Here is a 144179-nt window from a genome sequence, read left to right on the forward strand (position 1 = left end):
GCAGATCACCTTCTGCAAATCGGATTGATATTGTTGAAAGAGGTCTGAGGGTGTTTTTATTTTTTATCATATCTTTGAATATGATCATAGAATTATGGATAATGAAATCGAGCTTATACCCTTTGAGGTGTGACTTTTAGATAAATCAATTTACATATTTTTTTTAGTGACAAAATATTAGTACATTTAATTTTCCAGTTGCCATCATGAAAACATCGCATTGCATTTGCTTGATTCATTCGTTGTTATCAAGTTGGAATGTAAAAAAAAATCAAATTTTCGGTGTGCTACTTTCCGTCGTCGTTTTGAAAAAAAATATCATATGGGGAGGGAGGACGACCTGAATGTCTTTGAAATGTTGCTATACCGGTATTGTACAGTTTAAGGCCGAATCGTTTGTTTCATTTTTTCTTTCTCTTTTTCAGTAATTTCTCCTTTCACTTCTCCATCCCTATTACGTCACATGTATTATTTACCGAATGTGCCATAGCAATCTCCATCGCTAGACTAACTTGGCGTTGTGGCGTGCGCCTGTAATCCAAGCTGTGGGGAAGTTACAAATTGATACAGAGGTTCGAAGTTCGAGCCCTGGTCACGTCTTTCGGATGGTGACGTTAAAGGTCGGTCCCAGACGTAAATAATCATACCTGATTGATACACGTCTGACAAAACTCAAATACACAATACACACACACAAATCTTAGAGGCGGTCGCCCCTCTCACCACCCCCCCCCCCCGAGGTACAGCCGCTGTTCTCGAGACTGAAAATACAATCTGACCAAGGAGTAACCACTCCTTGATCTGACCAGACACGTCCCATCTATCTCACCCACCCCTCCCTCTCACTTGGTTTCCCTCAACCTCTTTCTCTCCTTTTCATTTTTCGCACTCTTTATCTACTCCAATTTCTCATTCTGTTTCTCAAAAACCATGATTCTGCACCTTTATTCACGGTGACATTAAATCGAACTATAACTACGGCCCCTTACAAAAGTTGCATAAGAGAATGTTATACCGTATGATTTTTCAATCAATAATCCAGCGACCGAGTGACTGATCAAATCCGATTGAGATTATCTTTTCTTCCTGTCTATTCTGTCTGTTCAAAAGCGTTATATTATATACCATACTACTACAGACGGGCGAAACTGATGAGTTTTTGGCATCTGGTTAGTACCCCCCTACCCCACCTCCCAATACTTCTTTTCATCATTTATTTGCCTAAAACCATGAAAATGTCACTACAGAGGGAGGTATAAATGGTGTCAAAAATACCTATCATCATCATGTAAACTTCCGATCATGACAAATGCTATATAGAATATGATCCATCTTAAAATATATATCTCAAGATAATGTAAGCTTCTTCATTCTAAATGTACTTCTCTTCAATGATTAAAAGGCCACAACATATATTTATATTTAATTTTGTAGGAAATAATTTATTGAATACAAATATTAATTTATACAATACTATACATAAAGCGAAGCGCAAAGCCTCAACATTTTATAAAGCTCACAAATAGCAGTTGTAGCAAAAATAGAATGTAAAAATATCCTTTAGAAACAAGTGGACAGACACAAAAACAAGAATTAATTTCACCACACTTAAATAGATAGGCACGTTATGTTTAACATGGTCAATTTCAATGGAGTACCACAATGGAATATCTTAGTTTTTTTAATTTATCAACGTATGACTGACATTGTCAAGCATCGACGCATTGTAATAATTTAAATACATAATCAAAGACGTTTGAATAGAATCAGACTGAGGCACCAATCGTAAATAAAATACTGTCGAGATAAATTCGCATATACATGTAAAACGATGAGAAAGATTCGAGTAGCCAAACGTGAAAAGGGAAAATGAAAACCGTGCATTTCGGATATCACTGCGGGTAGAGAACACATTTGCAACATTGGACTCGTTAAATATTGACTAAATGAGAACGGGTCACTCTGATTTACAAAGTCAGACATCGTAGGTCATTAACCAATATTAAGAAAAAAGTTGTTGAAATGAAAGATTTTTTTTTGGTCGTAACAAAAAATTAACTTGTGATTCTATAATGAAGAATACAAATCTTACAAATAATACTAAAACTAGCTGATTATGGTAGGCCTATTTCAGTTCAAAGTGCGGTTGACTGATATATCGGTCTATAACCTTCTTGATCCCCTTCCTCCTCGGACCCCCCCCCCCCCCGTCCGACAAGTTGTCAGACCTGAAAACTTTCCCTGATTCTGATTGGCTGAGAGGCACTGTTACTATGGTAACTGTCGGATAAAACAGGACTTGTCGGATAAAATCCTTTCATGAAACGCTCCCCTGATCTCACATCGATCATGAACAAAATAATGTTTGCACAGTTCGTACACTCCCAAACATTTCATGGAATTTCGCGGATGGAAGGCTCACTTGATTCATTTACAAAAGCTAGGAGCTTATTCTATTTTTTTTTACAAATAAGCTTAAATTTTCCACCCGATCCGCTCAAAATTGCCCCTTTACCCAATGAGAAAAACTGCCCCCGGTATCTAATCTGAATATACTGTTTTAAAATATATAGGCCGGAGGAAACATGTCTGCTCCTAGCACAATATCACACATGTGGTGCATAAATTAGACTTGCCGTCTCATGTTTTGCGTAATGTGATAATTTACGTTTTTCAATTCCATGCAATAGTAATGGACATTACAAATGTTTCTATTTAATTGTTGAGAAGCCCTTAAACTCGTTACCAATTGTGACGACAATAGGCTAATGGGGTGCTACTGAGTTAACCCTTGACACATGTCACGTACGTCATTGGTGGACTTTTTGGGGGGCGGGGGGGGGGGGGTGGGGGGTAGGGGGTAGTTCCCATCAAGGGGTATGTGTTCTCGAGAAGGGCAAATGAAATGGTCAGAACTCTGACAAATTCTATGTTTCCTGGTAGAATATGAAATGAAACCATAGTTTGTTCAATGTACATAATATCTTAAAAAACATTGACTTATTTGAATTTGGTGTTATCAGAAATATTTGCAGAATATGTTGTTCAGTAGGGAACACCAATGCTCTTTTGACACCCCCATAACTGAGAAAATATAATTATAAGCCTACATTATCTTAACCGTGTACCTTTATATAAATAAAAGATTAATGGAATGAAACATAATATCAAATCTTCGAAATTATGATGAATAAATCCAAGCTAACTCATTCAAAATAAGATGTTGCATAAATACCCCGAAAAGTCGAATACAATTGCCATGGAATAATTTGAATGTCGACCAAACCGTCATCGTTTTCTATTGACCATTTTTTTTATACCGTCAATATTTTTCCTTGAAAGTTATTGTACTATCTGGAAATGGCTCTACACACATTTCGCATTGATAAATAATTAATGTGGCGATGTGTTCGATGAATTATGAACATCAACATGTTACGGACAAAGAGACATAAATCATGACGTCATAGCGAGCGACAGGGAATCTGTCACGTCTGCGTTTAAGCTTGTCCGGGTAGTACACGACAGCAGAACTGTTCCAGTGTCCATCATTTATAGACACGATAGGTATCAAGGAAATAAATCGCACTGGCATGGCAAAGGAACTGAAAAGTTAAAAAACAATAAACCTTGACGCAATAAAGATGAACAATCTCGCTTTGTCACTTCTGATTTACTTGGTAATCTTTTGAGTTTTAATGATAATGCCAAGTTCATTCCATTTGTCCATGTTAAATAATTCAGAATTCATTTTCATCAAACTTCCAACACTCCAAGTAACATTTCAATCCGCAAGGCCTCCGGTTTTTGTTCAGTAATGTATAGCATGTGCGTGGTTGATCAAACCATGGATCAAACTCTCATACAGCACCTTATGTCTTTACGACTGGAATAAATTAGATTTCGAATGTCTTGATCGCTCCCGCGGTCGACCAGAAATACGACGATCACGAGCTCTGAAGCCCCGTCATCTCTAGACTGACATCCCATAGCTTCTTGGCCAGGCCTTGATCCCTTGCCGTCCTGGTGAGCTTCTGGACCTGACATCCCTTGAAGAACTCTCCAGATTGATCCAAGATATCGTCCGATACTGCACAGTGGATGGATGTCTGGGCACCCTCCTTGACTGATTTGAGGAAGAAGAAGGAGATAAGAGGGGCGAGTGCCCGCAGCCAGCCCGCCCAGTTTCGCTTGATGTCCGTATTGACTGAGCCTGAAATGAGAATCATATTCGATTTATCTTCATTAGCTTTTTCTTGAATGTTAGCACTATGTAGTTTTTAATAACATGTAAAACAAAAAGATAATGAGATAGGAACCGTATGAAGTCATTTTTTCTCTCTGAAACTTCCTGTGCTTATCAAAATGATACGAGTTTGTCAAAAATTGTGTTTGTTTCAGTCACATATTATGTTGAAAGAAATCAATTAAAAAAATAAATAGAAAACAACACTTTCGGAATTAAACTTCCTTTGTAAACAAAATAAATGTCTTATTTCGAGCCTGTAAGGTAATAATTGCCTTCGATCCTCACCTGGGTGTAGGCTAAAACTGACGACTCCTGTGCCGGCCATGTTGGCGGCAAGCTGCCTGGTGAAAAGCACATTTGCTAGCTTGCTCCTCGCATACGATTTCACCCGACCATCGTTGATCGCCAGATGCTCGAGGTCGAGCTTGCCGAACATGTAGGCGTCGGAGGAGACGTTGACGACCCTGGATGGCGCACACTTCTGAAGTTTGTCCAAGAGGATGTTGGTCAGAAGGAAATGACCGAGGTGATTGACGCCGAAGACGAGTTCATGTCCCTCCTCGGTGCGCAACGAGCCGTCATTGATCACGCCTGCAGAAGTGAGAGAACAAAATGTGATAAAAAAAATCCCCACTAATATTATGAATTGAATGTTGCTCGTCAAATATGATTGATTATTTTGGTTTTCTTCTTTATCAATTGGTATACCCCTTTCATGCCTTTCCATTTACCATTTTGAAAACTGATTTTAATATTTTCGAGAAGTTACGCCGTAGTAAAGCTACAAAGCATCCAAACGACATTTGTCTTGTTCAATTAAGTGAAGTTAATGATATGAAAAGGACTTACAAATACAGGCCATGATACATACTGACTTTTATAGAAAAGCTTGGCTAGTTAAGCAAATTATAGTGACCCATAATGATCTATTTCCATTTATTAACGTTAATGAAAGAGAATATCAGTGCACACTGTCGAAACGCGATATGAAAAAAATAATTGAATCGATAAATAATTCAAGATCAGAAAAAAAAATTTGGTTCTTAATGTGTGTAAATAGCTTGGCTCTTGGTCAATAAAAACTATTCATCAAATTGCATTGTAAGGATTCGTTATTCCACAATTCAATTACCAAAATAAGGTCCATTTAAAAAATACCAGGTAATAGGTCTTGATTTAAAGATCTTTAAAGGAAGCGGTTTGCTCGTTCTTGTTACAGATTATCAAAATTAGGTCAAATAGAAAATAACTTTATATAAGTTTTTTACAGTCTTTTATGTAATATGAACACAAAAAGACCACGGTCAATGTGTTCTAAATAAGTGATATTGATTATAAATTTATTAAAATTGTTTATGGGAATAAGATTAAGTAGGTCAAATCATTGAATTCTTAGGCTTAAAGTCTAAATGATAAAGGTCAATGAATGAGTTATCCAAAATAATTAATTTGATGGCCTTATTGTACTTGACCATGTTGAACAAGTGCTGATGATTGAACTGAATATTAGAGAACTCAAATATTAATGCGATTGTTTTGTTTGCATTTTATTCTAAATAATTATGGTGAAGATTAGGGACAAAAGAGAAAAGGTCCATTCACAAATACAAAGAATCTAACTTTTCTACAGGCCTGAAATCGATGATACCTGGGAATTACTAAAAGTTCAAGGACAAATGACAAGGAAGTCAATTTCAACTTTTGACAGAAAACTCTAAACGACTCCAGCAGTTTACGGTCTTCAACGTCGTTCATAATCGAAACGAGCAAAAGGACAATGATTAATCTTGACATTTATCTCGATTGCATCAAAAGATCGAAGATCATGTTTTGAAATCAATAATGTTTTAGGGAGCAGGGTTAGACCACGTTTTACTGTGTCCATTGGGTATATGATGAAAACCAGGAGAGCTGAGCATGCAGACGATCGCTTCCTGCACTTTTTACTTGACCTTGAGTTTGGGCGGGAAAACTTTTTATTTGTGCTATTGGAACTTCTTCATCGGTTAGCAAATCAAGTCGTTGATTGCCTTGCCTTCACGTGTCACCGCTAAAAGGTTAAGGTTTGAATTTGAGGTAATATTTGTTTCATTTCCTCCGATGAAACTTATTTCAAATTGACAAAAGTCATTTTTAACTGATTTCCATGCCTTAACTCCTAATACTCTTTAGCATTCAGGAACTTGAAATGACAACTTTTGTTCTTTCATCTCCATCTTTAAACTCCTGATATAATTATAGTGATTGTTTTTAGAAAAGGTTGGGTAAAACCTGTTGATAAAAACTAGACACAAACACAGGGGTCCATTTTTATCTACCCATTAACGCCTATCAATTTTTGAGGTATCCTTGTCCACATGCTGCATTGTCATAATCAAAGTCATTTATTCATATAAGAAATTATGATCAGACTTTGTTAAGGGTGATTGGTGGTGGCGCACGGCCATTCATGTAATGAATGTGGTATAGGCCCATAAAAAGATAACCCATCTCACCTGCATTGTTGATAAGAATATCCAATCTCTCTTCGGTATTGTTGAACTCCTGGGCAAAATGGCGAATAGAATCAAAACTGGCGAGGTTCAGTTTCATGAAGATCACGTCATCATTTCCCGTACTCATTCGAATATCCTTTTCCGCTTCTCGGCCCCGTTCAGCATCGCGACATGCCAGGATGACACGGGCTCCTCGTCGGGCTAGGTCCCGCGCAGTTTCCTTGCCAATCCCCGTGTTAGCTCCTGTAGTGAAAACAAATATTCGAAATAGGAGAAAAAATTTATAGCTTACTATGATACCTAATATTTACAACTGTCCAATGAGCATTTCATATTGTATTATAAAAAAGGTATAGGGCTATACGGTATTGAGTAATTTATTCAATAATATTTAATGGGAATATATTTTGTCTTCAAGCACATTAACTACAATGAAGTATAAGAAATGGTATATAGAATAAGGTAAATCGAGGTAAAAGAAATAGTATTTATTTATTTGTTATTTATCTGTTCATGTTTTATCACTTGCAAAATTCATGGTGGAGGGTAGTCCGGTTCAGTTACTAAACTGCTTTACAGCAGATTCCTCCGAAAAAGAATTATGGAAAAGTAAGGTACAAATGAGGTACAAGACATAGAAGCAGAATAAACAAGGCAAGCGAAACACACAAAATAAACCAACAAGATAATGAAATTCATAGTTATTGTATAAAGATAAAACAATTTAATTGTAAGCAATGTACCAGTCTATCATGCCATGCAATGGTGTAAGTGTAGTAAAATGATAATCCAGGAAGGCATGATTCCAAAAAATAAGGATACCTCTGAAAATGACTTGAGACGTATAGTATCAGATTTTGTTATAAAATTTCATGATTTTATTAAATAATTACAAAACAGTTCTCACGTTATGTAAAAAGCGGTGGATCAGTTTTTATACAGATATATTAGTTTTTAAATTCCAGAATCTACGTCTTCTTCATCACTATCATTGTCATCATCATCATCATCGTCCATCATCATCATCATCATCATCATCATCATCATCATCATCATCATCATCATGATTGGTCACTTGATTACTTGAATAGCGTGGTAAAATAGGAAGACTAAACTTTACACAGGTGATTGTTAAAAAAAAACAAGACCGAACTTGTTCAAAATGAAGGCACCGTTATTGAAAGATTAGTTGGCAATTTCTCCTGACACCACATAATACCTGTCTTTGTTAAACTCTAACAAAATCTCTCGTTCGTCAAATCAAACAGAGCAATATACCAACTATAGGATCAATGCGGTACTTTGATGAAGATAACAAAGGCCCACTTAACAAAAGATAGGGGTAACCAGTGACCCCCTCATCCAATATAGCTGGTAGAAGACGTCACACGCCTGAAGATTTTCCCATGGAGAGAAAATTAATGATCATGATCATCATTTTCATACATTGAATAAGCAACCGTCAAATTTATACTTCGATACAGTTTATGATTGTGTCTCATTCGTATTGCATTTACAAAATAATAATTTTGATGCTAACCATGCAGATTTTTTTTTCTAGAAATGTGAATCAATAAAGAGTTTTATCCAACTTTAGTTTCATCTTTCTCCACATTATTATTTCTTTCCACGAAGTTTTTATCATCAAAAACATTCTGCACCTCAGAAAAGTTTTAACCAATTAACAAGTCAGTATGAAGCTATATACCAAGCGTTTAAAGTATAGTTTAAATCCCCAACACTGTCTTGTACTACGCTCAATATCTTTATTAAGGTTCATAATGGTAATTGACCAACCAAATGTATTTTTATAATGTGTTAGCTATATCCTTGTCTTTTTAACCAAAAAATGTTTTCCTTCACACCTAAAGTTGATGTCCCTACATATGCTTGATTCAGCTTGAACCCTACATGCATAATCGTGACATTTTGTAGTTTATCGTCGTCATGAACATCCATAAATACCACAATCCTTGATGGGGGATGGATATGACTTATGATACCAATAACCTATGGCCTTTGTTATCTAAACAACAAGTTCTTCACACTGATAACTATCCATTTCTTGCTCTTTTGATAACCAGTTTAACCTCTAAAAAAGTCAAGGATAAACTACTGTCTAATCGGTCCTAAATTACGATATCTTGCAAGGCTATAGAAAGAAATAGTCACACTAGACATTCTGATATCAAATCATTTGATGTGAAAATGTTTTAACATCGGAGGATAGACAGGTGACAGTCCTTGTCGCTATTGTCTTGGCTAAATTGGCATATATTGTTCACACAATCAATATCTTGAATAGCAGTATAATAAGCAAGGAGACTATTCTTTCAGTAAAATAATCAATTCGACCAACATCCTGCCCCAGTTGATTTTCACTTTATAGTGATATGACCGAGTAACTGGTTTCAGCTTTGAAAGTTTGCAAATATATGAAAAGAATGTCATTATATTAGATTTGATTGTAATCTCCAAAACCTCGCTTATTGGTAGTTGTTTGTTTCGTTTATTCAAAAAATTGAAAAATTACAATAACAATAACAAAAGTATGCCATTGATTAAATAGTAATTGAAATATGTTGGGTATGTCTGTGCCATTCAATATTATTACAAATATTCGAATTGATTAAGAATGATAATTATAATGATACACTGTAAAAACTGTGGTGTTAAAACTGACACCAATTGGTGTTAATAGAGGACCACACCCTGAGGTGTTAAATTTACACCCTAGAGATTAAACATAACACCAAAGAGTGTAAATGTAACAACAAAAGGTGTTGTAATAACACCTATATGTGTAAAACTAACACCACCGGTGAAAATAACCGGTTGTAAAATAACTGGTGTGGTCCTCTAAGTACACCGGTTAACATCACAGTTTTTGCAGTGTATCATTATGAGAGATGATTTGAAGGAAGATTCCATGTCTGAAAAATAAACTCTATTCCATTGTCATCATAATTCTTACCTGTCACGATAACCGTCTTCCCATCCAATCGCTTGGGACACGAGCACCTATCAGCGACCTTCACCACATAGTAATAGAGAGCGACCACGAGCACCACCATCATCAGGCCGATGGTCGTCCACTCGAGGTCCCCACGCTGACCGAAGTCGGGCACCCGCTCCAAGCTCAATGTACTTAAACTGATCATGGTAACACGACGATGACGACGATGACTCTGGCTACGAAGATTGGGATAATGGAGGGTTGGAGAGGATGATGACGGGCAGGGAGCACCTGACGATGATGAAAATTAACCCCCTGTAAACATGAACATGAAAATTAAAAACTGACATTAATGATTGCTGAATTTAATCGTAAAATAATACACAAAGAACATAAAAAGTTCCGCTTGGAAAAACAAGATTATTAAGACAATTTTTCACCCTTACTGCCTAGTGGGAAACCAACCTTCTGGGGAACTGAAAATATCACGCTAAACACTGAATTAAAAAGCAAAAAGGAAGAACATCATCATTTTTCCTTAAATCATTAATGATGATGTATGCTTACGAGAGAATTTGAATTTGGAATGATTTAATGTCCCTAGTAATCAACTATACTCGGGACCGGGGAGTCAGTTTATACTCGTACATTATGAATGATGCTTACCTGTGAGTCAAAAATGCTGAAATCAAATCGAAGATGATAATTATCCAATTGATTTATCCAGGCATCCAAAAAAAAAGCGTTCGCGGCGGCAAGGAAAAGAGTTAAGAATTGAACTCCAATAGTTTGAGACAAAATGCAAATGTCTATAAATATTTTCGTTTTGGTCGCAAATTAAATGAGTCTTTATCTTCTCGCAAATTTCGAAATTGAAAAAAAAATATGAATATTTTTATTTTTGTGAACAGGCGATTTCTCCTTGACTTATTTCTCTCGCGAATCAACCATCAACATGTGACTCGACTGGACGACTACTGCACGTCCACTGATCTGAGGAACGAGTTTCTCCGGTTAGGGAGAATAGCGAACATTTTTTACGAGCGTAAGGAGAAACTCCGCCCACAAGATATGATGTCACGGCATAAACACACCGCCCATTGGTCGATAGTCAGATAGTTTCATTGTGACGTTTGGGCGAGTTGATTAACTGTCTGCAGGTAGGGGTATTTTCCAGACAATCCTGACACTTTTTTTTCTAGCTGAAAAATTACTGTCGGAAGATGGCGTGCGTCAATGTGATTTGATTTATGTTGTGGAATAATATTTTGAGAAACGCTGAGATGGTAGACAAACTTGCGCGGTGATGTTTTCACGAATTTATGTTTCCACACACAATCCTGTTCCTTATAAATCATATAAAACAAGTCATGAGTGACCTGAAAGTTTTGATATTTACCAGTTCTCGCCCCTTTGTCTGTTAAACTTTTCCCGTTTCCAATTCTTCTTCTTCTTCTTGTTCTTCTTCTTCTGTGTCCCTTTTCATCTTCCGGGTGGAGGGGGGGGGGGGGGCACTAATGCGTATCGGCATGTTGTGGTAGGTCCGTGGTACCAGTGAGGGCTTGCTATCGGGGACATGGACCCCCTATAAATTTAAAAACCAAGAAAAAAGAGGGATAGAAAGAAAAAAGAAAGGAAAAGGGGTGAAATATGTTTTAATGATGAAGTAACGATATGTAATAATATATCACAAAAATAGGTTTTTGTATTCAAAAGAATATAATTTTTGCTTGTTCTCTTCGTACGCTCGCAATTTTAAGAACATTTTGCTCTCTGGTCCCTTTAGTTTTTCTCATTACGCATGGGGGGTACGCGCGTTTTGTCTCTCTTTTTGTTCGGGGGTAGGGGGCTGTCCACCCCCCCCCCCCTCATTACCCCCATTTGTTTCCGGTGCCTCTGATTCCACATATTTTCAAGCGTGGGTGGTGGTCCATTTGTCTATATATTTTATACGTGGTCGTATCACTCAACGTAGAGACTTATATCATTTTTTCCTAAGTTACCTCATGTATACGTTTCCATAAACACTCGCCACTATTGTTTACACATTGAAACAAATCAAAATGATAAAAAATAGTGTCACTGAATAATAAAATTCAAATAAGTGATCAAAATGATATTCTGAAGAAGGTTTAATTATTTTGAAATCTAAACAAATTTCAGACTAGACCGTTACTATTTCTATATCCTCCCTTCCTCATAATGGTACAATTCAGGATCATGAAGATGATCGATGTATATAATGAAGACAATTGCAAACGTGGGACGTTGCATCCTTTAATATCGTCTTTTATTTGGGCGGGAAATCTGTCAGTGATATATTTATGCCTCTCCGTGTGTCGTCTGCGAATCGATACGAACGATCAAGGCTTACTGATCCAGAACGGAAAAGGTTAGACCTCCTGAAACTTGGAATTTTAAGAAATTCTTTTCTCTTTTGATCACGTGATGTGATGAAAGTTGCCAAAATCTTATATGACAGATTATGCTGAGCAGAGGGCGGATCCAAGGATTCAAACAAAAGATGGGCCAGAGAGGACAATTTTCTGGCGTCTCCAAAAATGTATATCCCCAACAAGCAAAAATAAAAAATGAAATAAAAGAAAGGGGAAAAAAGGGGTCATGGGATGGCCCCTCAAACCCCACAGATCACTAGCGTACCTACGGACGACGGAGGGGGGGGGGAGGCAGAGGGGCAGACTGCCCCCTGACGAGTCACAACCCATGCAAGGGACGTATCCCTGCCCCCTAACGAGTCACAACTAATCTTTGCCCGCTCCTTTGAACTTAAAGACCCCCTTTTTTTGCTTGTCAATTTTTTTTTTCGGCTACGAAATCCTATTTTTTGTGGTTGAAGACCTTTTTTTCTTTCTTTGCTTGTCAATTTTTTTTTCTGGTACGAAATCCTTTATTTGTGGTTGAAGACCCCCTCCCTTTTTTTTTTGCTTGTCAAAATATTTGGCGGACGAATTTGCCTCCCCTGTGGAAAATCCTAGGTACGCCACTGTCAGAGATTATGGTTCGGATCAGGAAATATCCCTTGGACAAAATACCCGCTTAGTGCCCTCTCACTTGAAATAGTGGGGGTGTGATTGGAGTTGTGACTTTTTTGTTTGGTGCCTTGGAAATATTTTGAAGACAAAAGCGGGCCCCATCTTTTAGGGGTCACCCCTAACAATCATGGACCCGTCCCGTGGGTAACCTACTTTTTAGCACCGTTTGGAAGGAAGGGAAAAGTTCGTTTAATAAAGAGTTTATTGATAATATCTATCAATTTAAGTCAGTGAAATACTTTGGTGTCTCCTATTTTCATAAATTCTATTGCAGATCAAAAACATTTATCAAATTAGTATTTCAAATGCGAATAAATTTGATAAAAAAAAAATCCTCAGCTCCTTATATATCTGAATAATAAAGTTTTGCTAGTGTTGTTCATTGCAAAATATCGAATGTTCCGTATACATATAAAATTTCCTTATTTTCATATCATTTCATTTCATTTATGAATTATCATTTAGTTATTTTGTATTAAATTTGTGCCCATTATTTTCAACGACCTGCAGAAATTTAATCATAATATAAATTAGCTACAAATTAGCGGAATTGGGGTATAGGCCTTTTCATGGTGGGGGTGACTGACACAAAATATTATTCTCTTGATTTGCCGTTCTTTTTAGTTAGTGAAGGGGAAGTGGAGTCAGAAAAGAAAGAATGATCTAGGCCTAAATATGTAAGAAGAAAATACACTAAGACATAGGGGTCAATATCAATATTCAATCTGTCCGGATCCGTAAACCCCCCCCAAAAAAAAAAAAAAAAAAAAAAAAAAAAAAAATGAATCTAAAACAAAAAGTCCGGGCTAAATGTTTTGAAATTAATCTCTTGGCTTGGCCCCAACAACTAAAGTGTGAAGAAAGAATAAAAGAGGGTGGCTCTCATTTAACTCACAGTACAAGTCTAACGTAATAGGTTGATTCGAAACAGGATCATTTTGATGATTATGAAGAATAAAATAGGTAAGCGTGTATTAAACACCCCCATTATTTTCATCGTAAAAACGCCTGGTACGCGCGACCAATTACCGGAAATGCATTCTCGTACATAGTACATAACACAAAACAAGTCTGCGAAAGGGGACAGAAAAGGCCAGCCTAAACACCGGAATAACTGCCACTGAGTAAGAAAAGAGAAGCATAGAATGCCAGGTACGTGCTTAAAAAAGAATGCTTTGTCTATAGAGCATGACTACGAATGTGATAAGAATCATGATCTACCGAATCCATGTTGATCGCGAAGTCGGACTCGGGCTCAGCAAGTTCAGTAGACTTCTAGTTCTAGTTCATGCTTTAATCATGGACATATTTTCGTGGGGACGGGACAACTCGGACCACGGGACATCTCGGACCGCGGGCCGAGTTGTCCCACCCAGTACGAGATTTTTTTTCCACAAGTTTGCGTCTATTTTTCCGTCATTTCGAAATTTCTTGTAAAGATTTTTTAGAGATATGGTCTGATGGTAATTTTCTTCACATTTTATTACTCTTTTTTTGCTGAAATAAAAAAAAGTGTAATTTTAGGCGTTTTTTCGACAGCTCGCGATTCCCATAGGCGCGCGTGTATTAACTGTGTCGGTGCTCGGCTCGGCCCCGCTCAATAACTGACTTGATTTTGTGATCATTTCTCCTCAAAGTACGACTTTTATCGCAGAAGATGGACTTTGTTGTATTCCATTACTCCATTTTCTCATCACAAGGATAAAATTTGGTGTATTTGCACGATTTTGTTCAAGTTTTTCACCTTTTTCTCTCTGGTCGCAAGAAGCGAACAACCGATGAACGGTCCGCTGCTCTTCATCGTAATTCTCCGTAGCTCGGCCGCCTAAACTGGCGGGGTGGGATTTAGCCCGAATCCACAATGGAAGTGGGCGTGCAGTCAAAGAGCTGAGCTTGACTGAGTGAGAGAGAGTGAACTAGAGTTTGAAGCTTGGCAGTGTCGTATAGGCTCTGCTTTTTTTTGTAAATATATATTTTTCAATTTTTTCTATATTGATTTTCCCTGGTTTCGAGCTCTAAGATTGTAATGATATAATTATGCTTCAATTTCTTTGACTGAGTGCGACTGTGGTGTGGATGTTTGAGTTGCTCAAAAATAAGTTATGTGGGTGGGGGCTCGGGGCGATTTCACTCTTGCCCCCGAAATGCGAAAAAAATATATTCGGGGTGTAGCTGTGTGGGCATGCCGGGCTGAGGCTAGCCATCAATAATTTTTTTTTTTTTGAGAGGGGGGGGCTTAATTTTTCACTTTAAATTGATCATTTTTAGGCCTTTTTTTTCCATTTTATTTTTAATATTGAATTTCCGTGGTGTAGAGTTGAGTTTTAAGTTGCAATAATCAATATGCTTTAATTTCTTTGACTTTGAATGTGACTGTGGTGTGGATGTTTGAGTCGAACAAAAAATACTTTTACGTGGGTGGGGGCTCGGGGCGATTTCACTCCTGCCCCCTAAATGCGAAAAATATTCGGGATGTAGCTGTGTGGGCATGCCGGGCTGAGGGTAGCCCTCAATAAAAAAATGTTTTTTGGGGGGGGGCTTAATTTTTCACTTTAAATTTATTATTTTTAGGCCTATTTTTTGTACATTCTATTTTTCATATTGAGTTTCCCTGGTGTAGAGAGTTGAGTTTTAAGTTGCAATAATTAATATGCTTCAGTTTCTTTGATTTTGAGTGTGACTGTGGTGTGGATGTTTGAGCCGAACAAAAAATATGTGGATGGGGGCTCCGAGCATTTTCACTCCTGCCCCGAAATGTGAAAATGTTCTAGGTGTATCTGTGTGGGCATGCCAATTTCATTTTTAATTTTTATATTGAGTTTCCTTTGTGTAGAGAGCAGAGTTTTGGATATAGGGTAAAAGGGACGACGATGTGAGGGATGGCGATGATAGCATACCGGCGATAACGAGGGGTGGGCCTTGATGAGAGGGACGAGGAGGTGAGAGATGGTGATGATAAGAGGAATGAGGATCTTTGATGACTCTTGATGACGGGGGGGGGGGGGGGGGGGATGATGAGAGGGACAAAGGGAAAGAGATGGAGATGAGGATGTGAGGGATGGCGATGATAAGGGGTGGGCCTTGATGATGAGAGGGAAGAGGAGGTGCATGAGGGATATAAATAAGAGAGATGATGATGATGACTCTTGATAAGAGGGGTGCATGAGATGGTGAGAAGGACGAGGATGTGAGGGATGATTATGGGAGGAAATCGGGGGGGGGGGGGACGTGTCCCCCTACCAAAAATAGGGGGACACAATACCAAATGTCCACCCTACTATTTTTCTTCATGGAGAACAAAATAATGAATCATTCACAATTGAAATGATACATGTGTTTAGGACTAAATGACCTTTTATTATTGAAAACCCCCTCTTTTTTCTTGTCAATTGTTTTGGGGTTAAAAATTACCCTACATTTGGGCGATAACCTTTTTTTAAATGTTTGTCAAATTTTGCAGCCTGTGGTCCCCTCTACCTTTGCGGACAGTTTTGCGCCCAAGGGGATGATGATAGGGACGAGGATGATGGGGAGGGATGGGGATAAGGTGAATAGCCGGCAGAGATAGATTTAAGAAGAAAAATCCGTCCCACGAATGCCGCCATGTAGATTCCGTCCCACATAACCCCAAAATATGGCTTGATTTTTGTTCAAAATCATGTCATGTGATGAAAAATCATATTAGGCCCTACAAGTATTTTGGTTACATTGAAAGAAAATAGGGGTAATCCTTTTTTCCAATTATAAATAAATTAATTTCTTCAATAAAAATGACGAATTTATGATTTTAAATTTAATTTCTTTTACATAGCATGTGGTTTTTCTTTTTGATTAAATTCATTTTATTGCTTTATTTTTCATCACTGTGCATGTCATGATTTTTGTCTCACCTGGATGGCAGAGTGAGACTATAGGCGCCGCTTTTCCGACGGCAGCATCAACATCAAATCTTAATGCTGTCATTTAATAACCGAAGGTTATTAAATGACAGCATAACTTATATCACTGAACATCCTGCAGCGAGTTCCAGGTCACATTATCAAGGTCAAGGGTCATGTAAGGTCAATGAACTTTGGCCACATTGGGGGTATTTGTTGAATTACCATCATATCTCTTTAAGTGTATTGGTATATTTCATAAGACATGGAAATAAGAGTAACCCAGTATCACTGAACATCTTGTGCGAGTTGTATATAGTAGTTTTCAAAGTCAGCACTATACTGTTATATTGAATCACGTGATGCAGGTGACACCGCCAGAGGCATTCCACTTGTTTTATTGTAGAGACTATACTCTTTCTCGAGAAAAAGAAATAATAAATAAATCATTTAAAGGGATGCTCCAGGATGAAAATATTTATATATGAATAATGTAGACATAGCAACATTCACATATCAAAGTGCTTATTTCATAAAAATCTGATAACAAATAGCGGGGTTATTGAATTAAACTTTAAAAAATTAATCTAATTTCACATAATAAAATACAAAGAACAAGTGAGGATATGACATCATGTATGAGGTTGCTGATTAAATATCCATGAAGAAACGCCAGACCTGTTTCACCAGAAAAATACAAATCATTCTTTAAAATGCAGCGATAATATTGTTTTTCCTTATCCGATTTTGATCAAATTTTTATTGTTTCTTTGCTCAAATCATATCATTATCAGCCTCGGGTTCCCCATTGTCACTTATAATAGCTCATTAATCTTGCCACAATTTGGTCCAGTTGTTCAAATTATCTAGTAAATACAATATATTTTATTAATTGCAGAAGCTTGTCTTAAGAGTCATTGAGAAGGTGATCATACCTGCAACTTGCATGATTAATGTAAATATATACCAAAAGTCAACAATTTTCTAACTGGTACACCTTAAATGATTTCATCCATACATGATACAAGGAACTAGAAAATGTAGATTGGAAAACAACACTAGGGCAACTTAGTGTTAGATACAAAGTTCACTTTCTAGAATGGGTGAAACAAAAACAACATCACTCCAAAGGAACTGCAAAAATTATTTGATAAAAACCAAACCCTCTTCATAGTTGCTATTTGCAATATTGTATTGACGACTCTTCTCCTGTTTTTAAAACCCAGACAAGAATGACTTGTTGTTACCCCCCCCCCCTCCTTGTACCTGTCATTTCTTTGTATTTTCCTCTTTTTCTTTGTTTTTTTTTCTATTGATCGATGTTTCATTGTTGAGTATTGTCTTTTTTTATTCCAGTAATAGAATATAAATTTAATTGAAATGAGAGTGATGAACATAATGAGAAAGGGAGACAATGATAAGATAAGAATCCAGAGATAAAATATGATTTGAAAATATTACAATTTACAGAATATAACATATTATTTTCTATTTATTCAAAGTTCATAATTCATTTTTATTCAGGTTTGCATTTTAAATTCAAACAAGTTAATTAGGTGATGCATTTTGGAACAATACTAAATAAAATAAATTTTACTTGAATAAACAATAATTGGTAAAAATGCAAAACATAAAACTTATTTAATTTGGTATTCTTTCCTCCTGTAAAAATTAAAACTAAATAATATGGACATAAGTTCTAGTGGCGAATCGAGGGAGGGGGCACATTCGCCCCCCTTAAAAAGTACTGAAAAGGCAACTTACAACATTTTTTTCTTTTTTTTTTTGCTTGTCAAATTTTTCCTGAGAAAAAAATTACTGTGATTTGGCAGTAAAGACCTTTTGTCAAAAATTCCTAGACAAAATGCCCCCCGGCCCTGTAGGGAAATTTTGGATCCGGCCCTGATTATATTTCAAATGGGAATAAGACTGAGTGGCCTAAAACTTGATTAAAAAATATTCTAAGCTGTAGGGCAAGGCTTCAGTCTCCAAGCTCACGACTGTACAAGTATGTCCACTTCCATTGGCAATTGTGGCTGAATTCCATCCCGGCAGCCTGACATCCACCCTTGAGACCAAGAAATGAAATTAAAGAAAGTAAATCAGTTTTATTTTAAATCCTGTAAAAAACAAATAATTAATTTAATTAAAAATGAAGCCCCCAAATAAAACACTTTTTTTAATTGATGGCTACCCTCAGCCTGACATGCCCACACAGATACACTTAGATCATTTTCACATTTCGGAGGCAGAGTGAAATCGCCCTGAGCCACCACCCTAGCTCGTAAAAGTATTTTGTTCGACTCAAAACATCCACACCACGGTCACACTCAAAGTCAAAGAAATTGAAGCATATTAATTATTGCAACTTAAAACTCAACTCTCTACACCAGGGAAACTCAATATGAAAAATAGAATGTACAAAAAATAGGCCTAAAAATAATAAATTTAAAGTGAAAAATTAAGCCCCCCAAAAAAAACATTTTTTTATTGAGGGCTACCCTCAGCCCGGCATGCCCACACAGCTACATCCCGAATATTTTTCGCATTTAGGGGGCAGGAGTGAAATCGCCCCGAGCCCCCACCCACGTAAAAGTATTTTTTGTTCGACTCAAACATCCACACCACAGTCACATTCAAAGTCAAAGAAATTAAAGCATATTGATTATTGCAACTTAAAACTCAACTCTACACCACGGAAATTCAATATTAAAAATAAAATGGAAAAAAAAGGCCTAAAAATGATCAATTTAAAGTGAAAAATTAAGCCCCCCCCTCTCTCTCAAAAAAAAAAAATTATTGATGGCTAGCCTCAGCCCGGCATGCCCACACAGCTACACCCCGAATATATTTTTTTCGCATTTCGGGGGCAAGAGTGAAATCGCCCCGAGCCCCCACCCACGTAAAAATATTTTTGAGCAACTCAAACATCCACACCATAGTCACACTCAGTCAAAGAAATTGAAGCATAATTATATCATTACAATCTTAGAGCTCGAAACCAGGGAAAATCAATATAGAAAAAATTGAAAAATATATATTTACAAAAAAAGGCAGAGCCTATACGACACTGCCAAGCTTCAAACTCGAGTTCTCTCTCACTCAGTCAAGCTCAGCTCTTTGCTGTGCACGCCCACTTCCATTGTGGATTCGGTCTGAATCCCACCCCGCCAGTTTAGGCGGCCGAGCTACGGAGAATTACGATGAAGAGCAGCGGACCGTTCATCGGTTGTTCGCTTCTTGCGACCAGAGAGAAAAAGGTGAAAAACTTGATCAAAATCGTGCAAATACACCAAATTTTATCCTTGTGATGAGAAAATGGAGGTAATGGAATACAACAAAGTCCATCTTCTGCGATAAAAGTGGTACTTTGAGGAGAAATGATCACAAAATCAAGTCAGTTATTGAGCGGGGCCGAGCCGAGCACCGACACAGTTAATACACGCGCGCCTATGGGAGTCGCGAGCTGTCGAAAAACGCCTAAAATTACACTTTTTTTTTATTTCAGCGAAAAAAAAGTAATAGAAAGTGAAGAACATTACCATCAGACCATATCTCTAGAAAATCTTTACAAGAAATTTCGAAATTACGGAAAAATAGACGCAAATTTGTGAGAAAAAAATCTCGTAATGGGTGGGACAACTCGGCCCGCGGTCCGAGATGTCCCGTGGTCCGAGTTGTCCCTGATTCATTTTCGTCTGCAGTGTTCGGTCAGATGTAACCCAGGGAACTCCGAGTCCGACCGACCCGCCCGCGTAGCGGGCGGGAGCCCAGGACCTTACGTGTAAAGGCATACTCACCTGACAAGCATGAAGTATGGTCAAAATAATTCACCGAATAAATAGTTAAAACAGAAATCAAGCACTTACCACGATTATATGGATGAAGGCCTAACGAGTCGAGTGGCAGTTTCCTGACATCTGGGCACAAACTGGAACCTAAAAAAAACGAAAAGTTCTCTCCTTGGCTTGGCTTCTACCCTCATGACCCTAGACTAGTCTCGTCTCTCGATCGGCCATTTTGTTACAATTCATAACAAAAATGGCCGATCGAGACGGGGGTAGAAGGAGAGAACTTTTTGTTTTTTGAGGTTCCAGTCTGTGCCCAGATGTCAGGAAAACTGCCACTCGTTAGACCATCATCCATATAATCGTGGTAAGTGCTTGATTTCTGTTTAACTATTTATTCGGAGAATTATTTTGACCATACTTCACGCTTGTCAGGTGAGTACTGTATGGGCACTAGTATTCAACCCGGCATAATTCAAAGATTTTGACATATTCCCTAAAATATTTAGAAATAGGGAATTTATCTTAAATTCATACCTTTGTTATTTCCAGCAGGGCTCGACACTAGCGGCGGTCCGACGGTCCCAGACCGGTAAAAATCGCTGTTGGGCCAGTAGATTTTCAGAAATTGGAAGATTTACTGGTCCGACATGACCAGTAAAAAATATCATTGTCGGGCCAGTAATTTTTCCAAAAATAGCAAGATTTAAGGGTCCGACATGACCAGTAATAAAAACCATTGTTGGGCCAATAACTTTTCCAGAAATGGTCAAATTCACAGCAAACCATTTCCCCCGTTAAATTCTGCCATTCACACACAGAATACACTCAGAATGAATCGCACGTAAGTGTTACTAGATTACTACACAGTGTACATGTAGTCTGCCACACAAACCACATGGTAAATTCTCCACTGGCCGCACGAACGAAGCCTGGCTAAACTCTGGCAGAAATCTCTCACATAACTCAAAATTCAAGGTTCATACTCATGAAAGGCTCTTATAATGTCCATATTTCCTAAAAATTGGAGCAACTCTGTCATTTGTAAGCAGTAAAAGGAGAAATTTTCACTTCTGTTTTGGTTCAAACAGATCGGGTTTCGGGTGATATCGTCTGAATACATAATAGCCCCACATATTCATTTATGTGTGTGTTGATACACTAATGGTATCTGACTTTCTTTCGTAGCTATTTTAAATGAGCCAAAAAGAAACTGATAAATTATTTATAATAGTTTTAGCTTTGTTCCTATCTTTCTTTCCTTCTTAATCTTTCTTTGTTTCTTCCCTCGATTTTTTTGTTACTGTCTTTCTTTTTTAATTTCCCTTGTTTTCTTTAATTCATTTTTTCTTTCTATCCTTTTATAAAATATTTTCTCTATTTCCTTTTTCTCTCTCTTTCTTTCTGATATTTTCTTTAGTTTTTGAGTCCATCCATCCCATATTCACTCTTCTCTTCCTTCCTTTCTTTCCTTCCTTCTTTTTACCCCTTTCTTCATTCTTTGTTACTTTCTTTGTTTCTTCCATTCATCATTTATTTACCCTTTCTTTTTTATTTCTTTTCTCAGCCCTTTCTTTCTTACATTTGTTCCTTCCTTTCTTCTATCTGTCTTGTTCTTTCCTTTTTCCCTTTATTAATTGTATCATTTTACCTTTCCTATATTTTTTTTGACTGCTTGCTTCCTTTCTCTCCTTTATTCTTTCATTCCTTCCTTTCTTTGTCTCTCGGTCTTTCTTTTTTTCTTCCTTTCATCTATTCTTTTACCTTTTCTTTTTTTATTGCTTGCTTCTTTCCTTCCCTTCCTTCATTTCTTTCCTTCTATCTATCATTTTACCTTTCCTTCATTTCTTCCTTAATTCCTTCCTTCCCTCTTTCAATCCTTCCTTTCTTTCTTTTGTCCGTCTTTCCATCTCTCCTTTTACCCTTTCTTTTTTATTGCTTCTTTCTTTCCTTTACTACTTTCTGGATTTGTTCTTTCTTTCTGTATTGCTTGCTTCATTAATTCATTTCCTTCCTTAATTTCTTTTTTTCTTTTCTTTCTTTCTTTCTTTCTTTCTTTCTTTCTTTCTTTCTTTCTTTCTTTCTTTCTTTCTTTCTTTCTTCCTTCCTTCCTTCCTTCCTTCCTTCCTTCCTTCCTTCCTTCCTTCCTTCCTTCCTTCCTTCCTTCCTTCCTTCCTTCCTTCCTTCCTTCCTTCCTTCCTTCCTTCCTTCCTTCCTTCCTTCCTTCCTTCCTTCCTTCCTTCCTTCCTTCTTTCTTTCTTTCTTTCTTATATTTGTTCCTTCTTTATTCCTTCCTTTCCTTCTTTAGTTCTTACTTTTTTTCTTCCTTCACATCTATCCTTTCTTTACCTTTTTTCTTCCTTTCTTTTATTCTTTTTTTCTTTTTCTTCCTTCCTTTCCTTCCTTTCTTTCTTTCTTCGTTTCTGTCTTGCTTTCTTTTTGTCCTTCATTTTCCTTCATTTTTTTTTTTTGGGGGGGGGTAACGAAAGGCTAGAAAAATAACCTTGCGCCTTTTCTTAATGTTTTCTTTATTTTTTGGGACCAGTAGATTTTAGGTTCGGACCAGTAAAAATTTGAAAAACTGGGTATCTACTGGTCCGACGTGAATAGGTTGGACCAGTAGAAAAAATGGGTTAGTGTGGAGCCCTGTTTCCAGGGTAATCTGTTGTCAGTATTTTCTTCATCAATCTGTCGACTGTATGCGCGGAGGATCAAATTATGCGGCGATGGCCTTTTGCACTGAATGGCACTAGTATTCAACCTAGTGAGGATAGATAGCAAATCTCAAAAGGGTTTAGATTGCTAAATTAGATCTAGATCTATGTAAGTCTCTGGCTTTGATTAATTCCCTGTTTGGTCTCATCTCAAATGGTCTAGTCCATAGTCGGATGGGACAAGGGCAGGTTGAGAGACAGGGCCATCTTTCATTGCTTTCATCGCTAGGTTGAATACTAGTGCCGGCGGGTTGAATACTAGTGCCAAAAACCGTTGCTGTATAATTCGATCGCCCGTGCACACAGTCGACTGATTGAAGAAAAAAATAGTGGAAAAAGAATAACCAGCATTTGCTCTTGGAAATAAGACGGGTCTGAAATTCAGGTAAATTCTATATTTCTATATATTTGAGGAAACTCTCCAAACGGGTTGAATACTAGTGCCCTTACGGTATGCCATATTACACGTAAGGTCCCTGGGTTAGGTCAGATGAAGCTTCGGCCATCGTGATTCGTGGCTTGTTTGATATTCGCGTCTGGTGTCTTTGTCGATTTGATTGACAATCGGTCATATTTGACTAAATCTAGATTTATTACAGGTAGATCTAGGTGCAGAGCTACCAAGTCTCACGCATTCAGGGTCCGTCTCACGATCTCACGCATGGCACCCATTTTTCTCACGCATCGGGACCCGACAGAAAAAAAAGAGAAAAAGTAGCATTATTCACCAGATTATACGACTGGCCGACCGCCTTCGCGTCTAGCCCGGCACGCGAGACGAATCGAGAGTGCAGTCAGCGCACAGCTAGTACGTGATACGATGAATCGTTTGCGTGCATTGCATGGTTTTGAAGCCCATATCTCATGCGCGCGCGCAATGCGCGCGTGCCTTTTTCGCAACGTACGAGTGTAAGTCCTGGCCGCGCGCGCACAGATACGTCGAGTCATGAAAATCTCACGCATAACATTTTTTGAAACTTGGCATCTCTGTAGGTGTTGTTCACAACACAAGTGGCAAACCCATGATGATGAAACTTTAAAAGTTTAAGCAACTGTCCTCCTTCCAATTGTCCAATTCATATTTTGATTTTAAAAAAGGAGAAAGAAAGAAGTCGAGAAACAGAAGTGAGTGGCAGAATAAACGTTAGGCCTAGTAACTTTTAGTTGTAAGCTAGTCAGAAAGAAGCCATCTTGTTTTCTATTGTTCTTCAGACTTCACCCACGATACGGACGCTTGCGTCACGTAACGTGGGTGAAGAACAATAGAAAACAAGATGGCGGCGTAAACATCGGGCAAGTCTCTTCTTTTCATGATATTTTTCTAATTTTCTTAATGAATTCTTGTCTAAAATAAAATCCATAGCATAGAAATGTTGGCAATGAAGTTGTATCCCATGTACATGATTTAGAATCGAGGGCTAGATCTTTTAGAGAGAAAGTAGAAATCTCGGGGCGAAAGTTTCAGGTTTTTTTGTGGTACACACACATGTATAGAAAAGAAGCCCTGGCTTCGTATGAGAATAAGTTATGTAAGTAAATGATTTTTACTCTCTAGAAGCCTCCTGGCTGCACTCACCATGTCAGAAATTATAGAAATCCCCAGAAACGGCGGTTATTCCTGTCTAGTCAGAAATCTTGCTTGAAGTTTAAGAGAAGAACTCGAGTTGCAGAGGAAAAAAATGATGGGAAAGGAGGGGAGGGAAATATAAGAATTGACAATTAGACAAATACATGATGTATGACTATGACTGACATCAAGATTGATCTTCACATTGTAGGTCGTTAGCTCTGTAACATTGTGGTTGTGGTTATGAAATGTGTGGGGTATTCTGCAGTTAAGCCAAATATATTAATATCAACTTTATCAAGTGAAAAAAGGGGGCTGCTGGCTGTTGCCCCATTTAAAAACTTTATAAACTTAATTCTACATGTAGGGACATGATGTAGATCTATTTTTTTCAACAATTTTTTTTTGTACAAAATGAAATTTACTGTGATATTTTCTTCAATCATTTCAGGTGAACAGCCAATGCAAGCAGAAGAAGTGAACTTCAAAGAGAAGTATCGCTCTCTGAAGAGGAAAATGAGATTCCTCATCTATGTAAGTGTAGAGCTTCTGGACCCTGTTGTATAAAAGTTACTATTTAGTATTGTATCTTTGACATATATTGGTAACTTTTCTAAAATCCTTTGTGATTGGAGGAACATGGTAGTTACCATTTATTATTTGATGGTAAAGTTAATAAAACCTATTAACTTTTATGTTACAGGGGCCCTCATTTATTGACATTTTCTTTTCAATGTATAGAATAATGTTTGCACAAAACTAGTTATATCTCAATAGATATTAATTCGGTCTAATTTGAAGATTGTAAAGAATTTTTTCATGAATAAATATGTCTCTCCTTGCACGATCATTATAAAAAAACATTTTAACAAAATACAAGCAATTTTAATACAGTGCATTGGAAAAAACAGTCACACATTTCAAAGTCAAAGATAGAGAGATAGAGAATTTTGACACAGATTATAATTGTATTTGGTTTTTCAAATGATGAAAATGAATAGAAAATAGACAAGAATAAAAATCAGGATTTGTTAATGTTAGGAGCAAAAGCATGTTATTCTGTACATGTTTTATTTCTTGTAGGAGCAAGAGTGTTTCCAAGAGGAGCTGAGACGCGCTCAGAGGAAACTTCTGAAGATTTCCAGAGACAAGAACTTTCTACTAGACAGACTGCTGCAGTATGAAAGGGTTATTGATCCTGGAACTGACTCAGACTCTACCCTATCATCTGAGGATAGTTGCAAAGATACAAAAAAGGTACTTACGTTATAATTACTGTATGTACATGTATTGTTATTATTTATGTGTGAATCTGCCTTAGTCGCATCACTTGGCAACAAAAAAAACTTGGAATTTTACTTTCGAACTTGGAATTTTACTTTCGAAGTGCATGTAGTTACATTCTACTTGTTTGGATAATCATTGTCCAGTAACACCAAAGATACAATTAATTGTTCAGTCACAGTCTTTACATTACAACTCCAGGTGGGTAAAAGCTGTTTGTAAATTATGAGTGACTTTACTAATAACCTGTGATCCTTTCTTTAGGTAAACTTTGGGCACCAAATTTCATTGGAGTGGATTCAGCTCCTAAGAAAGGGTCACCAAATCACCAGCCTTTCGTAAAGTCACCAGTAACTTAACAACAGCTTTATGAAACATCCACCTGGTCTGATATTGCTTGAATTTCTGTGATGATTTAACTCCTATAAAGTCAATTTATAACAGACTTTTAACTATGACTAAAAAAGGGAGATCTATGTTTGAGGAAAGGTGAAAATAGTTCGTCATCTTTCATATTTGTCTTTTTAGACATGAAAATGATACTGTCAAAGTAAAAATATGTACTGCAAAGGGTATTATTTTGAAATGTCTTCAAATTTGAATGTTGGCCATCCAAGAAAGGACACAGTGCCACTTATGTAACCATATAAGCACCTGGCGTGGGCAGTGTGCTGAAAGTTATTATGATCACATAGACTCAGGCTATTTGCTTTGGAGACGAGTGATGTCTGGCACCTTTTAATGCCAAAAGTCAGATCCGCATCTTTTACTCAGTAATCCTGCAGGCATCTTATCACCACTAATCCTAATATTCATAATAGTATACACAGAACAAAAGGGAATGTTGGAAATTGCTCCAAGAGACTCATAGTGTCTCGATAACAAGATTCAGGGGCGGTATGCATCTTTCAGAACGACCTTACTGCAATCCCCATTGTGTCAAAGTATTTTCTGAATGTGAAGATGAGCGATAATAAGACACTTGCAGGATTCCTGGAAAAAAGATGTAGCTATATAGGTGCCTCTAACTTCTGTGTTGACTCTGTACCTCATTGATTGATTGAAACAGGAACAGGAAAAGAAGGTTGTCAAGAAGAAGAGAAGACCTAAGAAGAAGCCTGCCAAGAAATTGATGGGTACACCGGCCCTAGGAGTCAGCAGAGATCCTCTACCTCATGACCTTCGTACCTTACCACCTTCTCTTCATCAGCAACTACCAGTGAGTATCCTCTTTCTCCTGCCCCTTGTGTAGCTTAACTCTCACTCCTCATGGGATGGTGTACTGGTATTTATGGTATGAGTTAAACAATATTTCTCAAAGGAAAAGGAATGGCTACTCAGTCTCACAATGGATCTACAAAGAGGTAGACATTCAGGCATATCAATGAGAATTCATGGGGGGGGGGTGTCAATACAAGAAAGTGCCACGATTTATTGTCCAATCTTTCAAAGTTTGTGTGATGAAAAATTAGTCGAGGAGCATATATGTGAAAAAATCATTGCTCTCTAGCAGGACAACGTTACATTATCAGTGCCAGACTGACTATGTCGTGAAGAAGGTATTGAGGGATGTTGGTATAGAATTGAGGGACCAGAAGTTACTTTGAAACACAAACTTCATGATACAGGGTGTAAGTTTTGGTTTAAAAAGTCATGTAAATCGGGTAAATATCTAGAACTTAGGGTTATTGAAAACTTCACAACCCGAAGTTAATGACGATCCTGAGCTCGGTTTAATCATTCCATCTGAAGTTTTTTCACTCCTCTGACAGACTTAACCCTAAAAAGACTGGGGGGGGGCTGATTCAGCCCCCCCTCGACATTTTTCGCGATAAATCCGCTGCGCAAAATTTTTTGACTGCGTCGCTCGCTGACTTTTTACTTTCAAGTCTCGCGCAACTTTTGAGACCAAAATTGTGACCCCCGGGTACGCGGTTCCAAAATTACGCAACATTTCGTAAGTGCATGCAGACCCAAAATTACTCAAAAACGTGAATTTGTGTACAAATCCAATGCAAATAGTGTTCTTAGCCAAAATTCATAAATGTTTCATTATTTTTCCTTTTACTGCTTAAAATCAATTAATTTTATCTTGTTTATGGTCAAAATAAAGTCCCCGACAATTTCCATTGAAAAAACAATAAAAAACAAAAAGTCGAAAAACAAAGAAATACATAAGAAATTTAGAAAACAATAGAATACATAAGAAAATAAATTTGATTTTGACATTTTTTAAAAATCAATTTGATCAGATGCCTATCTAGAGTATGTGAAACAAAAATTAGCATTTCAGGGGCATTATTTTATTAATTAGAGCAAACTTATGATTTTACGCATAAATTAGCATAATTAATGAGACATGAGATTTTTTGCCGAATTTGATGTTATAGTTTTGTAGATAATGCCATGGGTAATGCGTGTGCCAATTTTCGTCGCGATCGCGCGATCAACGGCCGAGATCATAAGGGGGGGCTGAATCAGCCCCCCCCCCCCAGTCTTTTTAGGCGTCGAAATAGCCCAGTCTATTTAGGGTTAATAGTCAAAACATCAGTATGTTCTTATCAAGATGCACATAATCAGAAGGCAGTGACTATCGTTGTATCATTAGTTCAATATCCAAAGTACAAACTCTCCAACTATTGAGCAATCACTTTAACATGGAGAATGAAACAGATTTTTAAAAATATTTTTTTGTAAATCTTCTCAGCACTTGGCAGAGCTGATTCGAAAGGCCTCAGAAGGACTCCCTATTTCTCAACAACCAGGAATGCAAATGCCAGGTACATACTAAACAATTTTTTTTTTGACTATATTATCATTATAAATTTGTGATTAATTGCATAAGTAGGGTAGATCAATCAAGATTGAGCTGGGCTTTGGACAGTGGCATACATGTAGGGGGGGGGGGGTTAGACAAAGAAAAGTTCCTTGGTGCATTTTGTGTTTGCTCAGGTAATAGACTTTTCTTTCAAAGGGCACGATTTGTGCAGAGATCTCCACTGTCAAACGTTGGATAAAGGCACAGGGTCGCCCTTTCCCTTGGTGATTTTTTATACAATAAAGTAATCTTTCATCAAAATTTGGGATACATGGTCTTTATCCTTGATATACCCAGCAACAGTATGGTCTTGTTATCAGGTCCCTTTTGCAGGAAGTTACTATTAGTGTAATTTTCCCATCCAATAGTTTCTACTATGAAATCCCAGATTTTGTTCATCTACATGTATATTTTTATAATCATGTGCCAGCCATAATTTTATCATTACCACTATTTGTTTCAGTTATGTTTTGTTGATACCTTTGCTTTGTTTCATGTTATTTATTTTTTCTTTGTGTATATATACTTTTGTTCTCTTTTTGTTCTTTTTAATGAATTTGGAAATAAATACTGAATTGATTGAGATTGTGACAGGCTTTCAAGCATTGTTCCCATGGGAGTTACTTTTGAATGGAAAAACTACCATAAGAACAACTTTTATGCAATAGGGCCCTGGATGAAGCATGACTGTAAAATTACATGTCACTCCTTATAACGTGCATCTAAGCTTTATTTCATTTTCGAGATATGAAAAGTTATTCTAGATTCAAAGTTGAATCCATTGTTTCTTATGTGAATTGAACAGGTATGTCAACTACAGTCCAAGAGCAGCAGCAGCCACATCCACCCCCGCTCCCTTCCCCTCTATCCCTCCTCTCACCTCACCACCAGCACGCCCACCCTGCCCTGCTCTCCCCTACCGGAGGAATGGGCCTACCCCTCTCCACCATGCCCCACGTCTTTGATCCCCGTGCCTTTGACAGGGGCATGCAGCAGCAGCACCACCACCACCAGCCCCCACAGCAGTCGCCGTACTCCCTGCCTGGGCTGCTGGGGATGGGACTGGGTGGAGGGCCCATGGGGTTGGGAGGGGAGCTCCCTCATATGGATCTCAATGCCTTGACTGCTGCGGCTGCACAGGACAAGGTGAACCAAGAGAGAAGCAAGAAGAAATCAAAGAAGTAAGTTTGTGATCAATGCATAAGATCGACAAGAATAGAATGCAAATAACTGACAAAGTTGATATATAGAATGATCAGCAAATAGTTAAATAGATAGACAGTCATGATATAGAGATGGACGGACGGCTGATCTCCATAACTTCCATCTTACAATGCATACAAACATGTATGTATTTTCAGGGTCCATTTAATGAGGTTTATGAAATGTCTGAAGAATCATGTTTTCTTTTTATTAAACCTCTTTGCTATACACATGATTTTACTGGTACAAAGCATTATTTGGAAAATATCTTCAATAATAATACTAATTCATATTTCTAAGACATATTGTCTACAAGATTTATTTGAAGTGTCATTTGATATTTAACAACGTATTCTTTTATTTCAGGGATACCTCAGACAAACACCCCTCTGCTGCGCAGGGACCTTCTTCATCCCACCATCGTGTTCCTCTCCCTCAACCGTCTACCTCGTCAACACAGGAAGACAATGAAGACCTAGTCATTGATGTCCGAGATCCTAAAATATAGCATTGTAGCTCCATTCATACAGAATAGACTGTGACATTCTTGATGACTTCAACAGTTTAATGCTATCTCTCATGATTCAGCGATCTCTGGCTTGGCTGTTAAAACAAGTTTACTATACAGTGCATCCCGGAAAACCGGGATTCACATGTCTTTCTCCTTCAAAAGCAAATAAATTTTAATATTTTATTTACATCATCACAATATTCAGTTATTCCTCTATATTTTGATACCTGATGAGACGAACACTTCACGCATTAATGAACAAAACGAGTTTGAAATTTTAATGTCAAAATCAGGTTGCACATAAAAATCGGACAGGATTGGTTCATTATACGACGAACGTGCTTATTTGCCGATTGGCTCATTAACATTTCTTTTGTATTCTTAGTCAAGTTTCTCTCACTGATCTCTGAAATGAGAGTGGATTCAGATGCACACGTGAGTTTCTGCAGAAATCATTTCCAGTATGCCTCAATATTTATTGTTTGTATTCTGCCATGTGTCAAAGGTTTGCTAAGCTTTTGGTCTCAATTTAAAGATGACATTCCATTCTTACCATATGTTTAAAATTTGTAGTAAAAACATATTTTGTAATTGTTAAATCTATCTCTAAAAATGGGTTTCCTTTTATGTGGGGGACACTCTGCTCATTTGAGTGAGAGAGGAGAGAGGTGTCCTCGCTTATTCTCCCAGCCTGCCAGTTTAGGTTATGATGTTAAAGGTCTGCATACATCAATCTCCCCATTAATTCAAGTACATTTTATTTCTGAGATGAATATATATTTCAGTGCAACACTATATTACTATACATTGTTTCTCTTGTCGAGAAGTGCATGTATGTTACACCCAGTAAATGTAGTATTGTTTTATTTTCCATTGGCATCGTCTTGTATGATTTGTTTATGTTCAATCTGTACTTATTCTCAATGATATTCAACTTGCATGTATGTATATGTTATATAAGGCAATTCTTTTGAGTAACATTACAATTTTGATTGAGTTTACTGCTATTCCTTTGGTATGGTTTTGAATTCTTAAAGGTTTATATTGGATATTCTGAGGCTGTAGCCTTTGATAATATCAGTTTGTTTTCTGCGAAATCACATGAATCGAATACTTGCCGAGTATTGCATTTTATTTTTAAATATCAAAAGATGATTTAAATTTCTTTTTTTTTCATAAAATTTCAAGAATCACCGTATGGTTCATATTCATAGTCAAGTTAAATATAACTCGTCATTAAATTAATTTGATGTATTTTATGTAACACTAGTATATCTCATTCATGTCATATTGCACTTTCACACCATTGTGTATTGAAGCACATCCTCTATTGCCTGGACTCATCTTTGCACATTGTACGGTGGTGCTAAAAAGTTAGTGAACCCCACCAGAAAATGAGAATATTTAAAGGTCAAGTCCATCCCAGAAAAATGTTGATTTGAATATTAAGAGAAAAATCAAACGAGCATAAAGCTGAAAATTTCATCCAAATCGGATGTAAAATAAGAAAGTTATGGCATTTCAAAGTTTCGCTTATTTTTCACAAAACAGTGATATGCACAACTCAGTGACATGAAAATGAGTCAATGATGTCCATCACTCACTATTTCTTTTGTTCTCTATTGTTTGAATTATACAATATTTCAATTTTTACAGATTTGACAATAAGGACCAACTTGAAAGAACCATATAGTATTAAACAATGCTAATTCCACTTGTTCAGGGAGGAATTAATCGTTGTTTCACTTGACAATGAGGAGAAAATTAGAATATTTCATATAATAAAATACAAAAGAAATAGTGAGTGGATGACGTCATCAGTTTCCTCATTTGCATACCGACCATGATGTGCATATAACTGTTTTGTGAAATTAAGCAAAATTTTAAAATGTCATAACTTTCTTATTTTACATCCGATTTTGATGAAATTTTCAGTGATATGCTTGTTGGATTTTTCTCTTTTTATTCAAATTAACTTTTTGTTGGGATGGACTTGTCCTTTAAAGTGTTCAACTTCTGCCATGCTTTATAGATTTAATGTGAAGCCAGGTGATAAAATACTGCATTCAATGAAGTTTTCTTTCCCTCTGGACTTGCCAAACATTGTAGTGTTGTCTACATTCACCACTCAGCATAAAGGAGTGCATTTTGTGGTGGGGGCTCACCAACTTTTGAGCACAAATGTATCTTTATTTACTTTCTTTCTCCATACCTAAACACACAGTTCCTATCAGACCAATATTGTACACCTCTTTTATATCAGACTTATCATATCGCATGCCTCCGCATCAAAGATCATAATCTTTTTAAATGAAAGAAACAGTACAGATCAAGAAGATTATAGAAACTGTACCAAAATATTTATTATTTACACTTGTCTACAGCAATGTGACACAAATAGATAACTATTATGTACATGAAAAATCAATAGATCGATTTGCTACTCTATGAGCATTGTACAAATGGAATGTTTTATGAATGAATACCCCTTCCATTCATTCCAAGGGCTGGACTGGAGGCAAACTATTCTCGTAAAGTGATTTAATGAAGGAGAGGACCAGAACAGTCTGAACTATAGGCACACTCAATCTCGTCTTGGAACTAATAAATGGGATTCTCAAATTGTGCGGACACTGCGGTCTAGTTCAGTTCCCGTGTAATCAGATTGGACTTCAGTTTTTCGTGTTCTGCATCAATAGCCGTTACCATGAATAGTACAATTTTCATTTTGCACTCGTGAAAAAAATAGTTTGACCTATTTCGGAAGTAATGAACACATTGCTGTGTGTATTCTGATCTGATTACTTGAGTTTAATGAAAGGAGTGTTAAACATGTAGGTGTTCACAAAATTAATTGATGATGTGTATAGAGAATACAGTATGGCACATCAAATATTGCACAACAGAAGGATAAATAATATAAAGAGTATATTAAGTACTATTTTTATATACATATTAAAGGGTTTAAAAATTCATTCCAGTTGCATCAATTGTTAAAATCAATATTTTTTGCAACTTACAATAGTAAAATAGCATTACCTTTCAATGTGAGAGACACTCAGAAGGTAACATAAATGCAGTCTTTAAATCATTGTTGTAATGTGACCTGTATCATATATGGTTTGTTTGGATTTTATAATTTGTTCTCATATGATTATGGAGTATGTCATTATGTTTTGTACATGTTTTCTTGTTTATGTTTTCTTATTCTGTAGTATATAAACTTGTATCAATGGTATACATGTAGATATGTAACATAGAAAATTAAAACAAGATGTCTGCAAGAGCATGACAAGGAAAATACAGTCTCGATGTTTCATGTTTAGTTGAATTCGCAAAGGTTTCTTCTGTTGATAAAAAAATAATTAATAATAAATGAATTAATAACAGAATCAACAGGGTACTTAATCCAATCTAGACTCAATTCAGAAATTGGTAACAATAAGTTTGTGTACATACATGTACAAAATTTAAGGCACTGATGTGATTAAAAGATTACCACATAGGCCAGTTCTCTGAAGTGGGATTTAATTCAAACTCTGGACTATTGAAAACTTGTGATTTACCTATAGATAGCTAATTGTGGCATAGAATTTCTAACATTAAAGGTTCAATTTAAAACATTTGTTGACACTCAAAATATTATTTACGGTGACGGTCTTGAAAGGGTATACCAATTATTTGTCTTCACTATTAAATAATTAGGAAAGAGCATGGTAAATATGAAAAGAATACAAAAGTTAACAAAATGTGATGTTTTGGGCTTCCTATAATTTTATCACAGAGTTAGTCAATGGTATAAGTTAAACTGACTTAAGAAGACGGGCCACAATGTCTACTCATGATTCTAAATGTGGAAAGATGAATATAATGATGAGTTGTATTACATGTAATCTGAAAAATGTTTTATCTTCAGGTGGATTCGTAAGAGCATATGAACTAGGAAAGACAATTCCACATCCTAGATTACCATCTAGAATTATCAATCACTATAAATAGGCTTAGGAAATATATGAAAATATTGAAGATTATGGGTCAACGATTTTGAAATATGTCCAGGGGTTTAACCATGCAGTGCTATCCACATCAAAATAATTTGATATTCAATTACCTGTTTTTATATAGCCAGTCCAGTGAAATAAACTTGTAAAGTGACATTCTAGAAAGTATATTTTTTAAATCCATTCATTCAGGAATTTTCTGAACTCAGCCAAAAAAATAGGAGTATTTCATTAAGATTTTTTGTTCACAGGGATTGCTATTCTGGTAGTGGTGCTAGCTATCCATCTTGATACTTTGAAGTACTTCTTGAACCTTGCTGCATGCTGTGTGGATATCTGTCTCTATTGCAGCCTTCACGGGCAGTAGTAGGTTCTGTATCTCATTCAGGCGGACACTCGTCTAGGATTTGGACGGAGAAAAAAGAATTACATATGGTAATGCATTAATATCATCAATATCACCACCACTATCATTCGACACTTTAATAAGGTATGTGCCTAATCTTTTAGCAAGAATCCAGCTATAAAGATTCAATCTTATACTGGGACTTTCCCGGTATTTCTTTGTCTGATAAATGTGAGATATAGTAATAATAAGATCCTTGTGAGATTCCCAAGTGACATGTGACTTTTTATCAATAAAATTATTTTAAAAGGAAAAAAAAAATCTTTGACATTTCAATCACCATCCTCACTACCACCATCACAGCAAACACCATTGACTTAACATTCATCATCTCTACTGTCATCACCATCATCATCATCATGACCAACACCATTATCATTGTCATCATCATCATAAACATCATCACCATCATCATCATCACGCATCATTCTCATAACCAACCTTCATCATCACCATCACTACAATCACCAGCAACTCAATCTCCATCACCCCACCACTACCACCATCATCACCACCATAACCTTCATCATCATTACCATCATCGCCATTACCCCACCATCACTACAACGGCCAGCATCTTAACCTTCATCACCACCTCCACTTTCACCATAATCATCGACGTTGTCATCATCATCACGCATCATTCTCATCAACAGTCACACTGAGGATAAACATTAAGTTTAATGCACCTGTTTCTCAATGATGAGGGATAGTTCTTGAGTCTGAGGATGCCTCTCCACGATCTCTTTCAGCTTGTCACCGACCACCTTTGGGAGATAGAGGGGAACCAAGCTACATGGTTCACTCAACACTGCCTCTACCTTCTCACAGAATGCAGTCACCATATACCCTACGGTGGATTCTCGAACAGCAAACTGGAGGGAGAGAAGAGAAATTGAATGACATGAACTTCACATCTCAGACCCTCAAATGCACTGCTTTTAAAAAACTAAAGTGTTGTAGTTTTTCTTTTTTTTTGGGGGGGGGGTATCTCATGCAAATTATATTCATTTTGCATTACATCCTTCATTACAGAATTATTCTGGTGTATTCTGGGGAAAGGAACAAAACCTCCAACTTTCTTGTAAAATGAGGGAAGGCTTCATAATTCAGCATGCAGTCATTTCAACAAACTTTTTATGCCCTCTTCACATGTATCAAAACGCACAGCACCCTATTCATATGTAAATAAAATCATGCTTGAAATCTGTTTGAGCATTATCGACTGCATGCACACCGCTCTGCAGTGTGCTGAACTTCAACTATGAAGGATACACTCAAACAGAAAAAGCAGAACTGTAATATACAGTACGTCAATGTTAATTAAAAATAATGAACTTCTAAGATGATGCAATGGGCACCTGGGCCCAGGGGGAGGGGGGGGACCACTCACATATATTGGTGGTACGGGGACATGCCACTTTCATGACCCCTTTTTCAGACCTAATTTTTATTTCTCTAGATACTCCAAACGCTCACAAGACCCCCATTATCTCAGTTCCCCAGCCCTGCCAAAATTGTCAAGAGTGAACACCGCATGCAAGAGATGCACGTACGGCTTCACAACTCCCTACATATAGGGGAAGGCAGGGTAAGTTGTGAAACTTTTTGCATGTTAGAATTGATATGACTAGTAATATTGTAGAAATAAGTACCTTGCCTTTAAATTTGATTCTTGGGAAATCTTTTTCACCAATATATAACTTTCTACCCCCACACTGAAAGTCATCGTGACCTTAAAAAAAAAAACGATGTCAAATGGCTCAACTTGCCCCATCTGTGGGGTAAGTTGAGCCACAAAAACAATGTACAAAATGTATGCGGGAAGTTCCAGGATGTCAATATTTCATTTAAAGTCTTTTCACTTGCCAATTCTCTACAAATACTAACATCTTCTAAAAGTAAAAGAACTGTCATGTGAACTTGCTCCTTTCTGCCTGCATATCAATGGCTTTTTACATTTTTAAATTTTCTTATCATACATCCCGCCCATAAGAATTACCATGGCTCAACTTGCCCCATGTTGATTTGGCTTAAATTACCCCAGTCCAAACTTATTGCGATATTTTCACATCCACACATTTCTTATGCATTCATCATGTAAAAGAGTATGACAAGAATGAGAATCCATACCTGGACTAACAATATTGTTCTTATTTCTATAATATATTTAAAGACGTGTGTGGGTAAAAAGCACTTATCTATTTTACACCCTTTTTTACTTTTTTGGCTGAAATTTGTATTTTTCCCTCTAAAAAAGTACTTTTTGTTTCAAAGTTGAAAACAAAGTGGTGGGGTTAAGGGTTATGCAATGGGTCATCAATACATGACACCACCACAATGTCTGACTCATTCATTATTAGCCTGGGGGTGGTGGCTCAACTTGCCCCTATGCTCAACTTACCCCGCCTTCCCGTAACAATAACTAGTAGCCGCTCGATACATGGCAAGCGCATGCAGAGCGTTCTACCTACAGTGCCGCGATCCCGTTCCATAAACCGTTTTTCACACCGCGTGGTATATATTGGTTCCCAAGACACGTACTTTACCGGCACCTGGGTATATTCTATTCGAGATATACATACGAGTCTGCTTAAGTTGTGTCTCTTTGAACAAACCCAATCTACTATGGTAAGATAAGTCTGTTTACATTGGATGTATCCTGGAATAGATTTTAAGTAGATTAAACCAGTTACCGGTATATAAGTTGACTTACTGTTTTAACAGGCACAGTGGTTCCTTTCTTGGCCTTAGCCTTGGCAGCAGCAATCTCTTCCAGATACGCTGCAGTTTCAACAGCATTGGGGTGTTGCCTGACATAGCGGATGATATCTTTGAGCGATTGGATGAGAGCGATGATGTACTCCAGTTGAAATGCTACACTATGTAACATCCTCCATGTATCACAAAGATAGTCTGCATTCTGTTTGAAAGTATGATTGAAATCATCAAATCAGCAGGTTTGATCAAAATTTGACAAACAATGAGCATGGCATGAACATTTACATTAAAGAAAATAGAGAGATGCCTAATATAAGCCCTAGAGCGGACAACAAGCAATGCAATATGAAATTTCTACAGTGTTCAGGTTCAAAAATGAAAAAAAAAGGAAATGCAAATAACATGAATAAACTGTATGATGGCCTATGGGAATAGCATAACAAACCATTATCCCAAATGGAAATTAGACAAATTTGAAATTAGACCAAGTGGCATTGTAGACGAAATGAATGTTAAACTATCTGGAAATTAGACCAAGTGGAAGTAAGCCAAAATGGACATTCGACCAACTGCACATTTAGACCGATTGCAACATAGACCAAGTGAGGATTAGACGAACTGGTATTAGACCAACTAGTATTAGACTAACTGACAATTAGACGAACTAGTTCTAGACCAAATGCAATTAGACCAAGTAACAATAAAATACATTAGACGAAATGAAGACTAGACCAAATGAAAATTGAACCAAGTGACGATTAGCCCAACTTTTGGCTGCTTGGGTGACCAAGTTTACTAATACTTTTACAAAACAATTCAATTTGAAGTGAAAATTTTTAAAACTTCTATACTAAAATTAATATACTTAAAAAAGTTACAACACTAATTTAAAAGTTACTATACTAAGGAACAGTTTGGGCTGAAGAGAAACTATGATAGTAGATAAACAAGCATCGATAACATGAAACAGGATATCAAATTTGGTGACTTATAATTCAATTAATAGTTGATGTTGAATTATTCAATGAAGTAAAATTCATCACCAGCAGTTAATCACACTTGTGTGATAGAGATCATGCACCTCATTCAGCTGTTACAGAGGTCCAACAATTTCCACCCAAGCCGCAAGCGGGATGTTTATATTTAAGTCACATTAATCGAGATGCTTTCAAACTAGATCTAGACCAATAAGATTCAAAGAAGTCCAATGCAGGTTGAAGTCTCAGTTTAACAGAGCTGCAAATCTTTACTGTCAAAAATCCTATTCTTTATTCCCTTATATCATATTTTTAAGCCTAAATTCTTTGTTTTTAATTTTGAAAAACATACCAAAAAAAAATCATTCTGACATGTTAAAGTTTAAAAAATCCTATTTCTAGGGGGAAAATCTAGGCTATTCAAAGTCAATTTCCCCTAAAAATTCCTACTAAATAGGATATTGCCAGTTCTGCTTCAACATATTGATTTCTGATCGGGGCTGCTGGGTTTCCAGGCAGTATGAAATGAGTTAAAGAGCATGAAGTATCACCTTGTTAATGAGTGCCTTGGTCAGTAGTAACATGTGAACCTCCATCAGGTTCTGTTGCTTCAAGGATGTCTTGATAGATTCATCAATGGAGTGGTTGACAGCAGCCGTATTGGATGCACTCAGGGGATTCCCCAACGTTGATACCCCGCTCTGCTGGTAGTGATTTACCGCCTGAATATCAAGGATGAAAAATAGCTTCCAATATTAAAATTCTAAAAAAAAGGGAGTTGGAGGGATGAGATTCTAAAGAACTAAGATTTTCCATATCAGGGCCCTTTTTGGCTGTGTATTTCAGCAGAAGTCCCATTTAGCGTCTTCTCTCCTGATCTTTTGAATTTTAGTCTAAATATATAAATAAAGGGGGGATTAGAAGAGAAAAAACACCGACTTGTATTCTTGTCAACAGAAGCAACCAAGGGAGGCTCTGCTTTGTTTCAATAATGATTAAAAAAATAAACGTATGGGAGTAGAAAGTTTAATCCTATACTTTCTATTTCTTGAAAATTATTATGATTATCAACAATTCACTTATTCTTATTATGTATACATATAATTTCTTTTTGTGAAGGGGATTTGAAGGTGGATAATAACACAAAGGCTCACAATTACTCATTAAATAGCAAAGTTCAATCAATATTATTGTTGCATGAGCAATTGTTCAACACACCAATGCAAGAACCTATTGGTCTTCATATTTGTGATTGATCACAAACATTTGTGTTACAGGGCCAAGGTTGCTAAATAAAGAGACCTTTACCGTAAAATGCATATTTGCGCAGCAGCAGTCAACTTCCCTACCGTACGTACCAGTGGTCATTATAAATTAAGAGACACAATGAAAATCAGCAGAAATCAGATGTTGAGTATCAAATAGTCTCTCAAGTAGATCTACATGTATACCTTTATATTTTTAATTTGACACAATATTCAAGCATTTTAAGATCAATAAACTTTTAGCTACAAACAACTGCCTTGAGCTTTGCATGACTATCACCCGATTGAAAATGTACATCTGGACCCCATCTTACAAAGAGTTATGATTGATCTGATCATCTCAAACTTTATGGAAATCCAACAATATATTTTTTTTTCCTGGAAATTTGAATGATGTCTTTTCTCAACAAAGGGAAGCACACTGAATTTTCAAGAAAACAATGAATGTATGCATATACATCACATCTAGAAAATATTTTGAACAAACATTAATTTAATATGTTGACGTTGCTGGCTTTCCATAGTTGTGGTTGATTGAATCAATCGCAACTCTTTGTAAGATGGGCACCAGTGCAGTACAGATTCAAGAAACTCACAGTTTAAGAACAAACATAGTACTAATTACAAGTGAGAGGGTGAAAGGTGTGTATGGGGGGTGCACAATGAACTAACCTCGTCTTGAGATAAGAAGACATTCTGGTACAGATCGACTGGATTGTTTGGGAAGTAAGCTTGATGTCTATGAGAAAATCATATTGAAATACAGAAAAAAAATCAACACATAACATATTAAACTGAACAATTATTGTGGCTAGGGAAAGAACTACTAACCCCCTATGATTTAAATACTGAGTAGGGCAAAAAAAAATACTGTATCAAACGGAATCATCATTTTGGTATGGTGTAGTGGCTTCAGAAAACTACTTCATGAATTACATGTATTAAGCGATTTAAAAAGTTATTTCCCCAAATTTCTATTGAGATACAAAGTGTTATTATGCTATTGCCTATATGTTGGGTACATATATTTGACTGAAGAACAAGTCAGTCTCATTTGTAGTAAATGTTCAAAAGGAGCTGTCATGGAGGGAGTTAACACCCTTGTGACGAAAATTGTATGGTCCAAATAAGTTCCAAACATCTCAGAATTTTCTGAGAAACAAAGCTGTGTAAAGTCTTCCAACAGAGGATACCATGTGTGTCATTGACAGACTTGAAACATTTGGGATCTATAGGCCGAAATTCACAAATGTGGTTTTGAAAAATTGATGTCTGTTGCCATGGTTAAGTCTGCTATCTTATTCATGAGTCCACTGTTTGAAGAGTGGACTCATTAATTCAAAATAGTACTTAACTATGGCAACACGTGTCAATTTTTACGCACTGTGACCTCAGCTGGACATTTTTTTAAATCAATGTGGTGAATAAGCATAATTTATTCAAAAAATCTGCATAAACCATGGGTTTTCCTGATGGTTATCAAAACCACCTTGGTGAATTCTGACCATATAGTGAAAGTAAATGAAACTCAACATTCAACAAGTGTATAACTTACTTATCTTCAGCATGGTCTATGTAGTTGTAGTGCATCATGTAGTACTTATGAACCTCAACATATCGCCATCCCACAGCATAGTATAGCTGAGAGGGAATAAAACAAAAAACAGGTTGTCAGATAACATAAATCATAACCTTGCATGATATGTAGACCCCAAATAGGGACTTTGGCCCGTATTCTGATAGCAGGTTTAACTTAAACTCAGGTTTAAAGTTGTGGTTTAAGTATGGATAGCCAATTGTTACATAAATCACTAACAGTAGTGATATCATACTTCAGCTCATTTAGCTCTCAAATCATTCATAATTGTCTAGGTAGTATAAATTGTCTTCACCATCGATGAATCAGGAAAGAGCAGAGCAAACATAAGAAACATACAACTTAATAAAAATTTTGATACTTTTGGCTTCCCCATACTTAAATCACAACTTTAAACCTGAGTTTAAGTTAAACCTGACTTCAGAATACGGGCCTTTGAGTTTTGGAAAAGAGAAAAATAAGAAAGCTGTTGACAGTATAATTGTCACTTCTAATTAAGATTAAATTAGTACTCCAAAGAACGTCATGTATAAATCTGAACATTACTTAATCAATCCTATTAAAATTTGAAATTTCATTCTCATGTCATTACCTTCACATATATTGGCTTTCTCCGAGATGTAGCATCAATGAGGACTTTTTCAGCACCAGTTTGGTCTTCCTCTAACTGGTCTTGGTCCAGGACTGGTCTATGATCTACAAACAGTCCCATGATGACGTACTTTTCAGTGCTGCATAGGTCTGCCACATGGTCATATACTGCAAGTTTAAGAACTCGTTATGAAACAGTGCTCAGAAAATTCAGATCCAAAGTCAATACCGTATGTGGTATGAAACGAGAGTTTGTACAGTTTACATGGCGTTGTTATGCTTGATTTATTGTGTACATTAAGAAAGAGTCCAATAATGAACATGCCTTTTGTCACTCGGCCATAAATACTTGGGTTACAGAATTTATGAGCCCACTGGTTCAAAGTTACAATGTATATATAAGACATTACTGGTAAGCTTTTGGAAACCATTACCACGTATCATACTGGATGGATAAAGGATTTAGGTTTCTTTGTAAAAGTTCTTAACTGTCATCATCTCTAAGTTGAGTCTATTCTTTTGAAAGGCATATCTTGATTTTAATACTGGATCTGTTTTTATCTTTGCATGTGCATGGCTTCCACACATATTTGAGGTATTTATGGCAAGAGTCTTCTCTCTACAATGTAGACTAGATATAAAATCATCTTGGTGCTGTTTCTTAAAAATCACCTTTTAAATTTATTTATACTAATTTGTGTTTAGCCACTAATGGGGCGTTGCAAGAAACTTGCGATCAATTGCAAGTCTATTTTCGTTCCCGAAATCAAGCATATGCCGTGCAATTGATTGCTCATCTGCTCCATGAAGCAATGGGTGTTATCGGATTTGCTACAATTAAAAGTGATCGATCAAATGTAAAATTGCAACAGGATATTTGCGATTGATTGCAAATATTTTCTTGCAACACCCCCTAAGTCACCTAACTAAAAGCCAGAGGTGCGTCATCCATGCAGGAATCCTCCAAGCATTTTCCATCGCCAATCCTCACATTTCTTCATATACAAAAAAACTTGTAAATGCAGAAAAGCTGTAGAGAAACCTGCTTGGTGCCCGTATAATACAATTCCTGCTAGTAAAACATGTGGCACAGATATTTCATAACATGCCTCATTGGGAAATACATAGTACTAAATACATGTACCTCAAAGGAGTATCATTGAGCAATCAATGTTAAGAATAAGAAAAGGCTCTGTACCTAGTTTTGCGAAGAGTTCAATGGCTCCTTTGTCCCCGTTGATGGGTCCTCTGATGTAATAATGCTCATGAAGCTCTAGATAGGGAAGATAGGGCATCACACGGCCATACAGAGGGGAGTGACCACTTATCGCTTGACCACTGGTCAACTGCAAAGGACAAAGAATATCCATGATGGATTGGTCATGGATAAAGATATTATCATTTTTTTTTATTTGCAAAGGGTAGCTACATTAATAAGCAGGAGTACTTTTTTTTTTTGGGGGGGGCTGTATACAACTATGACATTTCTTAACAATACAGAAAAAGTGGAAAACACCATTAAATAATAGGAATATAAAAATCAAAGGGTGTAAAATAAGAGAAAAAAATAAATTAAGCCCAGTAAAATGGTATAACATAAAATACAACAGACAATGTTACTACTGCAAAACCTGCAGAGGTTATTCTACAGAAGTTATTCAACAAATATAAACCAATCATCCCTGCCAGTCGATCGGGGGGTGTGGTTTCACAAAGATGAAGTGCGACTTAGTCGCTCTTAGTGCCGATACATACATGATATTAAACTCGCAATCTCGTTGAATTATGTGCAAAAGCAGGCATGGCCTCTAAGCCTGATTTCACCAATGCGATGATGACCGTCATATTGCACACAACTGTGAACTTAACCCTAATTAGACTGGGCTATATCAACGCCTAGAAAGTTTTCAACATTTCATTTATATTTCCTTGTTGTTTATCCTTTTTGTGTTTTGTTTTTTCAATGGAACTTTATTTTGCCCATAAAAAATATAAAATTAATTGACTTTTAATAAGTAAAAGGAAAAATAAAATGAATTTTGGCTAAAAACACTATTTGCATTGGAATTGTACACAATTTAATGTTTTTGAGCAATTTTTGGTCTGCATGCACTTAAAAAATGTTGCGTAATTTCGGAACCGCGTACCTAGGGGTCGCAATTTTGGTCTCAAAAGTTGTGGGAGATTTGCAAGTAAAAAGACAGCGAGTGACACATTTTTTTTGCGTGGCGGATATATCACGAAAAATGTTGAGGGGGCCCCCCAGTCTTCTTAAGGTTAAGTGCTTTTCTAAATCACACTTAACACTTTGTGAAACACCCGTCTCATAACGCAGTGGCTGATTTTAGATTCACAGTAGTATTAATATAGTCAATTTGCACCAGAATGCTAGTGTCAAAGGTCGGTTGTGTGCGGGGAGGTTGGGTATGAATGAGAGGAGCACTACATACCTGATACTGTCCTTTGTGGCTGACCACATCTTGGTTGGCCATCAGGTTAGCAAGAACTGAAATCTTCTTGAAGCTCTGGGGCATGACGGCCGACAGAGCAGAAGACAATCCAAACCCACCACACTCCTCCATGGTAAAAACATAATTGGAGCGATCTACAAGTCTTGACTGACGATGTACCAGTCTGGCTTGCAGTTTAGCATCTGCTTCTCTCCATAGTTCCATTCTACAAGATTAAGAAGGCATATAGATTATTTTTCTTGCCAAACATGTCTCCCTTCAATAAAATGAATATCTATCACATAGTATCTAAATAAAAATGTAATTTATCTGAAAATCCGCAGATATAAAACATTAGCATGAGTGCCTAAATACAATATAGATTTAGTTTGGCTGCATCTAACCATCAGCCTGGCCGCTATTCCTCTCTAATAATGTCCAAAACATAAAAACTATTTTGCATATTACCTGTCTCTCCTGAATATAATATTCTCAAATATACACTGACCCTAATCCATATACTGGGCTGTGTCAAGAGTATAGTAATTAATTGGAAGTTAAAAGATTATGGTTAAAAGGTCCTCAATTTCAAGAATTTGAGTGGAAAAGAACAATTTGTCATAGATTGACAGCAAATTTATGCAATAGGACTACAATATTTCCATCTCTGGCTGTACCCTACCCTAAGCCTGACCACTAATCCTCTCTGATTATGAACAAATCATGCAAATAAATTCGGAAAATTAAAGATAATGATAGTAATAATGATATAATAATGGTAATTATTGTGCTTCATCTGTTAACAGTATCAATGAGCTAAGGATTAAGCTTAACTTTGGGGCAACCTAAACCTAACCATACTCCTTATTGTACCTACTTGAATGCTGCCTGTCTGAGTTTAGTGATTAGTCTTGGGTAAGGATTCGGTGGTAGATGATCTCCGTTGATCAGATCCATGAGATAACCTCTCCAAACTTGATCCATCCGTACATCTATCAGATACTACAACAAAATCAGTTGATGATAAGAACAATGCATTAACCTCAAATAGTGTAATTTCAAAGAAGATAATAATAATCCATCCAAATGCAATGTTTCCCAACATTTCATAAACACACTTCAGACCAAAACTTGATAATAAACAAGATTTTATGTACCACTCTAATATAAATTGTGTTTATAGCTAAAATTCACAATCATTATTTCATACTTTTACCGCTCACAAACATGTCTTTCAGGTTTTTTATGACCAAAATACAGAAGAAATGTAAAAAACAATAAAAATGCAAGAAAAATGTTTATAATGATTTCCTTTTTCAAGATCAGAACTTCACAAAGTGCCTCTCATTCTAAACAAAACTTAAGAGGTTTGATGGCTATAGTTAATTTGATTTTATGTATAAACTAGCATAATTACTGAGTTAAGACATTTACAGGAGACTTTACAATTGTAGATTACGTTGTGGAGGACTCGGAAGGCAATTTCGTTGCAAATATGTGGTGGGTGGCCGAGATCGTTAGAAAGGGGGATCTGTCTCCTGGCTGTAAGATGATTCTAAGGGTTAAGAAACATTGAAAGCATTGTATAGTACATACCTGCATCAGCACTCCTTCAGTTGCCATGACAACGGGATGCATACTGGACTGAACCGACCACTCCACATTCACATCTACATTATGGAGATAATAAAAACTGCATGGGGAGTGTTTAATGAAGCATCATGCTATTGATTTACATTTACGATTTTGTTTTGATCCAATCAGGCAATTAGGAATTCAGTATTCAGTGAAATCATTTACTATTTGAAGAGTTTGGTTGCAAAAGGGGTTAGGAACCATGTTTTTATTCTCACTTATTGCAATATTCATATAAGAAACTAAATTGTCATGATGTACTACCCTATCATGTGAACATAAAATTGGGTATAAAAAAATTCTACCCGTCTTCAATTTTTTCTATATTCATCTTTTTAAAAATTATTATTGTGGACCTAACCCCTTTTGCAAGCAAACTAAAATGAATCCAATCTCTTCTGATTAAAAAAAAAAATTCTTTGCCACCTTTATTCACGTTTTCATGTGAATTTCAAATTCATGAAATGTTACCTGATTTGTATTGTTGGCTTTCCATAAGTCCAAATAAGTGAATGGTATTGAATAAGAAAGACACCTCACACTGCATTTATTACTTGAAAAGTGTTCATAAGATTTGGATAAACCACTAGCCGACATCTTTTTTGTTGTTGGTGCTTTATAGTAAAGGGGCAGCTCCAATATAACAGTTTTCTTGTAATTTTTCAGTACACTAAAAAAGTGAAATCAATACATGACTTCTTCCTTAAACTTCACACAACAAAAAACTCTATATTGTGAAAAATCATTTACAAAATGACATGAAACACTTTTTAGCTATTTTTTTGTCATATGTATTTTGATTATGGAGAAGGGAAAAAATCATTAGACGAGAATTCTTGTAAAGACAAACCCATAAACTGTTATATTTGCAAGTTCATGGTACAGAGTAAGACAATGAACATTCATGAGGATTGTTTTCAGAATAACGATAGTGATATTCTTACATAAATTCCTCTGTTGGCTGATGGAGTTAGCCTCTACCCCATGCTTGAGAATGACTGCTGGCTTACGAGGTACAACCTTTGCTCCCTGACAAGAAGGAATAGGAGAATATACTCATGAATGGTACAGAACTGGTAATCATGATATCGATGCTGGCTATCATACTGATAATAATGGTGATGGAGATGATGTTGATGTCTGATGATGATGATATTGATGATGGCAGTGATGATGATGATGAAGTTTGATGGTGGCAGTGATGATGATGATGAAGATTGATGGTGTTGTTGATGAAGACGATATTGATTACAATGACAATACTTAAAATGAAAACAAAGATGATCATGCTGGTGAAAACAAGGATATTGTTAGTGCTGATAATGAAGTAAATGAAGGTGATGATGACATATTGAAATGGTAAAAATAATAACAGTGATTGTGGTAGTAATGATGGTGGAAGAGGTGACGATGGCAGTGACTGTGGCAGTGATACTGATAAAGAAGATGTTAATAATAATAATGCTACTGACGATGATGATTCATGGATTTCAAATGTTGACAAATTCAACAAAATCTCACCAAACTTCATCAAACCTAATCCTTCTCTATACATTTTTCTCCTTCTATTTGTTATGATTATTTTCACAATTTTATACTCCTCCAGGATGCTTGCTAGTTACCGTGGAATCATACCTTACCTTCTTTTTGTTGTTAGCCTCTGGAATGCTCTTGTCCCGGATCTGTATGCAAGGCACGCTGTCAGGGTATTTCTCTCTGTAATCACTGAGCAATTTCTAGAAAAAAAAATGATTGTTTTCTTGGTAGCAAAATGTATTTGATTAGAAATTAAGTGTGATGTTTTCCACCTTAAATATAAAGGTACATATGTGAAATCACCAAAGATTCCACTCACTTTCCCTTCATTTAACTATCATTAACAGTATGAGTAACACATCACAGTATTATACTTTACTATGTTTGATACTCACTAGGGTGTCATACTAGAAACTAAATTCATAAGTAAGTAGGTCGCATGAATATTATTAAAAATATAACTTTACAGTACCAAAAACTTGAAAGTATCATTATCCTAAGTGAAATTCGGGAAGGTTAAGTGGAATCTTAACACAATAATGAAACAAAAGAATGAAGACTTGATTTCTACATTCGCAATACAGCCAGGTACATGTAAACCACAGCAGATGTAGTGGAGCGTTGTGGCCCAGTGGATAGGTCTTCTGACTTTGATACAGAGGGTTGTGGGTTCGATTCCCAGCCATGGCGTAATTTCCTTCAGCAAGAAATTTATCCAATTGTGCTGCACTCGACCCAGGTGAGGTGCATGGGTACCTGGCAGGATTAATTCCTTGAATGCATGGGTGCTGAAAGGCAGCTCGAGCTTAAGCCGGGGTAATAATAATAACAACACGCGCCTCGGAATGGAATATTTCTAGATAGATGGCGCTATATAAATGCCTATTATTATTATTATTTATAAGAAGTGATGTATGCTGGTGAAGAGTTTTTCATCCATTGCTGTGTAAATGAAATAAAATAAAAACTACTCAAGAGTCAAAGACAATAATGATATCATCTGCTCCAGTATGATTCCTTCCTGGGCCCCGTCTTATGAAGAGTTGTGATTGATCCTATCAATCGCAAGTATGGATGGCCAGTAACAACTATTATGCATGTTTGTTCAAAATATTTTCCAGCTATGATGTACATGTATATTCATGCATTCATTGTTTTACTAAAAAAATCACTGTACTTCTCTTTGTTTACAAAGGGCATTGTGCAAAGTTCCTGTAGAGGAATTTATGACACTGATGGATTCCCATAGAGTTACAATTTCCATAGTGTTAAGATTGATTGGATAAACTGTAATTCTTTGAAAGACAGAGCCCTTGCGCCCATTTTACAAACAGTTGCGAGTGATCCGATCAATCACAACTATGGAAAGCCAGCAAAGTCAACATATAAAATTCATGTTTGTTCAAAAGATTTTCTAAAAATGAATGTATATCCATAATTCATTGATTTCTTGACAATCTGGTGTGTTTTCCTTTGTTTACTACGGAAATTTTGCAAAGTTCCTGTAGAAAAAATTATGATACTGATGGATTTCCATAGAGTTATGATTGACTGGATCAATCATAACTCTTTGAAAGACGGAACCCTGGAGTACATTTCAATAGTAATGAAGAGCGATTTGAAGGTCTGCTACCCAGCCATAATTCCAGCGCTGCTTATATATCATGTAAACAGAAATAATAGTTTAATTCTAGTCTAAGAAATATGCATTATTAAAAATACAGCCGAAAAGTAATGAGACAAAAAATAACAACCAAATATGTCCCTATTTCATTTTTACAAATATGATAACTTATACCCCTCCATACCACCCCTCACCAGCCTGCAAACAATGTAAAAAGAAAAACATTTTCCAGAACATTCACTACATGCGGAAAAAGGACAGCCTTGTTCTTTCCACACCATATTTTTTTCATGACTGTGCCCTTGAGCCCAATCTGACCGATACATTTAATGCATTATATTCCACACATAACTGACCATTTTAAATCACAATTCAATATTTGTGAAAAACATGATTTACCTTGATATTGAGGTGCTTGAGATAGGCCAGGCCATCTTCATTTAAACCAAGTTGAAGAGCCAAACAGCTGAGGTCTAGCTCCACCAACTGAACTGCAGTCTAACATACAGGAATGAATAAAGAATCTATGTCAATCATTTACAAACTAATACCACTAAAGGCCATCACACACTTTATAAATAGTCTATAATCCAACTTTGGAACTGATGAAATTTTGAATACTTTCTGAACATACAAACAAATATAATTGCCTTGTTTGAGGGTCACAATAACTACACAAATACTTTGGTCAACTGGAACACTTTAGTCTGGAGTATATGCCAAAATGTTTGAACTGAAAATCAATTACATATATATAATACATTTATATGATTTTTTTTAAATTCCATATAATGTACATTTAAAATATTCAAGACCAGCAAACAAAGTGGAACCTTTCAAAGTTCTTGAAGTGGTATCTCTATGGATTGTAAATCTGACCTGGATTTCCATCGGAAGGATTACAACCCTTGATCCTTTGTCATCTCTCTGTACTCTGGTCATTCTGTCCAGTTTCAGCTTGAGGAAATCATATGCTGCAGCTTGATCTGAACTTCGTTCATGTCTGCGATAGTAACCATAATGAAATAATTCTTCAGCCAAAAACCTCCAGAGAAAACTACACTTGCATCCTCATGAAAGTTTTCAGGTGACTTTCCACTTGGTATAACCCTGAACTGTTTTATGGTGGATTTCTGGGGGGTGTTTCACAAAGAATCAACTGGTTTCCTATCTGAGAACAGTCTCGAGGTGTCCTGAGACTGGTTTCCATAAGGTTGACCTAAATTTTCAACCCCCTATTACACCAGAATCATAAGGAGTCTTGGGGCGCCCGAGACAGCTTTCTGTGTATTTCCACCAAATTAAGAACACTGTCAAAGATCAGATAGGTTTGGGAGAAGGCAAAGCTTGCATTCTGTTTGTTGTTTGGATAATTGTTCCACTAGTAGCGCATCAAGCAAATCTGTCTCGGAACAGTCTCAGGCAGGTTTGCATTTACACCAAATCCAAAGCAGTCTTGGGGAGCCCCAAGACCGGTCTCAGAACACGTCGAGAGGTGGTCCAAGATAGGTTTGCTCAGAAGGGGTCTCAGGTAGGTTTGTGCATTTACACCTGACTACAAATCTGCAAGAGACTGGTCTCGGGGCGCCCGAGACTACTACGGAAATTTGGTGTAACAGGGTCTTAGTGTGACCCCCAAGTCATGCTTTATTGCACACATAGTATCTAAGCGCAATCTCATTGATTGATATGCAGTAGTCAGCATTTCCTTATCATGTGATTTGACCAAGAAGCGTTTTTACCGTATGCAGTTGGATCTTAATCTTTATGAAACACCCCCTTGGGCCCGTTGCATAAAACTTTTTACCTGAGAAAACTCTGGTTGTTTTTACCGGAGTTTTTGCCCTGTGTTAAAGTCAATGGCAGAAATCAGACTAACCTTATTTTTCAGTTTTTACCAGAGTTTTCTCAGGTTAAAAGTTTTATGCAACAGGCCCCTGGTCTCATAATCCAATATTGTCTACGGCCAATTTGACATTTGAGTTAAGTCAAGTCCATTTTCTCACATAATGTAACTATTTGGTATAGGTAATCTATTTAGGCTTTGTCTAAATTCACAAAACAGCCAGGTAAACCACAGCAGATATAGTGGAATGTAGACCACTCGAGAATCAGAACAAGTGGAATGCCTCTGGCCGTCTCACCTGCATCACGCGGTTCAATATAGCAGCAGTGCTGACTTTGAATACTACTCTAACTCGCACAAGATGTTCAGTGATACATGGTTACTCTTATGTCCACTTTTTATGAACTAGACCAATAAACTTACAGAGATATGATGGTTATTCAACAAAAAACCCCAACATGGCCAAAGTTCATTGACCTTACATGACCTTTGACCTTAATCATGTGACCTGAAACTTGAATAGGATGTTCAGTGATACTTGATTACTCTTATGTACAAGTTTCATGAATCAGATCCATAAACTTTCAAAGTTATGATGGTAATTCAACAGATACACCCAATTCGGCCAAAGTTCATTGACCTTTGACCTTGGTCATGTGACCTGAAACGCGCACAGGATGTTCAGTGATACTTGATTACTCTAATGTCCAAGTTTATTTAACTAGACCAATAAACTTTCAAAGTTATGATGGTAATTCAACAGATACCCCCGATTCGGCCAAAGTTCATTGACCCTAAATGACCTTTGACCTTAATCATGAGACCCGAAACTTGCACAAAATTTTCAGTGATGCTTGATTACTATTATGTCCAAGTTTCATGAATCAGATCCATAAACTTTCAAAGTTATGATGGGAATTCAACAGATATCCCCAATTCGGCCAACGTTCATTGACCCTAAATGACCTTTGACCTTGGTCATGTGACGTGAAACTCATGCAGGATGTTCAGTGATACTTGATTAACCTTATGTCCAAGTTTCATGAACTAGGTCCATATATTTTCTAAGTTATGATGACATTTCAAAAACTTAACCTCAGGTTAAGATTTCGATGTTGAATCCTCCAACATGGTCTAAGTTCATTGACCCTAAATGACCTTTGACCTTGGTCATGTGACATGAAACTCTAATAGGATCTTCAGTAATACTTGATTAACCTTATGGCCAAGTTTTATTAACTAGGTCCATATACTTTCTAAGTTATGACGTCATTTCAAAAACTTAACCTCAGGTTAAGATTTGATGTTGACGCCGCCGCCGCCGTCGGAAAAGCGGCGCCTATAGTCTCACTTTGCTTCGCAGGTGAGACAAAAAATGAAAATTTAGGGTTTTTTATGCAAAATACTCAGCTGTCAAGCGCTGAATATGCATGAAACTTACATTGTTGTACTGTGTAGCTTACATATTTCACTTTTAGCTCTGGTCGAGGTATTTAAATTAACAAGATCGTCCCCCTGAAATCCATATGAAAAAGGCAGAGTAAGCAAATAATCACTGTTGGTGAAGGTGATGGGCAAACTATCACTTACAAGGCAAGCTGGGTGTAGCTAGATAGCGAGTACATTCAGCTTGAATAGTAAGTGATAGTTTGCCTTGTCATCTGAAATCAAGAGGTGATTATGTGCTTTATATTCTGCATTGGGAACCACTAGAAATGAAGAAACCGATATCAATACGTCTCTACAAGAAGAATTTTTATTCTTTTTTAAAATCAAGGTTTCCTTTGAAAAAAAAATCAATCGAGACAACGAGGCTTGTTTTGATGCTAGAGCGTATGTAGTATCCAAGATCTTGCTCCAGCAAGGTTTATTGTGACCTCACAATAGAATTTCAACCTCACAACAAAACAATCAATGGGCAATGCACTTTTATTTGTGCAAACAGCTACCGTGTATGCCCACTGCACGCGCCCATCTAGGTCTTGCACGATTGTCACTGCAGGTGATGGAGAAAAATGGACCAAAAAATTGAGTGGCAATGACCTCTTCATTTCGCACGTACTCAAACTAATTCATAACGCGTTATGAACCTATGGGCTGAAAAAGATCAGCGAAACAAAAAAGGTCCATCATTGCAAGTGGTGATTGATGGGGGAAACTACCCTTTATCACCTGACCCACTTCTGACCAATCCTATAGCAAGATTCTTAGTATGCGGAATATAAAAGTGAATAATTTCACTACTTACAATGATGGATCCAATACTCCTAGGAGATTCTTCTTATACTGCATGAAAAGCTTAGTACCAATCTCCTGACTATGGCTCTCCTGAAATAAATGTAAAAAAGAAATGGAGTAGCCAAACAGTAATCATCTCTCCTCTCCATCACTACTTTTTATAAGTTTGACTGGTGACGATCCTGTGTGTTATTGGTGGCCTGGTTGACACAGGAGACTTGAATTAGTTTAGTTATGGGTTCAAGTGTTTTAACTTTATCAATCGTGATATGAGGATAAACCTTACACATGAAGGACCAGCTTATGCATGGGGGGCAGATTCTGATCAGTCGTCTTATTAGGTCTGATCAGACCTAATAAGAAAAACAAGAAGCACCTAATAGTTCTCTATTTGAGGCGGGGTGGGGGGAATAGCATTTGTGGAAAATAATCCTCATCCAGAAAGTTTCGGGAATCTGAGCAAAGAGGAGAGTAACACCAATTTGCCCTTTCATATCTTTCACTCAACTAGGAGCAGCTATTGACCATCAGCCAATGACCAACTATAATATCTCAATCAAGTTCTACAATTTGGTCAACTCTATTCTTGTCATTCAAATACATTGCTCAGAAGATCAAATATCAGGTGGGTGTTTCAAAAAGCTGTTCGTAAAGTTATGCACAACTTTACGCAGGACTGGAACATGATCTCAGGTGCTAGTGAGCTACACAGGAATAGTGTAGCACAAGAAAGGTCACCAGTCTTTCGTAACTTTACGAATAGCTTTATGAAACACTCACGGAGGGAGCGTTTCATGAAAGGAGTTGTAGACGGTTGTTTTATCTGACAAGTCCTATTTTATACCACAGTTACCATAAAAACACCGCTTCTTAGCCTATCAACATCAAGGAAAGTCGTCAGATCTGACAACTTGTCAGACAAAATGCTGATGAAACACTCCCCAGATATGCATTCACTAAGTTTATTTTGGATGAATGAAAGTATCTGAAATAAACTTTAATTGAAATACGTAAATCCAGATTATCACCAGGGATGTCTACTGGGAACACTCAACGGCCTTACCTTTTGGCGTACATACAGGCGAAGTACTGCATTCATAGAGCATGCCACATGGAACTGACTAGCAGTGCTCCGTAGGAACCGATAGATGTCAACGAACTCCTCTGTCTTGTATTTATTTCTATTGGAAAGAGATATTACATCATATTCCATGCTTTAAGAATACTGTCGTCTGATTTGTTTAAAATTATAGATTTACCTTTTAGTGTTCTGCATTTTTAAAAAGCTATTATCCATAGAGTCACCACAAATGTTATCATTATTTAGAGTATGCTCAATACAAAATTGTAGTGCACTGTGTGATATCTTTAGTAGTATGCACTGCATTATGTATTATCTTAGATAAAAGTTTATTGCACTTTGTAATATCTAACACATACAACATAAGAATAATAAAGCTTGCATTTAGGTAAATAAAGCCACCACTTGCGCACCACACAGTGCTCAAACACGATAGAGATATTCATATCAGAGAAAATTTCAAGAAACGTTTATTATATTTTAGGATTTAATCTGAATGTTTGGGGTCTCAAATTTGTAATGAATATTCATTCATAAGTAACAATAATAACTGATACAGTAGTGTGGGGGGGGAGGGGTTTGAATTCTAAGAGGGGGTTTGGGGTATCAATAAAATCTAAGGGGGGGGGGGTTGAACCCCTGTAACCACCCCCTGCGTACACTAAAGAACTGATATGAATTGTAATGCACCCACTCTCCAGAGTGCTCATGCTGTGAATGTATATATGTCCAACATTCCTTTCTATCACCATATTGTAATTCAAAATGAAATCATTGCCATTTGATTTGATTTATCTATTTCCACATTCCAATAACAAAAGCATATACAAGTGTAATCATTTTTTCTTAGCATAACAAAACAATAAGCAAATGACATAATTAATAACATATGCATATATACAATCTAATAATCTAATTGAAATATATTTATATCTGATAAATTTATTTTTTTATTATTAAAACAAATAGCAGAGAAAAAATAAATACATTCATATATCAACATAATACATTTTGAAATGTGGGGGACCTTCATCTTAAGCCTAGAGCTTGAAATTGATAAAGGCCTCAAAATGAAAGGGGAAGGAAAATCAGACAAACAGTGCAATAAAACAGTGCATTGAACTCACCTATCCATGAGAACAATAAAGAGTAGGATATTGATGATAGCACACGCGTCTCCTTTTAGAATATTCAACTTCGCTAGATCCCTCTCCCAAGCATTCCTTTAGAACAAATTAAGAAAGGAATAAAAAAATAATTGTGCATGATAAATACAGTGCAAGTACAGAGTATAATAATAATAATAATGATATATTTACCCAGGGTAGCCTCTTCAGTTACGAAAATTGTTCCCTAAGCGGGCCCTGCTATTACTATCATTACCATGGCTAAGCTAGGCTACCGATTCAGGTGCACAAATTCAGTATTTCAGTATACTGACTTTTAAGAAATATGATAATACTGTTGATGAATGCTATTAAAAGCAAATAATGATTTATGCATCAAGAAAATATAAGTAAAATTCATCATTAAATGGGGAACAAATAACTGCAGGCAGAAAGAATGAAAATGTGTCCAAAATCATACTAAATACTAAAAGGGCATGATATCAACAAGAGATATTTGGGAAAATCCTGAGGAGTTACTTCTATAGTAGCATAGAAATCACGAGAGTAAACCATGCATTCTTGATATAGCCGACATTTGAAATTTGGTTACTTTTTTTTAGAACCAACCTATAAATTAATGTCTCCTTACCTCACAGGCTCTTTGATACCCTCTGCCATAGTTGTCAAGGTGGGCTGCTTCTGTGTCTGTTCCTCTTTTCTTCCTCTCCTAGTGAAAGACTGGTTCCTGGTCTCGCCTCTACTATGGCCCTCTTTTGTTGTTGTTGCCCTTGTGGTCGCCCGTCCCGTTGGGTCGTTGTACCGTTTGAACCCTGCAACATAGGCCTCGGCATCTGCTTTACGCAGGAAGATTGATGAGAAGAGCGTCTCGTAAGGGTGTTCTGCAAAACTGCTGAATCTGCATTGATATCAGAGAAATTAAAATTTAATGTCAAATTTCTTAATCAAGGAACAATAATTCTGATAAAGCAGGATAGGCATAATATTATGCACATTCCCAAAAATTTGCAATTTAGTGATGTTGACCACTTGTTCTTGATCAAATATTATCTGAAATCATGATGCCATGAATGGGCCTAATGGGACTAAAACAACTCTGTTGAGAGGAGTTCTTGAAAAGTATTAAGATAAAGCAGTCTGTGATGTATGTATTCAAAGTTTAAGTTCAGCAATGCAAGAAGATTTCAGCAAAGCAAAGATTGAGAGCTCTGGGGGTGTTTCACAAAAGTTGTCAGCACTATCTAAATTTTCAGTGCTGACTATTTCAGTGAAATGCTTGCTTTTGATTTGGCTGAGAAGCTCTGCCCTCTGACTGTTACTATGGTAACTGTCGGAGAAAGACATCTTGTCAGTGCTGACAACTTTCATGAAACGGTCCCGTTTACCGCATTCTGGTCGGTGTAAAATAAACTGCTTAAACACTGCACAAGCATGTTGTCTAGATGGAAAATCAGTGCAATGCAGAAATATAATATAAGTGTTGACAACTTTCATGAAATACACCCAAGCCAAGGTCTGACCTAGATTTTAACCTGGTTTTCATGGGAACATCTTTATGGTCCACTTAAAAAAGCCTTACTCCTTGGCCTCCTCGCACTACATCACTTCTTTTTTATATAGACCAGGGGATAATATCTTACTGCTCAACTCCTGTATCCTTGTCAGTCTCAATAAAGTGAAAGACGTATTTCTTAGAGCCCTTTTTGTACCCTCTTCCATCTTCAGTCAATGAAAAGATAACCTATAATAAGACATGATCAAGAAAAAGAGGACTTGATCAGGTGACTGATTATCATATGCAGTTCAATACAAATACCCATTTATTTAAATCAAATAACAACACTTTTCTATTCCAATTTCTTTTTAAAGAAAATTAACTGAAAACTTTGAAAGTGCCAATATATACTTAATAAGAAAAGGAGACTGATTATTAAGAGTACTCCAACAATCATATTTTTATCATTATTACCTTGTAATACATCGCCATTCGGCCTTAGCCGCGATGATGTCCTGATTTTTTAATAAACCATTTATCTATCTATCTATCTATCTAATTCAGATGTATAGAGTGACGAAAATGTATAAAAAAAATTGAAGGAAAATCTTGGGTTTGAAACACATAACAGTGCTTTTAAGTCATTAAAAACTCATCAATTTCGTACTTTGTAGTTTTTAAATATTACATTTAATTAATTGATTGTAAGCGCTTTGGGCCTAATGGGAAAAGCGCAGTACTATAAATAATAAGTAATGACAATGAATGATACTATATCTCTTACAATAGAAACTTACTTAGAAACCTGCAGAATGCTTGAAGGACTAAAGACCATGTTTTTATTTACACATGCATATATTTGCACCTGGACTTCACAAACAAGAGCTTAATTCATTTTGAAATACACACACAACTATTGTGTTTATGTTTCATCACCTTGAAGCTGCACTTACTCCGGAAGAAAAAGAACCATTCCTTCAATGATCGAGAGACTGAAAAACCATTCTTTGAATATGTGATGGCCTAGGAACGATTCCCTGAATGCTTAATGAACAGGGAACCATTCCTTTGTATGGTGAATTGCTTGATGGCCAAAGAACTATTCCTTAAGTTTTCAGTGGACAAGGATTCATTTTTACATTTGATTGACTGGGAACCATTCTTAAATTGCTGGATGGACTAGGAACCATTCTTTGTATGCTTGATGGACTAGGAAACATCCTTAATAATGCTTGATGAATGGATTGACAAACCACAAACCATTCCTTTAATATGTAATGGACTATTCCTTGAATGCTTAGACTGTGAACCATCCTTTGAAATCTTGATAGTCTCTAGGAACCATTTCTTATATGCATGATGAAGTAGAAAACATCCCTTAAATGCTTGACGGACCAGGACCAATTCCTTGAATAGGTGATGGATTAGGAAGCATTCCTTGAATGCTAGAGAAGGTTGATCTTACCTTCATGATTGGAGGATTGCGCTTCTTGACAGCTTCTTCCACAGCAGCAAAGAATGCATCTTTCTCCAATTCAACTCTCTTCTTATCCCAAAGTGTTGGTTTGCCATCACCAGCTGTCACAATACCTTCACAAGATGGATATGAAAACATAAAACCATTAATCATTTATAAACAAGGCTATTTTGCATACTCAATATCTGAAAATATGTGGATCAACATGCGTATCAAAATAGTATATTTTCAAAAAGATTGCTAGTCGCATCTTGACCAATAACTAAACCATAATAGACTATAATAAGCACTACTAAGTGCCACATCATCTTGAAGATAGTCTGGTGACATTTTCTCCACAAATCCTGTTTCTAAAAACAAAATATAAATAAGAGTTAATATAAAGCTACATGATATTCTTTGATGCAAGGAATGTGAATCCAAAGATGGCTCATTTCGTTGAACACATTTTGTTACATTTACATGCCACATCTGTGCCAAATATAGAGCACTTGGTTTGATATGCAACAAATTCAGCAAGAAGTTTTGGAATTCTTTTTCTTCACAAGTCCTCCTGACATCTAAATTGGTAACTGAACGTATTGCAGCAGAGAATCAAGACAAAAGAAAGTGCTACTTCACCCCATTTTGGGGTACCGGTATGGGCACCATTTGGACATGCCTCATCTATTCAAATGATCAAGTACAGCCCCTATTAACAGTTGGAAATTTGTTCAAATTGTTTTATGATGAAAGGATCTTACCAAGAAAGCAATGTGGAGATTTGCTAGAGGTCATTCTCTTGACATCATCCCTCAAGGTCTTGGTGAATACCTTCAAGGCCTGAAAGGATCAAATCATCAATTCCATTAAACTAGTCACTATTCTAACTTTCAATAATCAGAAGCTTCATTTCAAATTTGGTTCAGTACCATAAAATTTGGATGTGCTAAGTGGGTCGAAGTTCATGCTCCCCCCTTAGAAATTATATATTGTCTTTCCATTTTGATTAAATGCTCCAAGGTGCTTAGGAAACAGCAAAACAAAAAGTAAAGATAAATACAAGAAAAAGCACATTACATTAGAAGAAACATGTCTGTCTTTAAACCAGGTAACTGCTGGTGAACAAATGCAATTTTAGGTTGCCCATAAAGGATGTGGATGAGTTCGTGAGTTTTTCAGCTCCTGTGGTAAGGAATTCAACATTGCTGGACCGGCATGAGCAAAGGCTCGATTGTCACAGGACTTTTCGGATAGTGCAATATGTGAAAGACCTGATATACACTAAAGATTACATTTCAATTATCCATGTACAATAATAATCCATTATTAGATCGTCAGTAACATGTCCCAGTTCCCTGAATTTACATTCATCAATTTGTATTAAATCTTAGACAAACCAGTATGTGCGTAGTGAACATAGGGGCAACAAACATCATAAATTCTGTAAAAGCAAGTCATGTGAACTTATTGACTTTAGTATCACAAGAGAAACTTGATCTCACCATATCGAGCCTGGTGCCATACATCATAAACTCAAGATTGAAGTCAATGGTAGGTGGGTCAGGATAGAATGTACCACTGAAGATTGCAGGACCAGTAAGAGCTAGTAATATATCACCCTAAGAAGAAGAATAAATAATTACAATAATGATAATAATAATTGGATTCTTAATGTGAGAGAGGATATAAATTGCAACTATTATTGCCCTGGCTAAACTTGATTTGTATGTTGCAGATTTAAAGAATCAGACCTGAGCTAAAAGTGAAATTGACAAATGGGAAACATGGGAAAAAAAATGCAATTACCATTGTACCCAGACCAGGTTTTAGCTCGAGCTGCCCTTTCCAGTGCTCAGTGCATTCACAGAATTAAAGCTGCAGGGTAACTTCATTTCACCTGGGTTGGGTGCGGCACAATGTGGGTAAATTAATTGCTGAAGGAAAAATGGCATACCTTTTTCCTCAATAATTTCCCTTTTTATCTTTAAATTATGGTTATTATTGCAAATGTTAAATTATTATTCATACATTGTACTGCCATGGTACTTTCTGTTTTTATCACCTTTAATTATCCATTATTATTGACATGGCAAGGCTGGAATTGGAATTTGCAACCCCCTGATAGGAAGACAAGAATCAGAAACAATAGATCACGATAGGTCCCAATGATGATGATGATAATGATAATGTAAAGATGATGACCTAGCTGCGATGTTGGTGTTAGTGAAATGAATATGATGCTGATGGTGGTGATGATGATGATGATAATGATGATAATGATGATTATGATGATGATTATGTTATGATTATAATGATTATGATGATGATGATGATTATGATGATTAAGATGATTACGATGATAATAATGATAATGGTTATGATTATGATAATGATGATTATGATGATGATGGTGATAATGGATATGATGATGATGGTGGTGATAATGGTTATGATGATGATGATGGTGATAATGGTTACGATTATGATGATAATGATGATAATGGTTATGATTATGATGATGGTTATGATTATGATGATGATGGTGATAATAATTATGATGATGATGATGATAATGGTTATGATGATCATGATCATGGTGATGATGATAAAGGTTATGATGATGATGAGAATGATGATGATAATGCTTATGATTATGATGATGCATGGCTATGGTCTATCCTTTACCTTCACATTGCTGTTTTCAACCTCAGCAATCTGAGGAGGAGGAACAGTAGTCAGCAACCAGGAGTAATCACTGATGACCTTTGGGTCCACAGCATGGACAATATCCTTTAAACCCCAGACATTGGTGTGGCCTTTGACCCCCCATATCACTGGTGTACTCGTCTTCTGTAAGGGGTTGGTGAGAATTGCAGCAATGGACTCTGGTGTCTCTCTGTGCATGTGGAATCTGGAAGAAAATATGATAGCCATGGTCGGGATATTAAGCATACAATATAAGAGCATGTTCCTTCACAGGTAGCAATTGTTTTTACTTTAAAGATATAAGTGATTCATTTCAAAATACGGTCCATCATCTGTTGATGAAATTGGAGTTATTGATATAAAACCATTTTTCTGGTATACACCTGCTGTTGAACTAGTTTGAATTATATTATTTGAGAACATGTAAAAATGCACTTTCAGCAATGACATTTTGGGGCATTTCATAAAGCTGTTATGCACAAACATACGCATGACTCTGCATGGCTTTCAGTTGCGCATGACTGGTGACCTACATATATTTTAGGGGTGGTAACCCCAGTTTTTCAATGTTTTTAAAAAGACTGAATGCTCTGCAAGCCTATTAATACACAACAATTCGCTCGTCAACAACAAGAACTGCAAATGATAAAGGTCAGATTTTAGCTTCAGCTTAAAAAGGGAATCAAAATGATTGAGACTCTAAGTAGCACCAAAGAACAGTGGTGTGTACTGTCATTCGTAACTCATTAACACCTCTGTGAGACACCACAGTGGATGTTGTTTTTGATCATTCTTTCACTTTACAATACGCTTTTTAGATCATATGACATTCCCTACTCTAATTGATTAGATTTCTTGAAACATGAGACAAAGAGGCCCGAATTCACAAAGGTGGTTTTGAAACCCACAGTTGAATCCATGGTTTATGCAGATTTCCTATATAAATTACGCTTAATATAGCGCGTATCGGGCGCGTGTATGAAAAATGTCCAATGCTGATGCGCGCTTTTGTCAGTGCGCCAAATTGACGCCTGTTACCATGGTTAGATACAAAATTTTATTCATGACTCCACTCTTCAAACAGTGGACTCGTGAATAAAATAGCATATCTAACGATGGTAACAGGCATCAATTCGGCGCACTGTGACAAAAAGCTTGCTTAAGCATTGGACAATTTTTATACACGCCCCCGATACATGCTTTATTAAGCGTAATTTGTACAGGAAATCTGCATGAACCATGGATTCAACCATGGGTTATCAAAACCACCTTTGTGAATTCGGGCCATAGGGACTTACGCTTCAGCAAGGTGTCTCAGCCGGAGGAGGAACGCCGGGTAAGGGTTGTAAGGTAGGTTTGGGTTTGTAAGTAGACCTTGGCAGAGAGAGAGCATGTGAGCGTTGACAAAGGCATCATCTAGATACTGGGTAACGATGTTCATCTCACTGGCTGCCATGTTATCTACAGGAGGGTTGTAGGTGTAGCGAGGCTTCGGAATGTCACTGGTCAACTGAAAAAAAAAAATAATGCATACTCCTCAAATTAATATAGGTTCACTGCAGCTCAGTGAAATGTATATGTAAAGGATTGGCATGCCACCGTAGGAAAATCGGCTCCTATGTCTTGGTTCTGCAATGCAGGTGAGACAAAAGATAGCCCTGTGAATTTTTTATTTCGGTAATCCATACTTTGCTTTACTGTACTGCTATTTATAATAATTTACATAAGAATTTTGTGGAAGGCAATACTGACATTAAATCAATTTTTAAGCTATAGATTTTGGCTTGAGGAGGTAATTTAAAAGAACTACATGTATGAGGGAAATAATCCTTGATCAACTCCTCTTTTTCCCTTCTCCCCGATACTCACTGCTGTGATGATTGAATTGGAGTCTGATCGGTCTTCATCAATAGTACTCAGCTGATCTTGATGAAGTGTGTCTCTTTGGCTGGGTCCACGAGGCTCAGCAGTTGACGCTCTCGTGCTCCTGCTTTCAGAACGGCGTGGCGCTACGGTGACCATCGGCCGATAATGAGCCTATCCCAAGAAACCACAACAGTGATAAAAAACATCTCTCTAATGCTTCTACGTACTCTACATATCTTTTTCTGAAATTATTATGCCTTCACAAGTTTTCTATGATATCAAAGAAAATGAAATTATGATTTAATCTTTCCACAATGTCTTTAGAGGTTGTGATTGCATGATTTACATATAAGAACAAATTATCAATATGATCTCTAGAGAAAATATAATCAATCAATTAATCAATCAATCTTGATCAATTTATCAATCCTTTATTGCTGTAGTTAAATCAATTCCCCATTAGGAGATACAAGCAATTTTACGATAAGTTCTTACTGAATAGAGTAGGCCCAGATTATGTACATACTAACAATGCATATTACAAGGTATTAATTTCTTCTACATATACATGGAGGGCACAATTAACATGTCAAAGGTCAGACAAACCTTTTTGATACCCCTGAAACTTTGACCACGATGAAGACTAGACTGTCTCGACCGTGAAGCCATACTTGGTGGTCTTGTGCTAGTAGCTCCATCTCTAGGTCCAGACTGGGCCCTGGTAGGAGCACGAGAAGGGTTGCTTGACATTATAAAGTTGTGTGTTGAGTTGTTAAAGGCACAGACGTTCTTCAGTCAATGCTACATCATGCTACAGTATGAAGATCTAAATAAAACATAAGCAAGATAATATATTTGATAAAGCAATTTACTTGGTGACAAATGTCTTTTATTTTTTTCATATGTGTATGGTAGGGGGTCCTAAAGCTACGCACCACTCATCGCGCATGCAGTTTTTAATGGCAAATGCGCACTTTGTGTGGAATTGTGACTGCAGAGTGACGAACGATTCCTATTCAATTTTTTCTACAGAGGCTGCAGTAAATCTCTAAATGCAGAGAACACCCACAACTGTTTTGAATTTTTGAGCTATATTCTCTTTAATTTCATATTATCCTATAATAGTATGAACATATTTTAGAAATTGAGGCACAGGAAATTCTATTTTTCTGCATGATAAATCGAGTGCGTAGCTTTAGGACCCCTTCTAACATCGGGCGGCGAATTCAAGAGGTGTTCGGAAAACACGGCGGGATTTTCGTATAAGTGAGTTTTGTGATATTTTGTTCTTGCTTAATGATCTTTAGAATATTTGCCACAAGTTAGCGACAGATAATTTGTTCAAATATTAAAATTGGCATAGTTTCTATCGTTTGTAAACAACGTGCGTAGCTTTAGGTCCCCCCATCATACATATCCGACCAGGTTTGAAATGCAATCACAATATAATATCACTCTAACTGAAAGGGTATTAACAAAAACAAGGTAAAGGAAATTGGAAAAATATCTTCTAAATGATGAGAAATACAGTGCTGAGATAGAAAGTCAAGACACATCATCATGGTCTCATTGTAAATTTTACACATGATCTTGCCTTATAATAAGTTAGAACAAAGCATGTAATACATTTTTATACATGTATAGTATAAATGACTGACAAAATCATGACCTTGTGAATGAATGTAGGCAGATAGGCTATATACAGTAGCTGCAGTGATTCCTTGTTCCAATTAGAACATGCTTTTCAAAGTTACATGTAGTTGAGTATCAAATTCCTCACACATATTATTCACGGCCGATTTCATTTTCAATGCGATCGGCTGCAGGCCAAAAAGCATAAATAATTACAATGTATATATTAATCGGATGGCTCAGAAAATACCAGAAATATTCTAAGAGTTTGCGAAAATATTCCAAGAACCAGTGGAATATTTCTGGTATTTTCGGAGCCATGCGATTAATATAAATATCTATTCTGTTTAGCCTGCGACCGATCGCATGCAATGTTTTTGAAGTCACGATTTTTTTTTTTTTTTTGGGGGGGGGTGAGGACCATGAAACACTTTTTCAATAAATAGATTAACGCTACAGTACACTAACTTAATACTAGTGAGACTGAAGCTTTAGTTTTGGTCTAAGGTAGCCCCAAACTGCAGTCCCACTAATACAATTTCATGTTTGTTTAGCCTGAGTTTAAGTTTGGCTTTGATGTTTGTGAATGTAACTTAAGGCTAAGTCTAGGTTAGGTTAACTAGACTGTTTATGAAAGTGGTGTAGTCCTAGTTCGTCTTGGTAAATCATTAATCCAAAATACAACAAAAATAACAACAAAACTCACCTAAACTATGCCAAATAAATTAACTTCGCCTCTCTCTGAGTCTGACATTCGATGATTCGGTCTTACTAGATTTAGAGCGCGTCGTTCGTTTCCGTGGCTCCGCAAAAAATCCTCCAATCCGAATAATCCGATCATATCAACCGGTAACCCCGGATGGGGGGGGGGGGGGGATGGGGCGGTTACAACTTACAGGTAAACGTGAATGACCGCCACTTGGGATTTATTTCCCGGATTTTTTTAAATTTCTTTTAGTGACATTTGACTTTTTCCATTACATGCACTAGTCGAAATTCTAGTAGAAATAACAAGATTGTAGTAATAAGCACGCAAGGTAATAAGTCAAGATGCCTTGACTCGACTGCAGAGTCAGACAATTAAAAAATGTTCAATTAGGCCTATTATATAGGCCTATAGGGCCAAAATGGCAAGCATATTGTAGTGAATTGTAGTAATATGACAAGATCTAAATTATGATTAATTTATAGTTGGCATGACAATATGTTTGTATAGTAGTATCTAGACAGTATATAGATTTTTATCTAATTATTACCTATTTATTTTATTTCATTTTATTTATAATTTATCAGTATCATTATTGTTTTCTTTGGTGCAAGACCACTTTCAATAGGGCATTATATGTCTAAATTTTACAAATCTTTTTTTGTAATTATTGTCTTGTTGCTGATTGTTATTAGAAACCATATTTATGTATTTATCATTATGACAATATGACCAACAGCAAAACAAGACGATGATTATAGGGCGCGTGTACGTGCCTCCGATGCAACTTACATAAGGCGCAATCAAAAGGGGAAATGAACGGTGTCGAAACCCGAAGGTGTAACATGATTAAAATGGGTGATTTAACAGTGTTCGAGCCCCGGATTCAGATTGAGCCAAAACTTGAGGGGCCGTGTGTTCAGGCCTATAAGCTGCGAGCGACTTATCACATGAGTCCAATTTTGTGATAGATTTTAACGATCCCAATTCACCCCTTTTCTTCTTTCGTGGTCACGATTTATATTGCATTAATTATTTTTTTTTGGGGGGGGGGGGGGGTACGCCAATACCAGGAGTCAAATGTTTGAAGGGATGCTCATTTTTTAGTACTGGCATGCACGGGCGCCGATTTCCCGAGATGATTCTTTTTGTCTTTGAATATGGCAACCTCAATACTAATGCGAGCTACCATGGGTGTCAATCACGGGGGGGGGGGGGGGTGATGGGGGGGATATATCCCCCAATATTTCGAGTGGGGGGATGGCCTGTATTATCATCCCCCCAATAATTTAGGGTAGAAAAATTATAATAATGATGATGAAAAAATTAAAAGTTTGATCATAATGATTATAGTATGTCATCAATCAGTGTTTCCCTCGCAGTTTGTGTATATTGTTATTAAATAAAACATTCCTTTTCAGGACTATTAAACAGATGGGTGGAGGTTCAAGATGAAAAAGAATGAAATGTTTATGTATATGATATTTTTAACACAAGACATAAGAGGACCCTAACGAAAAACAACTTTTGTTGATAGGATGTTTCATCCCACCAGTGGTGAATAAATTAATTTTGATTAATCAATTATTTCAAAAGGGTGGAAAAATAAACTGGAGTAAAAGGGTGGCAAGATAAATTGTCTAAGGAATTACCATATAGCCATTACAGTAATAGCTCCATGGAATGACGGTAAGCCCGATGGCGCACGAGAAGCCACACAGTTTGTAATTTGTGCTAGTCTTAATTGGTCCGAATCTGCATTTTATCATCATGCATTAAGAAGAAAAAAGATATTGCCAGTCGGGTTAGATTTAAAGGAGACATACGAAGAAAAATCACGAAAGTGATAATTATGGGCGAATTATATATGGATGGAAAGGTCTTGTCTTCTTTAACACAAATACGTCACTAAAAAGTTTTATAGATATCGGGGAAATGCAAGAAATGTAATTATAAAAGGCCCTTCTCAGCCCCCCAGACGAACGATATTTCGCAGTCGAAAACGGTCGACAATAATGACGTCACACAATAAACCGCTCTTCATCTCTCTCTCCATACTGCATTGATTCCCCTAGTTTGCTGCCTTTTGCTGGATCTGTATTTATTGTCCAAATTTACCATTTTTCGTGTAATGTGACGTCGGATTCCTGTTTTTGAACACTAATTGTGTTACTGCACACTTTTTAATTGAATTGTCAACTTGTAAAGTGTGATTTTGACCTCTGGATTTGGAAGTCTTCGTTGTGTTGCTTCACAAGTTCACTAGTACAGTACAGATTCCAGTGGTGTATGTTGAAAAACCCCAAGCTGTAGCGGGCTATGCGCTGCTGGCTGCCGGGGTACTGCGGGGGAGCCGATGCTGCACGCTACGCTGTTTGATTACAAGGTAAGCATGTTTGGAATTTGTACTTGTTCTGACGATGCATTCAGGTCAGGTGACTGATACAGATCTAGTTTGTAAGATTTTATTGACTCTAGATCTAAAATAATTTTTGAATCATGCATTGATTATTTTTTATTAGCAAGCAGGCATTGAAATTAAGTTTTAAACACTGTCAGACTGTCTACAACTACTACAGAGTACAGTATGTTCGTTGGGGTCTGACCCCAACGAACATACCTGTAGGTGGAAGGTCTATCGTGAGTCGTGACACAAAATCCTGTCATCGAGGCACGAACATGACAAACTGGACCCTCAAAAATAGGAAAAGTTAGACCTCCAAATCCAATGAGTCCATGTCGCAGTCCATTTTGTTTTCAATTTTGAATTAAGAAGGAGAACGAGTGATACAGAACTTTTTTTTGATGGTCCAGTTTGTACCTTGATGTCAGGATTGATTCTGTGTCGCAATAGACCTTCATCCATGTAATTTATATTTTCCCCTTTCATTTGGGATGCTATTGCTATTGCGACCCCATTTTTCCATTTTAGGAGTATCCTCGCGAAACGGGCCGGAGCTCCATGGGGTCCATGTTGTCGAATGAACTAAGAATTAACTTTATTAGACACGCTTTGCTAGATTTAGACTCTATTTTTAATCAGCAGATTTTTAGATTTCTAACGTAATTTAAACCGACTAGCATGTCCATGGGTCATGGCTTGGTTAGAGTGAAAAATCTGCCGTTCCAGAGGAATTTTTAAATTACAGTTTCTGATTTAGCATTCTTGTGAAGAGAATGCCACGCATCAACGAAGCTTGACAAAATTTCAGGGGGATGTATCCTGATTTCTGACCGAAATAAGAGTGGTTTTTATTCTTCCAGAGACTGAGTGCTGAAGATAAATGCACTCATTGTAGTAACCAGGGGCCCGTTTCTCAACACCGTCATAAGTCTAAATCCTTGACTAAATCGGAGATAGTGAGCTACTTGTCCGCTAACCATTTCATGAAGCCCTCTTTGCCAAGTTCGGGTACAACAACCTCACTAAATATTTATGACAACTCCGAACCTGTCACAACTTCTTTCTTAGTGACATAGTGGCATCGCGTGGGTAGACAATGACGTGCAAAGTTGCCTAGAAATTTGAAAATTATAATCTTACGTAATCAATAATAGCGGTTGAAATTACATCACGAAACAAGTGGGATAATACATTCAATGATAATTGTAATGCAAAGAAATTATTAAAACTGTTGGTAAAACACCACAAAATCATTCATTTTGAGAGAGTAAAATAATTTATTCAATAAAAAATTGTACCACGTCAGGCCATCCTTAATTGAACTCATATTCGTCGTTTTTAGACCCCTCTAATTTATGCATGGAATTCGTCAAATCATATATTTTGGCATCAAATGTTTAAAAAGTTTATGTTAAACTATATTTTGATGATGTTTGAAATCATAAAATACCTTATAATTATAATCATTTTACAAAGAAAACCATTATGGTTTACTTTCGTAAATTATTAAAATTGAACAACAACGTCCATAAGTGATTTTTTAGTCATGAAATTAATTATTCATGATTTAATTTTCTCAGCAATTGTTTGCTCCAGTCTTGATGGCCTGATGTGTACGATGCATAATTTACCTGTGCTATTATTTTGAAAAGATGTATTTCTCAATTCATCACAATATTTGCAATTTTGTTATAATTTTTCTTTTTGATGAAAATTATGCTATTTTGTGATGAAGGCTACGTCTCAGCTGCGCTTTTTACCGATAGTATCAATATCAAGGTATTCTAGTTAGGAAGCCTTTGAGAAACAGGTTTAGTAAGCTTGGAACCATTTCTGTGGTTGGTGGATAAAGATATTAACTTGTCCATGTGTTGAGAATTGGGCCCCTGGGTCCTGTTTCATGAAATGGTCTTTGGTTGAACCACTCTACGTAAGAACGAGATATCGCTTAACTGTTTCACAAAGCTGATTTGGGCGATACAAAGAATTAGTCCTTGGAAAGACACCTTCAGACATACATGATCTTCTTTGTGCCAAGTTATTTTTTATATGGGGGCTGTCATCAATTTCAGGTCATCTAGCACAGCGAGACAACCCCAAAATGGATGTCAGTCTAACTTCTTGGTAATCTAGCTAGGCCCAAATTTTTTTTATATATATAGCCTACAGTTAGTATGCTTTCTTTTATTTTCTCACATTTTCTCCCTCTTCCTTCAACCCCCCCCCTTCCAGTTTTATTTCATCCAAACTTGAAATATCGAAATGTGCGGCAATCTCTGTGACCCCTCATGATTTCACATTACGTGACAATTTTTTAAAAATTATGTATGGTAAGGAAAACGTGTATGAATTTCAGCAAAAAAAAATGTGGTGCAAAACTAAGATGGTACTAAACGTGCAAATTCATTTATTTATTTGTATTTCATTTTCATTTTGCTGTGATTATTTTTAATCAATGAAAATAATTGGTTTTGTGCTAACTTGAGATGATGAATAAAACCCAAAAATCTGCGGTAACAAAATAGCTAATTGAATTTGAAATATAGATTAGGCCTATAGTTTACAAATCCAACACAAGCATTACAAATAGATGAGTTAATTGTAACTATAAAAGTAATAGTTTTGGAAAGTATGAAAAGGCGCATTCTAAATCTTAGGGTACATGTATTTCCACTTGAACCAAAAACAGAGTAATGCCTTTAATACAGTCAGCCTATATACATGTAACTTAAACTTCATTAACTTGGTCATAAAAAGTGTCCTACATGTATGTGCATGTATATGTAAACTGGTTTTAAAAGCTTGGTGCAGTAGAAAATTGTGCTGCTATAATTTATACAGGAGTTGCAAGATGCTAAAAAAGAAGGGGGTTTGGGATGGTTTCCCAGTACTTCTCTTTACTATTCAATTTACATTTCTACATTTGGAATTTTATCATTTTGTAAAATTGATTTCAGTCAAACTATAAGTTATTGTTCATGTGCTGTAACATTAGCAGACTACATGTAGCTACATGTAATTGTACAATGTATGTACACAGTACATACACTCTGTAGTGTACCCTCAGCTTAAACTAAACTTCTTTGTTCTCTTACATTTTTGTGAGTTAAACAGGACTGTGATGGTTAAATTTTAATTGACAATGACCTTTTTGGCTTTTCAGGGTTTGTTTTTCTTCATGGAATACATCCCCCGCATCTTGTGAATTATGTGTAGCCCTGTAGACTTTTACCCCCCCTTTATTTTTGTCATTCATGTAGGTGTGCTTTGGAGATGGAATCATCAGAAAATGGCAACCACGGCAAACCTAAAGAAGGCAAAAAGAAGAGGAAAACTGGTAGCCGGTGCATCGTATATGGATGCGGGAATACCATATATCAGGGTTTCGCTATGCACCAAATGCCAGGAAAGATGCCACTAGGGCAAGAACGATTTGATAGCATTCAGAAACAGTGGATTGCTTTCATTGGGAGAAAAAGAAAATTTGACTATAAAGATGCAAAACAATATGCAAAAATATTTGTATGTAGTGGCCACTTCCTGCTTGAAGACTACGAGCCAACACAAGTAGAAATGTATAGGAGAAGACTAAGGACACGACCACCATCGTTAAAGGCTGGTTCTTCTCCTTCTTTGGATATTGCTGTACAGCCATTCCCATCCGACTGGTTCTTGCCTTCACCATCTTCACTTCTGTCTTTGGGATCAATACCACCTTCAGGCACATCAACAGCGGATAGTCCATGCTCTGAGGTCGCCAGTGCCAGCTGTTCAGTACCACCTACACCTGCCATTAATGCACCACCTTCAAGTGATTTCCAAAGTGCGTCTCTCTTGGCCCTTGGTCCTGATAAGCCAAAGCGAAGCCGCAAGGAATCCATATACATCAGAAAAAGAGTAAGACTGATTTTTAAGACTTTTGATTTACAGAACAACACGTATGTAGATGCCATCTTGAAACTAAAAAAAATTACATATATTCATTTACAATTGTGCTTACTTGGACATGCTCATGTGGTCAGCAAGTACATGCGAATTCATCTATTTTTTACTTGTCTGACAGACCTGTAGGTAACATCTTTTTCCCCTTACTCTGATACAATAATCCAAAATATGAAGGAAATATGTGTATGTAAACATGTACATGTATCTTCCTGAAAATGGCTATGACAAAATTATTTTTACAGGAATTCAGACCAAATTCAACGGTGTGGCAGATTTTTACTGCTCTTTGGCCATTTGAATGGTGTCATTATTGATCCATGATGTACCGGTACCTGCATGTATGTACAAATGTTTAATAAGGAAGATTGACGGGATCAGACAATTGAGATCGTATGTCTGGATGTTTAGAGTTTTCTCCTGTTCATTTAGTTTTCACCACTCTTAATTAGATCAGCCACAATAAACTTCATGAATTGTATAGAATAAATATAAACTACATGTACATTTTTTAAATTATTTTTTTGGCACCTCCGTTTTTTCATTATGGAAATGAAAATTTAAAAATTAACATTTTTTTCTTGTGTCTGCTTCAGGAAGCTGATGCACTGTTCATTGAATATGCCAGACAAGCAGAGGAAGAACAAGCCCAAGACATTCTTGATCGCTCAAAAGGAGAACAGTGTGGCGTCAGAGTAAGTATTGTACAGGTTATCATTGCATATCATATGAAGGTCAAGTTCAGATTTGTAAAGATTGCCCACTTTACAAGAACCGAGGTCTTCACATGTACATATATGTACAGCATACAATTCCTTTGATTACAGTTTTATCTTAATACTGTTATATGAGAAATTGGTACTCAGTGATAGAACACCTGCCTCATGAAGAGGATACTGTGGGTTTTGTCATAGCTGATTGACTATACCAATGACTTGAAAAATACTGGATACTTGCTTCATTCTTGTCAAGTGCTTAGCATACATGTATTAGGAGAGTACTTATTCAGGGCTCGCTGGGAGAACAGCTCTTCAGAGCTGAAAATGGCTACCCTAGCTGAATCAAATGATTTATTTTTATATTACAAGAAATACAGACACAAATGTTTTAAAACCAAGCTTATGTAATAACTTTTGATTACCAGTACTAGCATTGGTGAAATCAAGCAGAACAATTTTTTTGCAACTCATGATTAATTTCCATGAAATTTTTTTCATTTCAATAGACTGCTGATCGCAAAGTTGGAATTCGTGTACAGAAACGTTCCTGCAAAGTTCATGTAAAGCCGAAGACCATGTCAAAAGGTAATAATATTAACTTACCCGTATCGGTATCATATTCAAAAGAACAATAAATTACAGCATTTTTTTATTCTGTCTTTATTATAGGTATAACATGAATGTATCATTTTATTTGTAATATGTAGGTTCTTTCAATGTCCAGAAAGAGTGGTAATAATAGATATAAGTCGATTGTGCCTCTGAGTTTGTTAGATATTCAGATTAATGAATATAATTTTTTGTGATCCGTTGAGTTTGAACTACCAATAAATGTAATATAAATAACCACTGGAATAATAATAATAGTAGTACTACTTTTGACAAAAAACCTGAATCGTAATAATGTCCTTATTCATATACCATGAGGCCAGCATATTCCTATACATGGATCTCCATAGATGTTTCTTTTTAGCTTGTAATATTTGATAATAATTTGATGGTTTATGTCTTCTTCAGGAACTCAAGTAAACATGACACAGAAGACACATAGTCAGCATCCAGTAGGCCTTCAGATTTCAGATGCTGGTACTCAAACTGAGACAACTAATACACAGGACAAGGATGAGGATATGCTGGATGAAGAACCTGATGAGGATCCAGACTTTGAGATAGGTTCAGATTCGGATGAGAAGAAAGATCCAACCTACAAGCCAGGCACATCCAAAAGAAATAGAAGCTCATCAGATGAGGAAACATACAAAGTGTAAGCAGCTTTATAACTGGAATTCTAAATTATGTTAAATTGAAGAAAGATGTCCCTTCCATTAGCAGTTATTGTAACTGTCTACTCTGTTTAATACTAGAAATACCTAGTGTAATTATAATTTTGAAAGTGAATTCTTGACACCTGAAAAAAGTTTAATGTCAATGCAATTGAGTTGGCATGTACATCCATTTCTTCCATCCAACACTGTTGGTTGCAGCCCATTTTTGGCTTGTTTGACTGTCTTTCATTTTTTCTGTCTGTAAATAGAAAAATGTCAGACATAAAAGTTTCAATTGTGTTTATGTATGCATAAAGGTGTGCGATAAGTGTATGACAAGATTTGGAGTTCACCAGTTTAAATGTTGTGGGTCATAGATTCTTTTGTTTTCTCAGTATCACTTCATGCATGTAGATAGGACCTGTTAGCCAAAAGTTACTATTATAGTAACACTGCCATCCAATATTTTATATTTATAATGCTAAAAAGCCAATCAGAATCAATAATTTCAAAGAATTTCCTGTAATAGTGACTTTCCTGCAATGGACCCCTATACAAATCAATTTTGGACTTTGTTCGTGTGGGAGTGACATGCTCAGATTTTGTGAGAATTCAGTATTTCACATTATATATAATTTATAACATATTTTTTTATCATGACAAGATAAAACCTATGTACAGTCAAGTTCCATCTACATGATGTAGGCACTAGTACAGTATCTTCACTTTTTTTCTTTTCTTTGCAGGACCAAATCAGATGATGTACTGAAAGAAGAAAAGTACATAGTATTTGAATCCAACCTGTTTGCCTTGTTCAACAGTTGCTTCAGTTGTCTTTCTAGTGATGTGCAGGTTGAGAAGATATGCCCTAGATCTTTTGGCTCACAGATTAAGATCAGGCAAACATGTCTGAAGTGCTGTAGGATTAAGGAGTGGCACAGTCAACCAAGAGTTGGGAATGTTTCTGCTGGAAATTTGCTGTTGTCTGCAGCCATTTTGTACGGTGGAGCCAGTCCAACCAAAGTATTGCGAGTATTCCAGCATATGAATTTGAAGGCAGTCACAAACAACACCTTCCTGGAATATCAATCTACGTACTTACAGCCAGCCATCATTAGGGTGTATGAACGAGAGCAAAGGTCTCTCCTCAGAGAGTCAAGAGGGGAAAAACTGATCTTGGGAGGAGACGGCCGTGCTGACTCACCAGGCCATTCTGCCAAATATGGCAGCTATGCCCTTATGGACATGAAAACAAAGAAGATCGTTGATGTGGAGCTTGTGCAGGTAATATGCCAATAACAAGAAGTTTATATATGTATTAGTGTTACAATACCGGTACTCATGTATTAAAGCTTACCCAGGGATAATCTCTAATTCACGCAGAGAGGGCAAATGAGCATATTCAATGTATTGTATATGGGGTTATTTTGCTAGAAATTGGATGCTTAAATGTAATCTATATTCAGTAATGCCTCTTAATGTCAAGAAAACATTTGTTGTAATTGTAATTACTTCATGTCAAAATAAACTATATATTTTTTTGTTCAATCAAATGAAATATTCATCAGCCAGTAAAAGAAAAACTTGAAATTGAATTGACCAAAGTTTGTTTTTCCAATATTTTTAGAGCAATGAGGTGACAAGTTCAAACGCCATGGAGAAAGAAGGTTTGGCAAGGGGATTGGCGAAGCTTTATGGAATGGGAGTGGAGGTAGGAACCCTCATCACAGATCGACATGCCTCGGTGGCTAAGTGGTTACGGGAGACATACCCAGAGATTGATCACCGTTATGATGTTTGGCATATCGCAAAAGGTAAGTTGTTGACATCCATGCCAATTATTGATAAAAAAGTTTTTCACAAGGATTATATGTGTATATGATAATAATGACAGTGGTAATGATAACAGTATGCAACATTTATACAGTGCTGATATGTCTAAGCTGTAACTGTAACTATTATCCCAGCTTTATCACAGCATTGCTGGATCTACTAAAGAAATGGGATTATAATGCATGAGTTTGAAATTGAAGCATTTCTCTGATTGGACCATTATATGATGCATATAAGAAAGCACATGTTTAAATCAGAAAATGTTGTGTTTACTCAATAGTGAAAATTTTTGAAGTTACAGATTGATATTTTAGAATAATGACCACTATAAATGCATTAATTTACAGGAGTGAGGAAGAAAATCACAGCTGTATCAAAGCTGAAGAATTGCGAGGTAGCTCACATGTGGAAGCAGTCGATGATCACCCACATATACTGGTCTGCTGCATCTACTCCGGATGGGGATGGGAATATGATGGTATCGAAATACAAGTCTGTCTTCAACCACATGAGAGATGTGCATGTTCATGAAGGCGTGTATCCTAAGTGCGGCCATGATGATGAATACCCTCCACGTGAATGGATGAGAGAAGGTAAGTGAAGCTTCAGTATGGGGTGGGAGAAGGGGTTGAAACTTATACATCTCACAAAGTTACCAGTATTAAATTTGGAGCAAATCATTGAAATTTGGAAGTGAGATATAATTTTGTTACAGTGATGTCAACATCGTATCCAAGGTTATTTTTTCAGTGTTCTAAGTCTAACAGATTTTTGTGGATCAAGGTCATTAAATTAGGGAGATTCACTTGTACCTAATAATTTAGAGTATTTATGTTATGAATTCTCCTCCAAATGTCATAAATGTTTTATTACTCAATTGTTATGTCATGTAGGAACAAAAGTCTATGAGAAGTTGTCTGAAGAGCTGCTGAAAACTCGCCTGCTGAATGACATGAAGAAAATGTCACCTCTCGCACAAACCAGTTCGGTGGAATCCTTCCATAGCGTCCTCCTGTACTGGTGTCCAAAGATGCTGGCATACTCTTATGCTGGGATGAAATGCAGGTGAGATAATATTCCTTCAGCTGTCACCAGATCCTAAACCTACTTCAAATACCAGAGTCCTTTTATTCTTTGCTTTTATTTTTTTTCTATTTTTCTCCCATTCTCTTTTTATTTTTTCCTGTAGAATACATAAATGCTCCTCAAGATTGATTTTTTTTAAACATGTTAAAAATGAATTCAAGAAAATATTCATACAAATAAGGAATCAGGAGACACTGTTTATTTGATACTGTTTCAAAAATATTTCTCTATAAAGACTTCTGTTTATTTTATTTTTTTTACAGACTGTATCTTGCAGCTCTGCACTGGAACGAGAATTCAGACCGCTCTCAAGCAACAAAGTCTGATGGGTCACCAATCTACCGTGTCACCTATCAGAAAGCCAAAGAAGGTCGTCAAACTGTCAGCAAGGTGCTAACTGCATGTACTTTTGGTATGTTTATTTATTAATGACTAATGAATCAAAGTAGTTATGTCTCATGTAGGAAATACTGTTCAAAAGATTTTATGGAAGTATTTAATTGTATCAATCTGTGTAATTTTTTTTTTTGTGAATTACTACACATCTTTTGTTTTGTCTAACACTGCATTTCATATGCACATCCCACAGTGTTTCAAAGTCTGAAGGAAGGTAATTAAACATGGCACTATGCATAGTCTAGTATCACAGAAGGAATATCTTTACCTAGAGCCATATAAATAAATGCAAAGAAGACATTGTCACCACTTTATCAGTATTGTCATCTAACCAGAAAACTGTTCTACAATTTTCATTCCCAATATAGAGTATGTGAATGCTTTGATGGTGGAGACAGTACGACTCGTTTCTGGAAAGCAGAAACTCCGCTCTGAAATGGAAGAGCTGCAAAACAAACCGCCACTGTCATCGAAATATGAGAGGCCAGACAGGGAGGAGGCTATTCAGAAGGCACTAGCACATCATCGATTTGCCATGGAATAGAAGGAATAGAATCGACTGTGTTTAGAATACTATTTCCTTTATTACTGAAAGTTTCACTTGTCTTTTATCACTGCTGGAACCATTAGTTTGTTTGAAGCATCAGTTAGTGTTGTATGAAATGTTGAAAAGAAAAATCCCTGATCAAGCTAATTAGATTGACTAGCTCTGTTTATATTTTTCTCGACAGTTATTTTGCTTTTCCCAAGTCCAACTATGTCATTCATCCTCAGTTGTAGTCTTGATTTGTATGCATTTGTAAATATTAATAAGTGTGGCAATGTCATGATAATGTGATAGGCAGGACAAGACAACTGAAAGATATATTCTAAATTCTATTTCAGGGGTATTACAGAGATATCCGTTGATTCTATTTCTTTTCGATAGTAATTTGACTTGGGGTGTCATCTTGTTACTGTGAGCAAAGGTTAAAAAAAAAATTCACCAATCTACATTGTACTTGCACAATAGTACATTGTATTTTCTCTCTACCATCAAAGATCAAACTGTGACCCATAATGGTCAGTAAAAGTAACTTTAGAACCATGGTTTATGCTGATTCTATGCACTGAATTACCGGAGCTTATTAGCTATACAAACAGGTATTTCTCATGCAGATGTTTTTCATATTACACATCAGTCTAAGCACATTCATATGCATGAAATTCAGTAGGGAAATCACATTTGTTGAGCAATGCCCGTGTTAGCTGGAAAAGTCTGCTGTGAATAGGTATACTTTTTCCTGTGGTGTCTTTGTTAGCTGTATAATGTATATACATGATTTTTTTTTTTCAATTTAAATGCCAGCACAGGTCAATTAGTTTGTGTGGGCTAGACTGGCCCATACCGGCTTCTATTGTTGTGAACCTACATACTTTTCAGCATATGAACAAATCTTTTGGCACTGAAAAAAATTCCTGTCTCCTTACATCTAACTTAGTGTAACAGCATAGATATGGCAGCCTCTGCCTGTACTATTATGATAAAGCTTGACCAAACTGTATGATTTGTTGATAAAAAATGTGTTTTCAATTTTTTGTTATTTTGATGATGTGAATATCCGTGGGAGTACTTCTGCCAAAGTAATAGAATATACAAGTAGCTGTATGTAAGAAAAGTGTAGGCAGTCTGTTGTGAATAATACAACATTGCTTGATAATATCAGGAGGAAGTACTGGCTAGAAGCAAGGTGTTACATTGCATTAAAAACAGTTTGTGTTGTCAAACAAATGGAATGGTCCTTGTTTTGATAAAATTTGTAACCACATCTACACTTTGTTGAATTGGCAAGACTGCTAAATTTTGATTGGTATGTAAAAGAGCACTTTGATGGAGGCAGTTGAATAAATGATTTCATATCAAAGTTATTAGTATTTATTTTTGTATTTATGTATAGTATTTTTTTTTTTTGTTCACAAGTACATTTATCCTTTCACAATACATTTCATACATTCATATCCGTTCTACTAGTGAGTTTGATAGTATGATAAAGCTTTCTATTCTCTGCAGATATATTCTGAAAATGTCATATTTGAAAAAAAATATACCCCAATGTTAACTGGCAATTTGAAAAAATAGGTCATCGTGTATTTATCATGTTATAAATGGGATAGCAGTGATATGTTGATTTCTGTCCTTGATTGCGCAGTGGATTACAAGGATCATTGCACTGTAAGTTTGGTCAGGTTATTTGGTGAGCTTCATTTATCATTTTACGAATCCACACCTTTATGCTCATGAAACTTGACCCATCTTACATGGTCTCATTTTAAAGCCTACCCCCCGTCCCTATTTTTTTTTTACTCTGAGCCTGAATGTGCCTATGTGTTGGAAGAAAGTTACATGTAGTATTGATTGTACAGTCAACCTTGCAGAAGTTAAATGGTTGCCATTGAATGTTTTTAAAGTCATCCCACTGATCTTAAACCTTCACAGGTGGAAAAAATTAAGTCCAAACTTTTTATTTAATTCCTGGATTTGACTTAGGCAAGGTTGACATGCAATAACACAGGTCAGCTTTGGTTGATGCTTTCAGTAGGTGCTGGTTTGGTGTGTGATCATGTAGAAACTAACAAGGGGCCACAACACAAAGCTTAGCAATGATCATAGATCATCTTTCTACAATTGATTGTATTGACTACAATGTAGATTAATAGCTAACCTTTGCGTTATGGGACCATGGTGTGCAAGGGGCAGCAATACAAGAAGATTTTGCAAAGGGCCAATTACCAATGAATGTGTATCACTAGTGTACCTACGGGGGGGGGGGGGGGGGGGGTTGCCCCCCTGACGAGTCACAACCCACACAAAAGACATCCCTGCCCCCCCCCCCCTCCTGACGAGCTTGAAGACCCTTATTTTTTTGTTTGTCAAATTTCTTCTGGTAGGATTGAAAAGCTTATTTGATTGAAGACCTTTTTTTTTGGCTTGTAAATTTTTTTCTGGTACAGTTGAAGACCTTGCCCCCCCCCCCTGGTATGCCACTGATGTGTATATACAGCCATTCAAAGACTAACAAAATACTTTGATGAATAATTTGCAGTTAACAAATTGTTCTAGTGCCCTTATCCATTAAAATCATTAGTTTTCCAGGGGAGGGAAAAGGGAATCAATTTTTGCCAAATCATGCAAAATACACCTACCCCATATTGCCACAACTTTTCTCAACTGCCACCAAAATCAAGACACATGTCACCATAATTATCATCATCAATTCCATCACTATGACCAGCATGATCATCATCCATCACCATCATTTAGATAACACCATCATGTATCATGTGCAGAACACACTGACCATGCAAACGATTTTTGGCTTTTTTTTTAAACATCAAATTGGGGGGAGGGGGGGGGGGCTTAATGTGGCCCAAGCAGTTCCTTGTGATCCCTAATAAAATGGATCATTGATTCATAATTGCCATCTATCAGAACTATTGTCCCCATCACAATCATCAACACCCTAATCATCACTATCCTGCACTGTCATAGTAATCCAGGGTTCGTATGGATTCAGGTGGGTGTTTCATAAACCTGTTCGAATGATGCAAGCAAATTTACATGTATGAGCGACTGGTGATGTTTTCTTGTGGTACAAGTAAATGATACACACTAGATTTTCAATGGTGTTGACGAAGTTCCTAAGAAATGATCACCAGTTTGTCGTCAAGTCGCTTGTAACTTACAGCTTTATAAAACACCTACCAGGACCCATTGGATTTTTTTCTTTTTGTCCTGAATTCATTGCTGGGTCTGTAAAGCTGTATTTAGTAAGAACATTATAAAAAATTAAAAATGACAGGTCTTACTTTGAAGAGTCATTTTGAATAGCAGGAAATTTTGAAAACATCCTGTGTTACATATGGGCAGCAAGTTGTTTTTCAACTGTAACACGCTCCTCATTATCATTACTTCTATATTATACAAACAGATAAACCGACCAATCATTTCAATTTTATGTGTATATTTGTACATTTATAAATTTAATGCACCATGTTTACATGTATAGCATCGTCTTATTTACACTTTACAATAAATACCAGTTGCCATAAAAAGAATACTTGTATACATTTCAGAATACTTTGTTATAATTGGTGAAAAACATTTTGCTTGATAAAAGTGGCAAGTTATGGATATTATTTGGCTTAGTTGTTACAAAAGAAAAACCCTGATTAAACACCGCAAAATCTATGTGACAAGATTATTTGCAGCAAGTCTGACATCATATTGCAAAAAAAGATAAATACAAATATATGAAAATAATATGTACATGTACTTCATAATATATATTGAAATAGACTTATGAAATATCCATGAAAGAACATAAGGGGAAAAAAGGAATAACAGTTCAGATTCACAGGTAACATGAATTGGAAAGCTGTTTGTATTTATAAGACACATGTAGGCCCTACATGTAAAGATATCCGTTTGAACTTAGAACCAAATTGTTCCATAAATTCTTTACACCTCAAGAACAATACCAGCTGCCATGAAAAGGCAAAGTCATCAACATACTTTACCTAATTATAAAATTCTAATGCTGATTGATAATATCTAGTAATGATATTTGGTTTACATTAGTTGAAAGATCTTGACAGTATACCATTTGGCCAACTTGTATACCTGAGATAAAACTACAAAATTTACATGGCAAGAGAAACAAGAGTATCTGTGGTAAGTCTTCCATCATCAAGCTGAAATGAGGAAATTCATAATAGGTGAGAGAAACAAAGCAGTAAATACACTGTACTGCATGTATTGTTCATTAAAAAATATAATGAAAATGTAGATTTCCTGATTTCAGCAATTTTGCTACCTTTTTTCCATGTACATGTATGAGCATAAGTTGTACTTGCACCCCCCCCCCAATCTAAGACTGATGAATGATTCTTGCATCACTGTGTCCTATGACTTAATTTGAGTTGTTCTGAAGCGATATGTTGAAAAATCACAAGTCTTTACACAAAAAGAATATTCTCAAAGTAACTTGGCAGTTTTGCCAACTACCACATGGCTAATCAATCATAATAAAGGTTCTCATGGTACTACAATGAAAATTGTATCAAAATTACAAAGATCCATATTATGCAAGTCATTTTTAACTCTTACATGTAGCTGAATTTTGCCCATGATGTCATGCAGATTTCTATAGTCCTACTGTACATTATTTCTTATTTGGACAAAGATTGGTACATGTTATAAATATCTATTAATAACTATAAGAGAATTACCATTACCGGAATGTAAAAAGAACACTGCAACTTATACAAAAAAGGTGAAAAAAGTATCACAGAAAATGAGTCCAGCAAATTCATGTAGAGAGAACACAAAAACGTTATAGTTTGTGAATCAAATTTCCAGCCGTCTCAGCACAGTACCTCGATAGATGTTATTTCCATCTGGATATGTATTCTTGATGATGGCCTGGACGCAAGCAGGGAGCTGTACTCTGATGTCTTTGCCCAAGATGCCCCAGCACCACCTAACAAATTGGCGATAGGCAACATATCGATATTTCCTGTATGTACGTGTAAGCAATAGTGAAAAAAAGAAATGTTATAAAAACATTTTACAGATTCATTGGCCAGAATTGCAAAAAACCTGTATGCTAAATTAGTTTGAAAATCCCTGATTAATGTAAGCCTAGATCCATCTGTAATTCTAGGCTAATAATTTGTTGATAAAAGAATAGCATGAACAAACAGCAATCAAATATATGTACAACCATTTAGTAAATCTAGTTACAAAAAAAAAAGATCAATGTACATGTAAGCCTATTCACGTATAATTCTACAATAAAAAATTATGAACTATCAAATTTATACAACCATTTCATGTACTCCATCCCTATCAAAAGTCATGGGAAATATTAACAGGCAACGGTACAGGTATCTGCTGCTCTACAATTCAGGTACATGTACAGAAGCTGCTGACTCCCATGTAAATCTATTTCGTGTTCTCTGGCTCATGGATGGTGATCTTAGAGGCTGTTTATATTCAGACTCAAACAAGATTAAAAAATTAAATATTGAGACATAGATCTACACGTAGATATAATTAGTTTATCTAATCAATATACATATTTTGATTTTTTAACTTACTCATTGTTTCGAGCACCAAATGCTCTTGCCTGCCTTCGCCACCTTTCCGTGAAATGTTGCCATGCAATGTACAATGTTACGGGGTTGAGTATGGCTGGATAAAAATCCCGAGCTTGGGTGATGCACTCCACGCCTTCCCCCTCTTTTGCCACCTCTGCAATTTCTCTGCAGCAGAGACAGTCTCCAACATTGAACGACGGTAAAATCTCGCAATGGCCGCACTGACACCTGTATATAAATAGGCAAGCACACACGAAAAAAAGTAAATAAACAAATTAAACATCACATTGACTTGACATACCGGTAGCGCATTTACACTAAAAATAGTATCAAAACTGCCCAATGGCAATAAGTCAGAAGAGAGAAACATGGTTATTGACTGAGACAAACTATACTTGCCCAAACCATGGCATGGTACAAGTCAGTTCCCCCATGTCTGCGCGGTCTCCCAAGTCTGCCTACCCACGTATCTGCGCGATTCTAGTAAAAGAAGATACGCAACGAGCACGAACTTTACACAGGCAATACATAGACAGGTATTCATTAAAAAAAAATCCGACTCAAAATGGTGGAAAAATAATTAATTCAGGGCATTTAATGTGATGGCCTAAAAATGCAGCTTTTGTCATTAAAAATCCCAGAATCGTGTGCAAAAAGAATGAGTGCGCAGACATGGGGCCTTGACTTGAGGTACCATTTTTTTCATTCTGAAAATTTTTTTCAAGAAAATCTCATATTTGCTTTCATTTTTTAATGAGAAATTTGGTACACTTACTCGTAATAATATAAGGAACACTATTAACCAAAAGATTTTGTGAAATAAAAGAAATTCATGTTAAATCTTCACTCAAATTGTTAGGTGTGCAGACTTGGGGCCCAATGAATAATGACCATCATACAATCAAACTCAAAGTTCAAAGTAACTTCAAAATATCAAAGCAATTTGATGTTGGAGACAGACAGACCAAATCCTAGTTCACTTGGCTGCAACTATCAAGAAAAAATTATAGGCATGGTGATAGAGTGAAACTTACCAGTTATCGGTATTCCTTGGGTCGAGACGAGTAATGTCTCTGTTTCCACGAAAGCCCACACCATCACCGAGAGGTATCGCACCCGGTTCCGGCGGCTGCACAGGCTCTGGTTCGTGCTGGTAAGGTTGCGGAATTTGATCTCGTTCATCAACGAGTCTTTCCTCTTCTTCTCCTTCAAGCTCTCCTACTTCCCCATCATCATCGTCATCGCTGTCATTATAATCACTTTCGTCACTGATGTCAATGTCCATATCCAAAAATTCAATTTCCTCATCAACAGCCGTCATTTTGCTCGCAATACCGTACCAGCGGCACCGGTTGAGACAAAATCAAAGTACCGTACACGCAAAGTGAATGGATGTGAGGATTTCTGCTGCAGCTGGCAGCTAGCTCAGCTGATCACCGATCTATTGTGTGACGTCACTCAAACTGGAGCTCACCGGAGGACGGGACGAAGGCAGAAATATGGCATGAAAATAAATCATTTTTGAGAGCTGATTTCTGCAAACTCTAATCATTATTTTGAAAAGTGAAGTTATGAATCTGATTAAAAATACTTCCCCTTTACAATAATGACTGCGAAAACTGATTCTAAAATACTTTAGATTCTTCGTATGTCTCCTTTAAGATAAGTTGTATACACAGAGCGTCGATCGGTCGCGGGGGGGGGGGGGAGGGGGAAAAGATATCGTTTTGCCTCCCCCCAAAATAATTCCGCATGTGCAACTAAAAAATAGAATAAGATTGTAATGCTACAGTGAAATCAGCAAGCGAGATTGACATACCAACTCGATTTTCATTTAAAATTGTGCTCAAAATGTCTTCTTTTCAGTTGAGAATATATAAATTTTCAGCTCGTGCTTCGCACTCGCATGATTTCTGTACCAAAAACCCATACTTTTCATCATTAAATAGGTGAATAGAATGTCCCGTTTTCAGTTCTAAACCTCAAAAGAACTCCCGCTTCGATTTGCAATAATCTTTTGTTGGATATAATATATCTTGTTCTTTAGTAAAAGCGTCCATTAAACTCCTTTTTTCCAGATCGAAATATCAAAATTTCTTCTAGATACCCATCTTAATCATTGGTACCAAAAATGCTTAGAATATCAAGCTATCAGGTCAGAATACAAAGAAATTTCAGCTCGCTCTCTAGTGAGATACATACTGATCTATCCTCATGAGTTACTAAAACAAACCTAAACAGTTAAATTTTTCCTGTTTTCATGTCATACTTAAAAATTTCAGCTCGCGCTTCGCGCTCGCATTGTTGGTGAGGGTGATATATATATGTGTGTATACATCATGCTTAATAAACAGATCACTATGTTCATGGTCCAGACAATTTTTTGTCATTTTTTTTTTCTTTCGTATTAGTTTAGATTAGGCTTACTTTTAACACAAATTGAAATTTCAGTACACTACAACAATGAAGGAATTTCCAAGAACTCCATGCATATCAACCACTCTCAAATGTCCTAACTTGTGATTTTAGTGGGGGTATTGTTGAAAGATCCCCATCCAAATGATCATTTGTGTCGATCATCCCCCCCCCCCAACCAAGAATACCGATCGACACCCATGCGAGCTACAATTTAATCACACAGTCTTTCAAGCGCATCGACTCACTATAACACCACACCCATTATAATATTGATTGTATCACCACTACAGACAATCATATCAGTTAAGAAAACTACTTTTGTTCCATATTGAAATAGGTCGCCTCTTTAAACAAGCGTCAAAAATCATTGATAAGTGCACGTGTCATCATTCCACAGTATTATAAGAACCGATTGCACGTTGACAGCTCTTATCCAGATAAAATCGTATACACTTAATGTTGGGCAACATACTGTCCACTGTATTAGGAAATGTATGTTGGTAAAAAATATACATATTCTGGGCAACTATCATCCAATAATTAGTTGTTTTTTTACCCAATTTGGAAAGATTTTAACGAATAGCTGCGTGGATAGTATGTTGCCCAGTGATGTTTAAAAATTGGGTCTTTTTTTGCAAAACCTTTTAAGAGTACATATGAAGACAATGATGCTCTGTGTATGTAGTTAAGTATTCAACTTTATTCCCATGAAAAGATGCACTTACAATATATTTTTAAAGATCAAATCTATCCAATAAGTTCATTTGAATGAATACATGTATAGTAAACCGTGGAATGAATATAGTAAACAGTGAAAAAAAGTCCTGTGAGAGTTAATATTCTGGCCCCAAAATGGAACATTTTATAAAGCAGGGTTCCAGGATTTTTCAAAAGGGGAGGACAGAATTTCCCGAGGAAAAAAGGTCTTCGCTCTGAAGGAAGGGGGGGGGGGTGCGGGGGCACGGGTCGACTGTGCCCCTCCGTCCATTGGATCAGCCAGTGATTTTCAGTATGTTTTTTGGAGATCTCGAGAACAAGATGCGTATCTCTGTAGAAGCGCTATTATACTCTGGGAAATTTAGATCGGGGGGGGGGGGGGGTAAAACCCAAATGACAGGACATTCTACAGAGATTTTTTTTAATCATTAAATAACTTAAGTATAACAGTTCAATCAATCTAGCTTATCTGTCGAATAATGTGTAATATCTCTACGGTATCAACTGTTTCTTCATCAAATTTCCTTGTTGCTTTTCACATACTCTTGTTGCATTTTACATTGAATTTGCCGTTTCTTTTGACATTATTTTAACCTATTTCTAATCTAAATCAATGTTTTTAATTTACTCATAGTAATGTGCTCTATAGAATCTATACAACCATGACATGTTTTTATCTAATTCAATCACATTTGGCTTATTGACCTTAACAAACCATTTATTTTCCTTTATTTTTTCATCTTATCGACCATTTGTTTGTGTATTTTGATATAAAAAATAATAGAAAACTAATGAATTATGTTATTTTATCAGTCGCAGTGGGCATTTTTTTAATGTTAAGTTAACCCATTATATGTGTCTTACCTTTGTATACTTTTACAATTTCTTTCAAGCTTTTGTCAATTAAACATTTTGAGCCTGTGAGCTGCCTGTTTAATTTTCAATAAGCCAATTCAATTCAATATCATCAAATTGAGAAAACGAAAGTAATTGAGAAAAAGGAAAATAATATATTATATCAATACATCTCTGAAGTAAGTTGATATTAATATTAACATGATTATCAGAACTTAAGTAAAATTCTGTAAAAACACAATTGAGTCCAATAATCTTGAATTGCCTCGAGTGTGTCTTCTGTAGGCTACTCTTTGTATTCGAGGATTAATTAGCTGGAAATGAAATGAAATATATGGGAAAATCATGATGATCGGACTATTTAGTTTGATTTGTGAAAAAAATACTGACTGAAAAAACAACTAAAAACTTATGACAAGAAATCATGAAAAGAGCTTTATAAGTGTATGTATGGTAATATAGAGCAAAAAAACCTTTCTACTGTTACGGAAATAGAGTAGGTCATTGGTTTATATATCATTAGATATCTCATTGAGCTACAATGTCTCACCTACGACATAGTATGTATAAGAAGAGATTAGCTTGACTCATAACGTCTTAACTACGATCAAATAGAGATTAGTTTGACATAATCGTGGCCCTGAATGTCCCACCTACGATGGGCTACGATGTAAGAAGAGGAATGAATGAATGTTATACTTATAGGATATATGACACGGAATGTCTTACCTCCGATATAAGAAGAGGTCTGCTCGACCCAGAACGTTGAGAAATCTTTCACAAAGGTCGCCCTAAAATAGAACAAGTACATTCTCCAAATAATTCTTTTACAAACGCATGAATATGTAAAATTATATTTTTGTCGCTTGCATGACATTAATTAACCACCCGCCCACAAATTCAAGAAAATTGAAAAATAATGCAAGGATAAATGAAATTTGATGTACGGCAATATCCATATCAATATTTCATTGATAAAGCTGTCACTTATATCAGTTATCACTATCTATTACTGTTTTCTGCAAATGCACGTGTAGACAGTCATAATTTGTCAACGACTCAAAATTTGCGGTCTATGTAAAAACTAAGCGAGTGTTCATTGTTTTTGGCCATCTTAATGATCTACACTAAACCCGGGCTTTTACGCCCGTCCTATACCCACTATTTTCTGACTATTTGAAATTAACTACTAAAGGATTCAAAAATAAACATTGAGGTGATCAAAATGTATATTACAAATGTATAGTAAGAAATTTTGGCAATAACCAAGCAATCATGGCTTACAGTGTGAGATTTAATGACTGAAAAATGTGTTTTCAGCGTACACCCTTATAAATAAATAATAATAACGTTTTATTTACCCAGGGTATAGCCACTTCAGTTAGGAAACTGCTCTACCAGCGGGCCCTGCATAACACAACATGTTATTATTACCCTTCTCCAACCTAAATGCTGAGCGCCTAGCAAGAAGGAAGAAGGTCCCATTTTTATAAGTCTTTGGTCTGACTCGGCCGAGGATCGAACCCACGACCTCCCGTTCATGACGTGGACGCTCTACCGCTGAGCCACCATGCCCTTATGTAGTGTAAACGCTTATTATGATTAGATCAAACACTCAAAGATTAGCATTTTAAAGCAAACTGTTTTCACATCATCAGTTCTACACTATTTTTCAACCACGATTAGAAATGAAACAGAGGTGACTTCAGTTTGAAAAGGATATAGTTTGGTCAAACAGCTTTATTCACATGTTGTTCCCACTTACTTGCATCATTTACATTCCCTTTTGGAGGCCTATTCATCTTTCTATTCAATTTGTTTAGTCTGGTTTTTGCTTTGTCAATTTTTTTCGGCTACGAAAATTTTTCCTCTGCAAAATTGCCCCTACTTAATTTTGGAAAATCCTGGATCCGCCCCTGCCATTGTTCTTTCTTCCACCTTCGTGAGTTTCCTGATTTGAACTTACACAACATAAACGTCGCCAGGATTTGAATCTTGTGGTGCTGTCCACGTGAACGTGTTGGTGGCCCCTTTATCATTCCCATTTGCATGTGTAACGGCGTCAGGGTTCCCGTTACATGATATGGTCCTGAAATTAGCAGTATTCTCCACTGTCCATGTACCGACGACACCATCGCTGTCCTTTCTACGCATCTGCATCAGAATTCCTTTGAATCCCGACGAAACAGTCGATGTGTCAGTGACAGTGACTGTAACAATAAATTAAGTTTGAAGAATAAAAATCACCATCCGAATATCTTAGGGACTATGAGAATTTAGAGTCCATGATTCCCAACAATGTATGCTTACCTTTATGATTAGCAACTCGTTATGTTAGCAAGTTACCAGAGGTATTGGCATATTATTTAAACTGAAATATTGTCTTTCCGAAAGATCACTATTTATGTTGTACAAATCTTTTATTTTCTCGCATATAACATATTGCAATATATTGTGTGCGCGCGCGCGCGTGTGTGTGTGTGGGGGGGGGGGGGGTGGGGGAATAGCAATAAAACGAAAATAGAATCAAAAGCAGGCCCTCAGCATTTTTTTCAAACTCGCATTTTTTTTAGCACATACTGATCATATTTTTCTATCAATGAAATATTAAAAATTCATGACATTCATACTTTCCAAACTGCGATTTTTATGTACAAATTCTCAACCAAATCTACACTCTTTCATTAAGATAATACAATAGCAACACTCTTTCATATCCTACACATCACTCATCAAACATTTACTTATAAACAAACCCGAAAATTAGCGCAGAAAACGGTCAGACATCACTGCCCAAATATTTGGAAAGATTTGCCCAATAATATCAAACTCACTATCTTTTCTTTCAAAGCGTCATTAAAACATTATCTTTTATCCAAATATTCTTAAATATCACACCTGCACTTTCACCCACTTGCACACACACGCACATACAATCTCTCCTCTTTATCCTTTACTGATGATTTGTAAAGACAGATTTTTCTTCTAGACTTATAAGCAATATAATTGGTTTCCATGTAGCCCTTTTCCCTTATGGCTGCTATTACTCAAGCATTTATTTTGCGTATATAGTTTGCCACTGCATATTTGTTTTACTTCGTCTCATGCATACATTGTATTTATGCATAAATTTTGTTATTACTCTGTTGTAAATTTATCACATTGCAATGTACTTTAATGTCATACTACGATTATGTTTATGTATTGTAAATTTATTTTGACTTTACAATATTAAAAAAATGCAGAAACCCCTGAAAAAATCACAATAGGTGGGTCTTCATCAGCTCGAGCTTGAAGAATAGCACGCTAATGTGGGATCAGAGAAATAAGCCCGAAGTCAGTGGGAGTGTGCGATCCCGTCTTCACCAGCTCGAGCTCGAGTTTAAGCCCGAAACTGGAGCATGCGCGCTTCAAAGGAACAAGCGCGCGGTTTTAAAATTTTACCGCGCCAACATTCGGACCGTCTGCGTAAGATCGTATCTCTGTGGCGTACGTACACAGAACGTGTGCGTACACGTACACGTGTGTTTTGTTGTTTGTAAGAGCGGAAATTGATTGTTGCAGTGCATGGTGGTATCGATAAACCCGAAATTTGAGCTCGAGCTGGTGAAGACGCGAAAAGAATAGCGCGCTATTTTGCGAATTAGCTCGCTATTCTGAAAATAAGTCCAAGATTTTGGTGGTTTATTTTTCGATCAGAATAGCGCGCTATTTCCGTCTTCATTGCAAAATTAGCTCGCTATTCTCTGATCGGGCTAATTCACTGGATCGGATCAGGAATAGCGCGCTATTCTTCAAGCTCGAGCTGGTGAAGACGCACCTTATGTGCCGAACATTTTCAAGGAACAGAATTGTTTTGGTTATGCAGTTTACAACTGATGTCAGATCCTCACATAAATTTTCAATGTTTCTTTCATATGGATATTTTGAACAATATAGGCACATTTTTTTTTTTACTGGTTACTTTCATAAATGACCTTTTTATTGATGAATATCACACAACTCATATATACAAATTAATCAATTATTAATAAAAAAATAATCAAATATTAATTGAAAATTAATTAATAAGAAACCAATAAAGGATAACCATGATAACCATTTTTTAGCGAACAAGATGCAAGGGTAACACAGATATGAACATAAAAGTCGAACAAATACATGTAAGAAACATGATTGTAAAGAGATTAAAAAAAAATCATGAAGAAAGTACATTCTTGAAAGAGGATAATGATAAGCCAGTAAATTCATTGCACAACAATGATATTGAAGAAATCATCAATGTTAAGGTGGTGTCACACCTTGGCGTTTTAGACAGCGTATGCCCGACGTATCAACATTTCTCTAAAACGTCGGCATACGCTGAACTTTGATTTTTTTTCAACTCTGGGCGTATACTTAGCGTATTCATAACGAGTTGGACGTATACATAACGTATTAGTAACTTATATCGAACGCTTCGTTAACTTATAAGTAACGTATTCCAACGAATGCTTAGCGTATTGCTGGCGTACACAACTTATGCCCTACGATAGCCTAACTTACGCATAGCGCGCGGCAGCGTATTGCTGACGAACACGTGTCGTAGCCTATAAAAAGGCTGCCGCTCGACTATTCAAATCATAACCGCACGATATATCACCTATCAACACCACCGCCATGCCGAAGAAAACTCCTGTGAACCCCACCTTTATATACCAATTCCTATAAACATGATAAACGTTGTCAATACGCCATTATACGGTAGCTGTAAGTTATAAACACATTCAGTAAGTTTTGTGGTCGTCCGGAGCACGTCTTCATACGTCAATATACGTTGGAGTTAAGTTACACATACGTTCAAAGCACGTTACTCATAGGTTAGAAGTAAGTTTACACTGGACATTATCTCGACGTACATCGACTTATGAGTAACTTACGAGTAACGTGTGTCAACGTGTATCAACGATCGCGTAACTTGCCTACAACTTGTGGCCCGCGTATGCGGGACGTATGAGCCATACGCTGGCATACGTCGAAAAATTTTGTGCTTGCACAAAATTTTTCGACGACCTCGCCGTATGACGACGTATACCTGCGTGTTTTAGCGTACTCTTAACGTATGCAAAACTTACCCGTAACGTATTCGACGTACGCCAGCGTATTCGCCAAATTCCTCATACGTCGGGCATACGCTGTCTAAAACGCCAAGGTGTGACAGCGCCTTTAAAATCATATACATTTGATTATGCTTCTACATTGTAATGGTCATAAATCTAACCGAGCAGCTTAATCATTGTGAAGTAAAACAGACATTTGGCTGTAACAAAGAAGATGGGGAAAAGTGGGTAACAGATACACTGTAAAAACTGTGGTGTTAAAACTGACACCAATTGTGTTAATAGAGGACCACACCTTGATGTGTTAAATTAACACCCTAGAGATTGAACATAACACAAGAGTGTAAATGTAACAACCATAGGTGTTGTAATAACACCTATAGGTGTAAAACTAACACCACCAATTTAACACCGGTGTAAAATAACTGGTGTGGTCCTCTTGCACCGGTTAACACTACAGTTTTTGCTGTGTAGACAGAGAAAGGGGGCGAGAGAGAAAGAGAGAGAGAGAGAGGGGGGGGGTGGGTGAATGTCAGTGGAGCAATGTTGACGAACGAGGTCGTGATCTCCCCCCCCCCCACAAATACCCCATCCATAAAAAAGCTTGAAAATTGTGACCCACCAGATAAGGTCCCTCCAGGTGGGTACTTATCACTTGATATCGTAATGGAATAAGGACTATCCTCGGTCTGTGGCAACACGGAGTGACCAGGCACCATGGTGTCACATCTTGAAACAGGAGCGCCAGATGGATATCCGCTGGTCTCTATGGCAACCAAGAAGACGAAGGCTACTGTCCTTGCAATCTTCATGTTGGGCTTTGAATTGGAATGCGATCATTATCAGAATTATGCTATTATTCTATGATTATTTTTATTATTATTATGTTATTATTGTTATCATTATAATTATTATATCTATTATTATCAATATTATTGCATTGTATATTTAAAAAAAAATACTGAAAAAAGCAGCCGAAATGCTGAATTACAATCAGTTCTATTGCACAAAATATGGCCATTTCTTTAGTACCCAAATTAAAATCTGGGTCATATCGAATTGTTGAAATAGCAAATGCAGAATTCTATAACAACTTTGATATCAGCCATTCTAGTCGAATGATTTCAGTAGCTTAAAAACTTTATTGTAAATTTGCTATAACATCAATTATAATGAAATGGATCAATTCTCTGTCAAATTACTCACCTGAGAAAATGAAAACGAACTGTGATCAACGTTATTGAGTCTGAATCCCAGTCATCTGAATTCATATGGCCATTTCTTTAGTACCCAAATTAAAACCTGGGTCATATCGAGTTGTTGAAATAGCAAATGCAGAATTTCTATAACAACTTTGATATCAGCCATTCTAGTCGAATGATTTCAGTAGCTTAAAAACTTTATTGTAAATTTGCTATAACATCAATTTTAATGAAATGGATCAATTCTCTGTCAAATTACTCACCTGAGAAAATGAAAACGAACTCTGATCAACGTTATTGAGTCTGATTCCCAGTCATCTGAATTCGGATTAACCGATTGGTCTACTTTTATATCTATGATAACGGGTGATTATGTTAACCTTCAATAGCATGTGTTTGCATTACCTATTGTTTTGATGGATCAATATCGATTTAGGATATCATAATGAAATTATTAATTTTAAGTGCTGGCCTTAATGAAAAACGAGACAAAACCGACTTCAACCGGAATTTCTCTTATCACGACCAAGACAAAGGTTGTTTTGGTCTGGGGAATGGTCGGAGGTAAGGTCATAGTAGTGCCTTTCTGGCCAAAGTTACTCCGACCTTCCTTCGACCAAGCTACACCTACTGGTTTCCAGGAGTGTCTTGAGAATATGAACCACTGCTTAGCACTCACATTTCAGACTTCTTGCCAGAAATGCAGAAGAAATATGCATATGAGGTCATTAACATAGACATATTCCGTAATCAGTTTGCATGGGTAATACCAGGGGGTCGATCCATTTTTCAGATGGGGGGGGGGGCAAAATCATTAACGTTCCAAAGGCGCTGGATCGTACAAGACACCCACATATACACAAGCACATACCCACGCACCCTCTCTCTCTCTCTCTCACACACACACAAATATATATGACTCATGAGACACAGACAGGTCGTATCTCACCAACAAATTAATGCGAGCGCGAAGCGCGAGCTGATTTTTTTTTTAGTATACTGGCAGAAAACAAGCGTGCCTGTTTAGAACTGTTTGTAGTAACTCATGAGGATACATATCTCATTACACAGATAGTACGAGTGCCGAGAGTGAGCTAAAATTTCTTTATATTCTAACCTGAAAGCTTGATATTCTAAGCATTTTTGGTACCAATGATTAAGATTGGTATCTAAAAGAAGAATAGATGCGAGCGCGAAGCGCGAGCTGAAAATTTAGATTTTTCGATCTGGAAAAAATGACAGTTTAATGGACGTTTTCGATAGAGAACAAGATATATATCCAAGAAATGATGAATGCAAATCGAAGCAGGAGTTCTTTTGAGGCTTTAAAGTGAAAATGGGACATTTGCATTCTCCTATTTAATCATGAGAAGTATGAGTTTTTGCTACAGAAATGATGCGAGCGCGAAGCGCGAGCTGAAAATTTTTTATATTCCAAGCAGAAAAGCAGGCATTTTGAGCACGATTTTAAATAAAGAACGAGTTGTGTATCTCATTCTCGCTTGCTGAACATTACAATCTTGTTTTTTTTTTTGGCCACATTCGGAATTATTGGGGGGCAAAATGATGTTTGCCCCCAAATATTTCTATTGGTGGGGCGATCGCCCCCCTGCCCCCCCCCCCAGGATCGACGCCTCTGGGTAACACTAATTGTACGCCTCAAGCACTACACTGCATACACGGCAGTGTTTATTTCACACCAGCCTGGATCTATATAGAAACACACCAGAGAAGTGTTGAAACAAAACCGGTTTGGCGTTATGCTAACACCGGATAGACCTTAAAGCAACACCAATTAATGTTAAAACAGTATCGGTTTGATTTTAAACTGGTGTTGTTTCAACACTTCCCTGGCGTGTTCCGATATAAATACCAGGCCGGTGTTAAATTAACACTGGCGTTTTTTGCAGTGTACCCACATGCCAAGCGGCATCGAAATCGGACTATGAAAAGGGTTTGAATAGTTCACCTTTGTTCTTATGAGCTAATCAGAATAAAATCTGCAAATGAGGTCATTAAAATGCACATATTCCATCGTCACGTCTTTGCATGGTTTTCATCTGCACTATACTTGCAGAACGGCATCAAAATCGGAGTTTGCTTTCTTGGTCTGGTTCACCTTTTGGGGGTGAAATTGTTGATGAGAGACACCCATCCATCCACCCATCCATCAATCATCCATCCATCCGTTCAAGCGAAAAGATTCAAGAGATTCAAGATTTTTGTAAAACATGTAATCGCATTATTTACTTGATGTTATATTATTTCTGCATTTAATAAAATATATCATTTACAATAATTTATCAACCCAGAGTTGAAAAATCAAGTAAAAATAAAATAATCCGAAAACAACATGCACTGTTATAACTGTAGACATCCATATTAACGTTTTCCTTATTACAATGGCAAAATGCACATAAAAATAAAATGTGCTGACTTTTACCATGAAATTTTGTCATATCTATTTTAACACAATGGCAAAAATATAGGTCATCACGAACACCAAAGATCAATAAATTCAAATTCAAACCCAAATTCATTTATTTACCACCTCTAAAAACCGAAAAAGATACAGTTCATTAATATGAAATCAATAAAATAATTCCCTAATAATAGAGTAAAATAACAATGAATTTAGGCTATTTAACATTCATTACTGAAAATCTTGCAATTAAATTTTTTAGCAGAAACAAAGATACACATATGCCTTTTGAATCAATTCATATTCACTATCATATTCAATAATGAAAATTCAATGAATTTATCGTCATTTAGATTGAAACATAAGCTTACCTTTAGCATGGACTGCTTCATACAAACAACTAAATCAAAATAAAATTTTATAACTACTTGGCAATTGCTTTAAGCTGAGCAACGATTCTCTATTTCAGTGTCTGCCGTGTAATTCTCACATAAATCCTTGACAAGGTATTTTACCACTCATTAATAAAATCAGTTGAAGTAAATTCTGACTTGCAATAACCCTTCTTCTGAAGGTCAATGATATAAATCAATGTGAAAGTAAAATAATCCAAGAACATAAATTACTATCCAATACGTTACACTGACCATCAGAGAGTTCAGTAAAGCGGAAACCAAATCGAATCAGTTTATATCTATTTTAGCTCGTACTATTTGTAAGAAAGAACAAATTTCAGTCAATTTGAATTGTTCCGTTTATTTCTCATGATTTCCTTTTTATCTCAATAAGTATTTTGGTATACAAAACCAGGGGGAAGTAATACGATGAATGAATTCTTACGTAAACCTCATCTTGATACTGATACAGTTTATAGCAGTGATCCTCTCTTTTATGAAGTGTATCTGAAGTCATTATTTTTCTTTTGTTATATAAAACATTTTTATATCAATCTTATATTGTTTTTAATATCGAAAAAATTGTAATTATATGTTTTACTCATAATTCATGTATCTTTTATTGTGCATTACACAATCATTTGTTCTCCTCTCCTCAAATCCGTGTTTCTACAACATGTTTATCTTAACATTTATATATATCTTCCTCTTTTCTTTTATCTTTCTATCTTTATTTCTACCTATATTTCTTTTTCTTTTACTTCTTTCTTTCTAGTATATTATTGATATTCATTAATTTGATTACAAGAATGTGATTAAAACCATAACTGCGGTCATCATCAGATGCAGACTGCATAGCAATTGCCTGCCTTTCCCTGTCGTTGATGATCTGTCTGTTAATAACACGGTCCCACTTATTGATTCTGTCGTGGATGGCAGATCTAAAATAAAAGTGAAAAATATATGAAACATTTTCCTCCATAACACTCAATAGGAAATAAATGTTTATTATTATGTAGAGTTATTCAATGTAGGTAATATACATGCATCACTTACTCTAAAAATGAACGTAGATACAATTAAACACAGACAGATAAATTATGCAACCCCAATTTCTTTTCAGTGGAGGTGTTAAAAGAATATCAATTTTGCTGTTTAGTCAACAATGAACAAAGAATAAACGTGAACATATATCGAACGTAACATTGAAGGTATATCATAACACCTCAAACAAAATTAATATTATGCACACTACAAGTACAACTATTCGTAATACCCCCATCTACAAAGAAAGGTAACTAGGAGGTTCATTATGATAAAACTGTCGATCACGAAATATAAAATAAGAAGCCTGAACACTTCCAATTGTGGTAAAAATGAATAGTGAAAAAATAGGTGGATAATAATTTAAATTTAGTTCAATGAAATTGAAAATAACGGAGAATTTTAATTGGCACTTTAACAAATTTTGTAAAGTCAACTGTAACTCTTTATATTAGCTTCAGGGAACGTCCCCTGGCAAACTGACTTTGTGCTGGTATGGGAAAAGGGTTTATAGGGAGGCATCACTTTACCTGGTTGGCACGTAGCTCCAGTATAATTGAAAGGACAGTTACACATGTAAGTTGCATTATCCGCAGAGTTCGTACAGTTTCCTCCATTAAGACACGGATTCGAATCACAGGGGTTTACTGGCACGGACAGAAAATTAATGTTAACATTAAGGGGATAAAACAGGGGAACATGCAAATTAATCTTGAAATAAAAAATATTCCTTAAGCTTTCATGAGGAAAAAAAAATCAAATCGACCTCAATTTCTGGAATTATGTCAACTCGGGCTAAATATATAATGCAGTCCTCTTCTTTTTACAGTTATTTTCATTTTTAAAATATATTTTTAGAGGCAACCTATTCTCTTTCTATTTTAATGAGACAATGGAAAAAAGCTCTTGCAAAAGTCGTTCTAGACTTTCCTTGAAAATTTCAAATAAAATTTTAAATAAATTTTTTTCTTCCATTTCAGTACATTTTTCATAAACATAAATTCATACATAAATCAATTTGTTATAAAAAAATATAAGTAAGTACATATTGGGTGTAAGGAAGAAGGCATATACCCTAAAAGCTTAGGCTTGTGGCGGGATACGCCTGACGACAAAAATACAATACAATACAAAGGAAAGGGCAGAGAAAAGAAAAGGAAAGGGAACAAGAGAGGGAGACGTGAGCGGGGAGGTGGGCATGAATTACTAAATAAAATAGAATGCTCAACAAAATATCAGTGGGGGCAAAGTATAAAACGACAACAATTTGTCCATGGTTCATGTTATGTTTGAAGTCAAAAGGAGACGTAAGATCGGAAATATTTATATGTATAACGACAGAAGCAATTTTTTTCATTTTATACTTAAAGCTGGTTGTCGACAAAGATTTTTTTTTTATGTAATCCGGAATTTCTTTCCATATTTTGGGGCCAGTATAACGAATGTTGTGTTGGAAGATTATTTTTCTATGTTTGGGAATGAATATTTGATCGGGTAGCAAAATGATGTGTGTTGGAAACATGTGTAAATGAAGCGCGAAATTTTTGTGGAATTTGAGAATTTAAACATCTGTAAAGAAAATGACATTGTTGAAGTTTGTTGATGTCTTCTAATTTCAACAATTTTAGGGAAGAAACAAATTCGTGGTATTTGCTGGTGGTATATTGACGTCTGGAGAAATAATACGTAAATTTTATTTTGAAGGGAACATATTTTTTTAAGATGGGTTTGATATTTGTTAGCCCAGACTAAATTACAGCAATAAAAATATGGCAGGATTAAAGAGCAATACAATGTACGTAATATAGTTTTAGGCAAGTAAAAACTTAGACGATATATTATTCCAATATTTTTTGCAACTTTGTTCTCAATTTCATTTATGTGATGTATCCATGTTAAATTACTATCATTGATAACGCCAAGAAACCTAGTATTTTCAACTCTGGGAATTATTTGATTGTTAAGCTTCACCACTACATGATTAAGATCAATACGCCTTGTGGAGTTACGGAATATAATGTGGTTGCATTTCTTATAGTTAATGGTAAGCTTGTTCGCACAAAACCATTTACAAACATTTGTTAGTTCAGTATTTACAGTTTCACATAAGTGATAAAGATTTTTTATCAGAATAAACAATATTGGTATCGTCGGCATACATAAAAAAGCAAAGGAGATTTGACGAACGATAAATGTCATTAAAAAATAAAATAAACAAAAGTGGGCCAAGTAATGACCCTTGTGGTACTCCACATTCAATTGTCCTAAGTTCAGACTGAACGGAGTTATAAATGATTACGATTTGAGAGGTAACTAGAAGAAAGGTCGAGGGCAGTTCCACGAATACCATAGTTATCTAGTTATGATATAAGTATTTTATGATTCATAGTGTCAAACGCTTTTGACAAGTCAATAAATATCCCTATTGCAAATGAGTCGTGCTCAAAGAAGTCAATTACGGTATTTTTAATTCAACAAGAGCTAGTTCTGTTGAGTGGTCACTACGAAATCCGTACATAATAGAGTTAGGGCGCTAGTTAAGATGTGGTTTCAGGGTTCAGAATGATATATAATGTGTTTTTAGATTGACTTATTATAAATATTATCGAAGAATGGGCGTCGCGTCAAATTTCATGACACCAATGACGTAGGCCTAATGTTTAATTCAAAACCATGAAAACGTTCTGCTAAGATTGTGTTTCATGAGTACTTAGCGTATATTTGAAATTTCAAGCTCCCCATGACGTATATTGTGATGATAAAAATTTATTTTTGTTTAATCATCAGAAGACAGTTTTTATGGTTCAACGATGACCTTTACAGGCAGAAGTAACAGAAAGGAACTCACCAACCACAAAAACACAACTAACCTATTACTTAAAAAGCAACTTCTTCCTGAGCATAAATTAAATTGGGTATCAGAGGTCTATTCTAGGTACTTGGGTATAGATTTTTCTGTTAATCTAGTAAAAATGGTCGATCATAACTATACTGAAAAAATAAAGAGATAAAACGTCAATTTGTTTCATGGTCTAAAAGAGCTTAACCGTTCTGGGAAGAATTACTGTAGTAAAATCTTTGTTGGTACCGACATTAAATTATTTATTGCTGTCACTTCCAGAACCAAGTCAGGCAATAATGAAAGATATAAATCGTTCAAATGTGTCAACTGTATGATAAAGACGGGGTTAAAATTATAGATTTTTCATACATGCTAAATCTCTGAAGATTTCAAGGATAAGACGATTTTTAAACGAGTCTGAAAACAGGTTTACTTTTCATATGTTCAATGTTTTCTTAAAATCAAACACACAACCTTCACTTTGAAGTAGAAAAATGTAAGGCTCTTGTCAGCTGGTAAGGTTTGTTAGGTTTTCGAGCTGACCTTTGGGGTTGTTTTTTGTTTGATTCCTTTCCAGGCAACAATGGATATTAAAATAAGGTGGTTTCAAAATATTGTATATGAAAGATTCTCTGTTGAAATTTGGTATAGTGGCAAATATGAAATGTACTTTTTACATTGATAATGAAACAAATATGCATATATTTTGCCTTTGTACTTATTTTAAAGTAATATGGTCAAGAATAGAATCATGGATATTTCAAAATGCTCGAGAAGGTGATCGTATTAACGAATGAAAACAAATTGTTTGGATTTTGTGGTACAAATTATAATGTTCCTAACTGTATCACGGTGATCTTAAGAAAAGAGATATATTTAGCCACATTGAGAACAGAGTTACCTTCATTTACTACAATTATGTCCGCTTTAAAACTTTATTATGAAATGGAAAAATATACATATGAAACAAATTTCAGAACAAATAAGATCAGAAAGAAATGGTTTCGTACCAATGTTTATTTCTTTGATATAAGTATCAGATCTCTCATTTATCTTGCCAAATTTGTTTTGGCTGTGTCAATTTATTGTGTAATAAGTCAGTTTGACTATATGTCTATGTATTAGGAAATATGTATATAACATGTTTATTTACTGTTTGTCTGAAAAATGTAAATGTTTATTAAGTGTAATTATGCTTTTTGAAAATAAAGAGCTCTGTAGAAGGGGTGGCGGGGGACATATTACTTACATGTCATTTCACATGTTGATCCAGTAGTGAGTTCTGGACAATTACAGGTGAACATGTTTCCATTTTGATTGCAATCCCCACCGGAAAGACAGGGATTAGGGTTACAAGGGTCAGATGCTGGATCACCTTTTGAAAATAAACATAAAATTTGAATAATGATAAAATCAATAATATTTTTCATCAGAGTCCAAATGATCTTACATTACATGATTTTATATCATTTACTTACATATTGCACAAGGATAAATGAGTCCATACTTTAAATTAATCATGATAATGGTATTGAATAATGATGGTGCAATAACGTTTTTTGTCATATTATCAATCTTCTACGTGAGATGCAGTCTGTGAACATATCACCTCATATGAAATAGGAAACATGCACTGCCCAAGAGAATATTACATATTTGATACCATTTAAAACCTCACTTTGATAAAAATGTATATATTCTTATATCAGACACTAACAATCTGACTAACAACTAAGTATTCCAACTCATACATTCACACATAATATGTGTGAATGTATGAGTTGGAATACTTAGTTGTTACAACATATTATGTTGGAGTTATCTTTCAATCAATTTACTAAATAGCAAATACACATTTCAGGTATAATTAAATGAAATATCAATATATTTTTGTATACATACATATTAAATTGGTGCATGAGCATGGTGTGTGATCGTCATGTTTTATCCATACATCATATTTCAGCTTTAACGTTTGAGGAAGGGAACTCACTTTGTGAGATACACCAGTTGAAAGAAAATACAACGACCCTATCAAACACTTAAACATTCGACAGTAACATGTCTTTTGTGTCTTAGATTGAGAATTTTCTATGATTTTTTTATTTACATGTTACTTACGTTCTATACTGTTTGTTCTCTCTGCCACCCAAAAGACGCTTCTCAACTGGACAAATGTTGCCCTGAAAAAAAAAGACTATGCTGGTCATCTCAATATAAAGATGTACACGTCGGGATGTGAGCCTATCATGTTGTTGGATAACAGTTCTCACGTCCATGGGAGATTCGACAGATAAGTAATGACCTCTACCAACCAAAGGTAAGTTTCATATATTCATGAACTATAATTTCATATTGCCACATATTTTTTTTCAATTTATAGAATCTAATGACCAAACCTCACTTTTATTTTTACAATATACAGTGGTAGGTTATGTTTCTCTGTCAATACTAGCGACCTATATTTATCAATTCATACAAATATGATTTGCCGTTGAAGCATGTCATCGGGTAGGTCTAGTAAGTAACACATCAAGGCTAGTGGGTGATTTCTTGTTCGGTGTTTGGCATTGGTGTTGGACTTTGGATTGCTTCCCCTAGCTCCAAAATCTATTCTGAGTTTGTAAAACTGATCCAGATCACATTATTGACATCTCAAAGAGTAGTGAGTGACTTTTCAGGACCACCTTCATTTTATGTTTGGTGTTATACTCGTGTAAAAATTGACCTAACACCAACACCAATAGGTAAACACTGAACTTGAAATCACCCAGTGTGGATTTTTGAAGATAAAGGTTGGATTATCCTTGACGTGACTTTGGCATTCATCATTGCCAATTCATTTAACAATGAAGTATATCATATTTTTTCAAAAAAAAAAAACTTCCAAAATCTCAGAGACGATCTTAGCTAATTGTTGAGATCGATATGAAGTACATATCCAGGGAACTCCTGAGTCCACAACGCGTTGTTACCGTCGCACCGTTGCAACGGTGCGACGGTAACATCTAGACATAATGTCCCTTATCTGGTGCTTATAGTGACAAAAAAAAAGAACGGGAAAAAGCGAAACAGATTTGATACTTTACGTGAAATAGACAGCTCCGTTAGTTTCAGGAGGTGTCCAATTGAATTCAATAGTAGCTGCTTTGTCGTTATTATTAGCATGAGTTATGGCCGAATTAGCACCTTCGCAGGCCAGATATTTAAAATTAGTGGCGTCCCCATGCGACCATGTACCAATGATTTGGTCTCCATCGCTTGAAGTTTCTCGACGAGCTTGGATCAGAATACCCTTCAAAGCTGCAGAAGCGCTGTCCTTCGAAATTGTGACTAAAGAGAGAGAGAGAGGGGGGGGGGGGGGGGGGGGGGGGGCAGAGAGAAGAGACCGAACAGCGAGTAAAAATGCAAGTAGAGAACGAAATGCAAGTGGAGAACAATACTGACAACATTAAATAAAAAAGATTGGATTTGGGGATATTGTAGACCCAATGATTTTTTTTTTCATTTTCTCGCTTTACGTGGATTGTATTTATTTCTCAACATGCCGGGTCAACATGGCAATACATCTTTCCTGTGACAATCATTTTTATGACAATACCATGCACTTCATTATCGCATTAAGAACAAGAGGTTTTGAACTGTAAGGTTTACACAGTTACTAATGTATTATTAAAAATACAGACCAGTAAAAAAGGAGGTGTTTGAATGCGCTTGCTCACTCGCGCACATTAAAAAAAAAACGCCACAAGTTGTTGGTTTAGTTTTATTCATTCAATGATTGATTCATTGTAAATTTACTTTGTGGGAAAAGAATTGATATATTACATAAATATTCACTCAGATGCGGATGGATTATTCCATTCAGAGCAATTGATATATTGGCTTTATTCTTACCCATCTATTCGAACATCACACCAATGAATCATGCGTTTAACAAATTGAACATTATCATCAGTGCAGTTTTATTTAGATAAGGAATAACTTAAAGGGATTGGTTAACATTGGTTTGACTTTTAAAAAATCTGAGCGAGAAGGTCACACTTGCCACCTGTGTCTGTGATATGTTACAAAAATGAAGCCCTGAAAAAAATGCATTCCAAAATCATTATTTAGTGCTTTAAAAATTGAAATATAAAGCGACCGGAAGCACCATCTTAATTTTATCCCATACAGTTATGTGTACTATTTAGGCGTCAATAAGACGCTTATTTACAAAATCGGGTTTTGCCTTGTAGTTTTAGCTTTTCATTCTCAACAATGGTTGTTTTCAGGGTTTATTAGTTCTAATACATGCACTTGTACACATGATTCATCTTGGTTTGATTATTTCTTAAATCGGCTGCTCACAAAGTTAAACAATACCTTTAATATTCTTAGTCTTGCTGTTTGTGTTATTTTTTTAATAATATGTAGATATTTCACAATGGCAAGAAAAAGAGTGTTAAAATTGCAGAAAAGAAAACATAGAATAAAGTTCACAAAAGTGCAGTATTGATGGATCGTGAAAACCTGCACTTAAACCTAGTTTTGGAATGAGATCCCTGCCTTTATCGTTTTGGACTGTATCCGGTTGTATTCCTCATGCAGCTAACATAACGGAAACAAATATATGCAATGTCATAATACGATTGTTCGCTTCTAGCCATGTGAACATTAAGATAAAACATAGTGCCCAGTCGTTGACTATGACACTATATTTCCACTCTTTTTAAACCAAAATTTGAATAATCATTTGCTATGAAATGAGACTTCAAAATTTGGACTAGTTTAATAAGACAAATAATAATTATCCTTTATCTCTATCTTTCGTGTGGATGTTTAATTGGCTAGTGGTAAATGATTGTATTGTTTCCTGGGCTCGTACTACAAAGTGTTGCTACAGATTCAAACCAAACTCAAATTGATATTGATACACTGCAAAAACTCTGGTGTTGATTTAACACCAGCCCGGAATCTATATATGTCCACACCAGAGAAGTGTTAAACAATACAAGTTTCGTTTGGTCTAATACCAGATAGGTGTTTATACAACACCAGTTAGTATTAAAAACAGCATCGGTTTGATTACAAACTGGTGTTGTTTCAATACTTCTCTGGTGTGGACATAATGATTCCAGGCTGATGATAAATCAACACGGGGTTTATGCAGTGTCATATCTCATAATTACACGTATTCAGATCAATCGCAACTCTATTATATGCAAGACGAGCACCGGGGGACCGTTTCATCAACATTTTTGTCCGACAAGTTGTCAGATCTGACATCTTTCCTTGATTCTGATTGGCTGAGAGGCACTGTTACTATAGTAACTGTCGGATAAAATGGGACTTGTCGGATAAAACGTCCGACACGTCCTTTCATGAAACGCTCCCCGGAAGCCCGTAACACAGAGCTTAGCAATCATCGTAGAGTAATATCTTTAAGATTGATTGCATTGACCAGAATGTAAAATCAAGCGTAACCTTTGTGTTATGGGACACAGCTGTTACCTCATACGTGATATCTGTTGGCATAATCAGGATGATGACACGACCAATGGCCTGTGCAGCTCCAAATATATATCACTGTCACAAAACCTCATCTCATAACTATATGTTTGTCACAACAACTCGTAGAACATCCCTCTCTGCCTATACTTTTGTACTCATCGAGCCATGCAAAACCATTATCTTTCTTTATTTCGAGAACCAAGCTGCTTTGTATCCAGAAATGGTTATATATAACCATCAACGTATACTATAATTATATGCACCCGACCTTATTGCTATTACTGGTATGAAATTTTCCCACCCGATCATGGTATTTCTTTTCCAAGATTGAACTAGGTATGGTAAGTAAACTATCAATGATAAAAGCAGGATTGTGTCTGAGGTTTATTTTTTTTATTTTAGAGTGACAAAAGAGAGAAAGAGGGGTGCTTACCGGTAATCTGCTGTCCTGGCGTATAGGCTGCATGACTTATTGACATGGTATATGGACTATTCGATGTCTGGGGACTTGAAGAATGCTGTGGAGTCATATGACTGCAGGTTTGTATTGGAGCTCCACCTGGGTAGGCTTTGCTGTTGTGAACAAGACACACGATCATGACAACAATTTTCGAAATGACAAGCAAGTTAAAAGGTTTCGAGCTTCCCGCCATTTCCCCCTTCTTCCTATCCTCCAATTGCGTAAACAATCAAATTATTTTCTTAGGCCTTTCTCGTTAATCCCAGTTAACGTCTGATATGTTCTCTACAAAATCGGGAATAACCCCTGCGATTATCACCAAAAAGTCTTTGTTGAAGATTCCACTGCACACAAATAAAATACAAACAACTCGCAGCATTGTGGTTGAGATAGTTTCCGCGTGACTCGTGTTATGAAGTATACTTCCATGGTTTTTCACAAAGTCATGCATGACTGTTCAAAGCCTTGATCTGTAGAGATGTACTGTACGTGCATGGTGCAGAACTCACTGTTTTGTTTGTACCTTTGTCGGGACCTTTGTGATTCTTATTCTGTGCATTGATCATTATGACACAATATCACTGTATTCACTGACAAGTATGCCATAGGCCTACCTTATCACTGTCTACAGTAAAAAAGTGATCGTACACAACAGTCGATTATTCACCTCAAAAGCAAAATGTCGACTGTTTTTGTCTCACCTGCATAGCAGAGTGAGACTATAGGCGCCGCTTTTCCAACGGCGGCGGCGTCAACATCAAATCTTAACCTGAGGTTAAGTTTTTGAAATGACATCATAACTTAGAAAGTATATGGACCTAGTTCATGAAACTTGGCCATAAGGTTAATCAAGTATTACTGAACATCCTATTAGAGTTTCATGTCACATGACCTAGGTCAAAGGTCATTTAGGGTCAGTGAACTTTGGCCGATTGGGGGTATCTGTTGAATTACAATCAAAACTTTAAAAGTTTTTGGATCTGATTCATGAAAATTGGACATAATAGTAATCAAGTATCACTGAACATCCTGTGCAAGTTTCAGGTCACATGATCAAGGTCAAAGGTAATTTAGAGTCAATGAACTTTAGCCGAATCGGGGGTATTTGTTGAATTACCATCATAACTTTAAAAGTATGTTGGTCTAATTCATAAAACTTGCACATAAGAGTAATCAAGTATCACTGAACATCCTGTGCGCATTTTATGTCACATGACCAAGGTCAATGAACTATGGCCATAATGGGGTATCTGTTGAATTACCATCCTATCTCTTTAAAGTGTATTGGTCTAGTTCATAAAACATGGAAATAAGAGTAACCAAGTATCACTGAACATCTTGTGCGAGTTATAGTAGTTTTCAATGTCAGCACTGCTGCTATGTTGAATCGCGTGATGCAGGTGAGACGGCCAGAGGCATTCCACTTGTTTTTTAGACTTGAATTTCTGTAGTACGTTTCAAATTCTCGATTAACTCTATCCAATAAGTGCTCATGGTCGACCGTTATTATTGACGGAGATAGTTTTTGGGCAAAGTGCCCTCTCAAGCAAGATAATTATATACGAAATCCCCTCTCGCTCTCTCTTTCTCACATATACCTTTTTCTTAAAATGTTAAATGATATTTTATTTCTTCCTCTTCAAAACATGAAAAATATTACCATATGTGTCAAACCATACATGAACCTTTTCCACCAGCATACACAGAAATAATAATGAAGTTATTACAAGCTAAATAAACAAAATTACTTAGCATTAATCAATAGAAATTGAAATTCAAATCTACCTGTTTTTCCCCTTCCATTCAAGGCATTCATGAATGTCATTTCCGAAATAACACAGTTCTTACTCAAATTAAAAGGAAAATATAGCAGAGTCCTCATAATATTCCCCGTTTTATCTTCCCTCCTTCACGCCCCCCTTTCCCTCCCCTTAACAACCTAAAAACATACCACTTGCTTTTATCCACATATGCACGCATATCGGTAAAAGATTGTAGGGAGTGACGGTTGCACCACAAATTGTCGCCCCGCGACTATTTGTGCAAAATTTGACACCACATATTGTCACCCCTGCTCAAATTGTCGCCTCATGTATGCAGGCGACAATTTGTGGAGGAGGGACACCACAAATTGCCGCCAAATTTCACTTAACACTTAACAAACAAACAAGCATAATATAGATCATGTAGAGTTGAAAATGCAATTAGACCATTTGGCTATTAGACGTATTGGTCATTAGACCAAGTATATGTTAGACCAATTGCAAATTAGCCCAAATTATAAGTAGACCAATGGGTTAACCTCATGTGTTATTAGACAAACTGAAAATTAGTCCAACTGTTGTTAGACCATGTGGATAAAAACATAATTTTCCATGGGCCCTGCTGCTGTTCTCTATCATTAGCCTCCCCGAAAGTAAATTGCCAGTTGGTCTAAACCCGATTTGACTACTGGCCGTATAGCCCTAGCCTATACATGGTCTAATTCCATATCGTCTACAACCAGTGTACCTTTGGTATAATTGTCATTTTACCTATTTATCATTCCGTCTAATTTTCATTTGGTCTAATTTCTATTTGGTCTAATATCTAATTAGTCTAACACCACTTGGTCAATTCTTGTAACAGACTGGAAATATTTATTTGGGATTTAGACGAAAAGGCGATTAGGGCAGCTCCAAGGTAACGGAGTGACATTCATAAACAAACTTTAGCATTCAAACAAATTTATTACCTATATTTGAATCATTATTTGCAAATAAATAGTACCTGACAGTAGTCATGGTAGTTCCTGAAACCCACTTTTAGAAATATTAACATTTGTTTGAGCGATCCACTTAATGAAAGAGATATGAATATTCATAATCATGGTTACATAGTGACAGATTATGGACTTTTAGGATAAAACATATCACCCAGTGGCGTAACTACGGGGGGGGGGACATGGGGGGCACGTTCCCCCTCCCCCCTTCGGCTGGCAAAAAAAAACGGGGAAGAGGAGAAAAAGGGGGAGAAAGGAAGAGAAACGTAGTGGGGAAAAAAGAAATCATGTTCACTATAAATGTCATATTATATCATAATTATGTTATATTACATAAGAGGCATTTTTCATAACTTTATGAAACATTATTTGCTCAGGGCCTATGTTTTTATTGTTCCTGGTGTGGCATAGACTGTTTAACGAGATATATAACCCTGTTGTACTAAACATCCCGTTTTCAAATCAATATACTGTACACCAAATATATTTTCTCGAAATTCGAGTTATTATTATTTCATGTACTGTAATTCGATTCTTTTTCATGACTATAATTAAAGTGATTGCCCTTTTTAAGGTCTTGATATAAAACATTTCCTGTCCGTACTAACGTTCGCATTAGTTCTTTGGTAAGATGTCTGCTCTTTATGAATTCCTAAAATCAGTCCTTAAACTGTCTATTTTTCTGATCTCAATATCAAAAATTTTCAGCTCACGCTTCGCGCTCGCATCATTTGTTTAGTGAAATACGTACGGACTTAGTGAATTCCTGCAAACAAGCCTTAGAATGCCTCTCTTCAGGTCTGAATTTTCAGCTCGTGCTTCGCGCTCGCAGTATTTGATTGGTGAGATCATGATTACCATGTCTACACAAAGTGATAAATGTGTTTAGATGTAATTCTAACAAAATCAGCAAAGTATGGTACTAGCAATAGATGATTATGCTGAGATATGAATACTCTTAATGGATTTCTAAATTATATTCCCTGTTTGGGGTCAATATATACAAAAAAATTCAGCTCGCGCTTCGCGCTCGCATTGTGTGTTTAGCGAGACAGGTACGTATCATTATTTAAAAAAAAATGCTTATAATACCCCTTTTTAGGTCTGAATATCAAAAATTTTCAGCTCGCGCTTCGCGCTCGCATTATTTAATCAGTGAGATATATATCCGTTTAAAGGCACTGCATGTCCTTAAAATGTCTCTATTAGGTCAGCATACCTGGCAACTGAGCGCGCTCCCTAAGTGACTCGGAATTTTTGCTGGTGCCCCCCCCCCCATGCTGTGACCCACGGTACGCCACTGATATCACCCAAACACTGTTGACTTTAAATGGTTATCACAAGTTAGTTATTTATTGGATTTCTGTTGTTCTATCTAATAATATTATTCATTACATTGGTGCACAATTTTGTTAATTACGACTTAAAACCAATACCCGGTTACGGAGTGAGGGTTACAGAGTTACATCTGAAATATCAACACACAGGCAATGTAAAATAAACTTATATTTGAAATTTTCTTTGAATATGATGTAAAATGATTTACAAAGCAAGCAATATTTCTACTGTTAAATTAAAATTAAGCAACAAAATAGGAATATGTAGTCCCATGTATAGAACGTTTTTATATGGCTTGGATTCTCCTATAAGGAGATGCATAAGAAAGAAAAAAGTTGTGGCTGATTAATATGTTCCCCTTTTGTATTTATGAAATTCCATATGAGTTTTGATAGAAAAATTTGAAATAGAGCCGATATATTTTTTTTGACAAGGTACATTTTTCCTTGGAATTGTCCAATAAACCATTAGGCTATTCGACGATTCGGCAATTATACCGACCAACTATAGTCCTATACATGATTACACATGGCAAGGTTGAAGTTAGATCAAACCATTACTAGAGTAAATGGGTTTAGCTTGTATGGTATTAGACGATCAGAAAATTTGACCATTTGATACTGCCAGGCCAGGTGGATATACCCCCCCAAAAACACCTATAATAATAATACACACATATTTACCGTTTTTCAACATGTTTTTATTAAGGATTTCATTCAAATGAATTACATAAACTCCAGATAAATAAAAAAAAATACAAATTTTCATTTTATATCAACAACGATATGCAAAAAAAATACATGTAAAGTTACCGAAAACTGAAGCAAATAAGGACGGAATGAAATTCCTTAAAATTATACTTTTATATAAAAAAAAACAACATGCACACATACCCTCACCAACACAACACTCACCTCTAACACAATGTACACTACCTTACCACAAACGACACACACCAGGGGGGCGTTTCATGAAAGGACTTGTCGGACGTTTTATCCGACAAGTCCCATTTTATCCGACAGTTACCATAGGAACAGTGCCTCTCAGCCAATCAAAATCATGGAAAGATGTCAGATCTGACAACTTGTCGGATGAAAATATTGATGAAACGCTCCCCAGGACGTACATACACTACACACCAGGCTGGTGGTTGAAGAAAATTTGTGTAATCATGGTAATAGTCGACATTTTGTTGTTCGAGGTGTTTTTTGCCGAGTTGGCACAGATATGCTTAAAGGACAAGTCCACCCCAACAAAAAGTTGATTTGAAAAAAAGGAGAAAAATCCAACAAGCAAAGCAATGAAAATTTCATCAAAATCGAATGTAAAATAAGATAGCTATGACATTTTAAAGCTTCGCTTAATTTCACAAAACAGTTATATGCACATCCTGGTCGGTGTGCGAATTGGCAGACCGATGACGTCACCCACTCACTATTTCTTTTGTATTTTATGATATGAAATATAAAATATTCCAATTTTCTCCTCCTTGTCAAGTGAAACAAAGTCGTATTTCTCCCTGAACATGTGCAATTACCATTATTTTAACAGTTTATGGTTAAATTAATTTAGTCCTTATTGTCAAATCTGTAAAAATGGAAATATTGTATTATTCAAGCCATAAAAAGCAAAAGAAATAGTGAGTGATGGACATCATCGACTTTCTCATTTACATATCGCTGAGTTGCGCATTGAACTGTTTTGTGAAAAATAAGCGAAACTTAAAAATGTCATAACTTTTTTATTTTACATCCGATTTCTATGAAATTTGCAGCTTTATGTTTGTTTGATTTTTCTCTATCGATTCAAATCAACAATTTCCTGGGGTGGACTTGACCTTTAAAGATTGAGACCGGCACGTGCAGCACAAATTGTCACGAGGCGACAATTTTGAGTAGGGGTGGCAATTTGTGGTGTCAAATTTTGCACAAATTGCCGCGGGCAACAATTTGTGGTGCAACAGTGGCTAGTGCATATAGAACTGCATTATTAATTTATAATCATTTATTAGTATAAACACTGAAATATTGACAGGAGCAGAAAAAAAACTTGTCAATTTACAAAGGCAAATCTATATAGGCCTATTTATATCATATAGAATAATGGAGCCTAATTGTTGAATTTTATCTCTAATAGACATCAAACTGCACTTGATGTTTTTTTTAGAATTGAATATATATATATACAGATATATATATATATATATATAATAGAAATGAATAAACATACTGAAAGAGCAGTGTAGATATGTAAGTTGAAACTGAATGTAGATTGAGAAAGGTTGGAAAGAAAAAGAGACAGCATATACATTTCACATTGTTGTACATGTATAACAAAGAAGAAGTATTCCTTTAATTTATAATTGCAACAAGTGGAATGCCTCTGGCGGTCTAACCTGCATCACGCGATTCAATATAGCAGCAGTGCTGACTTTGAAAACTACTGTAAAATAATTATTCACAAAAAACATATATAATATATAATTCATATACAATGATACAATACTACGTTCATTGACATTTGACCTTGATCATGATGTGACCTAGAACTTGTCAGTGATACTTGGATTACCCCTATATCCACATTTTATACAACATATCTATAAACTTTGAAAGGTCATGTGACCTGAAACTCGCACAAGATGTTCAGTGATACTTGGTTACTCTTATGTCCAAGTTTCATGAATCAGATCCATAAACTTTCAAAGTTATGATGGTAATTCAACAGATACCCCCCACATGGCCAAAGTTCATTGACCTTTGTCGTTGGTCATGTGACCTGAAATGTGCACAGGATGTTCAGTGATACTTGATTACTCTTATGTCCAAGTTTTATGAACTAGACCAAAACAACTTTCAAAGTTATCATGGTAATTCAACAAATACCCCAATTTGGCCAAAGTTCGTTGACCTTAAATGACCTTTGACCTTGATCATGTGACCTGAAATTTAGACAGCATGTGAAGTGTTACTTGATTACTTTTATGTCCAAGTTTTATGAACTAGACCAAAAAACTTTCAAAGTTATGATGGTAATTCAACAAATACCCCCAATTTGGCCAAAGTTCATTGACCCTAAATGACCTTTGACCTTGGTCATGTGACTCAAGACTCAAGCAGGATATTCAGCAATACTAGATTAATCTTATATCGAAGTTTCATGAACTAGGTCCATATATTTTCTAAGTTATGATGACATTTCAAAAACTTAGCCTTCGGTTAAGATTTTGATGTTGATTCCCCCAACATGGTCTAAGTTCATTGAACCTACATGACCTTTGACCTTGGTCATGTGACTCAAAAATCAGGCGGGATGTTCAGTAATACTTGTTTAACCTTATGGCCAAGTTTCATGAACTAGGTCTATATACTTTCTAAGTTATGCTATCATTTCAAAAACTTAACCTTCGGTTAAGATTTGGTGTTGACGCCGCCGCCGTCGCCGTCGGAAAAGCGGCGCCTTTAGTCTCACTCTGCTTCGCAGGTGAGACAAAAATTGATTGTCGTTTTCAAAAGGCTCCAGCCTTACGCTGTTTTAAACGCTAGCAAATGGAACACACACAGAACACGTGCAGAAGAAATGTAAAGTGTGTCCGATGTGGTGGAGGGTCACATACACACAGTGTGACAGAAAAACATGTTCGATGTGAAAAATTATGCGAAGAAATGTGTTCGATGCTATGGAAATCACTTGGCAGCTTACGAAGGAAGCCCTATGTATAAATTAGCTCAAGAAATCTACTATACTAGGTTCAAGGACTTTCTTATACAGAGGCTCTCTTAAAGTGTCAAACAAATAGAAAGGTAGCTGTAGACCTACTAGATAATGACACACACACACGTATACTGTATATATACATATAATCGATAATGGAACATGGCAATCTATCATCTAAAAAAGGGAAAATAATAATATAATAATAATGATAATAATAATAATAATTATAAGCATTTATATAGCGCCATCGATCTAGAAATATTCTATCCCGAGGCGCGTTATTATTATTACCCCGGTCTTAGCTCGAGCTGCCTTACAGCGCTCTTGCATTCAAGGAATTAATCATGCCAGGTACCCATTCACCTCACCTTTGAGTGCAGCTCAATGTGGATAATTTTTTTGCTGAAGGAAATTACGCCATGACTGGGATCATCCGTGGCCAGGACCATCGTGATTTATTCCGATTTAATAAAACTAAACAAATAAGCGGACCTATTCCTTGGTGCAATTCAGAATGTAGAAAAGTAAATAGATGAATACGGCAAATATACATTTCTAAAATCTTTGTTGTTTAACGACTTGCAAATGTACAGAGAGTAAAATTCAACTGCCCCCAAATTAATAAGAAACACGAAACACACCCATTGAAATATGTTTTGTGAAAAACTAAACGGATTTACTCTCACTATTAAAGTCTGGAATAAATAAAACAGATGAATTCGAATTTTACCAAAAGAGAGAAAAAACACTTACCTGCATACCCTTGTCTTAAATGAAGGAAAATTGGATCATAAATGAGGATAAAGATAATCCTAGTGAGTTATCCTCTTGTTTTACTAGTACTTCTCTAAACCTGTCTGAGTCTTGTAAGCAAAAAAATATCTATTATAGTACACATGGTAAAGGTAATATTGAAGAGTAACGCCGAACGAAATAGGATACGATAAATGAGCTCTATACTTTATAGTGACATATAGTGACGCCGGACATCTCTAAGAGTGTCTCCTGGTTGAATTCTTTGATTGATCAATTTTCCTAACTGATCCCACAAATGTTCAATCGGGTTCATGTCTGGTGAACAAGCGGGCCATGGATCCAAGAGCTGAACATTGTGGTCATCCAGAAATCTTGGACAATGTCGCTCGAATGGGGATGCGCATTGTCATCCATGAAAAGAAACTGTTCGGATCAGCTAGGAAAATCGGTCAATCAAAAAATTCAACCAGGAGACACTCTTCAAGATGTCCGGCGTTATCTCCGGGAAGAATGGAACATCACCTCAGAGCAAATTCGCCGACTTGTGACAAGCATGCGACGTTAGTGGCTTTCTAACCAGGCTACATCACACTACTTCTAGTTCATCAGTTACCATGGTTACCAACCAGCTATTCGAGGAACGAGGACTGTTTGTATAACTGGAAGTGTCTGAATGCTAAAACTATTAGTATAGTAATCAAAGAAAATGAACATGTACGATATCTATATGCAAAAAATTATATATGAAATATCTTAAACGGAACAAAAATGTAATTGGCATTTTAATGTCTGGCATACTTTAAATAACTTTTGTCACATGATGTCATGCGGTAAATCGGAAACTGGGGTCAGTGAGGATACATATTCAGATATTATCCTTTGCTGATTAACGGTTAGAGTCTTCTTCGAGGCTGGTGATTATAGGTGAGTGACTTGCTGACCAGGCTAAGGCACTTGTAGTTCATCAGTTACCGGCCAGCTATTAGAGGAACGAGGATGTTTGTCTGGATGTAGCTGAATGTTAAAATTATTAGCATAATAATAAAAAATGTACGATGATCTGTACGTAAAACATTGTATATGAATTTTCTTAAGCGGAAAAAAATATATAATTAGCATTTTAATGTCTGGAATACTTTAAATATCTTCTGTCACATGATATCCTGAAGTAAATCGGATACCCGGGTCAATATGGATAGATGATCAGATGATCATATGATAACCTTTGTGGACCAAAGGTAGGAGAGAGTCTTCTTCGAGGCTGGTGATTAGACGTGAGTGGCTTGCTCACCAGGCTAGAACACTACTCATAGTTCATCAGTTACCGTTCAGCTATTCGAGGAACGAGGACTGTTTGGGTGACTGGAAGAACCTGAATGCTACAGTTATCAGCATGCTAATCAAAGAAAATGTACGATGATCTAAATGTAAAACATTTATATGAAATGACATGAGGAGTAAAAGTATGATTGGCATTGTAATATCTAGCATACTTTTAATTGAACTTCTGTCACGTGATGTCATGCGGTAAATCGGATACTATGGTCCGTATGGATAGATGATCAGATGATATCCTTTGTTGTCCCAACGGTTGGAGACAGAGTGACCTGAAACTTACACAGGATGTTCACTGATGCTTGATAATACTCTTATGTCCATGTTTCATGAACTTGATCCATACACTTTCATTTAAAAAACTTAGCCTTGGTTAAAATTTCCCCCAACATAATCTAAGTTCGTTTACCCTAAATGACCTTTAACCTTTGTCATGTGACCTGAACCTCACAAAGGATTTTCAGTGATACTTGATTACTCTTATGTCCCAGTTTCATGAACCAGATGCATCAACTTTCAACGCTATGATGAAAATCGACAAAATAAATACCCAAACATGGCATAGTTCATTGACTCTAAATGACCTTTGAGATTTGGCCTTGATCATGTGACCTTACACTCTGGCAGGATGTTTAGTACTTGACTACCATTATGTCCACGTTTGATGAACTAGGCCTATATACCTCCTAAGATATGACATCAAAAACTTAACCTTTGGTTAAGATTTGATGTTGATGCCACCGCCGCCGCCGCCGTCGGAAAAGCGGCACATAAGGTCTTGCTCTGCTATGCAAAAAACGATAAAAAGTAAGGGGAAAAAAGATTAAAATAGAAATGGAAAACGATAAATAGAGAGATTAAAGGTCTCCAGAATATTGCCCCGGCACTCACAACGGATTCCGCTAACCAACAGGAATTCACAGGAAAATGAAGGAAATCAAAAGTATATATTTTTTTCATAAAAAAATGTATGGGTGTTTCGAGGAACGAGACTAAAATTATTACAATAATAATCAAAGAAAATGTACGGTGATCTATACGTAACATATATGAAATCTCATAAAGAAATAATGGATATGGACAGATGATAAGAAAATATACTTTGCTGACCACTGGTTGGAGAGAGTCTTCTTCGAGGCTGGTAATTAGAAATAAGTGGCTGCTGACCAGACTAAATCACTATTTATAGTTCATCGCCAGTTACCGTCGAGCTATTCGAGGAACGAGGACTGTTTGTGTGACTGGAAGTACCTGAATAGGAGTTTTATCTGATTCATAATTCATATTGTTAATCTAACTCTTTTATTTTCGCTGGCTGGGCTGAATGGCTTCCCATGGAAGCTGGTCCATGTTTTTGCCAGAGCTCCTGTGAGTTGTGTTCTGACCGGTCTTGCCCCTTAAACCGTCGGTGAACGGGCAGCAAGCAGGATGAGGCCAGGAATTCCTGCTAATGATTCAAAACTGTACTTATCACTATTATTATTGTTCAAATTGCACAGCACTTTCCGCCTTAATCTGGCAGAACAGAACAGATTTATTGTGATATTATGTTGATATTTTGTATAGAAATTGTGTCAAAATTTTCGAGTTATACCCATGGTATATGTATTCTTGTATGCGCACCTAATTGACGGGCCTCCAAGCTTAAGTGGCTTCCGAGTTGGCTAGGTTGTCGAACCGATTTAGTGGCTCAAAGCAAAGAAGCGCAATCTTTTACAGTACCTATTTAGTGTAACAAAGCTTGCGTGCGCTGGCGAAATTTCTTCGATCCAATTAATAACCTACATATTTCTAAAATCTCTCCTAAAATATAAGGTATTATCTACGGAAATCAATAAAAATAAAGACGTTATACAGTGATATGATAAAATAATCTTGATTGGCACATACATTATTTTTGTTGATAAGAGCGCGGCTAAAAACCAACCTTCAACAACATTAATTAAAATGAAGTACGTGATAAAGAGTTGAACGTAAAGTGCACAATACAGTTGGATAAACAAAGTGCCGCTATATTGTACTTAAGTGAGTTTCAAGGAATGAGCAATATGTGCTCTATATAGAACTTTCATGCGACAAAATCAATTTAGTTTACGTTCACAGAGGTGGATTCAAGACTGACCGGGGTGTTTAAAAAATTACCCCCAAAACGAATCTATCATCATTAACAATGTAAATATATAAAAGAAATACAGCATATGATTAAAATGTAATGTGACCGGAATCACAATTTTTTTCGAGATTGGGGGAGAAAGCGGAGGTATGCTATTGCACCACAAATTGTTGCCCCGCGACAATTTGTGCAAACTTTGACACCACAAATTATCGCCCCATTACACTTAACACCTAACAAACATAATAGGTCATGTACTGTTGCAAATGCAATTGGCTATTATGCAATTGAATTGGATTGAAGTTCGTCATTAGACAAGTAAACAGTGCGTCCCAAAAAACGAACCGAGGTTTATCAATGATTTATCATAACTTATTCACAAATACAATAGACAAATGACCTACCATTGTAAAGCTTAGAATCTCCTCTTTTATCTGAAATTAGTTAGAATATTTCTCATTTACGCATGATGTGAGCAAAAAATAATTTTAAAAGGGAATACCAAAAAGTCACAAAAACCACATTTACAAAAAGTTCAATATCCGCTCTTTAATTTGATACCTCAATTACAGAAAATGGTCGAGAAATAAGAATGTTCTGGTTATTTGAAACAAGGCTTAATTGATTCACAGTAATTTCAAAAAAATGAAGAGATTTTACAGCTAGCAAGCGTTCATACTTATTCGACAACTCCGTTTTGTTGACGATCAGCCATGCATTAAGTTCTTTTGTTACCGCACGAGAGCTTTTGAGGGAAACGTGAACGGTGAACACACGTTTTATTAAATGAAATTATGGAAATATTAAGCATTGATTCGAGGGATCATAACTTTTTTACTTCTTGACCAGTTTCCATGATTAAGGTATCAAAAAGAGCAGATGTTGAACTTCAGATACCCCCCGCAAAATGAGTTTTTGGCATCCTATCTTCGAATTGTTTTTGCTCAGTCATGCGTGAATGAGAAATAAAGATGAAAGAGGAGATTCTAAGCTTTACATTGGTAGGTCAGTTGTCTATGTTATTTATGATTAAGTTATGATAAATGATCACTAAATCTCGGTTTCGTTTTTTTCTGGGACGCAGTGTATATGAGATCAATTTGCTAATTCATCCAATTATTAGTAGACTAAATGGGTTTTGCCAATGTGTTATTAGACAAAAAAAAATTAGTCCAAAAGTTGTTAGACCTCGTGGATATAAAAAACCGAATTTTCCACGGGCTCTGCTTCTGTTCTCTATATTAGCCTTCCCAAAATTAAATTTTCAGTTGGTCTAATAAACCCGATTTGACTAATGGCCGTTTAGCCTCATCCTTTCATGTAATTCCATTTCGTCTAAAACCAGTTTACCTTTTGGTCTAATTGTCTCTTAATTTGCCTATTTACCATTCCGTCTAATTTTCATCTGGTCTAATATCTAATTGGTCTAACACCACTTGGGCAATTCCTGTAAAAGACTGAAAATATTTATTTGGGATTTAGACGAAAAGGCGGATTAGACCATTTGGCTATTTGATAATCTTCAATATGTGGTTCTAGGTCTATTTTTGCCGATACAAAATGACACAATATGCTTAAAAATTGAGACCGGCAGGGGTGACAATTTGTGGTGTCACATGTTGTACAGATTTCGTGGGGCTACAATTCGTGGTGCAACATATGCCACAAAACAAAGTAACAATGGATTAGCTTAGAGTATATGCAAAGATGAAAAATATTGGTTGCATGGCATACAGGGCTAAGGAAATAAAAAAGAAAAAAATGCTTCTTGCATCCTATAAGATTATTCCCGTGAAGATATTTTTTCATTGCAAGCAATGCAGAGAAAAACAGATTAGAAAAAAGAGAAAATGTGAAAATAAGGACATATTCAATTCATGGGATACATTTTGGATTATATGAGAGTATTATGCAAAGGTTAATATAATACATATTGATGGCATGGAATGCAGGGAAAAAGAATCTCACATCGAGAAATATTATATTCTTGAAGAAAACATTATTTTTTTTTCATGTGCTATATTTTAGCCACTCGGGTTCTATAAAGAATCATTATAGGCATTATGATAGTTCTTCACTGAAGAAACGGCTTTGTAGGCTGATGTGGGTGTGTGTGAGAGAGAGGGGTTTGTGTGGCATGTATGTGAAAAAAATAGGGGGAAAGGGAGAGAACAGAGAGACAGGTGGGAGAAAAAAGCGAAGAACATTGTGTGGGCGTGTGTATATGAGTTTGCGTGTTAATGTGCAAAAGGAATTACGTGTGAATAAGTAGGGGAAGGCGGGGGTAAGTTGAGCATAGGGGAAAGTTGAGCCACCGCCCCCAGGCCAATAATGAATGAGTCAAACATTGTGGTGGTGCCATGTATTGATGAACCATTGCACCACATGGAATGTCATCATATGTAAGCTGACATCTAATCCCACAAATTTTGTATGACACCAAATCCTATTGATTTCATGTTGGCCTGCTGTTGATTCTAGATCTTTTCCACTATAATTGGTGTAACAGTAGTTCTACAACTTTGATTTTCTTTATACGGCTATTTTTTTATAAACTGCACATACATTGATTTTTTGGAGTTATAATTTCCTCCTTAATTATTTTAGGTGGTAACCGTGAGTTATTAAGACCTATGTCCCATACTGTTATCTTATTTGGTATTAGTTCTGTAATACACTGTAACGCATCTAAATATTCAATGTTTTACATAAAGTCATTAAGGAAAACCAGATTACATTTTCTTCCTGATTTGCATTTGTTTTTTATTTTCACTGTCAATTCCCCCTGCATTCCTTGTTGCGATCCAGCCTGGTATTTAGATTGTTACTTTCTTTCAGAAATTTACATATGCTCTCTTTTGTACACACATTTTTCAATGATCTGTAATAGCTCCATGGTCCAACCCATTTTGTACAAGCTATTTATGTTAATTTCACCTATTTCAATCCCAACTCTCAACCAGTTCTTTTAATGACCAATTGCCCCATTGATACTAATGTTGCTTCTTTGGTAAACCACGATCCTGAAATTCTTTCTCCCCCATATCATAGTGTAGTAAATAGTATTAATCAACTTAACAACGAAATGCCTGAGTTCCAACTTGACACAGATGAAAATGATGTTTTTGTGAACAACTTGTCTTCTAACTATTATCTTTCAAGCCAATTATTTGAGAACACTTTTGCCAGGTGCCCAAGTTCACTCTCTCTTCTACACCACAATGTACGTAGCCTCAACAAAAACTTTGACCCATTCCAATTATTCATCAATGATTTAGATGTAAATTTTTCAATTATTGGACTTTGTGAAACCTGGTTCACTGACTCGCCCACATCAATTCATTCAATAGAAGGGTTCAAGCTTATTTGCAACAAATAGGGTAGGCAAATCAGGAGGCGGAGTCGCACTTTATATATCTGATGAGCTAGTTTTTGATACTAGACCTGAATTAACATACATGACTCAAGATATCGAATGTATTTTTGTTGAATTGAATTGTGATAAAAACATTATCATAGGTGAAATTTATAGACCTCCAAACGCTGATTCTTCACAATTTATATCTATACTCCAGTCTATATTGTCCTCACCTATCATCAGTAACAAACCATGCTTTATTATGGGAGACTTTAATATCAACCTATTTCAATATCACCAACATTCAAATTACAGAGACTTTGTCGAGATTTTACTCACACATTCATTCACTCCAGCCATCACGAGGCCCACTAGAGTTACTGATAACTCATCAACCCTAATAGATAATATCTTTACAAATATACATACTCCTTCCCTTTCTGGAATTATTGTCTCTGATTTATCTGATCATTTTCCAATATTTTCCTTCATATCAAACATGAAACATTCCCCCCCACCAACAAAATCTAAAAACAACGATTTCGGATTTTATCTGAGAACAACATTAATAGATTTAAAGAAAGTCTTTCGGTTATTAGCTGGCAGCCGATACTTAATCTCGAAGATTCCAACCTAGCTTTTGATAAGTTTATTGATATATTCTTTGAATCACTTGATACCACCATACCCCTTCAATGCTCTGATCGTCGAAATTATAAGAAGATACCCAGATCACCCTGGATTTCCAAAGGTTTACTCAGGTCTATAAATAAGAAAAACAGATTATTCTATAAATACAAAGCAAATCCTAGCGAAACTAACAAAATGAGATACAAACTTTACAGGAATATGTTAACTTCTACTCTACGTATGGCAAAAGAACAATACTTTTCGAATCAATTTTCCTTATTTAGATCTAACATTGGTGGTACGTGGAAAATAATTAATAAGGTTTTAAATAAAACAAATAATGATAATCATGATATTAACGACATCCAGTTTGAAGGCACATGCATTGACGATCAGACTAGCATTGCCAATGCATTCAATTCATTTTTTATTAACATAGGACCCAATCTTGCAGAGAACATACCTACTCCCAAAACCCCTTTTCATTCTTTCCTACGTAATAAAATTGTTCATAGTTTATTTTTCCTTCCTGTTCAAGAAACTGAGGTTATCGACATTGTAAGCAACTTGAAGCTTAAGAAAAGCCCTGGATATGACGGTGTAACAAATGCCTTATTAAAAAAGGTCATTTGCCAAATAGTCTGTCCGTTAACACATATATTTAATTTATCTTTAACAACTGGCTCGGTTCCAAAGAAAATGAAGATTTCCAAGGTCATACCTATCTTTAAGAAAGGCAATAAACATGACATAGGAAATTATCGCCCTATATCTCTTTTAACCAGCTTTTCCAAGATACTAGAAAAAATTGTTTACTCTCGCCTCATTGATTTTTTAAATAGCAATACGTGCTTTCAGGTTCTCAGTTTTGGTTTCCGCAAACAACATTCAACAACACATGCACTCTTGTTATTTATCAATAAAATTGCTAGAGCTTTTGACAGCAAGTTACATACTGCGGGTATTTTTCTGGACCTCTCCAAGGCCTTCGATACCATTAACCATGATATATTGCTACACAAGTTGTCTCACTATGGAATTCGAGGAAAGGCCTTGGAGTGGTTCAGGGACTATCTTTACGATAGACAACAATATGTTTATATTAATGGTGTTGAATCAACTTCTCAAACCATTAGATGTGGAGTCCCACAAGGTTCGTTATTAGGCCCGCTCCTTTTTATTTTATATATCAATGATTTACAAAATTCCTCTTCGATGTTATCTTTTATTCTTTTTGCTGATGACTCCAATATTTTTTGCTCCCATCATAACCCCAATACTCTTTTAGATATCATTAATGCTGAACTAACAGCTGTTTTCGATTGGATACAGGCCAATAAATTGTCCCTTAACGTTGATAAAACTAATTTTATGCTATTCAGCAACTCACTTTCCACTTTACCGGTAGTAGTATACTTATAAATAACAAAATCATCTCCCAGGTTAACTCTACCAAATTTTTAGGTATATACATCGACAGTAAGCTAACGTGGCAGGTACAGATTGATTCCTTATGTAAAATATTATCTCGTAACACTGGTGTGATAAACAAACTGAAACACTTTGTACCCTTTCATGTGTTACGTATACTTTATTCTGCTCTAATCTTGCCCTACTTCAATTACTGTATTTTAACATGGGGTAATAGCTCCAAAACCCTCTTGGATAAAATCAACATTGTCCAAAAGCGTGTTATAAGAATAATCAATAACGCTGGATTTCGGGCCCATACAAACAACCTTTTTTATAATTGCAAAATCTTAAAAATATCTGATTTATATTTGTACAACCTTGGCATATTTATGTTCGAACTCAAGAATGACAATTTACCAGATGCCTTTGCGCCATTATTTCAACGCAATTTCATTGTACATTCCCATTCAACTAGACAAGCTAATCATTACCATCTCCCACAAGCCCGAACCGTTTTTGCTAATAGCACCTTTACTACAACAGGACCCAAATTCTGGAACAGCCTTAATAAGGAACTGGTTGAAAGCCCATCTCTCAATTGTTTCAAACGCAAGCTCAAGTTATACCTCTTGGAGAGGTACAATGCTGGATCGTACTGATGACTGCAATTAATTAATTAATTTTGTCTATTCTTTCGCTTCATATCCTTGACCCCCCCCCCCGTCTTTTTGGTCGTTTTCCAATTTCCTTTTATTTTGCTATTTTTTTTCTATTCGGTTTTTTTCTATTTCATCTTTTTCTGGTAACCTGATGCCATTCGATACCATTTGTGTAAAACAATCTACATAATAAATATGTATTCCGTTTCCACATTTGTTCGCTCAAAGTAACAACTTATATTTTTCCCCCATTGGGAGCCTAATTTTTTACAAGCTCTGCTTTTTATTTAGGTTTCCTCACTTTTTTTTACATTTGTAGTGTACCATATGCATAAAAAAAAAACTTATGTTAGATACTTAATTTTATCATTGATACACTATGTTTATGACCACATTTGTTACGTATATTATATTTGTTTTAAAAGTGGAATCAATAAATGAATGAATGAAATGAATGAATGAATGAATAACTCCTAACCCCATTACATTGTTTTCAACTTTGAAACAAAAAGTTCTTTTTCAGAGGGAAAAATACAAATTTCAGCCAAAAAAGAAAAAAAAGGTGTGAAATAGATAAATGCTTTTTATACGCACACACCTTTAAATATAAAAAAAAGACATAAGAATAACATTGTTAGTCCAAGTATGGGTCTTCATTATTGTCATAGTTTCTTACATGATGGATGCATGAGAAATGTGTGAATGGGAAATTATCGCATTAAGTTAGGACTGGGGTAAGTTGACCAAACCAACATGGAGCAATATGGGCATGGTAATTCTTATGGTAATGTATGTAAAAACAAACCTTAAAAAGCCATCGATATGCAGGCAGAAAGGAACAAATTTACACGACTGTTCTTTTCCTTTTAGAGGATGTTGGTATTTATAGAGAATTAGCAAGTGAAAAGACCTTAAATAAAAAAATTGAATGCTGGTTCTTCCCCCGTACATTTTTGACATTATGCCCGGTTGACACTTGCACGCATTGTGGTGCCCGCATTGCCCCGCATTGATGCGTGCCAATGCGGGACACTTTATGGCACGACTTTGCTATATCAGTTCACGCAATGTCCCGACACGTTCACGACATGTTTGCGCATTGTTTGCGCATAGTTCGCGCATAGTTCACGCAGTGTTCATGTACTGTCCCGACATGCTTTCACCAAATATTCTCCACACCCTATTCTGTGACGTATCTAGCGCAAATTTAAATATTCAACGTTCATGTGTTGACACCCTCTACGTTCGTTCATGAGGACGACTCATACTGATCACGTGGTCTGAACTCACAATTTTGCGCATATCATTCGTGAACTATGCGTGAAGTAGGCTTGACCTATGCGCAAAGTATGCGCGACCCTGTCGTGAACTAGTCGTGAACTGCGTGCCACTACCCCGGGGGTGTGCCTACTATTCTTTGCGCCACAAAATTTCTAATTCGATGCCACGAAGTGGTACGCAGTGACACGACTAGGTTGCACATAGTTTACGAACAGTTCACGAATTTGTAATGCGTGCCAACATTTTCAACATGTTGAAAATGTTGGCACGCATTTCACGCACTGGCACGCACTGCCACGCACCTATCCGCAAGCTGGCACGCAAAGCTCGCGCATTGGCCCGCATGAGTGCGTGCCCATGCGCAAACTATGCGGGAACCAGAATGCGTGCAAGTGTCAACCGGGCAATAGATTTTGTGGCTCAACTTAACCCAGAAAGTGGCTCAACCCACCTCACAGATGGGGCAAGTTGAGCCATTTGACATCTCTTTTTTCAAAGGAGACGACGGTTACTTTCAGTTTGGGGTAGAAAGTTTATATGGGTGAAAAATATTTCAGAAGAATTAAATTTTAAGGCAAGGTACTTATTTCTACAAGATAATTAATTATATCAATTCAAACAAACGTCATATACTTATAGAAAAAATCACTGTTAGGCCTTTTATTTATTGAGAGAGATATATGCTGCACCTGTTTATAATCATGCTAGCAATAAGACCATATAATTTGGCATCTGCAGTAGGTATCTCTTACTGATAAAAAATATTATTTTAATTATTGTTATTACTGTTACTATTACTGTAATGCCAACAATCATAATCATTTTTATTGTTATAATAACTAAACAAGTGGAATGCCTCTGGCCGTCTCACCTGCATCACGCGGTTCAATATAGCAGCAGTGCTGACTTTGAATACTACTCTAACTCGCACAAGATGTTCAGTGATACATGGTTACTCTTGTGTCCACTTTTTATGAACTAGACCAATAAACTTACAGAGATTCACCAAAAACCCCAACATGGCCAAAGTTCATTGACCTTACATGACCTTTGACCTTGATCATGTGACCTGAAACTCAAACAGGATATTCAGTGATACTTGATTACTCTTATGTACAAGTTTCATGAATCAGATCCATAAACTTTCAAAGTTATGATGGTAATTCAACAGATACACCCAATTCGGCCAAAGTTCATTGACCTTTGACCTTGGTCATGTGACCTGAAACGTGCACAGGATGTTCAGTGATACTTGATTACTCTAATGTCCAAGTTTAATGAACTAGACCAATAAACTATCAAAGTTATGATGGTAATTCAACAGATACCCCTGATTCGGCCAAAGTTCATTGACCCTAAATGACCTTTGACCTTAATCATGAGACCTGAAACTTGCACAAAATTTTCAGTGATACTTGATTACTCTTATGTACAAGTTTCATGAATCAGATCCATAAACTTTCAAAGTTATGATGGTAATTCAACAGATACACCCAATTCGGCCAAAGTTCATTGACCTTTGACCTTGGTCATGTGACCTGAAACGTGCACAGGATGTTCAGTGATACTTGATTACTCTAATGTCCAAGTTTAATGAACTAGACCAATAAACTATCAAAGTTATGATGGTAATTCAACAGATACCCCTGATTCGGCCAAAGTTCATTGACCCTAAATGACCTTTGACCTTAATCATGAGACCTGAAACTTGCACAAAATTTTCAGTGATGCTTGATTACTATTATGTCCAAGTTTCATGAATCAGATCCATAAACTTTCAAAGTTATGATGGGAATTCAACAGATATCCCCAATTCGGCCAAAGTTCATTGACCCTAAATGACCTTTGACCTTGGTCATGTGACGTGAAACTCATGCAGGATGTTCAGTGATACTTGATTAACCTTATGTCCAAGTTTCATGAACTAGGTCCATATATTTTCTAAGTTATGATGACATTTCAAAAACTTAACCACAGGTTAAGATTTCAATGTTGATTCCTCCAACATGGTCTAAGTTCATTGACCCTAAATGACCTTTGACCTTGGTCATGTGACATGAAACTCTAATAGGATGTTCAGTAATACTTGATTAACCTTATGGCCAAGTTTCATGAACTAGGTCCATATACTTTCTAAGTTATGATGTCATTTCAAAAACTTAACCTCAGGTTAAGATTTGATGTTGACGCCGCCGCCGCCGCCGCCGCCGCCGCCGTCGGAAAAGCGGCGCCTATAGTCTCACTTTGCTTCGCAGGTGAGACAAAAAATGATGAAGATGATTATGATTACCATCATCATTATGAGTTATATTTATGATAATCATCACTGTTGTTATACTTTGATCATAATCGATAAAAATGATCACTTTTTTATCATAAAATTAACATTATCATTTTTATAATAAAATTAACACTGTCATGATTATTGCTGCAATTAGTTTGTTATTACTGCCACAATAGGGAGTTTTCGCTTGGTGACGTATGAAGCATTCTAGTACAAAGTAAATGTATTGTAAATGACCTTCAAATAAAAAATGACAGCTGAGAAAAGAGCGGCAGTTTCGTCTTAAGTTTCAGAGCTGACGAACAATTGCAAATATGTCATTTGTACAGAATAAACGACAAAATTGCGGCTTTGATCCTCCAATTTTCGACCTAGACTTCTTTCATGGTCTTTTTCATGACGGGCGTTTGACAATATATATTTTTTGCTCTCGGATCCTCCGTACGTCGTCGTTCGAAAACTCCCTATTTACTCCCGCAGACGCCACCACCACCACTAGCGTATTTTAGCACCCACTTCGCAGAGGCTTTGTGCAAAAACATTCAGAATCTATTAAAAATACCCGTCAAATCACAATGGACAGATTAGAGGTCATTGTCGAAAGTTGGCCGACCGGGACAACACATCGTTTTGAGATTGGGATTGGGTAACAAATTGTAATTATGTCGTTTTTCCGGCGTCTACGACGACATTGCTATTTTGAATCACCGATTTTCGACAAAGGATGCTTTGTTATGAAGGGTTTTTGACAAACGTTCTCTGTGTTATAGAAAGCGTCTGCGAAGTGATTGTAAAATGCCCTTTTAGCACGTAGTTCACCACCACTCCTCCTCCTACTTCTAAAGAGATGAAGTTATAATACAACCACTTCTACCTGCGGCGGCGCTAGAGTACTTTGTTGGTGGGGGCCAGAACAACAGAATGCGACGAATTTTTCTCACTTAAAAGGGGTATGATACGGTTACTGGATGCATGCCTCTCTTACTAAAACTGTTTTCCTCCTGAAATGTTATTTATTTTCCCCTTCAGTTCTCCCTTCTTTTCTTTTCCTTTTCATTGCTATCACCATCATCATTAAACCTCAATTTATTATTGCAAGCTCCCGTTCTGCAGCGTCAGAAGATGACAGTTCCAATCTTTAACTAAACCCGACTCAATTTCGCGTACGCACCGACACTTGAACATTTAATGTAATAGGAAATTGAACATGAAATGAAATAGGAAAAAAATTGTGAATAGAAAAACAAAATCACGAATGCGTGCAATGCAAAATGAAGATATAAAAACCAAAATTTTACGAGAAGTCGGCAATATTACACAAATCCCCCTATACCATGCATACACTTAGCCACAAATGAATAAATCATCTGAACGTTTGCAGGGAACACTATCACAAAGGGACTGGAAATGAAGAAAACCACTGTGAATACAAGGAGGGGCAATGAATACCCAACACAAGAGGAACAGACTCCAGACTGACCCATCTATTACGTCATTACCAATTGGTGTGCTTGTATGGAATCTGTTTCGTTGATGTGGTTGTATCAATTAATAAGTAGGTAATAAATCATATATTAATGAGAGATATTAATGAAATTAGCTCTTATTAATGTAAGAAAAGATAATATAAGTGTTGCATGATATTATTGCATCTAGAAATGAAAGAGTGGTATTATATCAAATACAAAGTGGCGTCTGAAGAAGAGGAGATGCAGAGAGTGATAGTTACAGGCCATAGAAAGATATATGTATATGGAGACAGAGAAAGCGAGAGAGAGAGAGGGAAGGGGGGGGGGGATCAGATAGCCCGAGTCTCAAGCCCCGATAATCCATGCACGTGCCGGTGAAGATCACACACGAAATAACCAAACAGACCTTTACGGCAAGGAATGGCATGATGAACCCAATTAAAGTAATGGGAAAACATCGAAAAATGATGCCCTTCGTTAGACAGGTTAAGCGGAAAAAGAATATCCCAAAATGATAAATTGGAGAATAATGTTCAACATGCGAACATACCGACTGCGATGTCACAAAGTTGACCGGTATGGGAAATCGGACAAGCACAAATGAACCCAGTCCCAGATGGTTGACAAGTCCCACCGTTCAGGCACGGCGAAGAACTGCAAGCTGTTGAAAGACATGTTACCGACTCAGTTTTAATGTTTTGGTTTTTAGTTCTAATTACTAATCCCTACCTTGCACTCTGGCAATATACAGTGCGTATCAAAAAAAGTTTACACTTTGAAAAAGCCCTGGGAATGAAAAAAATATACAACATGTGGGTAAATTTTTCACATATAATTTTGGGTTTGGGTCTCATCTATCCAATGAAAGTTAAAGTTTTGTCAGAATGCTACACTTGAGTGAGCGCTGTCCATTTTTGTAAAGCTCGCAGAAAGCTGTTTGCGCAGAAATGCTCATTTTCACCCTGTGTCAAGGGGGAAGGGCGAAATCAAACTTGCCCTGCGAAACATTTCTCATACATTTCCCTTGCAATTTTAGTCAACTGAAATAAAACGGACACATTCAAGCATTCTGTAACAATTTTGCCACCCAAATTGAAATTTCAACACTTAAAAAGCACAACCTTTACCATTTTAGTGCCAGCTGGATCTGAGGACATAACTGAATCTGAACAAAAGTTTATATCAGACATCTCCAGCATTTTTACGAAGTTTTTATCATTGAAAGTGGGTTTACGTTTCATTTTTCATTTAATACTTATTTCTCCACACATTTTTCAAGCTCGATACTGATTAACAAAATGAAAATAAAGCCTAAGCCATTCCATGTAAATCACAGCTCAGTGTAAAGCAAATATCGTCACGATGGCCTCGGTGTGTGGGGGAGTGGGGTGGGGCGCAACGCACACTTTGAAGTGCTTGTGGGAAAGGAAACAAGTCAAAAAGGTTAAAAGATATCTTTAAATTAATTTTACTATCTAAATTCCACTTTTTATTCATGTTTAAGTTCTACTTTTATTTGCATAACTATTTCAAAGTTCTGCGCAAATCATTTTTCACTAACTTTTCAAAAGTAAGTGGTGCTCACTCAAGCGGAAATATTTTTTGACAGTTATATCGTCATTTGCTTTAATGGATCTGTACTAATGCTAAAATGTGGAAAAATCTTCAGAATTTTACAAATGTATAATTTTACAGGATTTTTTCAAAGTGTAAACTCTTTTTTTGATACGCACTGTAGAACTATACGCTTGGCGTATTATCTCTTTACTCAACGTCAGTATTATTTGCAGTGGATTTAAAATAGAACTTTGATAAAAAAGAGGAAACGGTGAAAAATGTGAACTTTTCACATTTCAAGTTTGAGGGTAAAATCTACTCATCGAAAAGTTGATTTGAAATGAATTAAGAAGAAAATCAATTCAGCATAATGCGAAAATTCTTTCAAAATTTGATGCAAAATAAAAAAAGTAACATTAAAAATTTACGCTAGATTTCACCAAAAATTGTATTTATAACACGCGCGATATGCAGAAAAGACAAAGCTATATATTACGTTATCACTTTTTATTTCGTATTTTAGAATATAATTCATTTTTTCGCAAATCTGAAAATAAAAAAGCTCTTCAAAGAATGACAATGGTTTAAAGCAATGTAAATTCCTCATGTTCAAAGAACAATCAAACTTCATTTCAAATTATAACGAGGAAAAAAAAATTATATTTGATCGTGAAATACAAACTTATTAGTGAGTGGGTGGTGCATGTTACCAGTTCCTTTATTTACATTCCACCTGAATATGGATTTTAAATGTTATTACCTTCTTATCTTACATCCAACTTTAGTAAAATTTTGTGATATTCTTGCTTGATTTTTCGCTCTTTACTTAAAACAAATGATAAGCGGAAATTGGAATGCAATGCCGAATAACTTACTTTCACCTTACTGGTTACATTTAGTTTTCGAAACCATCCTAATTAAGATCGATTAAAAATTGTACATTTTCAATAAGTTTTTTTTAAACCAAATCCCATATTTGTTTTCTTTCCTAATCTTTCATCTGGAACCTTGTCCCTAACGTTCATGTCACCCTGCAAGAACCCTATAAAGAAACGATTTTTTAAACAGGGGGTGCTGATGTACATTTGACACGAAAAATATGGGGCGCCAAGTGTCCGCCAGTATATTCTGTGCAATTCAAGCAATTCCGTACACAAAATGTGTTTTTATTCAGACGAAAATCTTTTCGTCATGACGCTGTTTTATTTCGTACACGAAATTTATTTTGTGTCACACAAAATTAATTTTGTCTCAACGAAAAAAATTTCGTCTAGACGAAATGTAATTGCGTCCACAAACTTTTTTTGGCGTGCCATACTCCGTCCAATTCACGCCATTCCGTACACAAAAGTTTTTTTGTTCATATGAAAATGATTTCGTCATGATGCAATTTTATTTCGTATACGAAATTATTCTTGTCACACAAAATAAATTTTCGTCGAGACAAAATGTAATTTCGTCCACAAAATTTATTTCGTACACACGAAATGAATTTTGATCTAACGAAATGGCACCCCAAGTGTTCAAAGGAAAATTCTGTAGGAAAATTTGTGTTTCACTCCAACGAAATTCATTTCGTCATGATGCAGTGTGATTTCGTATACGAAATTTATTTTGTGTCACACTTATAATCAATTTCGTCGAGACGAAATAAAATTGCGTCCTCAAAATTCATTTCGTTGCGATGCGAATATCTATTCCGTCGATGAAATGATTTTGTGTCACATCACAAAAAATTCTGTCGACGAAATGATTTTGTGTCACATCACAAAAAATTCTGTCCATGTAAAATAATTCTGTCTCCTCTTTCTGGCAGGGAATATGAGATCGTCGCTGATTGGCTGCACCTTGCTCAAGCCGATCTTCGATCGATCGATATCCGGCCGCGGGACGGTCACACTCACAGGTCGGCATGTTGGTGAACCTTTCCTGTTTAGCTTAGATTTCACGTTATCATGGTTATTCATGCCAACAAGAGCTGCAAACAACTTCTCTAATTAGTAGAATGTGGACGGACATTGCATTCGTAAGTTCAGCTATGTTTGAATTACGTTGAAAACAAAATGGGAAATCGTAGTGGTTGCCATACCTGCTACTTTCATTTGCAAGAAGCTGTGTACTGTAAAAAATTATAGTCCCATGTATTCAAGTTTGTGTACTGTAGTCAGACAAGGGGGGGGGGGGGATTGGTCTTTTCTGCACACCTAAAATGGTGAGGAATTATACAGGCTGAAGATATTTTGGCCTAGAACTTAGCAAATAATGTAAAATTCATACAGAGCAAAATGCTGAAAATTTCATTGAAATCAGATGACAAATATATTTTTTTTTAATTTGAAATAACAAATTTATTCAACAGTTTGGGCATGTTGGGCGGGCTTGGCCGCAACTTGGCGCAAGTTTACCCAGCCTCACTAACCTCGTACCCCGGGGCCGGGGCACTTGAACAAAAAAGTGGTGGGGGTGTGCCGCAGGAGAGACAAAAACGGGGGCCTTGGGCTTGGAGCGGGAGTATTGTAAAAAGGAGGGTCCTCGGAACGGAGTTTGGAACTAAAATTTTGTGAAATGGGGGTCCTTGGAAGTTGGAACGGATCGATCGCCAGCGTGTGAGTACGTGCGTATGCATCCCTATGGAACGGGCATCCGTGATGCAGCTAGCGCAGCCTCCGCCGGGTGCGCTCGCTCAGAGACGATGGTCGGACAGCGCTCTGTGGCCGCTTTTCACCAAAATTGCAGCAGATCAATGCGACCGGAATGGCGTAACGAAAAATATGCGAAGCTTTGGAGCGAATTTCTTCTTTTTTCTAGATAAGAACAAAATGCTTTGCCTTGGAGCAGCTTTCTTTGTTTTTTTCTCAATAAGACAAAAATGCTATGCCTTGGCTTGGAACGGAAATTTGGGTGTAAAAATGGGGGTCCCCTCCGCGGCACATACCCACTATGCATTATATACTGAGTGCCCCCCCCCCCCCGGCCTCGTACTAGTGTGAGTGCCCTAGCCTAGGCTACTCCACTTACACGTATTGCGATGTTTCAGTCTTGATTCAGGCCTCTTCAAATTCAGCTCCTCTGTAATTATGCTCTCGCAGACAAAGTCCGGAGGGGGCATTAAGCGTTCCACCTGTCCATTGATTTGCCTGCCTCCCCCCCACCCCCACTTGGTTTCAGTGCAATAAATTGAAATATATTTGATTGTTTTTTTTTTAAATTTAGGTGTGTTGGTAGATGACACTCTAGGCACCGTGCCTATTAATTCCTGTGTTAAAAAAGTGAGTGCACGCGAATTAAAAGTTGGACTTAAATTACTAGATTTTAACATGGAACTCCATTAAGAAAACTATTTTTAATTAGTCCCTAGATACTACTTCTTTTCTTGGGGTATTGAAGCCTATTCGTCCAGAACTTGCTCAACTTTTGCGACTAGCCTTGTCGCCATAGGGTTGTACACATCCTGTTTTATACTGATTGTCACGTGACACGGCAATGTGTGTGTGTGTGTGTCGTTAGGCTGTTTGGCCTGTATTCAAGGCGTTCTATCCGTTATGATTTTATATTGAAGCAGAATACATCAGGTATAGGCCCATGTCAAGTCAAATCGATACAGGGATCGAGGAGGGGGGAGGGGTAGAGCAAAAAATTCCCAGTCACATGGTATGAAAATGATATTTTTTAATGATTGTTCATGCATTAGGGCAAACCCCTGTGTGGCAGGAGCATGATGAGTAAAAAAAATGAAATAGTAGAAAGAAAGAGGCCGAAACATATGGCACGTGGGAATAAAGTTGCTTTATATGTTCAAGCGAATGAAGCAAGCGAGAAAAAACCTTTCGTGCAAATCTAAATTTGAGACAGATATCTTACCTTACACTTTTCCTAATTTTGGTTTCTTTAATTCCCTTCATTTTTTTATATCTTGGTTGTACGTAGAACATTCGGGGGGCATGCACTGGGCATAACCCTGGCTTGTGTACCCAGTGCTAAATCAGCAGGTGGGTTTTGATATCTCTGGATCTTTAGCAATTTTAAAACTTTTATAGAAGGTCGCATGTCATAAGGTGGTCCAATTTCGCGAACAGGGTAAAAATGGTCAAAAAATTATATTTTTGATATGCTATAGCTATTACCATTCTCTAAATAATGAAAAAGTTTTAAGTCTCGACTACTTTATTTCTCCTTAAAATGACTAATTAACAGCTAATTATTACATAGACATCAATGTAAATGTGAATTTTGAAATGTATTTTTCTCAAATTGGACCTGCTGCACATAAAATGGTGTCAAAGTTAATGCAACATTGGATCACCCTAGTAATTGCAGTTATAATCTTGAAACATCAATAATTAAATCTGTACAAAAAATATAATAATTATCTATTATTGTATGCATATTAATTATACTAATTAATTAACAGTATTTAATTTCACATTTTTGCCCCAAAATACCTGTCACTGTATTTATATGCTTGGCAAAACAACAACATCATGGGTAGAATGTTTGTTGCAATGATACACAACATTTGTACTAAATTGAGATTACAAATTAGATAATTAACAAAATTCTCCGGTTTACTAATTGATTAGGTTGCAGATCACAGCTGACATACACATGTATTCAATTGCTGCATATTTTCAAAATTGTCAAATTTTTGTGACATTTAGTTGTTCCCTGCTTTAAAACACCCAGAAATATGAGGATAACAGTCATATTACATATTATATTTAGTTGTAATTAGGTTTAATTAATATTTTATCATTTACCACATCCACCGGCTCCAAACCCTGTTACTTCAAACTTAATGTGCTATAGTTTTTGTTTGATATTGTATTGATCTAATTCATAGTAATATATTTAGCCTATAGTTTTAGCTTCAAAATGAGATATTACTCAAAAATTGGTCAAGATGCTGTGATGTAGCAACATTTATCCATGGCACAGTGTGGAAATTGTTCATACGCCACCTTTTTGCATACCCAACTTATGAAATACGACCACAATGGATGAGAAAATCCCTGCAATCTGATTGGTTGAGAGCAATGCAAAATTTTACTGGGCTGCATGAACGATATCCCGATAATCAAAACGCAACGATATCCACTGTAAACAAGCAATCGTCCGAAAAGGTCATTGTGATGTCATCGCGCATGTACTGTTACCGTCACTTGTTTACGTCAAAATTTGAATTTCGATCAAAGCAGAATGAATCAAAGATGCAAAATGATCTGTAAGTACAAATACGGTACCGTAATTGTCATTGGGATTAAAACTGCCCACATACTCGTTAGTTGAGAAGTCCAGACATACATGTACGATCTAACGTTAGATCTATACTGCCCTGGGCTGGCTGTGCACAGCGAAATATCCACTGCAGGCCCAGGCAGGCGCTGGCCCGGCGCGGCCCGCATACACACACACAGCTACATGTATTGGAGGTCGGAGGCTGCCTCAACTGCTCAAGATATAGTCAATGCAAAGCTGTATCTGGCATTTTGGGTATAACAATATCTTTGTGGCAACATTATCCAGTTAAGCCCATATTTATGTTGTCCAGGGTTATCAAAGTGTCTGCGCTCTGCATTAGATTTTGGAATTTTCATGCATCGATCCGGTAAATAAATCATGCGTCCAGTAAATAAATCATGCGTCCGGTAAAAAAAATCATGTGTCCGGTAAATTAAATTTACCGGACGCATGAAATTATCATGCATCCAGTAAATCATTAATTTTTGTGGTTTATTAAAAAAAAAATTCCATTCTATAAAACAGATGATGCATGGGTTTCTTTCGTGGGTCACTGTGTGCATGTGGTTACCTTGTACACAGAGTTCCTACTGACCCACTCTAACGCATCATTTGTATATAGATGGCTACTATTTTTTATTAAATCGCGAGTGTAGACCTAAATGTAATTATAGAAAAACATTTCGTTAAGGTTTTTTATTTTTTGACCCCCCCCATAAAAGAAGGAAAAACAATTATAAATGAAGTTATAATATACACCCCTTTAATGATTTCGCTTTTTCTTCTCTCTTTTCCCCTCCTTTTTTTTGGGGGGGGACCTTTTCGTTTATTTCCCAGTCTTCCCTTTCTCCCCCCCCCCTCTTTCTTTCCTTTTCTCTTATCTGGATTTTTTTTCCGGTGAAATCCACTAGGGATCAAGGGCCAGCCTGCATGCCCCTGCAGCGGTTTACGCCTCTGCCGTGGTATACGCATGATCTTAACCCTAAAAAGACTGAATCAGCCCCCCCCTCGACATTTTTCGTGATAAATCCGCCGCGCAAATCTTTTTGACCGCGTTGCTCGCTGACTTTTTACTTTCAAGTCTCGCACAACTTTTGAGACCAAAATTGTGACCCCCGGGTACACACTTTCGAAATTACGCAACATTTCGTTCGTGCATGCAGACCCAAAATTACTCAAAAACGTGAATTTGTGTACAAATCCAATACAAATAGTGTTTTTAGCCAAAATTCATAAATGTATTATTATTTTTCCTTTTACTGCTTAAAATCAATTTATTTTATCTTTTTCATGGTCAAAATAAAGTCCCTGACAATTTCCATTGAAAAAACAATGAAAAACAAAGTCGAAAAACAATGAAATACATAAGAAATTTAGAAAACAATAGAATACATAAGAAAATAAACATGATGTTGAATTTTTTTTAAAATAAATTTGATCAGATGCCTATCTAGAGTAGGTGAAACAAAAATTAGCATTTCAGGGGCATTATTTTATTAATTAGAGCAAACTAATGATTTTACGCAAAAATTAGCATAATTAATGAAACATGAGATTTTTTGCATAATTTGATGTGATAATTTGGTAGATTATGCCATGGGTAATGTGTGCCAATTTTCGTCGCGATCGCGCAATCGACGTCCGAGATCATAAGGGGGCGCTGAATCAGCCCCCTCCCCAGTCTTCTTAGGCATCGAAATAGCCCAGTCTATTTAGGGTTAATCATGATTAAAACTAGAGGTAAATCCAAGATTTTCCAAAGTAGGGGGGGGGGGGGGTGGGGTGAATTTCTCAAGTACAATTAGACAACTCCCAAAAAAGGTTCTCACTTAAAAAAAAACGGTCATTTTGTCTCACGTAAAGTGATGGTCACTAAAAATGAAAGTCATTTCGTTCGCGTGATATTCGGCAAGCTCCCCCAAAAAAATAAATAAGAAAAGGGAAAGTCATTTTGTCCATGTTATATTTGGCAACCCCCCCCAAAAAAAAAATTAAAATTAAAAAAAGGTTTTAACTGTAATAATGATCGAAGGTAATTTTGTCTTGCGTAAAATTTGACAAATGAAAAATAAGATTGTCACTAAAAAAATGAATGTAATTTTGACCCACATAAAATTTGGCAAGCCCCCCCCAAAAAAAAAATGAAAAGGTTTTAACAAGCAAAAAAAAGGCTAAAAAGAGAAAGAAGAGACAAGAATATGAACGAAATATATCCCCATTACAAATAATGCTGTGATCATCATGAGGGAGGGGTCGCATAACTAATATAATTCCAAAATATTTACTATAAATCTCAATAGGGGGATCGTGTAGAAATGCTCACCAACAGTGAGCATTAATATAATCCATTTTAATTTCAACTAATTTTATAAAGTATTAAATGTCTTCCCACCAAATGAAAGTCATATCGCATAACTCCAATTTGTATTAAGGCGTACATTTACCAAAGTCTTGGGTTTGAAATCAGATTCAGAACAGCATTGTCCAACCGGCAACCCATATTTTGGGTAATGTCGCCTATGAGGTCCAAACATTAACATTAATCATTGGTACTAGGAGTGTGTGTGTGTATTTTGAGTTTTTGACAGACGTATATCAATCAGGTTTGATTATTTACGTCTGGGACCGACCTTTAATGTCACAATCCGAAAGACGTGATCAGGGCTCGAACCTCTGCATCAATGTGTAACTTCCCCACAGCTTGGAGTGGGTGACACCATAGGAGTGGATGACACCATAGTAATAATAATAATAATATTCCACATATTTATATAGCGCTTAATGCATCGGAACGACGTCTCTAAGAGACTAAGCGCTTTCCAGACTCAGTATTACCACGGTCATCAGAACCTTGTATGCCTGCGTACAATGTATGCACCTTCTCCACTCCCTGGGGAGCACTCCAACAAGAGTTCCAAGACTCAATTGCTAGGCATACTACATTATACATAGGCTTTCACATCCTACCAGGTACCCATTTAACACCTGGTGGAGAGTGGCAAAGTGGATTAACGCCTTGCCAAAGGACGCTAGTCCATGGCGGGATTCGAACACACGACCCTCTGATAGTACAGGCCAAGTTTGAATTTGGAGTCGGCAGGTCAAAACACATTAAATATGCAATTTAGTTTCCGCATGATAATGTCTTTTTTATGAGTTATGAAATATTCTACTTATTTGAACAAATTTGGGTGTGTAGGTAGATGATACCAATACAGGCTAAGTTCGAATTCGGAATATGCTGGTCAAAGATCACAGCTCATTAAATATGCGAGTTGGATTCCTCACGATATCTTATCAAAAGTCATCAGATTTTTTAAAATTTGGGTGTGTTGGTAGATGATGATGCACAGCATTTATATAGTGCCATATATCTGTTAAAGACATTCCAAGGCGTATTGGAGGAGCCAGCCAATCTGGGTCGCCTACAAGGGTGCGCACACAGAACTGTGACCCGCAGGTATCTCCTCCCAATTACTGGTTGGGGGTATCCGGGTGGACCACTACACTGGGTCATTAAATATGCGAGTTGGTTTCTTATAAAATAACATCAATATGAAATAATCACGTAGGCCTTATATAAAAAGTGCAAAGGCAAGCAATTTTTTTTCTTACTTTTTTTGGAACTTTTATATATGTATTTAGGATGTATTTTGTCCTGAAAATTTAACATTCTAGGCACCGTTTGTGATCCTGAACAAGATGTGTGTGTTCTAGATAATTACTGAGAATGCCAAGCACGAACATAATTTTTAATAAGTGTTCTAGCATGATCCTGTTAAGGACTGTTTAACCATGAGGATGGTACATATTTCAATAATGGGAATGCGAAGCACGAGCTGAAAATTGTTGACATTCCGACCTAAAAAAAATGGTCATTTGTTCTATGCACTAGATCATAAAATGATAGGTACGTAACTAAATAATTGATGCGAGTGCAAATTGGGAATTTGAGTGTGGCAAACTGATTCTGTTTGGTTCTGCTTGCGTAGACTGGGGCCCGTTTCTCAACACCGTTAAGTCTTCTAACTTCTTAACTAAATTGGAAATAGTTAGCTACCTGTTAGCGAACTGTTTCACGAATCCCTCTTTGCCAAGATCGGGGACAACTTGACCAAATAGTTATGACATCTCCAAACCTGTCATAACTTACTTCTTTCTTAAGGGTCAAGTCCACCTCAGAAAAAATGTTGATTTGAATCAATGGAGAAAGACCAGACAAGCACAATGCTGAAAATTTCATCAAAATCGGATGTAAAATAATAAATTAATGACATTTCAAAGTTTCGCTTATTTGAACAAAATAGTTATATTAACGAGCCAGTTACATTCAAATGAGAGAGTCGATGATGTCACTCACTATTTCTTTTGTTTTTTTATTGTTTGAATTATACAATATTTCATTTTTTACAAATTTGACAATTAGGACCTCCTTGCCTGAAGCACAAAATGTTAAAATAATGTAATTCCACGTGTTCAGGGAGGAATGACACTTCATTTCACATGACAATGACGAGAAATAAAAATAATTCATATTTCATATAATAGATTACAAAAGAAATAGTGAGTGATGTCATCAGTTTCTCATTTGCATATCGACCGAGATGTGCATAACTGTTTTGTGAAATGAAGCGAAACTTTAGAATGCCATAACTTTCTTATTTTACATGCAATTTTGATGAAATTTTCAGTGTTATGGTTGTTGAATTTTTCTCTTTTTATTCAAATAAAGTTTTTGTTGGAGTGGACTTGTCCTTTATGTAGTGATATCATGTGGATAGACTGTGACATTCAAATGAGCCTCGAAATTTGAAAATTTTATTACGTAATAATTTAAAGAAAAATGAATTATATAGCAAACAAGTGGGATAAATCATTCAATAGTAATTGTAATGCACAGAAATTATAACAAGTGTTAATTTAAGGTAGTAAAATAATTGAATTGACAAAGATTCTACCACTTCAGGTCATCCATAATTGGACTCGTTTTCAGACCCTTATCAAAATTTTAATAAATTCTTCCTCTAATATACGCATAGCATTCATAAAATTGTGCGTTTAGGTATCTAAAGAGTTTAACAATCCATGATAATATATTTTTTGATGATGTTTGGAATCCTGAAAATCTGTTTGATTATCATCATGTTAAAGGCAAAAAGAAGCTGCTGAAAACTGCTTATCTAAAAAAAAAAGAGCCAATGGAGTAAATTAGAGAGTCAAAAGGGGGCCTAAGCTTTCGATCCTAGCAGAATCTTCGTCGGAGGCAAAATGACAAACATATAAAGTGGAACAACCATGATATAGACCACAAACATCCAACAGCAACACTAGAAACCATCATGTTAGGAAGAAAGCCTTATGGTTTACTTACGTAAACTATTCAAATTTTATATCTTGGGATAAATATCTCAATGTCCACTTACATGTGATTTTTTTTATCATGATATGAATTAGTGTTAATTTCATTTCCTCAGAAATTTAATGCCCATGTCTGCATGTTTAAGTACTTTTTAAGCATATTTTGCCTCTATTTTTTGCAACTTTTGGAAAATTTGCTATTTTGTGACTAAGGCTACGTCTGGTATGTACTTTCCACCAATAGTATCAATATGATATTAATGGATTCTAGTTAATCCTTTTGGGTAATTTTGGAACTAATTCTGTGTTTGGTAGATAAATAGGACTAACTTGTCCAGGTGTTGAGAAACGGGCCCCTGCTGATGAGTAGGCCTAGAGTTTTTATGCCCCTGCAGATGAAGCCCGGAGGGGGCATTAAGTGTTGCCCCTGTCAGCCCCCCCCCCTTGGTTTCCGCGCAATAACTTGAAAAACATTCAATGGATTTAAAAAAATTTGGTGTGTAGGTAGATGTCACCAAAATACAGGCTAAGTTCACAGCTCATTATGCAAGTTGGTTCAAAATTTATTTTTTTGATTATATTTATATGCGTATTGATTTCTGCATGATATTAAGTTCAATCATATTGAATGGATTTCTGATCGCGTTAACTGGGGCCCGGGTTGGCACGTTTTAACCAGTGTGTTTTAAAACACATTTTTTTTACTTGTGTGTTATAAATAAATCCTCTTTCTCTTCCCCCTTTACTCTTTCTTGATTGCTTTGTCATGTTCCTCTTCTCCCTGTTCAATCTTGCACAGCAATCAATATTAAGAATATCATTTTAACAAACAAATCTATGTGATTAGCTCACTTTTATCTACAATAAATTCGTAAACATGGCAGGGCCACACAACATTCAAGACTATTTTTGGAATGCATGCATGGTTACGCAGTTATGATATACACAAGTGCATATTATCAGATCCCGAATTGCTTAAAAACTTGATTTCATGTACAACTCAATGTGAGTCATTGCCAAAATTTGTATCTGTATCATTATTTTCAGAAATTGCTGAAAATTTCTATTAGTAATAAATTTGAAAATCTGTACATAAGAAAAATGAAAAAGTAAAAAAAAAACATTACCAGTAACCTACATAGACTGGGCTATTTCATTTCCTAAGAAGACTGGGGGGGGGGGGGCTTTATGATCTGGGCAGTCAATCATGGGATCACAGCGATGATTGGCAAACGCATTACCCATGGTATATTCTAAAAAACTATAATCAAATTTTGCCTAAATCTCATTGCTAATTTACGCGTAAAATCAAAAGTTTGCTCTAATTAACTAAATAATGCCCCTGAAATGATCACTTTTGGTTCACAGACTCAATATATTTCAACATCACACTTATTTTCTTATGTGTTTATTGTTGTTTCAATGGAAATAGTCGGGGACCATATTTGACCGTAAAAAAGTTGAAATTAATTGATTTTAATCAGTAAAAGGAAATATAATGGCACATTTATGAATTATGGCTAAAAACACTATTTCCATAGATTTGTACGCAAATTCACATTTTTCCAGCAACTTTTGGTCTGCATGCACTTCCAAAATGTTGTGTAATTTCGAAAGCACATACCAGGGGGTCGCAATTTTGGTCTCAAAAGTTGCGCGAGACTCGAAAAAGTGAGTGAGTGATGCTGTAAGTCTGTGAGTGATGCGGTAAAAAAAATTGTGCAGTGGATTTATTGCAAAATATGACAAGGGGGTAAATCAGCCCCAGTCTCATAAGGGTTAAAAACATTATATAGGCCTACTGATTGTTTTTAATATACATTTGATCAGAATTCCTGAATTAAAAAAATAAGTAGTTCAAGGGCTATATTTATAGGTTTGAATTGAATTTGTATTTTATGCCCTAAAATTGGTATAATTGATTCAAATGAAATAAAGCATATTGATTTACCCGAAATGAAATTAAGCTTTGAAACCCAATGTATATCAATTTTTCCATTGTGCAAATTCTCCTCGCCCCCCCCCCCCTCGATTGACAAGACTCAGGACACCTAGGGACAACACGTATATAATCATGTATTAGGAATGAAATGTCATATTACTTATAAAGTGTTTTTTTTTGTAGGCATTCAATTTCCATGATTTAGTAATTTGGGGGGAAATATCAACTTTTCTGTTCAAAATTCATAAACAAAATTGTGGTAATCTCTTATTAAAACATCAAGAACTGAAATCTTATTTTATTTAGTGTATAGTTTAATTGATTTACAGAAAATTGCATCATAAAACAATAAAAAAACATTTTGTACTACAATTCTGCGGGGGCATCTGTTTCCTTTGGACACGTCAAACTTTCTTAATTATGTGTAATTGATTCTATGACATGTGTTTACATTTGCTGCAGATTCCCATTCAGCCATTGGACTGAACCGGTACCAAGACCGGAACTGTAACACAGTAAGGATGGTCAATATGAAGCGAGCTTCATTGAATTCCTCCAAGAGCTCTGTACTCTGTTCTGATCATTTTGAAGATGCTTGCTTTGACCTGGGCAGACGATACGTCTTAAACAGGATGCTGTCCCAACCATATTTGATTTCCCGCCTCGTCTTCAGAAGGTACAGTGGATCTATATCATACATGCGTTCTAAAGAAATATATATTCTGTTTTATCTACCTTTGTTTTGATAGAACATTGCTTTAATTA

The 144179-nt window shown here is 36.3% G+C and overlaps 7 protein-coding genes across 11 annotated transcripts in view; 3 read left to right on the forward strand and 4 right to left on the reverse strand.

Moving 5' to 3' along the window:
- Positions 1-3342: 3342 nt before the first annotated feature.
- Positions 3343-10706, reverse strand: LOC121408355 (retinol dehydrogenase 12-like). The gene is made up of 5 exons (XM_041599799.1): positions 10367-10706; positions 9719-10015; positions 6745-6987; positions 4535-4840; positions 3343-4213 (listed from the first exon to the last, which is right to left on the reverse strand). Exons 2-5 carry the CDS (start codon positions 9903-9905, stop codon positions 3948-3950), a joined length of 1002 nt encoding a protein of 333 aa, XP_041455733.1. The 5' UTR covers positions 9906-10015; positions 10367-10706; the 3' UTR covers positions 3343-3947.
- A 3103-nt stretch (positions 10707-13809) lies between these two features.
- On the forward strand, positions 13810-31393 carry LOC121408356 (INO80 complex subunit E-like). The gene is made up of 7 exons (XM_041599801.1): positions 13810-13905; positions 25152-25234; positions 25784-25957; positions 27054-27203; positions 28692-28764; positions 29608-29983; positions 30372-31393. Exons 1-7 carry the CDS (start codon positions 13899-13901, stop codon positions 30511-30513), a joined length of 1005 nt encoding a protein of 334 aa, XP_041455735.1. The 5' UTR covers positions 13810-13898; the 3' UTR covers positions 30514-31393.
- A 1094-nt stretch (positions 31394-32487) lies between these two features.
- LOC121408357 lies at positions 32488-65593 on the reverse strand. The gene is made up of 28 exons (XM_041599802.1): positions 65476-65593; positions 63744-63963; positions 63141-63308; positions 62570-62781; positions 61251-61476; positions 60068-60184; positions 59327-59405; positions 58572-58696; positions 57252-57352; positions 56243-56509; positions 55612-55707; positions 54467-54584; positions 53414-53493; positions 50199-50322; positions 49719-49817; positions 47800-47895; positions 47104-47188; positions 46121-46194; positions 45402-45526; positions 44525-44750; positions 43273-43420; positions 42076-42242; positions 41442-41527; positions 40559-40625; positions 39173-39343; positions 37640-37846; positions 35613-35798; positions 32488-34917 (listed from the first exon to the last, which is right to left on the reverse strand). Exons 2-28 carry the CDS (start codon positions 63885-63887, stop codon positions 34792-34794), a joined length of 3720 nt encoding a protein of 1239 aa, XP_041455736.1. The 5' UTR covers positions 63888-63963; positions 65476-65593; the 3' UTR covers positions 32488-34791.
- A 1699-nt stretch (positions 65594-67292) lies between these two features.
- On the forward strand, positions 67293-79887 carry LOC121408358. Its single transcript, XM_041599803.1, has 11 exons — positions 67293-67861; positions 71140-71776; positions 72418-72516; positions 73047-73125; positions 73558-73804; positions 74552-75089; positions 75433-75619; positions 75986-76231; positions 76532-76703; positions 76988-77136; positions 77489-79887. Exons 2-11 carry the CDS (start codon positions 71153-71155, stop codon positions 77662-77664), a joined length of 2517 nt encoding a protein of 838 aa, XP_041455737.1. The 5' UTR covers positions 67293-67861; positions 71140-71152; the 3' UTR covers positions 77665-79887.
- A 137-nt stretch (positions 79888-80024) lies between these two features.
- On the reverse strand, positions 80025-84895 carry LOC121408359. The gene is made up of 3 exons (XM_041599804.1): positions 84293-84895; positions 83259-83486; positions 80025-82675 (listed from the first exon to the last, which is right to left on the reverse strand). Exons 1-3 carry the CDS (start codon positions 84577-84579, stop codon positions 82507-82509), a joined length of 684 nt encoding a protein of 227 aa, XP_041455738.1. The 5' UTR covers positions 84580-84895; the 3' UTR covers positions 80025-82506.
- A 1463-nt stretch (positions 84896-86358) lies between these two features.
- On the reverse strand, positions 86359-106892 carry LOC121408360 (putative defense protein 3). Of its 4 annotated transcripts, XM_041599805.1 has the most exons (6): positions 106179-106821; positions 103342-103585; positions 102374-102435; positions 101502-101627; positions 97941-98057; positions 97091-97307 (listed from the first exon to the last, which is right to left on the reverse strand). In XM_041599805.1, exons 1-6 carry the CDS (start codon positions 106396-106398, stop codon positions 97168-97170), a joined length of 909 nt encoding a protein of 302 aa, XP_041455739.1. In that variant the 5' UTR covers positions 106399-106821; the 3' UTR covers positions 97091-97167. The 4 variants fall into 4 exon arrangements, with proteins under 4 accessions (XP_041455741.1, XP_041455740.1, XP_041455742.1 ...); XM_041599807.1 differs by lacking the exons at positions 97091-97307; positions 97941-98057; positions 101502-101627; ... (1 more) ...; positions 103342-103585; positions 106179-106821 and adding exons at positions 86359-87562; positions 87978-88039; positions 89215-89458; positions 92970-93165; positions 93813-94299; XM_041599806.1 differs by lacking the exons at positions 97091-97307; positions 97941-98057; positions 101502-101627; positions 102374-102435; positions 103342-103585 and adding exons at positions 86359-87562; positions 87978-88039; positions 89215-89458 and having other exon boundaries at positions 106179-106892.
- Positions 106893-132733: 25841 nt separating this feature from the next.
- LOC121408364 overlaps positions 132734-144179 on the forward strand; it is a 13154-nt gene continuing 1708 nt past the window's right edge. Inside the window, exons 1-2 of one of the 2 annotated variants that reach the window (XR_005969030.1) lie at positions 132734-132902; positions 143877-144090. Coding sequence is in view for 1 of the 2 variants with exons in the window: in XM_041599814.1 (XP_041455748.1) it covers positions 136091-136097; positions 143877-144090 (221 nt within the window). In the remaining variant the exon portion in view is untranslated. Of the gene's footprint in view, positions 132903-136075; positions 136098-143876; positions 144091-144179 lie in introns of those variants that run through there. The other variant, XM_041599814.1, reaches the window with a different exon arrangement.

Source organism: Lytechinus variegatus, chromosome 2 (assembly GCF_018143015.1).
Source record: "Lytechinus variegatus isolate NC3 chromosome 2, Lvar_3.0, whole genome shotgun sequence".
Lineage (NCBI taxonomy): Eukaryota > Metazoa > Echinodermata > Echinoidea > Temnopleuroida > Toxopneustidae > Lytechinus > Lytechinus variegatus.

Excerpts from the sequence above, each read along its gene's own strand:
- LOC121408355 (XM_041599799.1), bottom strand. The coding sequence starts at position 9,905 with ATGATCAGTTTAAGTACATTGAGCTTGGAGCGGGTGCCCGACTTCGGT. Across the intron at positions 4,841-6,744 it reads TATTCTTATCAACAATGCAG|GCGTGATCAATGACGGCTCG; the intron begins GTGAGATGGGTT and ends TCACTTCTGCAG. Across the intron at positions 4,214-4,534 it reads CAGTTTTAGCCTACACCCAG|GCTCAGTCAATACGGACATC; the intron begins GTGAGGATCGAA and ends TTCTCATTTCAG.
- LOC121408356 (XM_041599801.1), top strand. Across the intron at positions 25,958-27,053 it reads GTTGCAAAGATACAAAAAAG|GAACAGGAAAAGAAGGTTGT; the intron begins GTACTTACGTTA and ends TGATTGAAACAG. Across the intron at positions 28,765-29,607 it reads ACCAGGAATGCAAATGCCAG|GTATGTCAACTACAGTCCAA; the intron begins GTACATACTAAA and ends TGAATTGAACAG.
- LOC121408357 (XM_041599802.1), bottom strand. The coding sequence starts at position 63,887 with ATGTCAAGCAACCCTTCTCGTGCTCCTACCAGGGCCCAGTCTGGACCT. Across the intron at positions 53,494-54,466 it reads GCCTGTATGTACGCCAAAAG|GAGAGCCATAGTCAGGAGAT; the intron begins GTAAGGCCGTTG and ends CATTTATTTCAG. Across the intron at positions 47,189-47,799 it reads AGGCTAACAACAAAAAGAAG|GGAGCAAAGGTTGTACCTCG; the intron begins GTAAGGTATGAT and ends CCTTCTTGTCAG.
- LOC121408358 (XM_041599803.1), top strand. The coding sequence starts at position 71,153 with ATGGAATCATCAGAAAATGGCAACCACGGCAAACCTAAAGAAGGCAAA. Across the intron at positions 72,517-73,046 it reads GAGAACAGTGTGGCGTCAGA|ACTGCTGATCGCAAAGTTGG; the intron begins GTAAGTATTGTA and ends TCATTTCAATAG. Across the intron at positions 76,232-76,531 it reads ACGTGAATGGATGAGAGAAG|GAACAAAAGTCTATGAGAAG; the intron begins GTAAGTGAAGCT and ends TATGTCATGTAG.
- LOC121408359 (XM_041599804.1), bottom strand. The coding sequence starts at position 84,579 with ATGACGGCTGTTGATGAGGAAATTGAATTTTTGGATATGGACATTGAC. Across the intron at positions 83,487-84,292 it reads CCAAGGAATACCGATAACTG|GTGTCAGTGCGGCCATTGCG; the intron begins GTAAGTTTCACT and ends ATTTATATACAG. Across the intron at positions 82,676-83,258 it reads TTTGGTGCTCGAAACAATGA|GAAATATCGATATGTTGCCT; the intron begins GTAAGTTAAAAA and ends ACGTACATACAG.
- LOC121408360 (XM_041599805.1), bottom strand. The coding sequence starts at position 106,398 with ATGGCGGGAAGCTCGAAACCTTTTAACTTGCTTGTCATTTCGAAAATT. Across the intron at positions 102,436-103,341 it reads AACGGAGCTGTCTATTTCAC|GGCAACATTTGTCCAGTTGA; the intron begins GTAAAGTATCAA and ends TTTTTTTTTCAG. Across the intron at positions 101,628-102,373 it reads GAGAACAAACAGTATAGAAC|GTGATCCAGCATCTGACCCT; the intron begins GTAAGTAACATG and ends TATTTTCAAAAG.